General features: G+C 35.1%; 7 protein-coding genes, 3 long non-coding RNA genes, 1 other non-coding gene and 5 pseudogenes across 11 annotated transcripts; 8 read left to right on the top strand and 8 right to left on the bottom strand.

The window, feature by feature from the left end:
- Positions 1 to 809: 809 nt before the first annotated feature.
- On the top strand, positions 810 to 4,527 carry LOC142629621 (uncharacterized). Its single transcript, XM_075803635.1, has 2 exons — positions 810 to 3,554; positions 3,844 to 4,527. Exons 1-2 carry the CDS (start codon positions 878 to 880, stop codon positions 4,266 to 4,268), a joined length of 3,102 nt encoding a protein of 1,033 aa, XP_075659750.1. The 5' UTR covers positions 810 to 877; the 3' UTR covers positions 4,269 to 4,527.
- Positions 4,528 to 24,773: 20,246 nt separating this feature from the next.
- Positions 24,774 to 28,263, bottom strand: LOC142629769 (uncharacterized). The gene is made up of 5 exons (XR_012843113.1): positions 27,972 to 28,263; positions 27,558 to 27,709; positions 26,403 to 26,500; positions 26,057 to 26,179; positions 24,774 to 25,716 (listed from the first exon to the last, which is right to left on the bottom strand). It is a non-coding gene; the product is annotated as an uncharacterized LOC142629769 (long non-coding RNA).
- Positions 28,264 to 30,817: 2,554 nt separating this feature from the next.
- LOC142630142 (small nucleolar RNA Z161/Z228) lies at positions 30,818 to 30,918 on the top strand. The gene has a single exon (XR_012843253.1). It is a non-coding gene; the product is annotated as a small nucleolar RNA Z161/Z228 (small nucleolar RNA).
- A 2,333-nt stretch (positions 30,919 to 33,251) lies between these two features.
- On the top strand, positions 33,252 to 36,713 carry LOC142628546 (uncharacterized; annotated as a pseudogene).
- Positions 36,714 to 38,781: 2,068 nt separating this feature from the next.
- Positions 38,782 to 40,930, top strand: LOC142628547 (receptor kinase-like protein Xa21; annotated as a pseudogene).
- Positions 40,931 to 40,956: 26 nt separating this feature from the next.
- LOC142628548 (uncharacterized) lies at positions 40,957 to 41,556 on the bottom strand. The gene has a single exon (XM_075802623.1). It carries the CDS (start codon positions 41,554 to 41,556, stop codon positions 40,957 to 40,959), a length of 600 nt encoding a protein of 199 aa, XP_075658738.1.
- Positions 41,557 to 44,512: 2,956 nt separating this feature from the next.
- On the bottom strand, positions 44,513 to 45,329 carry LOC142628549 (uncharacterized). The gene is made up of 2 exons (XM_075802624.1): positions 44,927 to 45,329; positions 44,513 to 44,799 (listed from the first exon to the last, which is right to left on the bottom strand). Exons 1-2 carry the CDS (start codon positions 45,327 to 45,329, stop codon positions 44,513 to 44,515), a joined length of 690 nt encoding a protein of 229 aa, XP_075658739.1.
- Positions 45,330 to 47,443: 2,114 nt separating this feature from the next.
- On the top strand, positions 47,444 to 50,128 carry LOC142628550 (putative inorganic phosphate transporter 1-8; annotated as a pseudogene).
- Positions 50,129 to 50,641: 513 nt separating this feature from the next.
- LOC142629822 (uncharacterized) lies at positions 50,642 to 55,260 on the bottom strand. The gene is made up of 2 exons (XR_012843131.1): positions 55,040 to 55,260; positions 50,642 to 51,000 (listed from the first exon to the last, which is right to left on the bottom strand). It is a non-coding gene; the product is annotated as an uncharacterized LOC142629822 (long non-coding RNA).
- Positions 55,261 to 56,689: 1,429 nt separating this feature from the next.
- LOC142629923 (uncharacterized) lies at positions 56,690 to 57,608 on the bottom strand. Its single transcript, XR_012843156.1, has 2 exons — positions 57,422 to 57,608; positions 56,690 to 57,125 (listed from the first exon to the last, which is right to left on the bottom strand). It is a non-coding gene; the product is annotated as an uncharacterized LOC142629923 (long non-coding RNA).
- Positions 57,609 to 70,947: 13,339 nt separating this feature from the next.
- Positions 70,948 to 74,502, top strand: LOC142627706 (uncharacterized). Its single transcript, XM_075801569.1, has 2 exons — positions 70,948 to 73,678; positions 73,968 to 74,502. Exons 1-2 carry the CDS (start codon positions 71,002 to 71,004, stop codon positions 74,384 to 74,386), a joined length of 3,096 nt encoding a protein of 1,031 aa, XP_075657684.1. The 5' UTR covers positions 70,948 to 71,001; the 3' UTR covers positions 74,387 to 74,502.
- A 10,044-nt stretch (positions 74,503 to 84,546) lies between these two features.
- Positions 84,547 to 85,503, bottom strand: LOC142628551 (uncharacterized). Its single transcript, XM_075802625.1, has one exon. The coding sequence runs from the start codon at positions 85,501 to 85,503 to the stop codon at positions 84,547 to 84,549; it is 957 nt and encodes a 318-aa protein (XP_075658740.1).
- A 19,826-nt stretch (positions 85,504 to 105,329) lies between these two features.
- On the top strand, positions 105,330 to 109,005 carry LOC142629997 (uncharacterized; annotated as a pseudogene).
- Positions 109,006 to 110,789: 1,784 nt separating this feature from the next.
- On the bottom strand, positions 110,790 to 113,226 carry LOC142628552 (uncharacterized). The gene is made up of 4 exons (XM_075802626.1): positions 112,774 to 113,226; positions 112,510 to 112,680; positions 112,183 to 112,418; positions 110,790 to 111,495 (listed from the first exon to the last, which is right to left on the bottom strand). The coding sequence occupies exons 1-4, from the start codon at positions 113,224 to 113,226 to the stop codon at positions 110,790 to 110,792; spliced, it is 1,566 nt and encodes a 521-aa protein (XP_075658741.1).
- A 12,470-nt stretch (positions 113,227 to 125,696) lies between these two features.
- LOC142628553 (TMV resistance protein N-like) lies at positions 125,697 to 129,380 on the bottom strand. Its single transcript, XM_075802627.1, has 5 exons — positions 128,789 to 129,380; positions 126,697 to 127,813; positions 126,234 to 126,494; positions 125,803 to 126,160; positions 125,697 to 125,719 (listed from the first exon to the last, which is right to left on the bottom strand). Exons 1-5 carry the CDS (start codon positions 129,280 to 129,282, stop codon positions 125,697 to 125,699), a joined length of 2,253 nt encoding a protein of 750 aa, XP_075658742.1. The 5' UTR covers positions 129,283 to 129,380.
- A 12,632-nt stretch (positions 129,381 to 142,012) lies between these two features.
- LOC142626659 (uncharacterized) overlaps positions 142,013 to 144,179 on the top strand; it is a 3,277-nt pseudogene continuing 1,110 nt past the window's right edge.

Here is a 144,179-nt window from a genome sequence, read left to right on the forward strand (position 1 = left end):
GTCCTATAACCTTATTAGTGAAAAGTAAGCTGATGTCAAAATTTCCCTTCAAACATGTCAAAAATTCAGAAGTCCAAATGCTAATGCGGTATGCCTAATTCTAATTTATGACCTCTTTCCTACTAAATGGTATTCATCTAAAAATCATGATAAGCTATTAAACTATTACTCCTAAAAGTTAGAATCTTAAGAGCTTTTCATTTTGTGTTAGATGATTCTGCCAATCACAGTACTAATGCATCTCATTTAATGTGTTTGACCACTAAACTCTCACATCGATTTTATTTTTATCGGTGTTAAAAACCGAGATAAACCGTTAAGATATTAAACTCCTAACAAGATATTAAACTCCTAATGACTACATTGGAAGTTCAAAGTACAATCACATGCTAATTATTTTTTTCTTTTTGTGAGAATGGACTCCATTGGATGAGGCTTATACGCGTTACTTTCAAGCTCGCTTGAAAAAGAATATTCTGACGGTAACTTCCACAGTTGCATAGACTCCGACACTAATAAACACCGACCTTGACTCAAATGCAATGTTTATTGTTTACCGTTTACTTATGTGTAACAAATGATATCCATCTAAAATATCATGACTCGTGAATTATGACTAGTCCTAATAACTCTTTCCAAAATCCAAAGTCAAATGCGAGCTGAAGTTTGAAAATTCAATTTTTGTTAGGGAGAAAAATATCAATAATCATAACTAAGTTGTCTACTTGCTTCTGCTTTTTACGAGAAATAAATAAATGGACTGCGCTTATCAATGGTTGAACAGACATTGCCTACCATTTGTTCACAAATATTATTTTCTACATCTCTAGTCCCTATGTTCTGAGAGGGAACACATTGTTCTTTCATACATTAAAATATGAAGCATTTCCGTTTCTTATTGCTTCTTCTCTCCCTCTTTCAAATCATTGCAAGTTACAGCATGAAAATGGTGGGAGGCATTGACTCCAGCACTGACAGAGAAGCCCTTCTAGCTTTCAAATCCTCAGTTTCTGATCCTCAGAATGCACTCTCTGGATGGAACATAAGTTCATCTCATTGTACTTGGTTTGGTGTGAACTGCACCAGCAATGGAACACGAGTCCAATCACTAAGCCTTACCAGTCTTGGGCTCTTTGGCAATATTCCTCCTCAGCTCTCCAACGTCACTTCCCTTAAAACTCTAAACCTCTACAACAACTCTTTTTTTGGTCAAATTCCTTCTGAGTTTGCCCGTCTTACTAGCCTTCAGCGTATAATTCTCGCCACAAACAACATCAGTGGCACCATTCCTATTAGTCTATCTGATTGTCTTATGCTTGAACAGATGAGTTTTGAGAACAACAAACTTACCGGTCTCCTTCCTCGTGAACTAGGCCAACTTCCTAGACTGAAAATCCTTGATGTGTCCATGAACAATCTTACCGGCGCAATCCCCTCTACTTTTGGCAATCTCTCCACTATCACCAATCTCAGCATAGCAAGAACCAACATATCTGGCAAAATTCCAAATGAGTTGGGTCGTCTCCAAAATCTTGTCATGCTTCAACTCTCGGAGAATCAATTAAGTGGTGAGATACCCTTTTCAATTTTCAACATATCCTCCTTGGAGTACTTGTCTCTCACACAAAACAGGCTTGTTGGAAAGCTACCATCCAATATAGGTCTTACCCTTCCCAACATAAGGGAACTCCACCTGGGGCGCAATAGTTTGGAAGGGCCAATACCAAGTTCTTTATCCAATGCTTCACATATTGAATTCCTTGATCTCCCTTCAAACAATTTCACTGGGCCTATTCCTTTACTTGGTAACTTGAAAAATCTTGCCAAATTAATTCTTGGCGCAAACAAATTATCTTCTACAACAGAGCAGAATTTTCAAGTATTTGATTCCCTTACAAAATGTACCAAGTTAGAGTACATCTATCTCAATTCCAACCAATTAGCTGGTGAGCTTCCCAGTTCGGTTGCAAATCTCTCAATCAATCTCCAACAATTTTGTATTGATGATAATTTGTTGACCGGTAGCTTCCCTCAAGGATTTGAGAGGTACCAAAACCTTACCGCCTTATCAATTCAACAAAATTCTTTCGGAGGCCAAATACCAAAGTCCATTGGAAAGCTTCAGAAACTACAAATACTTCAGGTACATGAAAACCTCTTCTCCGGAGAAATTCCGGACATCTTTAGCAATCTCACACAACTGTATAAGCTATATATGGGAAATAACCAGTTGTCTGGTAGAATTCCCATGAGTATAGCTACATGCCAGCTGTTAGAGACACTTTTTCTAGCTGGGACAGCGGTCAATGGAAGCATTCCAAAGCAAAATTTTGAGCTTCCCCAGCTAAAATTTTTGATATTGGCGGATAACACTTTAAGCGGTTCTCTGCCCGACGAATTTGGCCGTTTGAGACAGCGTGAAATCATGGACATTTCTGGAAACCAGCTATCCGGATATATTCCTGCAATAACTGAGAGATACTCGAGTTTGCGCACGCTCAACATTGCAAGAAATAAGATAACCGGCTCATTACCGAAGTCGCTGGAATATCTAGCGGCACTGGAGAGCTTGGATCTTTCTTCCAACAATCTCTCAGGCCTAATCCCCAAAGAGTTGCAGAACCTTCATGTTTTGGAGACGTTAAATTTGTCTTTCAACAGCTTTGAAGGAGATGTACCGAAAAATGGTGTCTTTGCAAAAATCAGATGGGATTCTCTCCAGGGAAACTCCAGGCTCTGTGCATTTGACCATGATGCTGCCGAAAAGCTAAGAGTCAATACTTGTGTCACAAAAAAGAAGTCAAATTCTTATTTAGTACTCAAAGTCACTATTCCAATTTCTGCTATCATTGTGCTTGTCTGTGCATTATGTTTAGTGTGGGCACTAATCACCAAAAAGAAGAGCAAGATAAGAATCAATGGAACTTCTTCATCTGTAGTCAAGGGTTTACCCCCAAGGCTATCTTACTCAGAAATCCAGCTTGGTACAAATGGTTTTGCCACAGAAAATTTGTTAGGGAAGGGAGCGTTTGGGTCTGTTTATAGAGCTGTTTTCAGTACTGGTGAGAATGGAACCCAGACCACAGTTGCAGTGAAGGTTCTAGACTTGACACAAAGTAAAGCTTCCAAGAGTTTTGATGCAGAATGTGAAGCTCTAAGAAACATCCGCCATCGGAACCTTGTTAAGGTGTTCACTTCTTGCTCTAGCATTGATCACACAGGAGCTGCATTCAAGGCTTTGGCTATGGAATTCATGTCTAATGGTAACTTGGATAAGTGGTTGTATCCAGAGGATGTTGAATGTGGATCAACTCTGACATTAACCCAGAGACTGAATATTTCCATTGATGTAGCTACTGCCTTAGATTACCTACATCATGACTGTGATCCACAAGTAGTCCATTGTGATTTGAAACCCGGAAATGTGCTTTTGGACGAAGATATGACTGCTCATGTTGGAGATTTTGGGTTAGCAAGGTTTCTCTCCCATAATTCATCACAGAATGAAAGCAGCACAATCGGTCTAAAAGGCTCAATTGGTTACATTGCTCCAGGTATGTAAATCTTATAGTATGAAACTTGAATGGAACTTATGACTAAATTCACCATTTCCTAATGGATTAAGCTTTTAGGACAAATGCTAATTTGTCATAGTACCAGCCCAACTAATTTCAAGTTCCAAACATGTTTCCACTCTACTTCTCTCGCTACATTTAACCCAAAGAACATATTTGAATGGAAGAAATAGGAATATCTAACACTATGTTTCCTGCATAGTTCTTTAAGCTTTTAATAATTTCTGGTTGGGAATTCTTGATCCTAATATCCTGAATTCGTTTGTAGAGTATGGCTTGGGCGGAAAGGCTTCAACCAGTGGGGATGTCTATAGCTTTGGAATACTGCTGCTTGAGATGATCATTGCCAAGAAGCCCACAGATAGGATGTTCCAGGAAGGTTTAAGCCTAAACAAGTTCATCTCTGAAGTGCACGAGAGTAAAATCTTGGATATTGCTGATCCAAGGCTTTTCAAGGATTATGAATCTGTAACACAAAGCAGCAGTACTAGTTGTTCTATTGGTGGAGATAGCAGCAGCAGCAGCAGCAGCAACAACAACAACAACAACATTACTTTAAGAAGTGAGGAGTGTGTGGCTGCAATGGTGGGAGTTGGATTATCTTGTGCTGCTCATTCATCAAAAGAACGTTTTACTATGAGAGAAGCCTTATCCAAGTTGCAAGAGATTAAAAGGAGTTTTATTGGATCTTGAAGCATTGCCTTAACACTTTTGTGCGGAGTTTAAGTTTATTGCTCAAGCTATTTAAGTTTGATGGCCAATTAATGGGATCATATGTCAAATTGCATTTTCTTTATCAAACCCCAAATTGAGGCAGTTCAGAAATTTTCTTATGTTAACATGTGCTAAAATAAGATAAAACCTTAGACTACACCTTTAATGAATGCAACATCCCCTTGGTTCATATTGAACTATCTCTTATTCATTTGCCTTTTATCATTGCCCCTTCACATGCTCTAGAAAAAAAATTTCAGTGGTTTTTGTTAAGAAATCAATCAATATCTTCACTATTCCTTATTCAATCTGATTGAATTTATCCCATATTGTGGCAACACACTAGCACAACCCAAAGTGTTACATTTTATGCCATAGAAGGTTGTGTATCTAGTGTTCTTTGTTTATAAACCCAGTCTACTACTACAAGAGTTAGGCCATTTTGTAATGGTACTCTAGTTATGTAATGTCTTATAAATCGGTTTAAAACACTAGTTTATATACTTTCGTGTGTGTTTGATGTAGGACACGATTTCTCTAATTTTTGTAAATGTTTAATTTTAGTATTTTTATGTAATTTTTGTTATTTTAGGTTTAGGTTATTTATTTCCTTTTTTTAGGTGATTTTAATGTTATTTAGTCAAATTAGGGTTTTATATACCTTCGTAGCCGCCTTAGGGTTTCTAGTTGCCCTAAGTTTTATTTTTACTATTTAAACGCATTGTAACTTTCAAAGACAATTTAGTTTTCAGACTATTATCAATAAACACGGACTTTTGTCAAATTATTTATCTGGTGAATTCCAGTTTTCTTTTCCTTGTGGATTTAGGGAAACCTCTCGTGGATTCGAGTTTTACTACCAAGAATTAACAGTTTAGTTTTAGTTCCATCAAGAGTGTTAGGACATATGTGATTTGATGTTAGGAACATATGTCAACATTTTATGTAATTGGCTAATCCTTTGACAAAACGCACTTTACTTGTATTTGGGTAAATCTAGGATGTGTTTAATACTTCAAGGAACATTGTTTCAAGTCCAAGTATTGAAGTCATGCAAGTCTGTCTAAGATTCAAGTGTGAAGAGTGTTGTTCATTAAAGCACGACAGCTAGCTCGATAGCTAGCATCTATCGAGACTTGAAGATTTGTTCTAGCCTGTGGCTCGATAGTAGCTCGACAGATAGGGTATCTGTCGAGATTTATGAAACTTAGATTTTCGAGTCTATTTTTCATCCAATCCGTGATTGTATGTTTGAGATTTCTTTTCTCACAACCCTAAACATATATAAGGATTATTTTAAAGGCCGTATTAGGACACACTGCTAAGAGCACAATTGCACAAGAGCAAATTGTAACCGGGGACCTAGTTTGCCCTAATTCATATTTCTTGTGAAGAAGTTGTTGTGTTTGTACACCGTAGGGTTTTGTGACCAAGTATCTTCTTGATTTTCATTGTGTGATGAACTGAAAAACTTTGCAGCCAACAATCCTTCTCAAGTTGGTGAGTGAGTCACGTACTGGGATTCGTGCAAAGAAGTTAGTCACGTACTGGGATTCGTGCATCAAAGGGTGACGTTCATATATTGAAGAGTTCAGAAGTTTTGAAACAGTAGAAGGTTTCTACTGTAAATTCATCTACATGGATTGTAGAGTTTAGGGACAAAGGTTTTGTACTAGATCTGAAACTTCTCTTTACTATAGTGGCTTACTTTTTGGGAAGGTTTCCCCCCAGGTTTTTTACTGTGAAACTAGTTTGTTTCATTAGTTTTCCTAGGTCATCATATCTTGTCTTATTTTCTTTTCTGTTGTGCATAATATTGACATGATATTGATGTTTGTTTTTTTTAACAAGTTTTATTCATAATAAATCTAATTAACAACTTGGGTTTAAAACTTGTTAATTCTATCAACCGGGGTCTAAATTTCCCAACACGCAATATTCTTTGCTACTTTTGATACATGTGTAGGTACAATGTGATTTGGCCATCGCAGGGTTTATATGTGTTAATGTATGTTCACTAAATTGTTTTGACTTGTTTTTGAAATATAAAATTGGTTAGACTTGTTTAGTGTGTGTGTGTGTGTGTGTGTGTGTGTGTGTTTTGGGATCTATGTGCTTACATTTTTCTTATTGAGAGATGTTTTTGAGAGGTTAAAATTTTGTTTGAATATTTGGTTGAGTTGCATGTTTGATTGCATTCATATCTGTGTTTTTCTCTTCTTGAAAATCTTTTTTTTAAGCAATCTCGACAGCTCCTCGACACCTCTCGACACCTCTCGACAGCTAGGCTATCTATTGAGCTCTTCAGCTTTTTCTTATCGCAATCTTGATAGCTTCTCGATCCATCGAGAAAGTTTCTGTCTGCTCGATATATCCTTAACACCTTCTCGTGAGGTTGGCTCGATAGCTGCTCAACACCTCTAGATCGATCGAGATTCTCTTGCATGCATTGTTTTTCACATGTTTTTCATATTTCTTTGATCTTGTCATCCATAACATATTGTTTCATTACATTCATGCATTTTTATGAATTCTTTGTGCCCCCTTGATCATACTTGATCATCTTTATGTTTCTCGAGTGAAGCTTTCTAGCTTCTTATACCCTTTGTCAATCATGACAAAAAGATGGAGAAATTGTGGAGAAATTGTGATTTCTTCTTAAGATTCTACAAGTTAGGGGGAGAAATACATGCCCTTGTAAGGGGGAGTTGTGTTTCATCTTGTTAGGGGGTGTGTTTACTTCCTTGTTGTTGTAGGAGCTTCTTTTAGCTTCTTCTTCTTGTACACCGTTCTTGTGACCATGTTTACATACATTGTGCTTATCTTTGATATATATATATATATATATATATATATATATATATATATATATATATATATATATATATATATAATGATGTATGTCTTCTTCACCTACCTCAACATGTGTTGTTTCTTTTCTATCTTTATACACATGTTTCTTATTATTGTATGCAATCTTTTATTTTTTGTTTCACACAAAGATGCCTTAATGAGTTTTGTTTAAGTGTTTCAGAAATACAGGTTGTCAAAGTCTACTTGTCATGAACTCTCTTTTTGCTAAGTTTTTCAAGAGTTTGTGTTGAGATAGATTTTACTGTACTTAACAAGTGAGTATGAGTTGAGTGATTTATGACTCCTCTCATATATTCATTTGTTTGTTGTGGTTTTTTCACGGATTGCCAAAGGGGGAGATTTTTAGGACATATGTAATTTGATGTTAAGAACATATGTCAACATTTTATGTAATTGGCTAATCCTTTGACAAAACACACTTTACTTGTATTTGGGTAGATTTAGGATGTGTTTAATACTTTAAGGAACCCTGTTTCAAGTCCAAGTATTGAAGTCATGCAAGTTTGTCCAAGATTCAAGTGTGAAGAGTGTTGTTCATTAAAGCTTGATAGCTAGCATCTATCGAAACTTGAAGAGCTGTTCTAACCCGTGACTTGACAGCAGCTCGACAGATAGGGTATCTGTTGAGATTTAAGAAACTCAAATTTTCAAGTATGTTTTTCATCCAATCCGTGATTGTATGTTTGGGATTTCTTTTCTCGATACCCTAAACATATATAAGGAATATTTTAAGGGCCGTATTAGGACACACTGCCAAGAGCACAATTGTACAAGAGCAAATTGTAACCGGAGACCTAGTTTGCCCTAATTCATATTTCTTGTGAAGAAGCTGCTGTGTTTGTACATCGTAGGGTTTTGTGACCAAGCAACTTCTTGATCTTCATCGTGTGATGAACTGAAGAACTTTGCAGCCAAAAATCCTTCTCAAGTTGGTGAGTAAGTCACGTACTGGGATTCGTGCAAAAGAGTTAGTCACGAACTGGGATCCGTACATCAAAGGGTGACGTTCATATATTGAAGAGTTCAGAGGTTTTGAAGCGGCAAAAAGTTTCTACTGTAAGTTCATCTACGAGGATTGTAGAGTCTAGGGACAAAGGTTTTGTACTAGATCTGAAACTTCTCTTTACTATAGTGGATTGCTTTTTGGGAAGGTTTCCCCCCAGGTTTTTTACTGTGAAACTAGTTTGTTTCATTGGTTTTCCTGGGTCATTATATCTTGTCTTATTTACTTTTCCGTTGTGCATAATATTGACATGATATTGATGTTTGTTTGTTTTAACAAGTTTTATTCATAATAAATCTAATTAACAACTTGAGTTTAAAACTTGTTAATTCTATCAATCGGGGTCTAAATTTCCCAACAAAGAAAGCATCGTGTGTGCTTTCTTTAGGCTTCCATGGTATCAGAGCCTTGACTTACCCTGGTCTGATGGCTATCCAGCGAGACAGTGACCACCACAACAACGATGGCGGGAACGACGTTGACAGCACAATCGTCACTAGGGCTAAGTTCCTTAATTTTCATGATGAAAATCACCAATTTTGTGAAAAGAGTTAGAAAATTATAGGTGAAATCAAGCAAAAGATTGCTACTCTTCTTGCTAGGAAATCATCTCACAAAAAAAATGACCAATATATTCATAGATGCACTCCTAACTACAAGAAAATTCCATTCTTTGATGAAGATATGTGTAAGATGGATTTTATCCACTGGCTTCTTGATTTGGAAGAGTATTTTAATTTTTGGAAGATTTGTGATGAAAAAAAAGTATGGCTTGCATCTAATAAATTGGACGATGAAGTAGAGGAATGGTGGGAAGAGATTCAAATCAATAGAAAGTGGCAAGGCAAGCATCCAATCTGCTCTTGGCAAAGAATGAAAAAAGTAGTAGTTGATTTATGGTTTCCTAATGACTATTATGATATACTAGATTATACAAGCATTGATTATAAATATGTATATTCATATAAAAAGCAATATGTTCAAAACAAGAAAGGTTAAAACCAAAATTATCACAGCCAAGTCCATATGTCAAATAAAGGAAAGGGTTTGAGGGTTGAGAAGAAGTAGCCTATTACTAAAGAAAAATTTGAAGTGGTTAAAAAAGATCAAGACTTGCAACAAGTAATTGAATTGAAGATTAAAAATACCATTTGTCAAAAATTTGATGAAGAGGTCAAAGAAACAAAGGTTAAGTTGATTGTGGACAATGACAAGAATGAAGAGATGGTAATTATTGAGAAAATTGTAGAAGATTCAATTAAGGTCAAATATGAGGATGAGTCCACAACTCACAATCCTCAGGTCTCAGTTGATTTGTTGAAGATGACTATACAATAGGTTAATTTTCTTGGAGTAGAAAATTTTAATTTTATTATCAACCATTTGTTGATTGATGTTGTAAATAAATTTAAGGTAGATAAGAAGAAATTTTATGCTATACTTTATGAAGGATTCAAGTTTTAAAACTGGATCAAGGTATTAAAGCATTTGAAGTATTTGTTTATTTGGAGTGGAAGATTTCAAATTTCAAAGATGAACTTGAGGATGAGTTTGTTTCAAGTAGAGGGGTCTGATGTAGGACACGATTTCTTTAATTTTTGTAAATATTTAATTTTAGAATTTTTATGTATTTTTTGTTATTTTACGTTTAGGTTATTTATTTCCTTCTTTTTAGGTGTTTTTAATGTTGTTTAGTCAAATTAGAGTTTTATATGCTTTCGTAGCCGCCTTAGGGTTTCTAGTTGCCTAGGTTTTGTTTTTACTATTTAATTGCATTGTAGCTTCCAAAGGCAATTCAGTTTTCAGACTATTATCAATAAACACAAACTTTTGTCAAATTATTTCTCTGGTAGATTCTAGTTTTCTTCTCCTTGTGGATTCAGGGAAACCCCTCGTGGATTCGAGGTTTACTACCAGGAACAAACAATTTAGTTTATGTTCCATCAAGAGAGTATCGTGTATGTTTTCTATAGGCTTTCATGACATCAGTGTTCTAATAAGTATTATTGTTTCTCAACAAAAAAAAAAAAAAATAGGGATGTTTATCTCATATTTGTTATGTGTGTCTAGTGTTCTTTGTTTATAGACCTAGTCTACTACTATAAAAGTTAGGCCCTTTTATAGTGGTATTTTGGTTATGTAATGTCTTATAAACCAGTTTAAAACACTAGTATATATACTTTCGTGTGTGTTCTAATAAGTATTATTGTTTCTCGAGGAAAAAAAAAAAAAGGTTCTAGGTAATTTCAGATGGAACTGTGAATATTTTTACTGCTCAAGAACATACTATTGTATTACATACATGCCTAAAGATTTCAAGGTATAGTCAAATCCCCAAGGCAGTCCTACAGTTTCATAAATGGGTTTTGCAAGTATTTTCAAATGTCTCACGATGTGAATTTTTTTTTCCTAGTAAAATGTTCATATGAGAATCTTTAAACTAGGGAGGAAAATCATGGAATGGAGAAAAATAGAGAAAATAGAGAAAGCTACTATGACCCAAAACAGGTGTTAAATAGTGACCCATTCTCAAACCTCAAAAATAGAGAAAATAATAGCTTTTTTTAAATAACTGTATTAATTACAATAAATCCTATTAATATTTTAAAAATAGAGCAGACTCGTCAACAAATTTCAAGCATAGTACGTCGATTGCCTCAGCCTTATTCCATGTTTTTCAGTAGATGTATGTTAACAATAGAAAAAAGGTTACCACCTAAACTATAAATCAAAATTCCTTTAGTTCCAAGTCTTCTATTTATCAAAAGTAGTATGCATGATTCCATCATTGTTTTAAATAAATCAACAACAGTTTTATTCCAGAAAAAGTTGGCAATCTAGAAAATTCCTAAACTATCAAATCATGATATGACATGTTCTAGAATATAAACTAAATATTAGTTGATCAAGTAATATATATATATACACACACACACATATGTGACTAAATGCTACATAATATTCTGGTCTACATTTTTTTTTTTTTGAGAATAATATTCTGATCACTTGAATAGTCAAATTGGTATGATCTGTTCACGTACCATGCAGACATGCGTTAAAATCTCGGCTGTCTCTCAAAACTCTATGAATTAACCAAGATTCTAGGAAAAAAATCAAAGATAAAAAATAATGAGTTAACCAAGACCAATAAGTACATGTAACTTTCATAAATAAATAAATAAGTACATGTAACATGCATACATTCTTACCACCTTATGTATTATAGAAACACCATTGGCAGATATTTTGGGTCGCGTACAAGATCCCTTTACCTTTTGATTTACTCTTTGACTTTATCCCACAAAATTTAGGACTTACGCAATGGCTTAGGAACCGTAGAAGTGATATGGCGTATGTGCCTCTGCCTGCTGCCCTGTTCTGGTGTGAACCGAGAGGGAAAAACGAGCTAAACGACCTTAAAATTTCAAATGGCACATGGATACTATTAAAAGGGCTTGAGGGAAGAGAATGGGCTTACATTTTGTTTGGGAGTTCAGAAAGGAATGAAATAGAATAAAATAATACATATAAAAGCTTTATAGAGAGTCTCTGGGTTCTAGGTCGACAAAGATTTTAGGGTTAATAAACGTGTTGGCAAACTTTAGTTCCAAAACATATCAACTTTGATTTAGAAGTTGCAAAGACGATGGGTTGATGATTTTTGTAATTTTGTTCATATCTTTTGCTTTACAATAAATTTTTTATTGAAACTTGTTTAATTGTGTTAACATGTATAGTATTGTGGGCTTTAGGCCAAGGAAGTCAATACCGTATCGGAGACTGTACCGGTTTGGTCAGCGGTACGATATATTTCGGGTACCGGTCAATACCGGTGTATTGTTTTGGGTTTACCGCTATTTTATATAATTAATATATTTTTTTTGACACACACACACATATATATATATACACACACACACATATAAACACACACACAACCTTGAAAATGCTCCTCATTTAAATTTATATTATATTTTAAATTGTCTCACTTTTTTAAATTGTGCCCCATTTTGTATCTTCCTTTCTCCATTTTAAATTGTGCCTCATTTAAATGTAAGCTAATTGCATCCGGGTGTATTATGACCTGCCTTTGCAAGATCTTCTTTCTGTATTACTGTTTGGTTTTAATGCCAATATATTCCCATTTCAAAAAAAAAAAAAAAAAATTCATATCACCTTGGATACCATCCCACTTTTTCAGTTTTGTCTCAATCCCACCCATCTACTCAGCTGCAGACCTGCCTCCTCTTCTTTAATTGAAATGATAGAATGCAGCTAGCATAAGTTATTATCAAATATACATTCCGGATCTAGCCTTTTTTGCAATTCATTCTCATGCCTTCTTCTTCTTCTTCTTCATTGTGTCTCTCTGAACTTCTTGCTCCATCTGTTTTTTTATTTCAAAAAATCCTTACTCATTCTACATCAAACGGTCTTAACTCATCAAGAAAACCATTCTCTTTCTTACTCGGAATGAAGAAGATGATGGGTAAGTTCACAAATCTTTGGATTTTTTAGTTCCAGTGTTCTTTTGGATGTTAGCTTTGTTTTGGAAACCAATCCCCTTGTGATTGTGAACCCAAAAAATGACAGAATCATGTTTCAGCCCGGTATCCATTTATTGGCTGAAACAGCCGGATTTCGCCGGTATGGCCGGCAAGCGATCGGTACGGCCGGCAAGCGACCGGTACGGCCGGCAAGCGACCGGTATGACCGGTATTTTTTCCGGTACGAAACAGGGGTGTACCTGTACCGATGCACTCGCCGGTATGGTATACTGGCCGTACCGGCCGGTACGGTACGAGATCACCCACATTGCTTTAGGCCCAACTAGATTACTTGTATAGCATACATTCTTGTACTACACTCTTACTTGTACTGCATTCATATTTACTTATACTGCACTCATATGCCTCCTATATAAAGGCACTCATGTATATTGTTTCAATGGGAAATATAATATAATCATTCAGTATTTCTAACATGGTATCAGAGCCACTGCTTTGACCTTTTTCTTAGCAGTTTTGTCTTTATTGGTGTAACTTCATCTTCAATATCGCTTCTGCCGTCATAGCTACTGCCACAGCCTTTTGCCGTTGAACCTCCGACATCTTCCAGACATCGTCCTTGGGTTTCGGACCTGTAGCAGCCGTCGTTCAAGAGTTCCACACTGCAAAGACCACTGCATCCTTCTGTACAGCCACCAGTCTTGCTCCGATCAACTTCCTGCAGGTACCACTGAGATCATCTTCCACCGATCTACACGCTTGTGGAAACCTCGAAGCCATTAGAGACCGCATGTGCTGCCACGCGCCGCTCAAAGAATCTGTGTTGCAATCCACGTGCTGTCATCACGTCTAGGCTAACGTCATCTTGCTGACGTCATCAATATACATCAGCCCTAGCTTACGTCAGCATCCTAGTCACCTGCTGACGTCAGCGCCACGTCATCTTGCTGACGTCACCACCGTTGACCGATTGTTGATCGTTGACTGTTGACCATTGACCGACCGTTGACCATGCGTTGACTTTGACCATTGACTTTTTGCAGTCCAGGTTCTCCTTACTCAGTTTTTCGCTTAGATTTCATTTTGCAGTCTATTTTTGCATATTGTATCTCTAAATGGATAAAAATGATGTTTTTCTTCCTCTCCCCATCAATATTGTATTGGAGGGGAATAAGAATTACTTATCTTGGTCTCAAGCTATGCGCAGTTTTCTTGAGGGTCGCATGCTCTGGCATTATTATATTAGTGCAATCACTATTCCGGTGAAGGGGGCAAGTGAAGAAGATACTACCTTCCTTAGTCACATGATTGAATGGGATAGTCACAATCACATGATTGAATGGATTCGAAACACTTCCATTCCCTCTATCTCCAATCTGTTGGGCAGCTTTGATGATGCAAAATCAGCATGGGATATGTTGGCCAAAAGATACTACACTACTCACGGATCCATGAAATATCAGTTAGTGGTTGAATTGCATCAACTCAAGCAAGAACCAGGGCAATCCATCAATGACTACTATGATCAGCTTCGCTTCATTTGGGACCAAATTGACATTTCTGATCCAACCTGGGCATGCTCAAAAGATGCTCAACAATATGCTGCCGTTAGAGATGAATTTCGTCTCTATGAGTTCCTGATGTCACTTCATAAGGACTATGAGCCCATTCGAGGTCAGCTTCTTAATCGCAGTCCTCCTCCTTCTCTTGATACTGCTGTGAGCGAGTTAGTAAGAGAAGAAGCTCGCCTTGCAACTCTTCAAGCCTAGAATAAGTTTAATGTTCTAGCTCTTACTCCTTCTAATCCACCCATATAGCAACCTCAGCGATCAGGTGATCCTTCTAGCTCTAGCCATCATCGCAAGCAGAACAACAAAAAAATCTGCAACTATTGCAAGCGTCCTGGCCACACTATTGAGACTTGTTACCGTTGCAACAAATCTACTGCTGCAGTTGCTAATATTGAGTCTACTCCGCCAATGCCTCCCATTTCAGCTGAGTCCTAGACTTCTGGATCCACTATCAACCTCTCACCCACTTAACTACAGGAGATCATAGCTCAGACTGTTCGTATGGCTGGTAATGCATCTCTTTCCTCTGCTCTCTCAGTTTTACCCGGTAAGTCTCAAACTTGGTTTTTTGATTCTGCTTGTTGCAATCGCATGACACCTCACTCGTCCTTATTCTCCAAACTTGACCCTGCACCACATCCTCTAAATATTCATATAGCTGATGGTTCCACTATGCATGGGAATAGTCTAGGTTTTGTTTCGACCTCCAACATCTCTATTCCTGGGGTCTTCCATGTACCTGACCTATCCTATAATTTGTGTTCTGTGGGACAATTAGCTGAACTAGGATATCGCATTATTTTTTACTATTCTGGGTGCATTGTACAGGATCCGACAATGGGACAAGAGCTTAGGACCGGTCCAAGAGTTGGGCGTATGTTTCCTGCGGACAATCTTCATCTTCCACCTGTTGCTCTAGTGTCTGTTGCTGCTGCTACTGCTGCGGTTTCTTCCTTACCTTCTCTCGCACTTTGACATTCTTGTCTTGGTCATGCACCTTTTTCTCGGGTACAACAGTTAGCTTCTAAGGGTCTGTTAGGTTCTGTGTCCAAAGACAACTTTGATTGTACTTCATGTCAATTAGGAAAACAACCAGCTTTACCTTTTAATAATAGTGATTCTATTTCTAATAGCATTTTTGAGTTAATTCATTATGATGTTTGGGGACCTTCTCCTGTTGCTAGTATTGGTGGATCTCGATATTTTGTTATTTTTATTGATGATTATTCTCGTTATAGTTGGATCTTTCCTATGAAATCTCATTCTGAAATTTTGCCAATATACAGTAACTTCGCAAAAATGGTTGAAACACAATTCTCCAAATGTATCAAAATTTTTCGATCTAATAATGCTCTTGAATATACTCAATATGCGGGTTTTTTGTCTTCGTTTTTTCCCCTGAATGTTTCAGGGTTTTTACTTACTTGTATACGTTGGTTTTGGTTTTATTCAATACAATCTCTATCTTTTATCTCAAAAAATGGATGTGTTCTAAGACATATTTTTCAATTGGTATCAGATCATTGAAATCATATAGGCTGGGGTCACAATAGTTTTGTATTTTAGTGAGATGAATTGGGTATTAGGCTGGGATTGTAGGCTAGGCCTAATTGGCTACCCTAGGCTATTTTAATGGGCCTTCCATGGGCAAAAACCATTTTATCTTTATCATGTCTCAAGTTAGACCCCTCCCAAATTAATTTTGTTATAAATTCCAGGCTGTGGAGATTTGGGTTTACAATGGAGTTGCGGCAATGGTATTCAGTATTGATGTGGAGGCCATCAATGTCAATCCATTTCTTTTTTAATAAGTAAATTTTTGCTTGCTTACCTGTTTGATTTTTTTTTTTTTTTTGGTTTCTTTGTTTCAATTTTGTATTTTTAATTCTCTGTTCTTTTAATTTCCATTTGATTTTGTTATCTAGGTTGTGTTTTTCTTTTGTTTTGCTTTTTTTTTTTTTAACGCCACCTGGCAATCCATTTGGCATCTAAGTGGCATATATATATATATATTTTTTTTTTGTGATCGATAGATACATCAGTATTTTTCAATTTCATTCGGAACTTATACCAATTACCAATTACTACTGTGAAACAATACCAAAAAGTTAGGAACTAAACTGATGCATTTGAAACATTATGGACCAAATTGACACATAGTGTACATGTTAAGTTCAAAATAGTAATTTACCGTTAATATTTATATTTAGAGATGTACACAAACATAAATAAGGTTTCAAGCTCAAAAAAATAAGGCTAAAGTACAAGCTACACCCTCAAAATTTGGGAGTTTTTGCTTCTTTGGATTTTATACCCTAAAATTTTAGAATTTAGATTTTACTTCCTAAAGTTATATTTTGCGTGCATCAACAACCCCTTTGTCCATATATTCTGTTAAGTGTTATATAAACTTGTCACACATGTTTAGTTTGTTATATTCAATAAAATGATTTTTCAGATTTTTTTTTTCTGAGTTTATTGTTACTTTTTTTTTAGAAAATTTTTTTAGGGTACAAAAATGACGTAACATCATTTTATTAGACAAACTAAACAAGTGTAACAAGCTTATGTAGTACTTAATGGAAAGTATGAACAGAGGGGTTACTGATACAAATAAAATATAACTTCTAGCAATAAAATCAAAATTTTGAAACTTCATGATGCAAAATTCAGAAATATTCTCCAAACTTTAGGGGTATAATTTGCTTCTTTAGTGTTACTGCTTACAGGTATAAGAAAATCAATACATAGGAGAAAATTGAAGTTCTTTGGAAGACATTTACCCTTCATTTATTCCAATAGTGAATCTTATTTGCTCACTTGATTATACTCAACTCAAGTGATTACAATGCAAACACTAAACATAGTATTGCATCTAATATCTTTCTAATATTTTATTTAAGCATACTACATGTAGTATAAGACCAGAATAACTGAACCTTAAACATATCTTATTTAGGCACCAAACATGGCACAACATGCATGCATAAAAGAAACGTTAAAAACATGTGTTCAAATAGTAGATATTAATGATCTGGCAGTAGCATATGGCATCTTCAGACTCCATGTTCCTCTCCAGATCTGCTTTGCATCCTCCTTGGCAATTATGGTGAGGGAGTGTAGTAGCCTCCACTTCTCGGAATTCCGGACGGGACTACGTTGACACCCCAATATGGTACTCCATCAAGAGCCTTTGGCCCCGCAACATTGAAACCACACATCAAACTTAACCATTTTTTAAATATATATTTTTAATTTGTAATATAGGTATTCAGAGCTTTTCGAGCATTTAGTCTCTCATTTCACACACAAACAATTATTACAGATGAAAATCCCTTGCGTTGACCCAAAGATGCTGAGTTTCGATTCCTGGACCTCATAAATCTTACGAGTCATTAGCACTCATTAGATCAACCCCTTAGATTTAGATTTGGAAGAAGAATTATGGATGCTAGTTAGGAGTTTTGAATCCGGGACCTCAAAGATCTTATGGGTCCTTAGAAATCACTAGACCAACCCGGGGTGTGAGGGAGGGGGTGGGAGGGTGTGGTTGAAGATTTACTAGCTAGAGAGAGGAAAAAGGAATCAAAAAGAACAATCTTAGATGCTAGAAGAAGAAAAATTTTAACAAAACAGAGATTAAAACAATCAAAGTAGTCTTTCTACAACCCGAGTTTGAAATTTGGTGTTGCTTCAACTATCTCAGAGGACATGAGCAACATGACTGCTAAAACAAGAGCCATGGCCAGCAATTTGAACGAACTAGAGAAGGCCATTTTTTTTCCTTTTTGGTTGTGAAATTGTGATATTAGAAGGTGAAGGAAAGAACAAGGTCAAGAATATTTTGGAAGTAGAATGGAGCGGTTTGTAGATGAAGAAAATTATTTTGGTGATAGGTGATAGGACTCAAGTTCCACGTATGATTTTTTACGCATAAGGTTTTGCTACCTCCTAGAACTTGAGTCTTAGAGACTCGAAATGATACTTAACCAATTAGTTTGCAAACTTGTCACATAATAAATTTGTTTGGAAAAGCAGCCGAAATAGCAAAAAAATCCAAAGTTTTAATACCAATTTCATTGAAAATATAAAAAAAATTCTAAAAAAAATCGCTTAATTTTTTCTTTTCCTATAAAAAATTTCTAAAAATAAATTTCAAACAAATACCCATCAATTAACTTTTATAATAAAAGAATTATAACAACATATAACCACAATAAAGGAAGCTTATTTAATTAATTCACCATCACCACGCGGCAGCATATGACCACCATGGCGCCATCTATACTTTTTTACTCACCACTAGTGTTGGCTGCACGTGCAAGGCATGTGCTGCCCCAATAGTGAGAAAATTAATATAGATTTTGTGTATGAAACTGTGAATTTTGGCTTACCCAATTTGACTATATTAAAAAAGAAGTCTAAAAATAAAACAAAATATTACAATATTTTCACAATATCTTCATTTTTTAGGATCTGAATAGATTTTATTTTATTTTATTTGAGAGAAATGCTTCATTCATAACATTTTTAGAACAAATTCTAAATGACAAGTTATTATTGGTTTTAAACTGATAACATTGTTATTGTTATTCTCAAAACATTTATTTTCAATTGTTGTTGGTCACAAACTCATATTTATTATTTTATTTCAACATATAAGAAATTGATACTTTAATATTTGTAAAAATATTGTGAGATTTGTTGTGTCGATATAACAATATATATGCCAGCTTACATAAATATTTAAGAAAAAAAAAACACAAACCGATTACTGGGAAAAAAAAAACTTTAGGCACAGTAGAAATTAATGTTAAAATGTTGTGGACTTAGCATTTTTTTATTTGATCTATAAGAAACTGAGATCTCAATAATTTGAAAATATTGTGATAACAATAAGTGTTGTAACATTTTCTCAAAACATTTATTTTCAATTGTGGTTGTCACAGTCTCATATTTAATCTATTGCGTGCCCCCAAAACATGCTTTGGACTTGGTACCTTTACTTGAACTTCCAGGAGTGAGTCAAGTTGCAGAGAATATGGTTGATCGTATTCAGGCCATGCAAGAGAAGGTGAAGCTACAAATGCCAAGTATAAGGAAGTTTTTGATAAGTAGAGACATGAGAAGATCTTCAGTGTTGGAAATTTAGTGTTGGTCTACCTTAGAAAGGAGAGGTTTCCTGTTGGTACCTACAACAAGTTGAAGGATAAGAAATACGGGTCATTCCAAATTACAAAGAAGATCAACAATTCTTATGTGATTACTTTTCCAATAGACATGAAGATTTCTTCCACCTTCAATGTTGCTGACTTGTATGACTACCATCCTCCTGATGCGCTAGATAGTGGGAACTCGAGGTTGAGTTCTTTTCAAGTTAGGGAGACAGATCTAGAACAGATTGCCATGACCTTTCTAGACTCTCTTATGTGACTTAAATCATTGTGCAAGGCAAAAAGACATTAGTAGAAATCATGAAACTTGAAGTTGAAATCACAGGAAATTTGGTAGGTTGAAGTGAAATGGCCTTTTGAGAAATAGTCGTCGCTTTGTCACGAGGTACCCCTTGAAATTGGTGAATTTCTCCGTTTAGGCCCTTGAAAACTATAATTTTGCTGTTTATAGTAATTTTTGTTTCTTTGATAACTTTTTACTCAAAAGTCAGAATAAGGCCCCGCTTATTTTGGGTAATTTTTATTTCCTTTATAACTTTTTACTCAAAAGTCAAAATAAGGTCTCGCTTGTTCTGAGACGACCTTTACGGTCAATAGTTTATGATTTTGCATTTAACTCAATTTTTTCATTTTTAGTAAATTTCGATATTTTGTCACCTAATAGCGTAATTAGTGAGAATTAGGGCTTCAGACATTTTCCTAATGATCCTAGGGCTTTACTTTCTCAGTATTTATATGTTTTGTAACTGTCAAAGGCAAGGGTGATTATTAATAAAATATAGACTTTGTCTAATTATTTTTTTAGTGGATTCCAGTTTATCACCTTATAAATTCAAGGAACCCCTCATGGATTCGAGGTTTAGTACCTAGAAACTAACAGTTTAATTTCTATCCATCAAAGAGAGCATCATATGTGCTTTCTTCAGGCTTCATCGACATCATGATGTGAGGTAGCCATTTTGTTAGTTCTTGTGCAAGAATTCTATACTAACTTCATATGTAATATAGAAGAAAAGCACATATTTCTCTCAGCTTCTATTTCTATGGATTCAGATATGGATGACACTCAATATTAGAAGTGGACAAACCCTGCTTTTAATAACACTCTCACTAAGCTCAATGGCGAGCATTGTGAATGGTCCTTTTTTTCTCATATCATCAAGCTTTTGCTCTTTTAGCATGTCTCCTTTACCAACTGAATTGTTTATTTTAAACTCCATGCTGCCATTGATGCTAGCTCGCACCTATAACTTGAGTTCTGGTCACTAGCACCAAGCTTTCGTTCCATTCCCCATTTACTGTAAAGGATGACTTGGATCGATAGATCAATGATGTAGCTGCTATAGTGGTTGCTGAGGATGCTCTAGCATAAGGTGCTCAAGCTGATGTTTTTCTACTTCCCTATCAAATTTTACAGTGTGTTGATCATATTAAGCAACGGCAAGAGAGGAATACACCCTCATCTCACATAAATGTGTGTGATATGTGACCTAATGAGGGATCTACTTTAAATCTTTCAAATGGGTTGGGTAGGGTAAAAAATAGGTTGTCCTTAATGGGTTGGGAGCATGTCAGGTCAATAGGGTCACAAGTCGGGTTGATTGAGTTACGGGTCGATCCGTATTTTTTCACATGGAAAATAATAATGATAATAATATCGGTAAACATGATTATATTTTATTTCTAGAAAATAAAGTTAAAGGTAAAAAAGAAAGATACAAATAGGATAATGTGAAGAGAGATGAAATTCTTAGAAAAAAAATTCACAAATGGAGGAAGGGATTTTGGGATTAAATATTGCCCACACTATATAAGACTTGGTAGAATTCATGAGGGGACAAAATTATTTTATGCTATATTTTAAGAGAGGGAAGATGATAACTTTCTGTTACAGGAACCCACTGAACCTCTAATTTTGACCCCAAAAAAAATCAACTACAGGCTTGAATTAACTATAATATACTTATATAAACTAGAGATTAGATTGTGAAAGTATGTAATCAGTTTCATATAATATCAGATTATCATTTGTAGTTTATTAATGATATAAACAAATTGTTTGTTGTAAGAATTCAATTTTTTGTAAATGTGTAAAATATTTTGGTTGCCGTTTTATTATAACGGGAAAAGAATAAATTAATTAAGTAACTCATAAACAAACTAGAGCTTATTTAGCAAGAAAGTGAATTAAGCTAGAACATGTAGTCTTGTTTGGTGATAAACTTAAGTTAGGCTCATGTTCCAAATAAAATTATATAAATAAACTTGAATTTTAATACTTGGCTCAGTTTGAATCATTAACGGCCCTACTTCTCACATCATAATGAGATGATAAATTATTAATTTTTACATGTCTACACAGCTACACTAGTAACATTACTTTATTTTCTATGAATATATATTTGTCACTTCAACATTTGTGAAATATGTGTCTAGAGTCTAGACTTAGTGATCTTATTTCCCATGAGTAATTGCCGAGCATAGGGACCTTGGCTTTCGGTTTGGCCCCACGTGGATCTACAACACTCACGATTTAGGTCATGTGTAATTCCTGCAATGATTGTGTTACCTATTTAGTAAAACTAGTGTTTAACCCACGCAATGCGCGGAGTTATTTTATGATTTAGGGTCAACTTTACAACACTCACCATAAAAATCCTTTGATAGGTTTGATTTTTGTCTTTCATATAAAACATGGAATATAATACTTTATATTTATGTTGTTGTCATTAAAAATCTTGACTTCGCGTGTCATCAATATGTGTTGCAATATAAAAGAAATTTTTTAAAGAAACGTAAAGGTTATTATAAATTTTTTAAGTTGTATAAGTACAATTGATACCTTTGTCTCTAAGTTCTATTCCAAGTCTTCTATTTCAGTGAAATGTTACCTTTATAAATTTTCACAATAGCTCAAGTGACTATTACAATGAATGACCCTTTATATGTTTGTAGAAATCATAATCTGTCTTATCTGCCTTTATGCTTTTACAAAAACATGTGGAAAGAAAAAGGTATTTAGAATGGATGAGGCTATAGAAACTGAATTTCATTTATTGTATGTATACCAGCTTAACATTTATAATTATGCAAAATCCAAAAAAGCTTTTTGTGTTTAAACAAATGAACCGTAAAAATACTCTTGAACTTTGTTTAACACCAAACACAATTTTAAATATTTAATTTGATATTCCCATTAATATTAGAGTGGAATAATGAAGTGACAAAATAGAGTATATATGCTTGGACAATGAAAATAAAACTGAACATTATCTTGATGAAGGAATTAAAGAGAAAAACACAACCATAAAATGCCATGTCCAATCATTTTGACAGGAAGCCAACTTATTGAGAACTACCACCTAAAAATTAAAGAATTAAGAGACCTACTTTGGCATTATAGGATATCTTAAGAATTTCAATATCGTTAAGTCTTAAATTTGCTCACAATTGTAAAATGATGTAAAAAATATTTTACATGGTACTGACATGCGTTCTGGAGGGACGAAACCTATCGTAAACAAAGATGACCCACAATTGAAACATGTGTGATCATAGCTAGAAAAAATAAGCACCAAAATAGTTCTCATCATAGTCAAACTTTCTTTAAAATGTTGATTTTCAATTGGAAACCTTATAAATTATATGTTAGCAATACTATTAATCACTCTTCAATTGACATATCTGATCCACATATAAGGAAAAATGTACCATAGTGAAAACATTGAAATTAGAGACTGTATTAAATTGGACAAACAATAGTTAATATTGCCATAACAATTCAGTAAGGTTCAGTCTCTGCTTCATTTAAACATCTACAATAATAATAATCTCTAAGAAAATGCATCAATTAACCTTTTTTTAACCACAGTAAAACAAATATGTACAATCTGCAAATCTCAACAATAATAGAGGATTTAAAAGTTCTCTTTGACAAAATAGAATAACATCCCAAAACAATAACTAAATATATCCTTCTACGTCACTCTTGTAGACGACATCCATCCCATATAGCATCTTCCTAAACGGCTCTCTTATAGGAGTCTATTTTCTCTAATTTGACTTAGCTTGACTTACTTGATTCAGCAGTTCGCTTTCATACAGCAAGAGTCATTGGTTCAAATCCAATAATATGTAAAATCGGGTGAAACCCCTGTTTTTGCTAGCATGACAACAAGTACAGATTGGCAGCAAGGAGGCAACTAAATGACCAAAGCATTGGTAAGTCCTTTGTTGTACTACAGATCCCTAAGCAAAGAATACCCACTGCACCACAACCATACACACCCTATAAAATTTAGTTCAGAATTCAGAAAGTTACATGTCAGAGATTATAGTATAGTTTTGAAAAGCGATAAAAACAGAGTCCTCCGTTATCTCAGAATAGCATTTTTTGGCTTCTGAACTTTATTTATATTTACATATATTAATTTATATGTTTTATCCATGTATTAGTGGGGCCTCAGTTTCTGAACTGAATCCAGATCAGAAACTACACTACAAATCATATCAAAAACAAAATAAAAACTCTCCCCTTTTACGATCAAACATCCCTTTTCACCCATGTATCAATAGAGCAAGGAAATCTCAATCCTGGCATAGAGGCATCAATGTACTTATTCTACTGATAAAATAAATTTATGTACGCAAAATTCCAAAAGCTTACAGACACAATAAAATCAGAATGGCCTATTCACTATTAGATGAATGGTAAGTGAGAGTTAAGAACTCTTGCACTTATATACACACTATTCTGTAAATAACTTCTTTAAAATACTAATGGATGAAATCATGAAACTCCATTAACTCATTTTATAACCCACTTGTAGATACTTTTTAAGTAGAAAATCAATCAGACATATAGATCATGATAGCATATTTCAATATCATAATTACAAAATCAAACGGTACCAAAATATTTTGACCAAAGAATCCAAAGAAATAAAAAAAGAAATACAAATTCTGTTAGGTTCAAACAGTAATATAATAATTGGTAAGAAGTAAATCACAACCACAACAGCTAAGCCAAACACTTCATCATTTTTCTCTTTTATGCTAAGATTTTCTCAAAATTAGTACTCTTCTTCTTACTATTGAATCTGAGATCTCTTACTAATTTTGAGATCTTTTATATAATCCATCCAAGCATTGTATTACTTCTATGCTCATCTGGTCCTTTAAAACTGGATGAAATGTAAAGTATGTAAGGATTTTCATAAATAAAAAAATAAAATAAAAACAGAAAAAAGGAGCCTTACATAACCGGTCTCGCATTCTTGTAGCAAATTTTAAACATTCTTATAGTATCATGTATTTTTAGATGATACTGTATAGCCACGCATTCTTTCTTTTCCTTTTTTTATTCTCTCTCTTACTCAATCTCTCATCTCAAACACACATAAACCTTTTTTATTCCTTTTCTGTCACTTAAACACGCATGACCTGTGTTAGGTGTAAAAACAATATATTATTTTAATATGGTGTATTGTAAAGTAAAGAATGTGATGTAAGGACTCTTGTAAGAGTAGTAATGTAAAATAAATCAAATGGCCTTTTGGTGAGACAATGCATTTTTTTTTTCAATAAGCAGTTGTATATGCTCTTAACGGAGTATGGACTAAGAATATCACTATCATTAAGACTTGACATGTGCACTGAATTGTAAAAGGTAAAAAAGAAGCGGACAAAGCACCTTGTATATGATAATTTCTATCACATATTTGAAATATTTGTACCAGATTTAAACTAATAAAATATTGGTTTTGCATAAATCCCAAAAGCAACAAAACTGCTGCAAACCAACTAAGCCAAGAAATCGATTACAACGAAAAACCTTACACACAAAAATTCAACGCCTGTGATCAATAGGATTTTGTGAATCCAACAAAAGGCAAACATATTAAAGCATTAAGATTTTTTTTTTCATAAATTCTAAAGCATTAAGAAATTGAATTAGGTAAATTACCTCTTCATATAGACAATAAATTCAAGTGCATGATCACGTTTCTAAAAGTACGCCTCATGCCTCAAAACATTAAAAATGAAAACTTATGTTAGATTCCATCTAGCAGTCCCCATTGAAGTCCAAAAATATTAAAGCTCAAAGTTAGCAGCAAAATTTCTTACATACCTGCTATGGAAATCCACAATGGGATGTAGATGCCTAAGTTTGATGTAATTATCTTGAATAGATAAAAATTGCATAAAATAAGTTAACAATTGCAATTATTTAGATTGTAATTTGACTGTAATTGAATAGTAGAGAGTGAAACCATCACTTTAGAACCAAACACAGTCCTGAAAAATAAAAAATAAATAAATATATGAGATGAATATTATCTGAAAATAAAACTGAGTTAAAACACAGTAAAATCAAATTGTTCAAACTCAAAACTAATGATGATAACTTTACAATGCAAAATAGAAGTAGCTATATGGCACTTACAAATGTCATATTTTCACAAATGATATGCTACGGTCTCACACAGCATTAATCTGTGCCTTCTAATATTCCTAATTCTTATGAGTAGTTTGTCTCCATTGGATATTATTTTATTCCTTAATGCTGTAATTTTCTTCCACTGATAGTTCTCACTATTTTAAATATTGTAAATTATTCCATGTTTTTAGATTATACCTGTTATATTAGCCACTCCATGAGTCCATGATCCACAAATTGGCTTTGCAAGTTGCAATGCCTCAACTCTTACTACGTCACTTTGCCTTGCTCTCCCTTATTCATTGTCAAACATTTTTTCCCCTATATCAATATTCATAAACCAAAAAAAAAAAAAAAAAATCAGTTTGAAGTTTATTTGACATCTCAAAGCATTAATAGTTAACACATGAAACAAATCAAACAAAACACACCAAAAAATTTATTTGAAATTTCTCAAAAACGACCCTCGAAACCCAATCTTTACTGCCAATCTCTTCAATAAAAAATAATCCCCACAATCACAATTCAGATAAGAAATACATACCCACTTAGACAGCCATTGGTTTCTACTTAGAGAATTTTGTAGGGGGATTTTTGGAACTATGAGAAATCAATCAGAGGGGCAAAAACTCAGTACTGATCCTGAAATCAATGGCAAAAAAAAAAAATCAATGAAAAAGGAAAGACAAAAAGAAGACTGCTTAACATGTTTTCTGAATCGCAAGGTAACAGGGTGGTGAGACCATTCTCTCATCTTCTTCTTCTACTCCTCTAGAGGATGATTGATACAATTTTAAACTAATAAAAGCAACTATAACAATCAAATCATGTTCTTGTGTTTTTATTTCAGAACGTATGAGGTGGTCTATTTCATCAGCAAATTAAAGCATAGTGTCCTTAACTTTAGTTTCCAATAGGAAATGCAAATAATACGTAATATTGTTCAAAGAGCTAAGTTGAAATAATGCCTTTGAGTGGAATCTTGTAAAATGTGTGGATTCCTCAAAGAATCTCATCGAGCCCATGCTACTTAAGACAACAGAAACTAAATTAATGAAATTAAAGATTAATTTTCCTCAAGTCTAAAGAGTAATTATAGTCTATTAACATAAGAGGGCACGAACTTCTAGGAAAGTTGACACTCCTAAAATTTAATTTATATGAGCTGATCATTTTTTAAATTCATACCAAAACTTGTAGTTGGCCAAACCTAAGCCTAAATCAAAATCAAGAGCATATCTGAAACCTTAAACATGATTTATTTTAAAGAATTTCACATTCAAAAAATTACATACCCAAACCTAAGCCTAAATCAAAATCAATTCAATCAAAATCCCCAAGCCTAAATCATATTTAAACGATAAAATTTTAAAACAAATCAAAAAACCTTACCGGTAAAGGTTTTAACGTGGTGATAGAATGGTAGGGACAATAGTGAACCGGTTTGCTTAATCAGTCAAATGATAAAGCCGCATTATTTCTTTTGCTTGTTTGTGTTGAAAAAATGGGTTTAAGGTTTGGATGAGGGGAAAAACCTTTATTGAAACCATAAATAACCAAAATGCCTAAATCAAAACAAAGCAAATTCCAAAACTGCCAAAAATAAATCATTTTTATCACAAGATTTTAGTTTTTTCTTTTAAAAATTTATTTAAAAAAAAAATCAAAAAAACAAATAAAGCAAAAAAAGAAAACTCACCCTGTAACAGTGTACCGCCGATTGAGGGATGCAAACTTTTTGGTGGTTAGAGTCCGACAGTGGTGCTGGCCTGAGATGTCTCTCCATCTCCCCTACGCCTACGATTTTTAGTAGTCCACGCCAAATTGTAGAAAAAACTTTGACAGAACCGACTGTTTTGTTTTTGTAAGAACCAGAGATGATAACTTGAAAGAGAATAAAGCCGTCTATTTTTCAAAAGGGGTCAAAGAAGAATCCTAGACTTCTCAACGGTGAGAAGTTTTAGAAAACAAAAAACAGTAGAGAGTTTTTGCATGTTTATAAATTTGACCAAATCTGACCCAAAATACCAATCTAAATCATAATTACCATCCAATTGATTCTCCAAATAAAAACCCAAAACCCTAAATTTATAAATTTAAAATAGAACTTTACCAGTAGTGATTCTGATAGCCGGGTAGTGAGCGGAGGCTTACGGTGACGGCAGAAGATCTGGGTGGCACCATTCTCTCTATCTCGATCTCTCTTTCTCCTTTGTCCGTGTAGCAATCTTCTTTTTTTTTTTTTTTATAAATTTTTTTACGAACTCTCTCATTCTCTCTTTGGGTGGTGCCCTTATGGTGATGGCAGACGATTTTGGTGGCGCCCTTCTCTCTGTCTCTGTCCCTCTATTTCTCTGTCTCTTTTCTCCTTTCTCCGTGTAGCAGTCTTTCTTTTCTTTCTTTTTTTTCTCTATTTAAGCGGTTAGTTTCCTTTCCTTTTATACCTAGGGCTCCCAAACAGTATCTTGATGTAGTGAAACATTATTATTTATCGTTTTTATACGGTGTTGTAACGTTACCAAACAATATAATGTATTGCTTTTTAAAGTGAAATATGTCTAAATTTTAGATAGGCAGTTATCCTATTTGTCAACACCTGCTTAAATGTAGAAACCAACTTTCTCTCAGCTTCTGCTATTATATAGAATATAGATATAGATGTAGATATAGATTATTAAAATTATGTAGTGGTATATTACCCTATCCGTTCACATAAATTTATAGATTTTAAATTTGGCTCTTGTGCATGGGATCCATATATTTTTTATTATTATATATAGGACACACATTTATGTAAAAGAAATCTGTAATACACTGAGTGCATTGAATAACTTATTTTAGAGTAGCTATAAAGGACATATTAACATATTATCAAAAGAACCACGTACATTATTTACCAAAAAAACAAAAAGAAAAAAAGTGTTACAGAGGGTTGCTAGCTGTTACCCCAGACGAAACTGAATTCGGATCAAGGGTACGATTATCTCCTTGAAATTTTATATTAAAGGAATTCATATCTTGTTATATTAACAGTGAGCATGCTCCCCTTCCATGAAGGTATATAACAACTTAATTGGTGAGGAATTGTGTCCCTTGTAATAGTTTTAAAGTTTGACAAAATTTGTAACCCTTCACCAATGACGGTGACAATGAATTTGTTGTTGCTTAGACTTATTAGTTCCAACTTTTTATTAAGGTGACATTGAATTTGTTGTAGCTAAAAATATTGATTTGTCTATTAGGACTTTGGAAAATTGTTTGAGATTGAAAGGGCGGTCGTTGGAGACAGGAGCAACGTCGATGATGAGATTGCCAGTGTAGCCCAAGAGCGCAAGTAAGAGGTCATGGAGCATTGTTGGCTTTACTTTTTGGTTGATGATTTGGAATTAGCATCATGATTTGTGTTTGATTTTTCTCGGTTCATCTTTTTCATGTTCAAGATTTATGTACCTAGATTTGAATTAATTTTTTTTTCCAAATTAATATTTTTGATGTCAATATTTATTCTTATTTAGTAGCCATGTTAGCTTATTGTGTGCTAATTAATAGTGCACACCATTTGCCAAGTAAAAAAAAAGCTTCATCGCACATGTAAAGTACGTGTGATTAAGTTAGTATATAATATACGTGTTAGAAAAAAAAAGGGACTTCACTCACCAATAATTCATAAAAAAATTGTCTATTATTCTAAAGTTCTACTAAATAAAATTATGTGCAAATTGTACTTTTCACCCTAAAAAAAAAGGACCAGTATAAAGTTTTATTTTTTAGTTTACAATGAAGCAGTTTCTTCGCTTAACTTTTAATATTGAGCACTTTACCTCTGGGAAATTATTTTGTACTTTCGGAGTACCATAAATGCGTACTCCCTCCTCTTACATGAATGGTGGGTCCCACTAATTAAATTTATAGTGAGACCCACCATTCATGTGAGAGGGGGGAGTGTTGGGTTTTGTGGAGTTTAGTTGTGTTTGATCCGGATGACGACCTGACTCGAAATAATGTTGCGTGGGTTTTTAATGGGAGATTTTCTGAGACTTAGTCCATGGGGAAAAATTTTTTGTCTGTTTTGTAGCCCATTGTGAATCCTGTGCGCAGAAAGTAGAAACCGTTGTTTTGGTGATTAGAGTTTTTAGTTGTAGTTTTTTGAGAGATAGAAAAATTGTATTGCCGCACTTTTGTATTTTTCTCTGATAATAATGAAATCATTCCAACTCCGTGGATGTAGAAAAATTGCCGAACTATGTAAATACTGTCTTGTGCGTGTGATTATATTTTCTTTGGCGTGTGTTTTTTTTTTTTTTTTTTTTTTGTTTCTCACAGGTTTGGAAATTTCGTACTAATTCCTTATAGAGAATACACATTTATGGTACTATGAGAGTACCTAATAATTTTCCTTTACCTCCTCCATTAGTTTAACAAACAATGAAAGTGTCCAAATTCACATTAAATTGACCTTACCCTCATCACTTTGTAATAGTTAGGGGATATCACAATCGTTGAAAATGGTGCCATTTTTCATTTTAAAAAATTCCGTTACAATACTCTTTTTTTTTTTTTTTTCTTTAATCCGTTACAATAAATCTTTTGTTGCTTTATTGATATATTTTTAATTTTCTTCCCACCCTTACCATTGCCACTAAACAATCACGACATATTACAAACCACCATCTTTAGTTTTTAACATGAAATAGAAATGAAAATAAGCTGCCAATATTATGCCCCCCCCCCCCCCCCCCCCCCAAAAAAAAAAAAAAAAGCAAGTTAATACGAAATATAATTTGTTAGAGTTTAGTGGCCTTCACAGTTACAATGCATGAGTTTGGTCTCCTGTCAATCCAAATTTTTCCTAGGCTGGTATTAAGCCTATCTATTATCCATACGCATTTAAGTAGTATGAATATAAATGACGGGCCATTCTAACAAGTGCTCTTAAGGAATTGGTTAACAATCCATTTTAAGAAAGTGATGAATTTGGATTTAAAATTCTCACGACGGTCGTCTGAGACACTTTTTTAAAGTGTCGGAGTTGATGCAATAATCTAATACTTCTGATGGTTTCTTCTTTGCGTTTTCTTTCCTAGTTTTTAATTTAAGTCCCCTGTTAACCAAAAAAAAAAAAAAAAGCCTATCTAATATTCATACGCATTTAAGTAGTATGAATATAACGTTCTGTTTGTTTCACTGGAAAACCTTCTGTAAAGATAGTTTTTCACATTTTCTAGTGTTTGGTAGCACAAAAAAAAAAAAAAAAAAAAACTGGTCAACGGAAAACTATTTTTAGTCAATGGAAAATCCTAATAAAAATAAGGCTTGTTTTCTATAGGTTGTTTTCCAAAAAAAATTTTTGGAAAACAATCTCTCTCACGATACACCCTCTTACTCTTTTCTTTTTCTTTCCTCACACTTTCATTGTCACTATCTTTGGTCTCCCCTCTTCTATAGATATCTCTCTCTCTCTCTCTCTCTCCATGTTTCTCTTCCCCTTTATAACCCAATTCTCTAATTAGATTTTTTCCTCTCATTGCTTAATAATTATTTCATTCATTTCTACCAACTTGCAAAGGAGAACATATTTGCAGCGGTAATTATTTAATTCCTCTCTTCCAAAATCCCAATTCTTTACTTTGAATTTCAAACTTGATTTTATTTTTTTTCTTTAAAAAATTTTTGGTTTGATGGATTCCAGGTAGTTCTTTTTTGCACATAAAAGTGCTAAAAAAATATTAAAAAAATAAAAAAAGAAGAAGAAAGAATGAATGAAGTAAAAGACGAAAATTTTAAACATAGTGTCGGCTCTAAATTGCTTTTACATAGGATAATCTTTATGGTAAATTAATAATATTGTTATATAATGAATGATAATTGTTTAGGGGAAATGTATTTGTTGGTAGATACATTATACAGATACTATGCAATAATAATATACTATGTAGATACATTATATAAATACATAATTTCGAGTAATATTAAAGACTTGTGGTTGACCATAGTAGACAATTAGTGTACCAGCAAAAAGAATAGACAATTAAAAGTTATTGTTATTTGTACTAATTAAAGATGTATTCTCATGTCAATTTTATGTATATAGACAAATGGTTGATACATATGTATGTATGTATGTATGTATGTATGTATGTATAGACATTACTGTCCATATATATGAGCAAGATGAGTGGTAGAGATCATGAAAATTTGACAACTAATTTTGATATATTGTATCTATTGTCAAAATTTTAGTATGAAAACCAAATTCATTCTTGGTTTTTATTTTATTTTATTTATATTGATTACATTAGTTGGTTTACATAATACACATGTTTTAAATTACACAAAAAATATAAAAAATAAAAATAAAAATTTGCATATCAAACTCCAGAAAACATTCTCAAGCTTATTTTCAAAGTCATTACCAAACACTGGAAAATGATACAATTTTCTAGAAAATGCTCTTTGGAAAATGAACCATTTTCCAAAAAACGTTTATGCTAAAACAAACAAAGTATAAATGATGGGTTATGCTAACAAGTGCCCTTAGAGAATTGGTTAACAATCCATTTTAGGAAAGTTTTGACACTACTTTTATAGAAAATGAAAAAAGCTGTTAAAATATTAATTTTTTTTTACCCATAAAAACTTTATTTAAATGGATTATTAACCAATGCCCTAGGAGTATTCGTTAGCATTTTCTATAAATGATTTGTCTCACCTTTTAGATTCCACTTTAAATTTTACCAATCATAACTTGTCATATATATAATATTTGAGTCTTCACTCACTAATCAATCTAAAAGCATGGTTGACTAGTAAATGTTTGACGTGGAGATTGATAATTAATGCTTATAACTCCTTGAGGTGCAGTTCGAATTAATGCTAATAGCTACATCTCATTCTTCAATTATTTAGGCTCGTGAAATTAACCACATCCAAATTGAGAAAGAGGCTGATCTTTTGAGAAATTCCGTTCAAATAGGAGAAGTCCTAAGCCCAATTCTGTCTACATGGGTGAATGGTATCATCAGGAATTATGATTAGTCCTAATAAACAACTACAGTGTCTATTAATGCCTAACAAATGATATTTATCAAATAAATTATGAGTTATGATGAGTTCTAACAACTACAGTGTCTTCCAAAGTCAAAAGTATGCCCAAGTTTGAAAATTCAATATCTGTTAGGGAAAACAAAATAAAAAATCCAGAACTAAATTAGATCCATAAAAAAAAAAGGGTTTAGGTCTACATGATCTGCTTATAAGAGAAATAAAAGGACTACGCTTACCAATCGTCGAATGCACATTTGTGCACAAAGGTTATTTTGTACAGTTTTAGTCCCTATGTTCTGAGAGAGGACATTGCTCATCTGCACCCTACAATTCATTCATACATTAAAATATGAAGCAATTCCGTTTCTTATTGCTTCTTCTCACCCTCTTTCAATTCATTGCAAGTTACAGCATGAAAATGGTGGGAGGTATTGACTCCAGCTCAGACAGAGAAGCCCTTCTAGCCTTCAAATCCTTAGTTTCTGTTCCTCAGAATGCTCTCTCTGGATGGAACATAAGCTCATTACTTGGTTTGGTGTGAACTGCACCAGCAATGGAACACATGTCCGATCACTAAGCCTTACCAGTCTTGGGCTCTTTGGAAATATTCCTCCTCAGCTCTCCAACCTCACTTCCCTCAAAACTCTAGACCTTTACAACAACTCTTTTTTTGGTCAAATTCCTTCTGAATTTGCCTGTCTTACTTGCCTTCAGCGCATAATTCTCGCATCAAACAGCATCAGTGGCACAATTCCTGTCAGTCTATCTTACTGTCTTATGCTTGAACAGATTAGTTTTGAGACCAACAAACTTACTGGTCTCCTTCCTAGTGAACTAGGCCACCTTCCTAGACTGGAAATTCTTGACGTGTCCATTAACAACCTTATTGGTGCAATTCCCTCTACTTTTGGCAATCTCTCCACTCTTACAATTCTCATTATAGCAAGAAACCAGATATTTGGCGAGATTCCAAATGAGTTGGGTCGTCTGCATAATCTTGTCATGCTTCAACTCTCAGATAATCAATTAAGTGGCGAGATACCCTTTTCGATTTTCAACATATCCTCCTTGGAGTTCTCATCTCTCACACAAAACAGGCTTGTTGGAAAGCTGCCCTCCAATATAGGCTTTACCCTTCCCAACATAAGGGAGCTCCACCTGGGACGCAATAGTTTCGAAGGACCAATACCAAGTTCTTTATCCAATGCTTCACATATTGAATATCTTGATCTCCCCTCAAATAATTTCACAGGGCCTATTCCTTTACTTGGTAAATTGAAAAATCTAGTCAAATTAGTTCTTGGCTCAAATAAATTATCTTCTACAACAGAGCTGAATTTTCAAGTATTTGATTCCCTCACTAACTGTACCCAGTTAGAGGATATCTATCTGAATTCCAACCAATTATCTGGCGAACTTCCCAGTTCTGTTGCAAATCTCTCAGTCAAACTCCAAGAATTTTGTATGGATGATAATCTGTTGATCGGTAGTTTCCCTCAAGGATTTGAGAGGTACCAAAACCTTGTAGCCTTATCAATTCAACAAAACTCTTTCAAGGGCCAAATACCAAGGTCCATCGGAAAGCTTCAGAAACTACAAAGACTTATGGTACATGAAAACCTCTTCTCCGGAGAAATTCCCGATATCTTTAGCAATATTACTTAACTATATCTGCTCAATATGGGAAACAACTAGTTATCTGGAAGAATTCCTATGAGTTTAGCAACAAGCCAGAAATTAAAGATACTTTATCTAGCACAGAATGGGCTCAATGGGAGTATTCCAAAGCAAATTTTTGAGCTTCCCAATTTGTACGCTTTGGCAATTGGCAAATAACTCTTTGATTGGTTCCCTACCTGAAAATTTTGGCAATTTGAGACAGCTTGAATTCATGGATGTTTATCGTAACCAGTTGTCCGGAAATATTCCAACAATATCCCAGACATACTCAAGTTTTCGCATTCTCAGCATGGCTAGAAACAAGATAACAGGCCCAATACCGAAGTCACTGGAAAATCTAGCAGCACTGGAGAGCTTGGATCTTTCTTTCAACAATCTTTCAGGTGTAATCCCCAAAGAGTTGCAGAACCTTCAAGTTTTGCAGATGCTAAATTTGTCTTTCAACAGCTTGGAAGGAGAAGTACCGACAAATGGTGTATTTGCAAACATCATCTGGGATTCTCTCCAGGGAAACTCCGGGCTCTGTGCACTTGACCATGATGCTGCAGAAAAGCTAAGAGTCACTACTTCTGTGACAAAAACGAAAGTCAAATTCTCATTTAGTACTCAAAGTCACTATTCCAATTTCTGCTATCATTGTGCTTGTCTGTGCATTGTGTTTAGTGTGGGCACTAGTCACCAAAAACTAGAGGAAGATAAGAAACAATGGAACTCCTTCATCGGTAGTCAAGGGTTTACCCCCAAGGCTATCTTACTCAGAAATCCAGCATGGTACAAATGGGTTTGCCCCAGAAAATTTGTTAGGGAAGGGAGCGTTTGGGTCTGTTTACAAAGCTGTTTTCAGTACAGGGGAGAATAGCACCCTGACCACAGTTACAGTGAAGGTTCTAGACTTGACACAATGTAAAGCTTCCAAGAGTTTTGATGCAGAATGTGAAGCTCTAAGAAACATCTGGCATCGGAGCCTTGTTAAGGTGTTCACTTCTTGCTCTAGCATTGATCATACAGGAGCTGCAATCAAGGCTTTGGCTATGGAATTCATGTCTAACGGTAACTTGGATAAGTGGTTCTATCCAGAGGAAGTTGAATGTGGATCAACTCTGACACTAATCCAGAGACTGAATATTGCCATTGATGTAGCTACTGCCTTAGATTACCTACATCATGACTGTGATCCACCAGTAGTCCATTGTGATTTGAAACCCGGAAATGTGCTTTTGGACGAAGATATGACTGCTCATGTTGGAGATTTTGGGTTAGCAAGATTTCTCTCCCATGATACATCACAGAATGAAAGCAGCACAATTGGACTAAAAGGCTCAATTGGTTACATTGCTCTAGGTATGAAAATCTTAATTGTATGAAACATGAGAGGAACTGATGGTTAAATTCACTATTTCCTAATAGATTAAGCTTTTAGGACAAATGGTAATTTATCACAGTACCAGGCCAACTAGTTTCAAGTTCCGACCATGTTTCCACTCTTACTCTCTTGCTACATTTGACACAAAGTACATATTAGAAAGAAAGAAATAGGAGTATTTAACAGTATGTTTCCTGCATTGTGAAGCTTTTATAATTTCTGGTTGGGAATTCTTGATCCTAATATCCTGAATTTTTTTGTAGAGTATGGCTTGGGTGGAAAGGCTTCAACCAGTGGGGATGTCTATAGCTTTGGAATACTTCTGCTTGAGATGATAATTGCCAAGAAGCCCACAGATAGCATGTTCCAGGAAGGTTTAGGCCTAAACAAGTCATCTCTGAAGTGCACAAGAGTAAAATCTTGGATATTGCTGATCCAAGGCTTTTCAAAGATTATGAATCTGTAACACCAAGCAGAAGTAGTACTAGTTCTATTGGTGGAGAGAGCAGCAGCAGCAGCAGCAACAACAACATTGCTTTAAGAAGTGAGGAGTGTGTGGCTGCAATGGTGGGAGTAGGATTATCTTGTGCTGCTCATTCATCAAAAGAACGTTTTACTATGAGAGAAGCCTTATCCAAGTTGCAAGAGATTAAAAAGGAGATTTATTGGATTTTGAAGCATTGCCTTAACACTTTTGTGCAGAGTTTAAGTTTATTGCTCAAGCTATTTAAGCTTATATATTTCTTTATGACTAGGGCTGCCAATTGATGCGAGTCTCTTTGATGGCCAGTTAATGTGATCATATGTCAAATTGTATTGCATTTTCTTTATCGAACCCCAAATTGAGGCAGTTCAGAAATTTTCATATTTTAATATGTAATAAAATAAGATAAAAGCTTAGACCACACCTTTAATGAATGCAAAATCCCTTGGTTCATATTGAGCCATCTCGTATTCATTTTCCTTTAACCCTACTGCTTCACATGCTCTAGCAATAATTTTAGTGGTTTTTGTAAGTAATTAATCGATGTCTTTCCTATTCTCTATTCAATCTGGTTGAACTTATCATCTGTTGTGTCAACAATAGCATAAACCAAAGCGTAAAGTTTTATGCCATTGAAGGTTCCTATTTGAATCAATCAAGAACATACTCTCGTATACATACATGCCTAGGATCCCCAGGACATATTGACCCATTCACATTTCTCATACCTCAAAAATAAAGAAAATAATATCTTTTTATTTATTTAAAATAACTGTATTAATTACAAGAAATCCTATTAATATTTTCAAAATAGAGCAGACACTTCAACAAAATTTTAACCATAGTCCATTGGCATACTATATGGTAATTTTTTTTAAAGAAAAAAAAAAAGGTAATTTCCTAACTATAACTATTGAAATATCAAAATCAAAATCAAAATATTTAGTTCCAAATATTCTTCTATTTATGCATGATTCCATCATTTCTTTTAAATAAACCAAAAAATCGTGCTTGATTCCGTCATTCTTTTAAATAAATAAAAAACAATATTATTCTGGAAAATTTTGGCATTCTATAAAATTCCTGAACTTTCAAATTTTGATATGACTTGTTATGAAAACATTTCAAGTCATTTAGCATGAGGATAGGTTTTCCATAGAGCATGTGGAATACGCATTTATACAAGAGTTCAGTAAGCCCAATTCTCTTAGAGGGCATTCTTTGGACTTAGAGAGCCTTAGTCATACTAGAATTTCCAGGATTTCCTGTGATTTGGGGTTGGTTGAGCCTTGTTCAGGATCTTGAGCCATCTTGTTCACTACTTGTGCAAGAATTCTATGCTAACTTCATATGTAATACGGAAGGAAAGCACATATATCTCTCAGCTTCTAGTCATTTCTATGGCTTCGGATATGGATGACACTCCATATTAGAAGTGGACAAACCCTACTCTTAATAATGCTCTCACTAAGCTCAATGGCTAGCGTTGTGAATGGTCCTTTTCTTTCTCTTATCATCATGCTTTTGCCTATTAATTTCAGCATGTCTCCTTTTCCCAACCGAGTTGTTTATTTTAAACTCCATGCCACCATTGATGCTAGCTCGTGCACACCTATAACTTGAGTTCTGGTAACTAGCACAAAGCTTTCGTTCTATTTAGTTGCGGCTTCAGAAAATTTTTTGAGGGTGGTTATTAAGAAACTTAGAGCCCGTTTGGTAATATTGTTCTAATAACATTGTTTGTATTTTTTTAGTAATACATGTGGGTAAAAAAATGTGTAAAAATACGTGTAATATTGTTTAAACATTGAAAATTGTTATTCAAAATACACTACCAAATAGCCTCTTAGTGTGCATTTGACATGGCTTAAAAAACCAGTTTTTTTTTACTATTCAGCTTATTTTTGCTATTATTCATGGGTCACACTGTACTATTTCAACTACCTTTTAACTTTATCTAGAGTATTTTTAATAAAAAGTTTTCAGTTTCAGCTAAATAAGCTGTTTTTAAACGGATCCTTAAATCATACAAAATCTAATAAAAAGAAAATTTCATACATTGACCAAAAAAAAAAAAAAACACACGCAAATGCATAAAATCTTACGATTTCCTTCTCCAAATTATTTTATTTTGAAATCGTTATATGATAGTCTCATTATCAATGTTGCAAGCTACATCTCTTCAAAAGTTTAGTTAAATAAAATTTTTCTTGGACTTTTTCTTTTTATTTGTAAGGACCTAATATATTGTTAAGGGAACCAAAGTTTAAGAACAAGATTTTGCTACAAACTTTGTTGTAGTCACTCTTACTAAATGAATTAACATTGTTACATATTTTGAAAATCTAATCGATGAATTGCAGGTTCTTTGTATTCTTTAAACACGTTAAAATTTTATGTCAATTGGATGTTATTTGCTATTTAATCTATAAAATTATTTTTTATATATAATATTAGACTACAAAAACTCAAAATGTAAATATTTGAGAGGTACCAAAACCTTGTAGCCTTATCAATTCAACAAAATTCTTTTGAAGGCCAAATACTAAACTCCCTTGGAAAGCTTTAGAAACTACAAATACTTCAGGTACATGAAAACCTCTTCTCCGGAGAAATTCCGGATATCTTTAGAAATCTCAAACAATTATATCTGCTCAATATGGGAAACAACCAGTTGTCTGGTAGAATTCCTATGAGTTTAGCAACATGCCAGAAATTGAAGAAACTTTATCTAGCAAAGTCTGGGCTCAATGGGAGTATTACAAAGCAAAATTTTGAGCTCCCGATTTGTACTTTTTGCAATTGGCAAATAACTCTTTGATTGGTTCTCTACCTGAAAATTTTTTGCAATTTAAGACAGCTTGAATTCATGGATGTTTATGGTAACCAGTTGTCCGGAAATATGCCAACAATAACCCAGACATACTTAAGTTTTCGCATTCTTAACATTGCTAGAAACAAGATAACTGGCTCAATACCAAAGTCACTGGAGAGCTTGGATCTTTCTTTTAACAATCTTTCAGGTGTTATCCCCAATGAGTTATAGAGCCTTCAAGTTTTGCAGATGTTAAATTTTTCTTTCAACAGCTTGGAAGGAGAAGTACCGAAAAATGGTGTCTTTGCAAACATCAGTTGGGATTCTCTCCAGGGAAACTCCGGGTTCTGTGCATTTGACCATGATGCTGCAGAAGAGCTAAGAGTCACTACTTGTGTCACAAAAAAGAAGTCAAATTCTCATTTAGTACTCAAAGTCACTATTCTAATTTCTGCTATCATTGTGCTTGTCTGTGCATTGTGTTTAGTGTGGGCACTAGTCACCAAAAAGAAGAGCAAGATAAGAAACAATGGAACTTCATTTGTAGTCAAGGGTTTACCCCCAAGGCTATCTTACTCAGAAATCCAGCTTGGTACAAATGGGTTTGCCACAGAAAATTTGTTAGGGAAGGGAGCGTTTAGGTCTGTTTATAGAGCTGTTTTAAGTACTGGTGAGAATGGAAACCAGACCACAGTTGCAGTGAAAGTTCTAGACTTGGCACAAAGTAAAGCTTCCAAGAGTTTTGATGCAGAATGTGAAGCTTTAAGAAACATCTGGCATCGGAACTTTGTTAATGTGTTCACTTCTTGCTCTAGCATTGATCATACATGAGCTGTATTCAAGGGTTTGGTTATGGAATTCATGTATAATGGTAACTTAGATAAGTGGTTGTATCTAGAGGATGTTAAGTGTGGTTTAACTCTGACTTTAACCCAGAGATTGAATATTGCAATTGATGTAGCTACTGCCTTAGATTACCTACATTATGACTGTGATCCACCAGTAGTACATTGTGATTTGAAACTCGAAAATGTGCTTTTGGACGAAGATATGACTGCTCATGTTGGAGATTTTGGGTTAGCAAGGTTTTTTTTTTCTCATGATTCAGTGCAGAATGAGAGTAGCACAATTGGACTAAAAGGCTCAATTGGTTACATTGCTCTAGGTATGTTGATCTTATTGTATGAAACTTGAAAGGAATTGATGATTAAATTCACAATTTCTTAATAGATTAAGCCTATAGGACAAATTATAATTTATCATAGTATCATCCCAACTGGTTTCAAGTTCCGACCATGTTCCCACTCTACCTCTCTTGTTACATATATTTGACCCCAAAGAACGTATTAGAAAGGAAGACAATGGAAAATTTAACATTGTTTCCTACATTGTTTCTTTAGGCTTTCATAATTTCTTGATCCTAATATCCTGAATTCTTTTGTAGAGTATGGCTTGGGTGGAAAGGCTTCAACTAGTGGGGATGTCTATAGTTTTGGAATACTGCTGCTTGAGATGATGATTGCGAAGAAGCCCATAGATAGGATGTTCCAGGAAGGTTTAAGCCTAAACAAGTTCGTATCTAAAATGCACGAGTGTAAAATCTTGGATATTACTGATCCAAGGCTTTTCTAGGATATTGAATCTTTAACACAAAGCAGTAGTACTTTTTTTTTTTTTTTTTTTTAAAAATTTTTGCATTCAACAAAATGAGCCTAAAGGGTCTGGTTTACATTTGAAGAAATCTCATAGCTTATAATGGGTGAAGTTTCCTCCATCCATGTTACAAAATCATCAACAAATTGAGCATGCTTGGCTAACCCATGTGCTGCCTTGTTTCCTTCCCTTCGTGTGTGGCAAGTTTCAAACTGGTGCAGCATCTGCATGTGGTGTATAGTTCCAGCAATAATATTGGCTATAGCTGGGGAGGGGTCTGATTTCCCCTGTATAGCTGAGCATACCAGCTGGCTGTCACTCTCAAAAATTACTTTCTGGAGACTAATATCTGTAGCAAAAATTGCAATTGCCTCCATTGCTTTCGCTTCAATTTCCAAAGGTCTCAATGGGATCTCTAACTTCTTACTCATGGCAGCAACCACATGGCCTTGGTCATCTCTTGCTATCACACCAATTCCACTCCATTTGTGTTTTGAAAAAACAGCCCCATCCACATTCACCTTATACCATCCATTTGGGGGAGGGACCCACCGGTTTTGAGCTGGTTGTGAATTCTGCAGCTGGTGTGGCACCTCCTGGGCAAGTGTATACTCATGTAGAAGTCTGGTTGCTGCCCCATAGATCTCCACAGCTGACATATTCCTTCCTCCCTATCTCACATCATTTCTGTTGCGCTATATACTCCAAGCAATCATCAGTATCACATCCAACAAGCTTGAGTTAGTACCTTGGTTCATCATACACTGCCACAAGATGTCCAGAAAATCCCCTTGACCTTCAACCACATTACTTAGATTGCAATGGGACCAGACTGCCTTTGCCTTTGTGCAGTGACATAGGACATGAATTATAGTTTCTGGACTCAGACCACATTCTTCACAGGTCGAGTTGTCAATGACCTTTCTATGGAAGAGGTTCATTCTTGTTGGCAAGATGTTTTGACATGCTCTGTAGCCAAAGTTTCTCACCTTACTTGGAGTTTTTGCTTTCCACAGTCTTTGCTAGAACCAGTGCTTGCCTGAAGGGTCCGAGCTTTCTCCACCATTTCTGTCTCTATTTCTCGCTAAGTGGTAGGCACTCTTTACACTGAATTTCCCATTAGCAGCTGCTGTCCATACCAGCCTATCAGCTGGTAGTGTTGTGCTTAAGGGGATGCTTAATATGGAGTCTGCATCATGTTCAAGGAAGACATCCCGAACCATGTTGGTTTTCCAGGCTCCACATTCAACATCAATGAGTGCACTAACCATTGTCTCCACGGGTAGGATTCTTGGCAAGGAAGTCAATACCGTATCGGAGGCTATACCGGTTTGGCCACCGGTACGATATATTTCGGATACCGGTTAATACCAGTTTACCGTTTCGGGTTTACCGCTATTATATATATATATATATATATATATATATATATATATATATATATATATATACACACACACACCAAAATCTCTAAAACCATGTTTATAAGCATATAATATTTCACTTATATTATAGTAAATATAAAAGTGTATCATAAAACATTATCTCAATTTAGAACAAATTATTCATAATTTTAGACTTTAGTATCAATTAAAAGAAGAAAAAAAAAACACAATATAAAAAATAGAAAACTTAGTTGTTCATTGCATACTAAGAAAACAAATAATACTAATAAATTAATGTAAATAAGTTACCATTATACCCTTATGAAAATTCAAAAATTACAAAACTAAAAAAAAAAAAAAAGCTTTTTTTTGTACCGGCTGGTACTGCCCGAAATTGACCGGTACGACCGGTATTTTTTCCGGTACAAAATAGAAGTGTACCGATACCGGTGCACTGGCCGGTACGGTATGTACCGGCCGGTACCAGTACGGTATCGACCACCCTGATTCTTGGTGGTGAGGATATACAAAATGTGGTTGGGTTGTTTGTTCATTTGCCCTTCCAAATGTTGATTTCTCTTCCATTGCCTACCTGCCATTTAACCCCATCTTTGATTAGAGATTGGGTTATCCAAATACTCCTACAAACAAAGGATGGGTGGTGGCCTTTCCTAGCTTGTATAAAATCTTCATCAGGGAAGTATTTGCTTTTAAAAACTCTATAGAAAAGTGAGTTACCACCTTGCTGCAGCCGCTAGCCTTGTTTAGCCAAGAGAGCAATATTAAAGGCCCTTAAGTCTCTAAAGCCCATGCCACCTTCAATCTTCGGTTCACATAGTTTGTCCTAATTCATCCATGCCATTTTTCGTTCATTTCCCTTCTGTCCCCACCAAACATTCTAGACCAAACTTATCATGTCATCACATAGGTTCTTTGGCAGCAGAAAACAGCTCATGGTGTGTGCTAGAACAGCCTGTGCTACTGCTTTTATAAGTATTTCCTTGCCTGCACTAGATAAGAGCTTCTCTTTCCAACCCGATAATTTGTTAGCCAATCTTTCTTTCAATTGCTGGAATGTGTTCCGCTTCGATCGCCCTACCAATGACGGCAACCCAAGATATTTCTCATGTTGCTTAATAATTTCTGCTCCAAACACTTGTTTAATGCTCCGAATAGAATAGGTTACAGAAGTGAGGCAATGCATGACAGTGTTAACCCACTTAGAATGAAACCCTATTCTTAACATAATTTGCTCTAAACCTCCCCATTCCACCTGGTTGTATGCTTTGCTCATATCCAATTTCAATGCCATCTCGCCCACCTTACCACCCCGTTTCTGGCTAATGTGGTTCATAACCTCAAAAGCCACAAGAATATTATCTGTGATGAGTCTATTGGCCATAAACGCACTCTGATTCTCCCTTATGATGGATGGTAACAGTACTTTGAGTCTGTTGGCTATGACTTTAGTTGCAATTCTTGAGACAACATTACTTAGACTAATGGGGCAGTATTCAGAAATTTTCTTGGGGCTTTTTACTTTGGGAATGAGTATGATATGAGTTTCATTAAATTTTTCTGGTGTGACCCCCAAATTCAAAAAATCCAACACAAATTTCGTTACACAATCTCCTACGATTGGCCAAAAATGCTGATAAAAGAGGGGATTCATACCGTTCGATCCTAGGGCTTTCAGTGGATGCATTTGTTTAAGAGCTTTCTTCACCTCTGCAGCTTCGAAATCTTTGGTAAGCAACACATTCATGGGTTCAGAAACTCTGGCATCAATGGCATCAAGGAGTTCATCCTGAACAGATGTATGGGAGGTGCTGAACAAGTTCTGGTAATAATTGATGGCGATATTCGTCACTATTGTCGGATCTTCTTGCCATTGATTGGCTTCATCCTTTAGCCCAAAGACTGTATTTTTCTGCTTCCTACTCGATGCCTTTTCATGGAAGTACCGAGTATTTTTATCTCCAGATTTTGCCCAGGAACTTCTTGATCTTTGATGCCACATGTCTTCCTCCATGGCATATAATTTGTTCAACTTTTGTCTTGTTTCGCATATCTGTGTTTGGTTCAAGAGCCCAACTGCGTGAGTCTCTAGCACTTGCAATTTTCTTTGCATCTGCTCTATGTTCCATCCCACATGTCCGAAAACTCGTGAGTTCCACCCCGTTAAGGCTCTTCTACAACTTTCTAAGCAGCCTTCAATTGGGTTTGTCCCCTACATCAGCAACCCAGATTCCCATGCTTCCTTGACAACCTCTTTGCACTGATCGTGTTTAAGCCACATAGACTCAAAACGAAAGAGTTTGGCTCTCCTCTTTGTTTGTTGTGGTGCTTGGTCTAATCTCAGCACTAGGACACAGTGGTTTGAGGCTGAATTTGCTACATGATATAGTTTTGCTCTTGGGAATTTTCTTCGCCACTCCATTGTCCCTAGGGCTCTATCAATTCCTTCTTTAATGCATCCAAAATCCCTTCTATCTACTGCCCATGTGAACCAAGAACCTGTAAAACCCAAGTCTATCAAACCAGTGTAATTCAAGCACTCTCTGAAATTCGCAATGTCTGCTGGATCTGCTCACTCCCCCCTCCTTTTCATTAACACTAAGAATTTCATTAAAATCTCCTATACATGCCCATGGTTTATTAATCTGTTGCCCAAGACATTTTAGTGTCTCCCATGACTCTGTTCTCTTGTGTGTGATAGGATTGCCATAGAACCAGGTTAATCTCCATTCTCCAATGTCACCACCAGAATCAATCACAACATCAATATACCAACGATTAATAAATCTTACTGTAACCTTTATCTCAGGCTTCCATAGTAATGCCAAACCCCCACTTCTACCCTTACTTGCCACCACAATTCCTTGTACCCACCCAATTTCTCTTTGAACCCTCTTCATTTCTTCCACTATTAGCTTGGTTTCCATGAGAAAAACCAAACTGAAATCTTCTTTTCTAATCACCTTTTTTAGGGCTTGAACTGCCCAAGGGGTCCCAAGCCCTAGGCAGTTCCAACTCAGAATACTCATTGGTCCTGGCGAGGTTGCTGTGCAACCTCCGCCAATCTCAAGTGTTGTTTAAGAATTTCTGCCAAACATACCTCATCTGTCTCATACTTCAACCTTTTCCTCTAGGGAATGTTCCGTTCTAGCTCTCCCAAGGTTTTTCTCTTTGGCCCTTCCTCCTTTGAGGGCTCCTCCACTCCCATGGTGTTGCTTTGATCACGCTGGAATCTCTTCCATCTTCCAATCTCCACGGCACGGTGAGGCGCTCCATCCTCCTTTCCACCCACTAGTCCCTCCTCTGCTATACCCCTTTGCTCGCTCTGATACGCACTTTGTTTTGGGGCTAGAGTTATATTTTCTTTGCTGTTTGCCTTGGGTTTTTTAGTGGGAGTTAGCGTGTGTTTGGATTGGGAGGCTGCGTCCAGCGTCCAGCCTTCAGTTTTTTTTTTCCCCTTCCCAGCCGCAGTTGTTGACCAAGTCTTCCGTGAACAGTGCATTCGTGCACTGTTCACGGACCCACAAATTTTACTTTTCAGCCACTTTTTCATTAAAAATGGGTCCCGCGGTACTATTCACACATTTTAAAATTATTTTGCTACAGTGTTTTCAGTTTTCAGCAATAAGTTCTATCCAAACGGACCCCTAAACTCTTTTTTTGCTGACCGGTACTGGGGCCTGACTTAGAAATATCCCTCTTTCCCCCGGGTTGATTTGCAGTTGGGTTATGTCCCTCTACACGGTCCATTTTTTTTGCTAACATCCACTTTGGAGTCCATTAGCCCATTGTCTTTATTACTGGGCCCAACAACTATTCTATCTTTCCCTCCTATATTTTGAAATTTGGATTCCTTTTCATCCTTCTAGGATTTCGTGCTCACCGTATCCCGAAAGTCAGCTTCCAAGATTACATCCTTTCCTGTCACATCATCGGTTTTTAGTACTTTCACCCCATCACACGTTTCCTTGACTATCCCTGTTGATTTCTCCGGATTTTCTGTTGCCATCTCAGCTGCGTCTTGGCTATGGACACTGGTCGCTTCTACCAGTGTGGGGACCACTTCCATCGTGTCCGTCGCAATGCTCACCGCAGGTTCCCCATCTCCTCTATCCCCTGCGCTGTTCCAATGGGTACACCACTGGTTTCATCAGCCTTACTGTTTCGCTTTGTGTTTACCTGTACCCTTTGGGGTTGTTGCAGCCTATCATAGTTTGCTCTTAACCAAGCGCCATACTACTGATCTTTTTGTTGAAGCGAAACCTTACTGCGTATCCATACTCCACAATCCCTTTCGTCATGGTTTAGTTTACCGCACCAATAACAAAATATTGGCAGTCGTTCATATCGAAAAGAGACCCATGTCGAGGACGGGCCTCCAAACTTCACCATCCTCCTACGACACAATGGTTGTGTGATATCAATTTTTACGCGGACTCGAATACATTTGCCCAGCAGATTACCTCTTGCTGGGATGTCCACCTCTTCCACTTCTCCCAGTGTATTTCCAACCCGGACCCCAATTTCCTTAGTCATTCTTCTTGCTGGGAGATCATGTATCTGTATCCAAAAGCTAGCTGAGTCAAAGCTAATGTTTTCTATCTGCTCCTCATCACCCAGTTTGTGCAGCACTATAAGATATTTGTCAAATGACCACGGTCCCATGCTCAGCACACCTCGTCTTCAAATAAAATGATGGCTTTATTCTCCCCCAGGTCATGAAGCTCAAAGCTCTGTTCTGTTTTCCATGCCCCCTTCATCGTCCTTGCCACTGCTTCAAGGTTGACCCTCCTTTTTGTAAAGAACTTTGCCACCAAGGCTGCCCCCTCGACCACTGTTGTATTAGCAAAATCATGTTCTATCCCCTCCCTCTCTATGAGAGAGAGTTTCTTCCATCTTGAGCACACATTGTCCATACTACACCCTCGCTATCACTGAAATTTTTCACACTCCGAGGAGGAAAAGAGCTGCTAGCACCATGGCAAGCAAAAGTTTTCACCTCTAAGGTTCAGAGAGAACCCAGAGAGAAAAAGACTACCACTTGGTTCTTTTTCACCTCTAAGCAGCAGTACTAGTCATTCTATTGATAGAGAGCAGCAGCAGCAACAACAATGCTTTCAAAGGTGAGGAGTGTGTGGCTGCAATGGTGAGAGTTGGATTGTCTTGTGTTGCTCATTCATCAAAAGAACGTTTTAGTATGAGAGAGTCCTTATCCAAGTTGCAAGAAATTAAAAGGAGTTTTATAGGATTTTGAAGCATTGCGTTAACACTTCTGTACAGAGTTTATGTTTATTGCTCAAGCTATTTAAGCTTATATTTTTTTTTTATGACTAGAGCTGAAAATTGATGTTAGTCTCTTTAACGGCCAATTAATGTGATCATATGTCAAACCATATTGCATTTTCTTTGTCAAACCCCAAATTGAGGCAGTTCAGAAATTTCTTATGTGTATACTTGCTAAAATAAGATAAGATAAAAGCTTAGACAACCATTAATGAATGCAAATTGAGCTATCCTGTTTTCATTTTCCTTTAACCTTACTGCTTCACATGCTCTAGGAAACATGTTCTGTGGTTTTTGTAAGAAATCAATCGATGTCTTTTATATTCCCTGCTCAATCTAATTCAACTTATCGCCTGTTTTGTCAACATTAGCATAACCCAAAGTGTAGCATTTTATGCCATAGAAGTTCCCTGTTTCCCTTACTGCTCTATTTTCATCCATCAAGAACGTACTCTCGTATACATGGCCTAAGATCCTATGGTAGAGTCAAATCCCCAAGGCAAGCCTAAATATTCATAAATGGGTTTGCAAGTATTTTCAGATGATGAATTCCACTATGTTTATATATATTCCCAGTTAAAATATTCATATGAGAATCTTTAAACTAGGAAGGAAAACCAAAAGGATATGGATACAGACAAGGGCTGCCTAGATCCAAAATAGGCTTTAAATATTGACCCATTCTCATACCTCAAAAATAAAGAAAATAATATATTTCTTTTTATTTAAAAATTACTGTTTTTTTTTTTTAGAATCAGTACCGTGCATTTTATTAATCAAGGCTTTGTAAGTCAGCCTGAAGTACATCTGCAAGTTCTAGTGGTACATCTTCCATCTAGACTTGTCAAAAAAGGGAAAGGATTGCTCGTCTCGCAAGTGAGTGAGCTACAGTATTGCATTGCCTACGTATATGCGTATAACTTACATCTGAAAGCTACAGTATTGCATTGCCTACATACATGCATATAACTTACATCTGAAAAACTAGAGGCCAAATACCGTATATCTTGAACAAGGTGTCCGAAGTGAGCTAGAGTGTGTGAACCAGTTTTGAGAGCAATGATGAGGGTCTGAGAGTCTCCTTCCAACACTACTTGGGTGAAACCAGTTTCCTATGCTAGGACTAATGCTCTTCTCGCTACCAATGCTTCAACTTCAATAACCGTTAAGGGAAGGGGAATTTGTTGAGAAAGGGACGTTATGACCTGCCCATTTCCATTCTGAATTACAACTCGTATTCTCGCACAGTTGTCTTCTTGAAATAGAGCACCATCAAAGTTTATTTTGTAATGCTCATTACCTAGTGGTATCCATCGTGCTGGGGTTTTTTGCATACCAGAGGTCGTGGTGGTGTTGTGTAGAGAAAATTCCTCCAGTCTGACTTTGGCCTGTGAGAACAGTTGACCAAGTGTACTACTAGCTTTCCCAAACCTAAGGCTATTCCTCCTATTCCGCAATGCCCATACTACCATAGAAAATAATGTCGGATCTCTATTGTCTGCGAAAATACTGCTGATAAGATCGAGAAAGGAAGTTTTTTGCTTTAAGCTACTATGGTTCCATGACGGATTTAGGGACCATAGTTCTTCAAGCTTTGGGCAGCAATAAAGAGCATGGAGCACATCTTCAATAATTTTTCTCCTCACCAAGTTCATCTTTGTAGGTAGTGAATTTTTAGATGCTTTCCATACCAGTTGCTTGACCCTACTCGGAATTGGCAGACTCCAAATTGATTGCCAAAGCGGTTTCAAATTCTCATAGTCCGATTGCCTAGGTCTGCTATATGCCTCCTCAAGTTGCAAAAATTTGTAACTCGATTTAACTGAATACTCTCCATTCAGGTTGTGTGGCCAAATTAATTCATTTGGTTGGTCTGTGTGGCAGAGGGGTATCGTGCTCACCAAAGCTGCTTCAATTTGGGCACCGCGATTGCTCTGTTGGGCACTGCAATTAGTCAACTGGTGTTCGGTAGACTTGGGGACCGAATAGGAAGGCGGCGCGTGTACGGCATAGCATTGATGATAATGGTGGTGAGCTCGCTGGGCTGTGGCTTTTCGATTTGCAAATCAAGAGAGTGCGTTCTGGTGAGCCTCTCGTTTTTCAGGTTCGTTTTGGGGTTGGAATTGGTGGGGACTACCCTCTATCGGCAACGATTATGTCTGAGTTCGCTAACAAGAGGACACGTGGTGCCTTCATAGCCGCTGTGTTTTCGATGCAAGGGTTTGGAATCTTGGCATCATCGACGGTCATGATGGTCGTGTGTGCCATATTCGACCATGTGTTGAAGTCAAATGATGGTACAGTTTCGGTTGATCACACGCCCAAAGGAGTTGATATTGCATGGAGATTGATACTGATGCTAGGTGCTGTACTAGCTGCATTGACATATTATTGGAGGATGATGATGCCTGAGACTGCCAGGTAACCACTAACCACACACATTTTTCCTTAATTATCTTCTTATTTTATTTTTTTATTTATATTTTTATATATGTTTTGGTTGACAATTCAATTCATCTACATTTGTCCTCACACTGTACCTTTCAGGGTTTAAGTATTTGGTTTTAGAGTAATTAATACTAATATTCCTCTAAAAACAAACAATGTAGTATATATCCCATAAAAAATAAAAACATCAGCAACTATATATGTTAAGTTATTTTTTTAAATAAATATATACAGTATTTTTAATTTTCGATTATAATTATCAGGAGCGGATGCCATCGGTTGAAACTTTATAAAAAAAAAACACATAAGAGGCCAAAATGTGGGACAAATTTGAGAATTGAAAATAGTATAAGGTGCTGGGTCAATGTGTCAACAAGCCCATTAGGCAGAAGTTGGTGAGTGGCCCTGTGATGGCTTTTGATAAAAATTACTGTATTAATTACAATAAATCCTTTTAATACTTTCAATTATATAGAACTAGTCGCTAACCCGTGCATTGCACGAAATTGTTTTAGATCAAATGTTAACATGTTCAGGTTTAAACATCTCTCTAATTTCAACTATTGAATGCTATCATTTCCAATATAAGATGAAAAATGTAGTTTGAACATTTCTTGTGATGAAACAGTCAAAATTTTACACACAATATCATTAAAAATGAGATACATACAAATATTATGAAGTAATATATTATAATAATCATGATGCGCTCTTACGTTTGATTTAATAATTTTTTTTTTTTTTTTTTGAGAGTCAATTTGGTTTAATAAGTATTACAAAAGAATCAATAAATCAAATAAATATACAACTGCGCTTACATCTTAATATCGATAAATTTACAATTAAAGATATTAAGATCAAGTCAAACTCAGATTGGCAAAATCCGCCATGAACTTTGTAATTCAACTAATTGGCACCTCTTGGTGTTTCCAATGGAGACATTCAAGATTCAAATCCAATAATCTCCAACTATCAAACAAATTGAAGTTGCATTAAAAAATAAACATAAAAAATCTATTCCCATAAAAATATTATATTAATATAAATCCTATGATATATTTGGCTATGTAAACAAATAGAAAAGACGGAAAAAGAAAATAATTAGAGAAAATGAATGTCACAAATTGAGAGCTAAGGGGAGAGAGAGTGTGACAAGCCTATTAATGTGATATCTTGACAAAGGGAAGAATCCAGATCTCCTTTAAAATTAATAAAATCAAACAATTGTTATTATACTAAAAAAACCAAGTATTTCACAAATTAACCAAACCAAAAAATTAAAAATAAGGATGGGAGATTAATCCAGAACTTTTTACTATTCTTTAGTGGAAAATCAAATTAGCAATGCATCAAAACCCAATCATCACAAAGATAATAGAACTTTTAGACCATACAATCATCACTGCAAATTACCTATCTAGATAATTTGGACTTCTCACAACAATTGCACCAATAACAAATAGGATTTTGTCATATTTTCCTATTCAAATCACAGTTTCACACATGATTTATAAGGACGGGCCAGTCAAACAACACTTCACCTCATGAATGTGAAACACAAAATTTATATATATATATATTATAAGTTGGAAACTAAATGAAACTCACAATCACTTTACTCTTTGTACTTAAAAAACCCATATGCATCAACCAGTGCAATTGGCTTTGATGCTTCAACAACCATGATAGCCCTTGGACATCATTCCAAATTTAGATGTTACAGCAAATGGCTAACTACTTGAATGAGGACAATCTCATCAATACACAACAGTACATTTAAAAAAAAAAAAAAAAAAAAAAGCACCTAACCGATATTATTGATCACAAATCTAGCCTAGAAGGAGAATAGCACCAAATATGTCCACCCCAAACATGCCCAAAATTAGCCTAGACGGAGAATAGCATCAAATATGTCCACCCCAAACATCCCCAAAATTGTGGAAGTCCTTGCAAATAATTTGAGCCTAACTTATTTAAGCATAACCCAACTTCAAATTCTAATGGATGTGGCTACGACTTATGACCCACAACCTCTAATTCTCCCTTTCTCATTTTATTTTTTATTTTTTGTAATACTACTCTATGAAGAAGTCAACAATGAGTAAAATTAGACAAAGCAAGGAAAACATATTTAAACCGTTAAATGGTAGGAAGTACAAAGCAGCCAAGAAAGAAAATTAAACGGAGACATGTATGGTTCAAATAACTTGACCCCAACTATTGATTTATTTTTAAAAATCCAATATATTAAAAATCTTCATGAAAAATAAGTATTCTATTAGTCTTCATCATGAAATTCATAAATAAATAACAAAAGGGAGTATACACACAAAAAAAAAAAATTTCAATCTATCCAAGTTATATATAAAACACCAGTACTAATTGAACTAAGGTGGAAAATGGTACTATCTTTTGTCATATTTAAATACAACATGACCTGAGACCTCAAAAGCTCATATGAAACATGTTTAAATAGTACCATATAGTTTTATTCAAACATTAAGAATACAAAAGTCACAAATCCAGATATTTGTGGCATTTGTTTCAAGTTTATGCCAAACCAAAACTAAAGCCAGGCCCTAAAAAAACACACAAAAATATACATTTAAATGCAAATTTGTTAAAAAATATATGGTAAAACTGCTTGGAGTCATTTAAGTACATACTATTAATGAAGCATACAAATAATTACCAGCATAGACAATTCAAAGAAAGCTTTTAAGAACCTAAGACCAAGAACTTAATCTAAATAGAATAACATAGATTTCACCTAATATGATAGGTAACATAGTTGGGTTCATAGATTGTAAAGGGATTTTACATATTGATTGTTTAAAAGACATGGAGCATGTACTGTCATGTCATGTGTACTTGTTAGACATTGAGCATGCTTTGTCATGTATTCTATAATTGATTAGTAATGTGAGTCAAGCTTGAATTCAAGCCAATGAGTATCTATATACGAAACAAAAGGGAGAAAAGAAAATTCTTACGAAGACAAAATGATAGAAAATTAAGTGAATCTTAGCTTTTCTCGTCTATGTTCCTACTTTCAAATAAGGATTTAAACCAAGAAACCAATTCTACAAAAAGAAGTACATCACACATTAAAAAAGAAATATAAAATAAACCATGTGCTAAATGGACATTATATACTGCCAAGACCATGTATATACTGTGTAAGAAGAAGATCTCCATTTACAATTTTTGGACTTAATTCTAGGGAAGGAACAAAACAATCAGGTATTTTATCAAACAATTTTTGTGCATGTAACAGAGAATCTAGTTAATTATGTCTTCAACTCCACGCCAAAATAATAAGGCAATATTTTTTAGAGGGGTGATTGGCAAAGAGAGAAACAAATCAAAGCTTCAAAGAAACAAAATAGTCAAACACTGAATTAGAAGGTCAAATTAAGGTGACCTAATTCTGGTTGCTAAACAAAAGATTTGATTGCTTCTATTAAATCAGACTATTAAACATTTGACCACAAATCTATGAAAACTATTAGTGGTGAGCAAAGGCATATAGTTGATTTCGTAGTCCCATACACTAACCAAAAGGAAATTCACAGGTTTTTGGACCCAAAAGTACCACCACCTACCCCATTGGAAATGGAGGCACTGGCATTTGTTGCGTCCCTGGCATTGGATTGTGTAAGTGAAAGTGTACTTTGTCCCTCAATGACTAAGGTTTCAAACAGCCTCCAAAGTGCCTTGGAAGGGATTTTGGAAGGGCAAGGTGATTGCTGGGGGCAAAAGGATGGTATGTAACACTACAGTGTGTGCAGCTGAGGTAAAAGGAATTAGATGGGGCAGTTTTATTGAGTCAAGAACTAAATTTGAGGAAAGTAGTAACTGAAGGAGACTCGAAAGATTTGTATCAATGCTATTAACAAAACTTTGAAGGGGAAAGGCCTATCTCTGTTCCTTGGCAAGCTATATGTATTGTAGAAGACACTTGTGATGTGACTAAAAAATTGAATCCAATGGCATTCTCTTGGATAAATCGTGAAGCTAATCTAGCAGCTCATTACTTAGCCACTCAATAATAGGTGGCAGGGGTTTGTTAATGAATAGTCCTTACCCTGATTAGTTTGTGAATGTGATCAAGAAGGATACTTTGAATGAATAGTCTTTACCCTGATCAGTTTGTATATATCTATTGAAGCTTGCCTGGCATTTCAAAAAAAAGAAAAAAAGAAAAAAGCCTTGGATTCGTGTGTGGATCTGGATCATAAAGAGAGTTCATTTAAAGATTAATTAGGTTAATAGTGGTTAAACCAACTGAACCTTAATGTGTCTGTGGCATTTCTAACGGCAAGAATAATAGCTTGATGTTAATAGTTTTCATCTGTCTTTGATAATCTTAATGCAGTCTTCAGGTTGTTCCTTTGAAGCATTTGACCACAAATCTACAATAAAACTTGGAGGATGCTTAATGTCAACACTATCTTTATAAGCCATGCCTCGAAGCCCAAGCCCCCTTTTTTTCAGTTTGGCTCAGGCATTTTGTCGAACATTTTGAGGGTGAAGGGTTGGCCTCTTTTCTCTTGTCATGCATAAAGAACTATCATAGCCTACTGGTTTCCATTATTTATTTCAAGCATTCCACCATAAAATTAAAAAAAAAAAAAAAAAAAAAAAATACATATCTAGTAAAGGGGAAAAATTACAGAACAAAAAGTCTTCGTTTGTAGACTTCTCAACCTAGTCTAAAACAAAGACATCAAAAACTGATATGATATAACACACAGGTGTTGCAACCAAATAGACAGCCAAACTAAATCTCTGCGTGCATAATGAACATACCCAAAAGAAGCAGTGCTCCAATTAAATAACCCAGCAGTAACAAATTCAACACCCAACAAAAATGATTTAGAAAGTAAATGTAACGTAACAACCATCCACACCATAGCATGAAAAAGGCAAAAACAAACGTAGAAAGAAAAAAAAAAACCATCAAACAAAAGAATAGAGCACAAAAGAAATTGGGATGTACGGATACCTCAACTGAATCTCCCGGCTTATGTCAGTATTTATATGGATGTGAGGAGAGGAAGGAAGACAGAGAGGCTGCCGTTAGAAGCTGAAATCGTAGAACAGGAAGATGAAACCATGAGTGAAACAGTAGAACAGAAGCTGAAACCGTGATATGATGTGGATGAAACAAAACGTGAAACGATAGAACAGAAGCTGAAATAGGTGGGGAAGGGATAGGAACTAAACCTGAAAAGGAAAGGCATAAATTGTAAACGTGAAAAGCATTTAGGTTTGACAAAAGGAGTTAGCTGAAAAGGCTTTGGGTGTTGGCTGGAATTTAAAGTAGAGATGGGGCTCCATGTAATAAAAGGAAAGGGAATAGTACAAGTGGTAACTGTGAAAAGCAATCAGGTTTGACAAAGTGAGTTAGCTGAAAAGGCTTTGGGTGTGGGCTTGGGCTTTATATAGGATTTAAATGTATAAGTAGTGGACTTTAAAGTAGAGATAGAGCTGAAAATTGAATTAAAAATTGGCAAAAACTATTTTCAAATTGAATTAAAAATTTAGAAAAGAGAATGAAAATGACATGGTTGTTGACGTGGCTCAATGTGAACATAGCAATATTATATACTACGCTTTAGCTTTTAGTAATAATATAGATATAGATATAGATAAAGCCTTCCCTCCACGGTCCACGCTATTTTCATTGTAGTAACTGATATGGCAGAAATACAAACATAGAGTAATAAACTTTCCTTATTATTGTTTCTCAAAAAAAAAAAAAAATTCCTTATTATTATTACTATATAAAAAAATAAAACTAAAAGAAAACAGAACTTTCCTATGATTCTTCTACAATGGTGCTTTCAAGCCTCCGGTGGCAGTTGGGTCAAATGAATGGAATCATGGATGGCCTACCTCTCTCTCTCTCTCTCTCTCTCAAAATTATTTTATGCATAATAGATTTATTTTTTTTCATCTCTAGAACTGATCGTTTCTTTTTCTTTTTTAAACCGGAACTCAATTCTATTAACTTGGTACTCTGGTTTTGATTTGTTTAACTTATTATGTTGTGTATATAGTAAGGTTTTTTTTTTTTTTTTTTTTTTTTTTTTTTTTTTTTTTTTTTTTTTTTTTTTTTTTTTTTTGCGGCGCTGACAATACTTCAAATAATTCAGACCACATATTGGACATAAGCAATTCCTGTATATAGGAAGTCCGCAATGGAAAACACAAGGAATACCATGAATTTTAAGAAACCTGTTTCTAAAGAGGACGAGATGTAACAAAACTTCTAAACCGCTTCCCATATTTTGGACGAGTCAACATACAATGATACAAAACTACTCCGTACAATTCATTTTTAAGTATATATTAGCATACTAAATTGCAATTTACACACTAATATACAATATAATGTATACGTGTGTGTGTATATATGTAAGCGCTTCAGGAGTAGGGCACCAGTGATTCTCGCTAATCTCGACTAGTTACTATCATTACTTTGTCTTTCATAATCAATCTATTTCATTAAACTCTCGACATTTATGTGTAGGATGCACAACCACAAGCACGTAAAGAAAATTTCACGCTCATTGACCAGCATCTTCTGTATTGAATCAAGATGAATCCAAAAAACAAAATGTAGAGGGAATATTTCCTTTGAATAACCTCATTTATTCCAATAGTTAATCGTAAAATTTCACATTTTATTTAACTTTTTATTGATTCACTTTAATATTCAAGTAAAAACAGTGCCACAGTCCTCACGTATGAGTACATCTTATTCAAACATATTTTTTGCATACTATGATCAGAGACCCTAATGATATCTTATTTAATTTAGGCATCAAACATAGCATAGCATTAGCACGCATATACAATATCTGATGACTTGTCTTCAAATAGTAGATAACATAGAATTATCAATTATTAAAAAAATAGAAACTAATAGTAGGTAACATAGATCTTTTGCCTCCAATTTGTTTAGGAATCAGCTGATGATACTCTTCTATCCTCTCTCAGCAATTATGGGTGCGTTGGTGCCTGGTAGCCTCCGCCTCCATATTCTTTATATTTTGGCGGATGAATTTCAGCAAGAAGTCTTCGTCCTGCAACATGGAAACATGCATCTATGATTTGCTCGAAGATAATTACAACGCTTTTGATCAAGCTTAATTCCTACTAAACATATATCATATATGTATATATGGCAAAGTTCATGACTTAAATCATACACTCTTATTATGAGAAGAGTAAAAGAGTTTGGGAAAGTAAGATTTCATATAAGCTTCAATGAAAGAAAAGAACGAACATTCAAAGTGATAATAGTCTTATATAGCAAAAGATGTACAGTTTGGCGAAACATAAAATTAATTAAAACAATACAAGTAGGGTTTCTACAAACCGAGTTTGAAAGCTGGTGTTGCATCATAAGTTATTGCACCAGTGGACACGAGCAACACCAATGCTAAAATAATAGTCATTGCCAACACTTTGAAGGCGGTGGAGGACATGTTTTCTATACTGATATTATAAGATGAAGGGAACAGAAGCTCAAGGTTAATAGAGGTATAGTGAGGATGAGAATGGATAGTTTTAGAAGAATAGCTAGGTACTTAAATAGAGTGATGGTTTTGGAACTTTAATTTTTTTTCTTTCTTTTTTTCCCCTATATAAATTTTGGACTTGTCAAACATAACAAGTAACATTAGAAAAGAAAAAGAAAATACCTAACGTATGAACTTTCTTAGTTTTGAATTTCCTTTTAACTAATTAAACTGTTTGACGGAGTCAATAGGCTCGCCTCCCCCTTGATCAAAGTATGATTGGAAATTGGAATATGTCAAACATGCATATATATTCGTGTACTCCATTTCTCTTTGTGCATATTACAAAAGAAAAAAAAAATGTAGAAATCATTGTGTGGTCATATAAATACTAGTGAACAAAACAAGTTTTCGTTAAATGAACAAAAAAAGCTAATGCGCTTTACCCAGATGTTAAAATTCTTCTTTATATCGCTGAAAAAAAAAATTTATTTAATGATTGAATTTAGATACTTATGTGAGAAATTATTTAATAAGTTGGAAGTAATATTTTCTCATCTCACATAAATGATGGGCCTTATAATAAATTAAAAAATGTGACCCACTATCATATAAGAAGAATGATGATTACTCTCAGAGTATTGATTTTTTTTTTTAGAATATTAAGTATTTTTAACACACACGTGAGGAGAGGGAAGAAAGTTTTAAATAAATTGACAGTGGTGTATATCCAAAAGGACCTCTCTTAGAGTATTGATTAACTACTCATTAGTTCTAAATATTTAGTTAGTCCAAAAAAAACTCATCATTTTAGGTGTACCAAGTGAAAAATTTGACAAGACGATAGGATAATTAAATTTCCCATATTGAAAAGTAAGACAACAAACTCATTTTAGGTGTACAAGTGAAAAATTTGACAAGACGATAGGATAATTAAATTGCCCATATTGAAAAGTAAGACAACAAATTTGACTTTAATTATGATTTAGAACCCAAATTACAATTATGACTAATTTCAATTTTAGGCTAATCTATCAATTAATGGTCCAATTGTGTACATGATTAAACAAATAACATAAAAATCAACACAAACACAGAAAAGTAAACACTCATAACACATTGAAGTGTTTGTGAAGAGGAAATCTAAGTAACAAGTGTAAGAACCTCTTCACAGCCTCACTGCCGAAAACGATCCTCTAGAATAGATAGTTGCAGTACAATTTACTTACAAAACCCTTCATGTATTGTAGTAAAGATGTACTAAAGACATTCAAGTTCTTACTCGCAACTGAATCCGCAAGTCCTTTCTCTACTCTAGAATCTGAATCAGCAATTGAGCTCCAATTGTAACTTCAAGTCACCATGGCTGATTATGTGGTGCTCCAATGCTTCCCAAGACTCCACCAATACTCACAACTAAGAGGTAGTGATGGGTACTATTTCCTCTCAAAGATTTGACAATGGTAAGTAAGAGGGAGAAGGTGGAGAGAATTGATACCGTTTCTTTCAATATTCGTGGGGTTTCTCTCAGCCTTTAGAAGGGAATTAGGGTTTGATTTCTTCGAAAATGAGGTACGCACAGGCTAGGAAAAAGCTGAAATAGTAGAAGAGTTTGTAACAAAATTCTCTCATGTTTTGACCATTTTGGTCGATCAAGTGTCTCATAAGATCATGGCCTCAAATGCTTTTCAAAATGTTGTCATGTGCCATTTTGCCAGATAGGTTCTCCATTTTTCTTGATCGAGACTCCATCTTGTACAACTTCAATTTAGATGCATTAACCCTCAACCCAATTACTTACACATATATTCACAAAACACAAAATACAAGGTATTTGCATGATCGATTACTTGAACACCTTGGCATGCAATATGCCAATACACTAGGATTCTAACAAGAAGTTAACCATTTTTTAAAGTATACTAGCGTTTACCCTAAAAGGTTAGGGAGTAAAAGGATACATGAAACATTAGAAACTAAATTGACACATAGCCTAAACTTTGGGGACCAAAAACATAATTGACCTAAATATAATTGAATGAAAAGGAAAACAAAATGTCGAGACTTGTTTGTTTCATCTTCTTGAATGAATATTGTAATTTAAAATTTTAAAGGCAAATTATACTAACTTTATTTGACATTTTGAAAATGATTAGAAACCTCCTCTAGTAATAAAATGACACTTAGACTCTGAGTTTATTACTTTTTTTTTCCAATTTTTCATGATTTTTCTTATCATATAACCTAATAAAAAAATCTGCATAATAAACACTATTTTGATGTTATTTTATAAATGAGATTTTAATTTGAAAATTCTGTATCTTGACTAATTAATAATGGCAAGTAAATGGTTATTGAACATTTACTTAAATGATGAAATGTTGTTTACAAAAATGGAATGAGGTTTCTGACATCTCCCAAACCTTGAGGGGGTTTAGTATAATTTATCCAAATTCTAATCATGACATCTCGAAATCTTTTAGGATTGAATTAATCCATTTGTTGTGATTTTTATTTTTGTTTATTTTCCATTCTTTTTCTGTTTGCTTTTTTTTTTTTTTGTCCCCCCTAATGTAAGATTTTTTTTTTTTTTTGGTACAAGAAAGAATTCTACTCTAGCCTAATCTAAGTGTATATGTGTGTGAAGCTCCTTACTAAAGACTTGAACCCCAACCCTTGCTCCCCATACCCTACAAGCACTTATACTTGTGAAGTGACTATTGCACCAAGGGTGTGCGGTGGTAATGTAAGTGTTGTTATTCTTAGATTCTTTCAAAAATCTACAAGGGATTTACCTAAGTAAGACATATAGGGATTTAGTCTAAAAGGCAAAATTAGAAGGCAAGATTGAAAGAAAAATTAAATTATAAAATGTTAATCGATATAAATAAAAAATTGAGTAGAAAATTAAATAAAAAATATGCTAGGATCATATTTTTAGGTATTGGATAATCTGATTCAAAATACACTTTATGATGTATTTTGAGTTTTAGTTTTAGTGTCTAAAAGTGTTTTGAAGATTATGATTAAAGACACAAGACACAAGACACTACTCAAGAATTTACTTAAGACCTGCCAAATTTGCTTCCTTGATAGAAAATTTAACTATAGGTTGATTGATCGAACTTTATTAAATTTTGATACCAAATTGATATCACTTGTCTGATCTAGATTTGTAGATTCTAAATTTGGTTGAAGATGTTGTTGGTTTTTTTTTTTTTTTTTTTTTTTTTTGCACAACCACATGTTGTCCACTAGAATGGTGACCTTACTAGACTTGAATTTGTTTGGGGAGTCAAGTTCGGACCTCGACATTGGGCTGCATAGTCCAAGGGCTTCCGTTGCATTTTTAGGCCTACAAAATGAGTAAACCCCAAAGTCTAAGAATTATGACAATGGTTGAAATAAATAAATAATATAATAGCTTTGATTAATGGTAGCAATAACTGCTGAAATAAAGTAATATGTATTTAGTGATATGCTTTGATTGAATGATGAGCTAAAGATCATAATGATGTATATCTAGTAGTGGGATGGGTCCAAAATAATGTATTTCAAATAGTTTATGTTCAACTATGGTCTATGTTCAAATAATGTATGTTCAGCAGTGACAGATCAATTTATTAGTATATGTGTTTATTAGTGAAGTAATCATGTTTGTATTTAAATGTGAAGTAATCATGTTTGTATTTAAAATCATGTTTATTAAATAGTTATGTAATATTAAAATAATTTGTATTTAAAGGTGAATTAATCATGTACTCAATAATGTAAATTTAGAGATATGAAAACATAGTCACTTATCTTTGTATGGTTTGTAGCTCTAGCTATATAGTATTAGTGAGCTGATATTATTCCAATAGCTTGACACTAGCAATGAAGAGGTAGTATGCCATGATAACTTAAAGATTGAAGGGGAAAAATAGGTACAATTGGAGGGGACAGAGAGTATGTCTAGCTATGTGCAGAGGCTAGTTAAGTTTGTCTTATTTATCATGCACTTAAAATAATTTTTCCTTGATAATGCTCTTTTAATTATTTTTGAAGTTATGAATAGTATTGTTAGGACATATGAGGTTCATGTTAGGAACATATGTCAACATTTTATGTAATTGGCTAATCCTTTGACAAAACACACTTTACTTGTAATTGGGTAGATCTAGGATGTGTTTAATGCTTCAAGAAACAAAGTTTCAAGTTCAAGTGTTAAAGCCATGCAAGTCTGTCCAAGAATCAAGTGAAAAAGTGATGTTCATTAAAACTCAACAGCTGGCTCGATAGAGAATATCTATTAAGACTTAAAGAACTATTTCAGCTCGAGGCTCGACAGTTGCTTGATAGATAGGGTATCTGTCGAGGTTTATGAAAATCAGTTTTTCAGATCTGATTTCACTCCAATCCGTGAATAGATGTTTAGGCTTTTTTTTCCTCACAACCCTAGACATATATAAAGATTGTTTTAAGGGCCGTTGCAGGAGATGAAACAGAATGCAAAAGTTTTTCACAAGCATATTGTGAACCAGAGACATATGCTCTAGTTTATCTTGAAGAAGCTGTTATGTTTTTATACCGTAGGGTTTTGTGACCAAGCAACTTCGTGATCTTCATCGTGTGATGAACTGAAGAACTTTACAACTAATATCTTTCTCAACTTGGTCATCAAGTCACGTACTGGGATTTGCACATCTATTGGTTAGTCATGTATTGAGAGTCATGCATCAAAAGGAGAGATTGTCACTACAGAACAAGTTCAATTAGGTATTGGGGTAAGGGTTCAACTGTAGGTTGGTATAAGGTATTAGGATTCCTTTACTTGTGACCACTTGTTTTGATAGTAGTGGATTCTCGGGAGTGGTGACCTTAAAATCACCTGGTGGAGTTTTTGCCTTGGAGGTTTTCCCCATTCGAAAACAAATCACCTTGTCAACTTTATTTTCCGCTGCATTTTACTTTAGTTAGTGATTTGTTTATGTTGCCACATACATTGCATGTTAATTTGATTAATTAATAAATTTGACTAATTAATCAATTAATTTGTTACAACGGGTCAATACATTTTTGGCCTATCAAGTGGTATCAGAATAGACACACTCTGATTAGGTTTTAATCTTTGCTGTGTGATCCATTAACCCCTATTTGTCATGGATAGAGGATAGTCACTCATTGTACCCCCTTTATTTGATGGTACTAACTATGCATACTGGAAAGTATGCATGAGAGCTTTCTTGCAGTCATTAGATGAGAAAGTGTGGCAAGTTGTGGAGATAGGCTGGACCAAGCTGAAGGAAGTGCTAGTCGATTGGGATGATGCAAAGATCAAGGCGGCAAACTTCAACAACAGGGTATTGAATGCTTTATTTAGTGCGGTCACAAATAAGGAGTTCAAGAAGATATTCTCCACTGAAACTGCAAAGGAAGCATGGACCATTCTCCAGACAACCTATGAAGGAGCCAAGGCTACAAGGATTCGAAGCTTCAAAGGTTCACTACTAGCTTCGAAGAAATTAAGATGGAGGAGGATGAGTCATTTGATGAGTTCTATACCAAGCTTAAGGACATAGTAAACTCAGCCTTTAACCTTGAGGAAACCATTCCCGAACCCATAATTGTGAGAAAGGTGCTCAGATCTCTGCCCGAGAGATTTCATGCCAAGATCACCGCTATAGAGGAATCAAAGGATATTGACAAGATTCCTTTGACAGAGCTGGTTGGTAATCTGCAGACCTATGAGTTAGATTTGATAAGGATTGGTAAGTTGGGTAGGGGTAAGAGCATGGCATCAAAGGCCAAGAGTAGTGACACGGATGAGCCTTCAAACGATAAAGATTTTAAAATAAAGTCCTACATCACCAGGAAATTTAAGAAGTTCATGAAGAATGCCAATGCAAAAGGCTTCGACAAAGACCGTAGGCAATCAAGTTCTTCTTAGTTTAAGAGCCAAGACAAAGGGAAGAAGGATGTTAGGGATGGCGGTCGATACACTATTCCCTCAAGACCCAAGTGTTTCGGGTGTCAAGGCTTCAATCACATGGAACAAGAGTGCCCTACTTATCTCAAGTCCATTGGGAAAAGCAAGGTACTTGCTGCAATTTTGAGCGACACCGAACCTAAGGATGATTCCAAAAATGAAGTTGACGAAATCTCAAATGCCTTCACCGCCACTGTCAATCCTACTGAAGGAATTGTAGAAGACGTGGATGAAGAAGAAAACTTGATGGAATCAAAGTTTGAGAAGATAGATGAGCAAGATGACATCCACACGGCCTATGCAAAGTTATACAAGGTCTCGGAAAAGCATGAGAAGCTGTATAGGTTGGCCACCAAGAAGCTCAGTGATGTGAAGCTTGAACGAGAGCAACTCTCCATAAAGTTTGATGAAGCCAATCAGACTATTGGAGCACTGAGATTTGAAACAATTTCTTAACTGAGAATACTAAGAAGCTTGAGGTAGAATTGTTCCAAGTTAGAGCTCAGTTGGAGAGGACTTCAAGTGTAAAGCTTGATGAGATGCTCAATATTTAGAAATTTGCTTCCGACCGAACCAATTTAGGGTATGATTTCTCTTCTCCTAATATTGCTTCTTCTAGTACTACTGTTTTTGTTTCTCCTGCTAATAATATTGAATCTGAGAATAATGATGCTAGAAATGTGATAGCTAGTGAGAATATAGACAATGGTAAATTTATCTTAGGAGCACCCTCTAAGCTTGTTAAGAAAGAAACCAAAAACCCTAGGACTAAGAAGAGCAACGCTCAAAAGTCCAAAGAGAAGAAGCAGCATCTCTGTCATCACTGTGGAGCCGCTGGACACACTCGACCTAATTTCTATAAGTGGCAAGCCACTCAATAGAGCAACAACATGGTCTTATATGGAAACCTGAGTAAGTTTCCATCCTCTCTTGCTCCTCTAGGAGATCTCCTCAAAACCCTCATATTCCTTTTGAACTTGAATGGTTGCAATTCTTCCCCCTTACTGTCGATTTAAGGATTCGTTAAAAGGAAAGGCTCTTCTAGGATGTGGAAGGAAAAAGGCTCCAAGTGCTTCAGTCACTTTTCCCAGTCTCCCTCTTTTTGCTGTGTTTGCATTACTTGTGTGTTTTGCTTTCTTATTTTGAGTCAGTCTAGTTTTTATGCATTACTTTGTTTAACATGAGTTTGTTTGTGTGTTTTCAATTTTGCTTTATTTTGTTTTTCAATAAAAAATAATTGAAAAATCAGAAAAATACAAAACCAGTGTGTGTTTGTGTACATTGGTACTTGTTTATCTTGAATGGCCAATGAAATAAAGTTTTCTAAATTTTGTATCACTTGTAACTTAGATGAGCATCTCCATGCACAACTAAGCAAGTGAGCTTTGTGGCTCTTGTTTGTGATAAGTAAGATTAAGTTGTCTCTTATACTTAACACTTGTATTACTCTTTTTGACGGAAAGAACTAGAAAATCCTAAGAGAAAGGCATAAATAACTATCTCACCACTATTGCCCGTCAATCATGAAATGACATCTGTATACTTTGGCATAGCAAAAGTGCAATGTCAAAAAACTTAACATCATTGAGTATGTCTTTTCTCTCTCTCTCTCTCTCTCTCTCTCTTATATGCTCATGTATGATATGCTTAATAAAAGAAGAATATGCAAAGAAAAATTAAAGCAAAAGAAATAAAAATGCTTTGTATATGATTGCAATCGTGTATTCTAGGAGATGTGAGAGTTATAAGATGTACCTCGAATGTAATAGTCTCCATCAAGCAGTTATGATTGTGTGTGAGTTAAATTAAATTACTCATATCTTAAATCATCATAACATGTAGAAACTTATGCAATCTTGCGATGTTTTCCACATTCAACACGTAATATTCTTTGCTAGTTTTGATACATGTGCAAGTACAATGTGATTTGGCCATCACAAGGTTAACATGTGTTAATGTATGCTCATTAAATTATCTTAACTTGTTTTTGAAATATAAAATCGGTTAGACTTGTTGTGTGTGTGTGTGTGTGTGTGTGTTTTTGGATCTATGTGCTTAACATTTTTCTTGATTGAGAGATGTTTTGAGAGATTAAAATGTTGTTTGGATCTTTGGTTGAGTAGCATGTTTGATTGCATTCATGTTTGTGTTTTTCTTTTTTTTGAAAAATTATTTTTAAGCAATCTTGACAGCTCCTTGACACCTCTTGACAGCTAGGCTATCTATCGAGCTCTTTAGCTTCTTTTTATCGCAATCTCGATAGCTTCTCAATAGCTCCTCTATCCATCGAGAAAGTTTTTATCTCGATAGATTCTCGGTAGCTCCTCGATCCATCAAGCCTTTTTTGCTATGAACACCTCTGGATAGCTGCTTGATAGCTGCATCTGCCTAAGTTTAAACCTCGACACCTCTCGATCTGTCGAGAATTTAGAGGTTCTATATATTGGATCCTCGCGATACCAGGTTCACTTCTCTCGATCTCTCTTGACTCTCGTTGACTTTTCACATCCCAAAACCTCTCTGTCTCACTCCAAACTTCATCTTCAAAGGTTTTTCGGCCCAGATCATGTATTTCTTCATTGGTAAGGGTCCTAAATCCTTCATTCTTCATGCATTTCAAGCATTTGACCTAACTTTTTGAGATTTTTAAAAATTTTTGGGGTTTTTCAAAATTGATGAAGTTTTTGTGAAATTTTTGGGATAGGTCTTGTTTAAATGGCTTTAAATCATCATGCATTGCATCACATTTGCATTATAACAAAGTTTCATGCATTTTAGATGTGCGTTTACTTTGTTGCAATGTTGTGTGTTGGTAGGTTTGGATTGGGCTAAGCCTATGATGTTTTTAATTTTGCATGTCACATGTTCATGTATTTCGATGCATACATACCTTCATTTTTGTATATTCTTATATATTGACTGTGTTGGTGCTTTTCTGCGTGTCTCTTTCTCTATCTCTCCTTCTTTCGATTAGTTACTCTATGACACATAAACGAAAATCCACTCCGTCTCGAAACCTTCTTCATTCCGGGGTTTCTTCTTCTGATCCTACCCCTTCCCACATTCAGTTCCGTGATGATAAAGCTCGATAGGACTTTTCAGAGAACTTTTCTAGATGAGGCATTCATTCAGAACGCCAAGTCATTTTATCGGACTTCTCCGATATTGACCTACCCATTGTCATTCACGGTAGGGGTTATGAGTTACTGTATGGTGTCTCGATCACTTGTCCATTCATGATCATTCATGAGTTTTACTCCAACATGCACGGATTCGATTATTCAATACCTCTTTTTGTTACTCGCGTTCGAGGTATGTGCATTGTGGTCACATCAGATATTGTATCCGAGGTGCTCCACGTCCCAAGGGTAGCGCATCCTGACTACCCGGTTATGATCATCTTAAGATTGTGCCTAAACTGGAGATTAATCTTTAATTTTTCTGTGTGGAGTATGTGGAAGAGTAGAAATTTATGTCTTCAACAAGAAAAATCCAAATCCAAATTTGGTTGTGGAAATTTATAATCAAACGTTGGAGTTTATGTTTTATGTGAGCTCGCCAAGGAATATAGTTCGCAGAATTAATAAAAGAGTCAGATGGGAGAAACCTTAAGTAGGATGGAGGAAGTTAAACACTGATGGATCATCTTTGGGCTGCTTGGAATGAGCTGGCTGTGGGGGTGTGGTTAGGGATGAACATGGTCATTGGGTTGTAGGTTTTACAAGGCATGTTGGATCAACAAATAGTCTTGCTGCTAAACTTTGGGGACTTAGAGATGGGCTTTTGCTTTGCTGTAATTTGAATATCTTGTCTTATTGTTGAACTAGATGCAAAGGTGGTTGTGGATGCTCTTAAAAATTCTGACTATGTAAATCATATAATATCTCTCTTACTGGATGACTGCAGGAAATTAGTGACTAGATTCCAGCAAATTCAGATCACCCAGTGCTACCGGCAGGCCAATCGATGTGCTGATATACTAGCCAGAATAGGTGCTGATCTAGATTCTGATTTCATTTTGTTTTCCAGTCCGCCTGTGGACTTAGTTAAGGCGTTGGAGGATGACTGTAATGGAACTTATTTTAACAGACCTTGTACTGAGTCTCTTGTAATTGTTTAGTTAATGTTTCGTTTATTTTACCCAAAAAAAGAGAAAAAAGAGAGAGAGAGATATTAACGGTTGCCAATGGAATTAATTGGAGCATGAGCAAGAGCTTGGAGCCGAGGAAACGACATTTGTGGATGCACATAAAATAACTGTATGATACAGACTAGTTTTGTTTTTGTTTTTTGTTTTCGGATTTGGAATATGTTAAAAGGAGATTTGAGGCTTTGCTAATATTTGGAGAGCTATGGGCTCAGGAACGGGCCAATGGATTTTTTTTTTTTTTTGTTAGGCTTTTTGTACTAGATTTTTTTTTTCTTTGGTTTTTTGTTTACCAATATAATTTGAAAAGTGTTATATCCACAATACTTTCACAATATTTTACATATATTGAACTAGTTCAAAAATTTTAGATGATAATTTTAAATTTTGAGAGAGTCAATTCTAAAATTTGGGAGGGCCAATGAATAAATTTACATGTAATCTTAGTAATTTATAATTTTTTTTTACTAGCTCTAATGGAGAATTCAAAAGGCTGGGGGGGTCGGGGGGGGGGGGGGGTGCCCCCCTTGCCCGCCTTTGGAGACTGAGACAGGGGCTTCACCAACAAATGATGTTCATTGAAACATGGCTGCCTAGAAAAGTTTGATGAAGTATAGCAATTCAATTTTCGGAAACAGTAGATTTCATGCATTGTTTACAAAAACTGCGTGTACTTTTTCCAGCAATTTTTTTTTTTTTAAATTAGGTCTCACGGCACTATTCACACATTTAAAAATTATTTTGTTACTGTATTTTCAATTTTCAACAGTAAACAGTATCCAAACAGACCCAAGTGAACAAGGATTCGATTGGAAGAGGCTTATGTGTTACTTTCAAGCCCACCTAAAAAATAATATTCTAAGTTCTAACAGAAACTTTCGCAAACAATATTCGAACACCCATCTTGATTCAAACGAAATGTTTACTTTTTAGTCTACTTTTGAAGTGAAATGCATGATAACGTCTGACTCTTCAATTTTTGGAAAAATTAAGTATTTCTTTTTCTTTTCTTTTCTTTTCTCTAAATAAGTGAACATCGATTCGATTGGAAGAGGCTAATATGGGTCACCTCAAGTCCACCTGAAAAAGAAAAATCCAACAGTAACTTGGAAGTTGCAAAGACACCCATCTTGACTTAAATGCAATGCTAACTTTTTAGTCTAATATATTATTACTAGTCTTAACAATCCATTTCCAGAGTAAAAATTGTGCTGGAGTTTGAAAATTCAATTTTTGTGTGGGAGAAAAATATAAACAATTCAAAACTAAGTTATGTCTACATGCATCTGCTTGATACAGAAATAAAGGGACTGCGCTTAGCAACGGTTGAACAGACTTCTTGACTCAAATGCAATGCTAACTTTTTTGCCTAATGTATTATGACTAGTCCTAACAATCCCTTTCCAGAGTAAATATCTTGCTGAAGTTTGAAAATTCAATTTTTGTGTGGGAGAAAAATATAAACAATCCAAAACTAAGTTATGTCAAAATGCATCTGCTTGATAGAGAAATAAAGGGACTGCGCTTAGCAACGGTTGAACAGACATCTTGACTCAAATGCAATGCTAACTTTTTTGTCTAATGTATTATGACTAGTCCTAACAATCCCTTTACAGAGTAAATATTTTGCTGAAGTTTGAAAATTCAATTTTTGTGTGGGAGAAAAATATAAACAATCCAAAACTAAGTTATGTCTGCATGCATCTGCTTGATACAGAAATAAAGGGACTGCGCTTAGCAACGGTTGAACAGACATCTTGACTCAAATGCAATGCTAACTTTTTTGTCTAATGTATTATGACTAGTCCTAACAATCCCTTTACAGAGTAAATATTTTGCTGAAGTTTGAAAATTCAATTTTTGTGTGGGAGAAAAATATAAACAATCCAAAACTAAGTTATGTCAAAATGCATCTGCTTGATAGAGAAATAAAGGGACTGCGCTTAGCAACGGTTGAACAGACATCTTGACTCAAATGCAATGCTAACTTTTTTGTCTAATGTATTATGACTAGTCCTAACAATCCCTTTACAGAGTAAATATTTTGTTGAAGTTTGAAAATTCAATTTTTGTGTGGGAGAAAAATATAAACAATCCAAAACTAAGTTATGTCTACATGCATCTGCTTGATAGAGAAATAAAGGGACTGCGCTTAGCAACGGTTGAACAGACATCTTGACTCAAATGCAATGCTAACTTTTTTGTCTAATGTATTATGACTAGTCCTAACAATCCCTTTACAGAGTAAATATTTTGCTGAAGTTTGAAAATTCAATTTTTGTGTGGGAGAAAAATATAAACAATCCAAAACTAAGTTATGTCTACATGCATCTGCTTGATAGAGAAATAAAGGGACTGCGCTTAGCAACGGTTAAACAGACATCTTGACTCAAATGCAATGCTAACTTTTTTGTCTAATGTATTATGACTAGTCCTAACAATCCCTTTACAGAGTAAATATTTTGCTGAAGTTTGAAAATTCAATTTTTGTGTGGGAGAAAAATATAAACAATCCAAAACTAAGTTATGTCTACATGCATCTGCTTGATAGAGAAATAAAGGGACTGCGCTTAGCAACGGTTGAACAGACATCTTGACTCAAATGCAATGCTAACTTTTTTGTCTAATGTATTATGACTAGTCCTAACAATCCCTTTACAGAGTAAATATTTTGCTGAAGTTTGAAAATTCAATTTTTGTGTGGGAGAAAAATATAAACAATCCAAAACTAAGTTATGTCTACATGCATCTGCTTGATAGAGAAATAAAGGGACTGCGCTTAGCAACGGTTAAACAGACATCTTGACTCAAATGCAATGCTAACTTTTTTGTCTAATGTATTATGACTAGTCCTAACAATCCCTTTACAGAGTAAATATTTTGCTGAAGTTTGAAAATTCAATTTTTGTGTGGGAGAAAAATATAAACAATCCAAAACTAAGTTATGTCTACATGCATCTGCTTGATAGAGAAATAAAGGGACTGCGCTTAGCAACGGTTGAACAGACATCTTGACTCAAATGCAATGCTAACTTTTTTGTCTAATGTATTATGACTAGTCCTAACAATCCCTTTACAGAGTAAATATTTTGCTGAAGTTTGAAAATTCAATTTTTGTGTGGGAGAAAAATATAAACAATCCAAAACTAAGTTATGTCTACATGCATCTGCTTGATAGAGAAATAAAGGGACAGCGCTTAGCAATGGTTGAACAGACATTGCCTACCATTTTTGCACAAAGATTAATTATTACAATCTGTGCCAATAAATAGAAGCGAACACATTGCTCATATGCACCCTCCTATTCTCTCTTACACTAAATTATGAAGCATTTCCGTTTCTTAATTCTTCTTCTTTCCCTCTTTCAAATCATTTCAAGTTATGGCATGAAAATGGTGGGAGGCATTGACTCCAGCACTGACAGAGAAGCCCTTCTAGCTTTCAAATCCTTAGTTATTGATCCTCAGAATGCTCTCTCTGGATGGAACATAAATTCATCTCATTGTACTTGGTTTGGTGTGAACTGCACCAGCAATGGAACACTAGTCCAATCACTAAGCCTTGCAAATCTTGGGCTCTTTGGCAATATTCCTCCTCGGCTCTCCAATCTCACTTGCCTTAAGACTCTAAACCTTTACAACAACTCTTTTTTTGGCCAAATTCCTTCTGAGCTAGGCCGTCTTACTAGCCTTCAGAGTATAATTCTCGCGACAAACAACATCAGTGGTACCATTCCTATTAGTCTATCTGATTGTCTTATGCTTGAACAAATGAGTTTTGAGAACAACAAAATTACTGGTCCTCTTCCTACTGAACTAGGCCATCTTCCTAGATTGAAAATTCTTGATGTATCCATGAACAATCTTACTGGTGCAATTCCCTCTACTTTTGGCAATCTCTCCACTATGACCAGTCTCAGCATAGCAAGAACCAACATATCTGGCAAAATTCCAAATGAGTTGGGTCGTCTCCATAATCTTGTCATGCTACAACTCTCGGAGAATCAATTAAGTGGTGAGATACCCTTTTCTATTTTCAACATATCCTCCTTGGAGTTCTTATCTCTCACAGAAAACAGGCTTGTTGGAAAGCTGCCATCCAATATAGGCCTTACCCTTCCCAACATAAGGGAACTCCACCTGGGGCGCAATAGTTTGGAAGGGCCAATACCAAGTTCTTTATCCAATGCTTCACATATTGAATTCCTTGATCTCCCTTCAAACAATTTCACTGGGCCTATTCCTTTACTTGGTAACTTGAAAAATCTTGCCAAATTAATTCTTGGCTCAAACAAATTATCTTCTACAACAGAGCAGAATTTTCAAGTATTTGATTCCCTTACAAAATGTACCAAGTTAGAGTACATCTTTCTCAATTCCAACCAATTAGCTGGTGAGCTTCCCAGTTCGGTTGCAAATCTCTCATTCAATCTCCAACAATTTTGTATTGATGATAATTTGTTGAACGGTAGCTTCCCTCAAGGACTTGAGAGGTACCAAAACCTTGTAGCCTTATCGATTCAACAAAATTCTTTCAGAGGCCAAATACCAAAGTCCATTGGAAAGCTTCAGAAACTACAAATACTTCAGGTACATGAAAACCTCTTCTCCGGAGAAATTCCTGACATCTTTAGCAATCTCACACAACTATATGAGCTCTATATGGGAAATAACCAGTTATCTGGTATAATTCCCATGAGTATAGCTACATGCCAGCTGTTAGAGACACTTTTTCTAGCTGGGACAGCGGTCAATGGAAGCATTCCAAAGCAAATTTTTGAGCTTCCCCAGCTAAAATTTTTGATATTGGCGAATAACACTTTAAGCAGTTCTCTGCCCGACGAATTTGGCCATTTGAGACAGCTTGAAATCATGGACATTTCTGGAAACCAGCTATCCGGATATATTCCTGCAATAACTGAGAGATACTCAAGTTTGAGCAGGCTCAACATTGCAAGAAATAAGATAACTGGCTCATTACCGAAGTCGTTGGAATATCTAGCGGCACTGGAGAGCTTGGATCTTTCTTCCAACAATCTCTCAGGCCTAATCCCCAAAGAGTTGCAGAACCTTCATGTTTTGGAAACGTTAAATTTGTCTTTCAACAGCTTTGAAGGAGAAGTACCGAAAAATGGTGTCTTTGCAAAAATCAGATGGGATTCTCTCCAGGGAAACTCCAGGCTCTGTGCAATTGACCATGATGCTGCCGAAAAGCTAAGAGTCAATCCTTGTGTCACAAAAAAGAAGTCAAATTCTCATTTAGTACTCAAAGTCACTATTCCAATTTCTGCTATCATTGTGCTTGTCTGTGCATTGTGTTTAGTGTGGGCACTAATCACCAAAAAGAAGAGCAAGATAAGAAACAATGGAACTTCTTCATCTGTAGTCAAGGGTTTACCCCCAAGGCTATCTTACTCAGAAATCCAGCTTGGTACAAATGGTTTTGCCACAGAAAATTTGTTAGGGAAGGGAGCGTTTGGGTCTGTTTATAGAGCTGTTTTCAGTACTGGTGAGAATGGAACCCAGACCACAGTTGCAGTGAAGGTTCTAGACTTGACACAAAGTAAAGCTTCCAAGAGTTTTGATGCAGAATGTGAAGCTCTAAGAAACATCCGCCATCGGAACCTTGTTAAGGTGTTCACTTCTTGCTCTAGCATTGATCACACAGGAGCTGCATTCAAGGCTTTGGCTATGGAATTCATGTCTAACGGTAACTTGGATAAGTGGTTGTATCCAGAGGATGTTGAATGTGGATCAACTCTGACATTAACCCAGAGACTGAATATTTCAATTGATGTAGCTACTGCCTTAGATTACCTACATCATGACTGTGATCCACCAGTAGTCCATTGTGATTTGAAACCTGGAAATGTGCTTTTGGACGAAGATATGACTGCTCATGTTGGAGATTTTGGGTTAGCAAGGTTTCTCTCCCATAATTCATCACAGAATGAAAGCAGCACAATTGGTCTAAAAGGCTCAATTGGTTACATTGCTCCAGGTATGTAAATCTTATCGTATGAAACTTGAATGGAACTTATGATTAAATTCACCATTTCCTAATGGATTAAGCTTTTAGGACAAATGGTAATTTGTCATAGTACCAGCCCAACTAATTTCAAGTTCCAAACATGTTTCCACTCTACTTCTCTTGCTACATTTAACCCAAAGAACATATTTGAATGGAAGAAATAGGAATATCTAACACTATGTTTCCTGCATAGTTCTTTAAGCTTTTAATAATTTCTGGTTACGAATTCTTGATCCTAATATCCTGAATTCATTTGTAGAGTATGGCTTGGGCGGAAAGGCTTCAACCAGTGGGGATGTCTATAGCTTTGGAATACTGCTGCTTGAGATGATCATTGCCAAGAAGCCCACAGATAGGATGTTCCAGGAAGGTTTAAGCCTAAACAAGTTCATCTCTGAAGTGCACGAGAGTAAAATCTTGGATATTGCTGATCCAAGGCTTTTCAAGGATTATGAATCTGTAACACGAAGCAGCAGTACTAGTTGTTCTATTGGTGGAGATAGCAGCAGCAGCAGCAGCAGCAACAACAACAACATTACTTTAAGAAGTGAGGAGTGTGTGGCTGCAATGGTGGGAGTTGGATTATCTTGTGCTGCTCATTCATCAAAAGAACGTTTTACTATGAGAGAAGCCTTATCCAAGTTGCAAGAGATTAAAAGGAGTTTTATTGGATCTTGAAGCATTGCCTTAACACTTTTGTGCGGAGTTTAAGTTTATTGCTCAAGCTATTTAAGTTTGATGGCCAATTAATGGGATCATATGCCAAATTGCATTTTCTTTATCAAACCCCAAATTGAGGCAGTTCAGAAATTTTCTTATGTTAACATGTGCTAAAATAAGATAAAACCTTAGACTACACCTTTAATGAATGCAACATCCCCCTTGGTTCATATTGAACTATCTCTTATTCATTTGCCTTTTATCATTGCCCCTTCACATGCTCTAGAAAAAAAATTTCAGTGGTTTTTGTTAAGAAATCAATCAATATCTTCACTATTCCTTATTCAATCTGATTGAATTTATCCCATATTGTGGCTACACATTAGCACAACCCAAAGTGTTACATTTTATGCCATAGAAGGTTGTGTATCTAGTGTTCTTTGTTTATAAACCCAGTCTACTACTACAAGAGTTAGGCCATTTTGTAATGGTACTCTGGTTATGTAATGTCTTATAAATTGGTTTAAAACACTAGTTTATATACTTTCGTGTGTGTTTGATGTAGGACACGATTTCTCTAATTTTTGTAAATATTTAATTTTAGTATTTTTTATGTAATTTTTGTTATTTTATGTTTAGGTTATTTATTTCCTTTTTTTTAGGTGATTTAAATGTTATTTAGTCAAATTAGGGTTTTATATGCCTTCGTAGCCGTCTTAGGGTTTCTAATTGCCCTAGGTTTTATTTTTACTATTTAAACGCATTGTAACTTTCAAAGACAATTCAGTTTTCAGACTATTATCAATAAACACGGACTTTTGCCAAATTATTTATCTGGTGGATTCCAGTTTTCTTCTCCTTGTGGATTTAGGGAAACCTCTCGTGGATTCGAGGTTTACTACCAAGAATTAACAGTTTAGTTTTAGTTCCATCAAGAGTGTTAGGACATATGTGATTTGATGTTAGGAACATATGTCAACATTTTATGTAATTGGCTAATCCTTTGACAAAACACACTTTACTTGTATTTGGGTAAATCTAGGACGTTTTTAATACTTTAAGGAACATTGTTTCAAGTCCAAGTATTGAAGCCATGCAAGTCTGTCTAAGATTCAAGTGTGAAGAGTGTTGTTCATTAAAGCTCAATATCTAGCTCAACAGCTAGCATCTATCGAGACTTGAAGAGTTGTTTTAGCCCGTGGCTCGATAGCAGCTTGACAGATAGTGTATTTGTCGAGATTTATGAAACTCAGATTTTCTCACAACCCTAAACATATATAAGGATTATTTTAAGGGCTGTATTAGGACACATTGCTAAGAGCACAATTGCATAAAAGCAAATTGTAACCGGAGACCTAGTTTGCCCTAATTCATTTTTCTTGTGAAGAAGCTGTTGTGTTTGTACACCGTAGGGTTTTGTGACCAAGTATCTTCTTGATTTTCATCGTGTGATGAACTGAAAAACTTTGCAACTAATAATCCTTCTCAAGTTGGTAAGTGAGTCACGTACTAGGATTCGTGCAAAGAAGTTAGTCACGTACTGGGATCCGTGCATCAAAGGGTGGCGTTAATATATTGAAGAGTTCAAAGGTTTTGAAACAGTAGAAGGTTTCTACTGTAAATTCATCTACATGGATTGTAGAGTTTAAGGACAAAGGTTTTGTACTAGATCTGAAACTTCTCTTTACTATAGTGGATTGCTTTTTGGGAAGGTTTCCCCCCAGGTTTTTTACTGTGAAACTAGTTTGTTTCATTGGTTTTCCTAGGTCATCATATCTTGTCTTATTTACTTTTTTGTTGTGCATAATATTGACATGATATTGATGTTTGTTTGTTTTAACAAGTTTTATTCATAATAAATCTAATTAACAACTTGAGTTTAAAACTTGTTAATTCTATCAACCAGGGTCTAAATTTCCCAACACACAATATTCTTTGCTACTTTTGATACATGTGTAGGTACAATGTGATTTGGCCATCGCAAGGTTTACATGTGTTAATGTATGTTCACTAAATTGTTTTGACTTGTTTTTGAAATATAAAATTGGTTAGACTTGTTTAGTGTGTGTGTGTGTGTGTTTTGGGATCTATGTGCTTACATTTTTCTTATTGAGAGATGTTTTTGAGAGGTTAAAATGTTGTTTGGATATTTGGTTGAGTTGCATGTTTGATTGCATTCATATCTGTGTTTTTCTCTTCTTGAAACTCTGTTTTTTAAGCAATCTCGACAGCTCCTTGACACCACTCGACAGCTAGGCTATCTATTGAGCTCTTCAGCTTTTTCTTATCGCAATCTTGATAGCTTCTCGATAGCTTCTTGATCCATCAAGAAAGTTTCTATCTGCTCGATATATCCTTGACACCTTCTCGATCTATTGAGGTTGGCTCGATAGCTGCTCGACACCTCTCGATCGATCGAGATTCTCTTGCATGTATTATTTTTCACATGTTTTTTATATTTCTTTGATCTTGTCATCCATAGCATATTGTTTCATTACATTCATGCATTTTTATGAATTCTTTGTGCCCCCTTGATCATACTTGATCATCTTTATGTTTCTCGGGTGAAGCTTTCTAGCTTCTTATACCCTTTGTCAATCATGATAAAAAGATTGAGAAATTGTGGAGAATTTGTGATTTCTTCTTAAGATTCTACAAGTTAGGGGGAGAAATACATGCCCTTGTAAGGGGGAGTTGTGTTTCATCTTGTTAAGGGGGTGTTTACTTCCTTGTTGTTGTAGGAGCTTCTTTTAGCTTCTTCTTCTTGTACACCGGTCTTGTGACCATGTTTACATACATTGTGCTTATCTTTGATATATATATGATGATGTATATCTTCTTTACCTACCTCAACATGTGTTGTTTCTTTTCTATCTTTATACCCATGTTTCTTATTATTGTATGCAATCTTTTATTTCTATTTCACACAAAGATGCCTTAATGAGTTTTGTTTAAATGTTTCAGAAATACAGGTTGTCAAAGTCTATTTGTCATGAACTCTCTTTTTGCTAAGTTTTTCAAGAGTTTGTGTTGGGATATATTTTACTGTACTTAACAAGTAAGTATGAGTTGAGTGATTTATGACTCCTCTCATATATTCATTTGTTTGTTGTGGTTTTTTCACGAATTACCAAATGGGGAGATTGTTAGGACATTTGTGATTTGATGTTAATAACATATTTCAACATTTTATATAATTGGCTAATTCTTTGACAAAACGTACTTTAGTTGTATTTGGATAGATCTAGGATGTGTTTAATACTTCAAGGAACCCTGTTTCAAGTTCAAGTATTGAAGTGATGCAAATCTGTCCAAGATTCAAGTGTGAAGAGTGTTGTTCATTAAAGCTTGATAGCTAACTCGATAGCTAGCATCTATCGAGACTTGAAGAGCTGTTCTAACTCGTGACTTGACAACAGCTCGACAGATAGGGTATTTGTCGAGATTTAAGAAACTTAGATTTTCGAGTCTATTTTTCATCCAATCCGTGATTGTATGTTTGGGATTTCTTTTCTCGATACCCTAAACATATATAAGGATTATTTTAAGGGCCGCATTAGGACACATTGCCAAGAGCACAATTGTACAAGAGCAAATTGTAACCGGAGACCTAGTTTGCCCTAATTCATATTTCTTGTGAAGAAGCTACTGTGTTTGTACATCGTAGGGTTTTGTAACCAAGCAACTTCTTAATCTTCATCGTGTGATGAACTGAAGAACTTTGCAACCAACAATCCTTCTCAAGTTGGTGAGTGAGTCACGTACTGGGATTCGTACAAAGGAGTTAGTCACGAATTGTGATCCGTGCATCAAAGGGTGGCGTTTATATATTGAAGAGTTCAGAGGTTCTGAAGCGGTAAAAGGTTTCTACTGTAAGTTCATCTACGAGGATTGTAGAGTCTAGGGATAAAGGTTTTGTACTAGATTTGAAACTTCTCTTTACTATAGTGGATTGCTTTTTGGGAAGGTTTCCCCCCAGGTTTTTTACTGTGAAACTAGTTTGTTTCATTGGTTTTCTTGGGTCATTATATCTTGTCTTATTTACTTTTCCGCTGTGCATAATATTGACATGATATTGATATTTGTTTGTTTTAACAAGTTTTATTCATAATAAATCTAATTAACAACTTGAGTTTAAAACTTGTTAATTCTATCAACCGAGGTCTAAATTTCCCAACAAAGATAGCATTGTGTGTGCTTTCTCTAGGCTTCCATGATATCGGAGCCTTGACTTACCCTGGTTTGATGGCTATTCAGCGAGACAGTGACCACCACAACAACGACGGCGGGAACGACGTTGACAGCACAGTCGTCACTAGGGCTAAGTTCCTTAATTTTCATGACGAGAATCACCAATTTTGTGAAAAGAGTTAGCAAATTATAGGTGAAATCAAGCAAAAGATTGCTACTCTTCTTGCTAGGAAATTATCTCACAAAAAAAATGACCAATATATTCAAAGATGCATTCCTAACTACAAGAAAATTCCATTCTTTGATGAAGATATATGTAAGATGGATTTTATCCACTGGCTTCTTGATTTGGAAGAGTATTTTAATTTTTGGAAGATTTGTGATTAAAAAAAAGTATGGCTTGCATCTAATAAATTGGACGATGAAGTAAAGGAATGGTGGGAAGAGATTCAAATCAATAGAAAGCGGCAAGGTAAGCATCCAATCTGCTCTTGGCAAAGAATGAAAAAAGTATTAGTTGATTTATGGTTTCCTAATGACTATTATGATATACTAGATTATACAAGCGTTTATTATAAATATGTATATTCATATAAAAAGGAATATGTTCAAAACAAGAAAGGTTAAAACCAAAATTATCACAACCAAGTCCATATGTCAAATAAAGGAAAGGGTTTGAGGGTTGAGAAGAAGTAGCCTATTACTAAAGAAAAATTTGAAGTTGTTAAAAAAGATCAAGACTTGCAACAAGTAATTGAATTGAAGATTGAAAATACCACTTGTCAAAAATTTGATGAAGAGGTCAAAGAAACAAAGGTTGAGTTGATTGTGGACAATGACAAGAATGAAGAGATGGTAATTATTGAGAAAATTGTAGAAGATTCAATTGAGGTCAAATATGAGGATGAATCCACAACTCACAATCCTCAGGTCTCAGTTGATTTCTTGAAGATGACTATACAATAGGTTAATTTTCTTGGAGTAGAAAATTTTAATTTTATTATCAACCCTTTGTTGATTGATGTTGTAAATAAATTTAAGGTAGATAAGAAGAAATTTTATGCTATACTTTATAAAGGATTCAAGTTTTAAAACTGGATCAAGTTATTAAAGCATTTGAAGTATTTATTTATTTGAAGTGGAAGATTTCAAATTTCAAAGATGAACTTGAGGATGAGTTTGTTTCAAGTAGAGGGGTCTGATGTAGGACACGATTTCTCTAATTTTTGTAAATATTTAATTTTAGTATTTTTATGTATTTTTTGTTATTTTAGGTTTGGGTTATTTATTTCCTTCTTTTTAGGTGTTTTTAATGTTGTTTAGTTTCGTAGCCGCCTAAGGGTTTCTAGTTGCCTAGGTTTTGTTTTTACTATTTAATTGCATTGTAGCTTCCAAAGGCAATTCAGTTTTTAGACTATTATCAATAAACACAGACTTTTGTCAAATTATTTCTCTGGTAGATTCCAGTTTTCTTCTCCTTGTGGATTCAGGGAAACCTCTCGTGGATTCGAGGTTTACTACCAAGAACAAACAATTTAGTTTATGTTCCATCAAGAGAGTATCATGTATGTTTTCTTTAGGCTTCTGCGACATCAGTGTTCTAATAAGTATTATTGTTTCTCAAAAAAAAAAAAATAGCACGAAGGGTCAACCCCTTGGATTTTATAGTTCTTGGCCTCTATTTACACTTACACATCATATGCTTGTGTGGATAGCTGCTGAGAGGGTGTATGGCACGACGAAGCCAACGCATTTTATGCCCTGCTTGATGTGAGCCACAGCCTACTTCTATCCATCATGGACTTGAAACATAATTTTTTCGGCTTCTTGCTCACTATATGGGATGTCTAGTGTTCTTTGTTTATAAACCTAGTCTACTACTATAAGAGTTAGGCCCTTTTATAGTGGTATTTTGGTTATGTAATGTCTTAAAAACCAGTTTAAAACACTAGTATATATACTTTCGTGTGTGTTCTAATAAGTATTATTGTTTCTTGAGAAAAAAAAAGTTCTAGGTAATTTCACATGGAATTGTGAATATTTTTACTGCTCAAGAACATACTATTGTATTACATACATGCCTAAAGATTTCAAGGTATAGTCAAATCCCCAAGGCAGTCCTACAGTTTCATAAATGGGTTTTGCAAGTATTTTCAAATGTCTCACGATGGGAATTTTTTTTTTCCTAGTAAAATGTTCATATGAGAATCTTTAAACTAGGGAGGAAAACCATGGAATAGAGAAAAATAGAGATAATAGAGAAAGCTACTATGACCCAAAACAGGTGTTAAATAGTGACCCATTCTCAAACCTCAAAAATAGAGGAAATAATAGCTTTTTTGAAATAACTGTATTAATTACAATAAATCCTATTAGTATTTTAAAAATAGAGCAGACTCGTCAACAAATTTCAAGCATAGTATGTCGATTGCCTCAGCCTTATTCCATGTTTTTCAGTAGATGTATGTTAACAATAGAAAAAAGGTTATCACGTAAACTATAAATCAAAATTCCTTTAGTTCCAAATCTTCTATTTATCAAAAGTAGTATGCATGGTTCCATCATTCTTTTAAATAAATCAAAAACAGTTTTATTCCAGAAAAAGTTGGCAATCTAGAAAATTCCTAAACTATCAAATCGTGATATGACATGTTCTAGAATATAAACTAAATATATTTATTTATTTTTTGGTAAACAGAGGAGTATATTAAAAGAACTAAACAGCCAGAATAGGCTCAATACAAGATCTATTTAAGTACAAGCCATCAGAATCAGCTTTCAGCAGCTCTCTAATGTCCACAGGCGGACTACTAAAAATAGAAAAATCCTCTAATTGATTGGAGCCCAATCTTGCTAAGACATCAGCACATCGATTCGCTTCACGGAAGCAATGTTTAATTCAAGTCTGAGGGAGTTGAGTGAGAAGGTACCTGCAATCATCCACCAATGTCGAAATAACATTATTAGCATTCTTGGAGTTATTCAGCAGATCAACTATAGCTTTGGCGTCAATCTCAATCTCAACAGCAGGTAGATGAAGACTAACACACTGCATTAAGCCATCTCTGAGACCCCATAGTTCTGCTGCAAAGCTCGTTGTGACTCCAATCTTCCTAGCATACCCACAGACCCAATCTCCATCTTCATTTCTGATGAGGCCGCCACTACCAGCTGGGCCTGGATTGCCCGTTGAGGACCCATCTGAATTGAGTTTGAACCACCCCGCCTCAGGTTTCTCCCACCTGATTCTCTTCACCACTTGCCTAGTAGTTGCTCTAGGAGTCCTTGCACAGTGCTTATACATTATGGCTTCCCTAAATATTTCATGACCCAAGTGTTGTTGTATGGGCTTGTTGTGAAAAACAACTTGGTTCCTATGCTTCCATATGCGCCATAATGCAAGAAGGAAAGACGTTCTCCATGGAGGGTGGTCTTTATGTTTCTTCCAATCAGCCATTCCATTAGTAGTGACCCATTGTTGCAGATTCCCACTAAAAAAGGAGGTGTTGACAGCCTCTGCTTCCAGCTGAGCCCAGAACTTTTTAACTATTCTACACTCCCTTAGTGCATGGATTATGGACTCAGATTAGGAGAGGCATAGAGGGCAAGTTGACTCCACCTGGACCCCCCTCCTTATGAGGCACTCTTTTACACCAATACTATTGTGCAAACACATCCACACAAAGGTTTGAATACGGGGGAGGATATTGGTTTTCCAAACCCATTGGCCAGTAAAGGAAGACTCCCCTTCCCCACCTCCAATGGCAAGCTTGTAGGCACTTTTAAGCTCAAAACCTCCATGCATGGACATACCCCATGTTAATCTGTCCTGACCCGGGCTGCAAGGGAAATTGGGGTAGCTTTTAGCTTAGTGCTGATATTATCTGGTATAGGAAAGGAAACTTTAGACCAATCCCATCCATTTATTGTGACCACCTCCTTAACTTTAAGCTTCTCCTCTTCTAGAGACAAAGGTCCTTGTACCAAACTTCTAAGAGGCCCATCACTACACCAATTGTCAAACCAAAAGCTCAACTCACTATTCCTGCCCACAACCCATCTTGTCCCTTTCCGAAAGATATCCTCACCTTTGTTCATTGCTGACCATATTCTGGAGCAAGGCAGCCTCGCAGGATTCTTGGCATTCAGTCTTTGCCTATTACAATATTTGCTTCTTAAGACCTTACTCCATAACGAATCCTTCTCAACATGAAAACGCCAATTGAGCTTAGCAAGAAGAGAAAGGTTTCTGCCCTTTGCAGTGTGAAGACCGAGCCCACCTTCACTCTTCGGCCGTGTGACCTTTTGCCAACCCACCCAATGCATCTTTTTCACCGACTCAGAAGAGCCCCACAAAAAGTTCATATTTACTCTATCAATGTTATCAAGAAGATTACTCGGGAGAGCATTGCATTGCATAATATATGCTAGAATGGTCGAAGAAGATGCCTCGACAAGGACTGTTCTGCCAGCAAGTGATAGAAGATTGGCCTTCCAACTTGCTAGCTTTTGCTTGACTCTTTCAAGAACAAAATTGAAGTCTTGGCTGTTGGATCCTTGATGCCTAATAGGAAACCCTAGATATTTCCCCAGGTTAGGAGTTGAAGAAAACCCCAATATGTCAGAAAGGGCTTCTCGAGTGTCTCTGTCCACATTAGGAGAGAAAAAAACTCTAGATTTGGCTTCGCTAATTGATTGGTCCGACCTAATACAGAACTCATCCAAAGCCTCCCTAACAGCTAAACAGTTGCTGCCATCTGCCCTTGCGAATAATACCAGGTCATCCGCAAAAAATAAGTGTGAAAAAGCTATTCCGCTTCTAGAGGCTTTAACAGCATTCCATTTCTTATCTCTACACTTCTCCACTATTAAATTGCCCAAGACTTCCATACACATAATAAAGAGGTAGGGAGACAATGGGTCCCCTTGCCGAATACCTCGAGATAGCCAGAATGGGTCAAGGTTACCCCCATTAAATAACACAGAAGTAGCGGTGGAAGACACACAGTTCATAATGAGGTCAATCATATCTTTATGGAGGTTTGCTTTCAATAGGGCTTCTCGGATAAAGCTCCATTCAAGTTTATCATAGGCTTTTTTGAGATCAACTTTAATTGCCATGTAGCCCACTCTTCTTTTCTTTTTGCTGATAGTATGGATGATCTCTTGCACTATGTTTGCATTGTCGATCCCTTTTCTTCCAGGCATAAAAGCTGACTGAATAGGAGAAACGAGCTTGTCTAACATAGGTCTAAGTCTGGCCACTATAATCTTTGTGATCATTTTATACACTGTATTACAGAGATTGATAGGGCGATAATTTCCAATGGTTTCAGGGCTATGAATTTTTGGGATAAGAGCCACATTAGTTTTATTAAGGAACTCAGGATTTTTTTTGTCTCAAAACATTTCTTTATCTCTTCCACAACAGAGCCTCCAACTATCATCCAAAAGCGCTGAAAAAATCCAGCATGGAGACCATCCGGTCCCGGGGCCTTAAAAGCCTTAATAGACCAGAGAGCTGATTTGATTTCTTCCACAGTTACCGGCTCATACAAACTGTCTCTCTCCATATCAGAAAGGGTCGCTTGCCAAGGAGAAATGGGACCCAGTTGAAGTTTTGCTTCAAGGTGGCTAGTGGTGTACAACTTGGCGAACCCCTCTCGAATGAAACTCATTATCTGAGCCTCCTCATGAATCCATTCCCCAATACTGTTCTTTAAACAAGAGATCCGATTCCTCCTTCTTCTCACAATGGTAGACACATGAAAGAACGACGTGTTTCTATCACCAAGAATCATCCAATTCACTCTAGATTTCAGGGCCCATAATTCCTACTCTTGATTCAGAACCTCATCTAACTCTCTCTAGAGGGCTTTTTCTAATTCCACCAGTGAGTCTGAAGGCCTTTCACCTAAAGCTTTCTGAACACAGTCTAATCTGGCCATGACACGTCTCTTCTTCGCAAATATATTGCCAAAGTGATCTCAGTTCCAAGCAGTAGCATCTTTGGTAAATTTTTCCACTACTGTATTAAGTCGGTTTGACTGACCCCAAGCATCCCTTACTATATTAGGAAAGGACAGGTCATTGAGCCAGAAGCTTTGAAATTTAAAGGGCCTGTTCAGCCTGATGCTAGCCCCCGGCTCGAACTCTAGCAAAATTGGGCAGTGATCCGAATGAACGCGAGTTAGATGAGACACCCTTGTATTAGGGTATAGGGTGCACCACTTAGGGTTCCCAAAAAATCTGTCCAGCCTTTCTTGGATGAGGTTCCGAAATCCCCGACGATTAGACCAGGTGAATCTTGGTCCTGAGAAACCTAAGTCCACCATATTACGAGCATCCAAGCAATCCTTAAAAAGAAGGGCCCGATTAGCATTCACTACCCTACCCCCATATTTCTCATCATCTGCCAAAACTTCATTAAAATCCCCTGCAATAATCCATGGACTACTATGCAAACTAGCCACATTAACAAGATTATTCCACAACACACAACGTTCATTAAATCTAGGACTAGCATAGACAGCAGAGAAAATGCATTCAGAGTCAGAAGGTCTCACCTTGACAGAGACATGAATTTCTTGCTCGGTGGTGGCAAGTGGTTTTACTATGACCCTATCAGACTTCCACAGCAGCCACAGCCCGCCTGCGTACCCTATAGTTTCCGTATGGATGGCCTCGTCAAAAGGAAGCCTATCCGTGATCTCTTTAGCTCTGTCCGCGCCAACACGAGTTTCCATTACAATAAGCATGGCTGGATTATGGTGTTGAACCAACTCCCTTACATGGTTCTGAAATTCGGGATTCAGAGCACCCCTACAGTTCCACGCAATGATATTCATGACTGACCAATGACTGAGAGAGCGGCGATCATCAAAGGGAGGCAGAAGCCTCGCCTCCGCCATCAAAATCCATCCCATTTTCCTCACAAGATTCATTGTGTTGCCCAATAACCTGGTTGCAAATAGCTATTTGACCAACCTTCTCCTTGCCAAGAGAGTCATCTCCGGATCGATTACATCAACATCGCGATTTGATGAGCGATCTCCCCAATTAGCTTCCATTCCTCCTCTGTCTTTGGTTCTTCAAACAAGTAAGACCACCATGGTTTCATCATTGCTCCCCACGCTGGGTCTGAGAGTGGAAGGCTAACCAATCTTTCACTCCAACGAACTTACGTTAGCGGTGAACTCCATTGCCATGCTTCCTTTAGCTTGTGCTTAATCACCACCGTTTGGATTTCCACAACCTTTTCCTTCAAGCATATTACCCATTAGTTGATCAAGTAATACATATATATATATATATATATATATATATATATATATATATATATATATATATACACATATATATATACACACACACACACACACATATGTGACTAAATGCTACATAATATTCTGGTCTACATTTTTTTTTTTTTTTGAGAATAATATTCTGATCACTTGAATAGTCAAATTGGTATGATCTGTTCATGTACCATGTAGACATGCGTTAAAATCTCGGCGGTCTCTCAAAACTCTATGAATTAACCAAGATTCTAGGAAAAAAATCAAAGATAAAAAATTATGAGTTAACCAAGAACAATAAGTACATGTAACTTTCATAAATAAATAAATAAATAAGTACATGTAACATGCATACATTCTTACCACCTTATGTATTATCGAAACACCATTGGCAGATATTTTGGGTCGCATACAAGATCCCTTTACCTTTTGATTTACTCTTTGACTTTATCCCACAAAATTTAGGACTTACGCAATGGCTTAGGAACCGTAGAAGTGATATGGCGTATGTGCCTCTGCCTGCTGCCCTGTTCTGGTGTGAACCGAGAGGGAAAAACGAGCAAAACGACCTTAAAATTTCAAATGGCACATGGATGCCATTAAAAGGGCCGGAGGGAAGAGAATGGGCTTACATTTTGTTTGGGAGTTTAGAAAGGAATGAAATAGAATAAAATAATACATATAAAAGCTTTACAGAGAGTCTCCGAGTTCGAGGTCGACAAAGATTTTAGGGTTAATAAACGTGTTGGCAAACTTTAGTTCCAAAACATATCAAGTTTGATTTAGAAGCTGCAAAGACGATGGGTTGATGATCTTTTGTAATTTTGTTCATATCTTGCATTACAATAAATTTTTTATTGAAACTTGTTTAATTGTGTTAACATGTATAGTATTGTGGGTTTTAGGCCCAACTAGATTACTTGTATAGCATACATTCTTGTACTACACTCTTACTTGTACTGCATTTATATTTACTTGTACTGCACTCATATGCCTCCTATATAAAGGCACTCATGTATATTGTTTCAATAAGAAATATAATACAATCATTCAGTATTTCTAACATGGTATCAGAGCCACTGCTCTAACCTTTTTCTTAGCAATTTTGTCTTTATTGGTGTAACTTCATCCTCAATATCGCTTCCGCCGTCACAGCAACTGCCACAGCCTTTTGCTGTTGAACCTCCGACGTCTTCCAGACATCGTCCTTGGGTTCCAGACTTGTAGCAACCGCCATTGAGGAGTTCCACACTGCAAAGACCATTGCATCCTTCCATACTGCCGCCAGTCTTGCTCCGATCAACTTCCTGCAGGTACCACTGAGATCATCTTCCACCGATCTACACACTCGTGGAAACCTCGAAGCCATTGGAGACTGCATGCGCTGCCACGCCCCGCTCAAAGAATCTGTGTTGTAGTCCACGCGCCCCACGCGCCGTCATCACATCTAGGCTGACGTCATCTTGCTAACGTCATCAATATACATTAGCCCTAGCTTAGGTCAGCATCCTAGTCACCTGCTGATGTCAGCACCATGTCATCTTGCTGATGTCACCACCGTTGACCGACCGTTGATCATTGACCGTTGACAGACCGTTGACCGTTGACCGTTGACCGACCGTTGACTTTGACCATTGACTTTTTGCAGTCCAGGTTCTCCTTACTTAGTTTTTCGCGTAGATTTCATTTTACAGTCTGTTTTTGCATATTGTGTCTCTAAATGGATAAAAATGATGTTTTTCTTCCTCGACCCATCAATATTGTATTGGAGGGGAATAAGAATTACTTATCTTGGTCTCAAGCTATGCGTAGTTTTCTTAAGGGTCGCATGCTCTGGCATTATTATACTAGTGCAATCACTATTCCTATGAAGGAGGCAAGTGAAGAAGATACTGTCTTCCTCAGTCGCATGATTGAATGGGATAGTCGCAATCACATGGTCCTCATATGGATTCGAAACACTTCCATTCCTTCCATCTCCAATCTGTTGGGCAGTTTTGATGATGCAAAATCAGCATGGGATATGTTGGTGAAAAGATACTCCACTACTCATGGATTCATGAAATATCAGTTAGTGGTTGAATTGCATCAACTTAGGCAAGAACCAGGGCAATCCATCAATGACTACTATGATCAGCTTCACTTCATTTAGGACCAAATTGACCTTTCTGATCCAACCTGGGCATGCTCAAAAGATGCTCAACAATATGCTGCTGTTAGAGATGAATTTCGTCTCTATGAGTTCCTGATGTCACTTCACAAGGACTATGAGCCCATTCAAGGTCAGCTTCTTAATCGCAGTCCTCCTCATTCTCTTGATACTGTTGTGAACGAGTTAGTAAGAGAAGAAGCTCGCCTTGCAACTCTTCAAGCCTAGAATAAGTTTAATGGTCTAGCTCTTACTCCTTCTAATCCACCCATAGAGCACCTCAGCGATCAGGTGATCCCTTTGGCTCTAGCCATCGTCGCAAGCAGAACAACAAAAAGATCTGCAACTATTGCAAGCGTCTTGGCCACACTATTGAGACTTGTTACTATTGCAACAAATCTACTGCTGTAGTTGCTAATACTGAGTCTACTCCGCCAATGCCTCCCATTTCAGCTGAGTCCCAGTCTTCTGGATCCACTATCAACCTCTCACCCACTTAACTACAGGAGATCATAGCTCAAGCTATTCGTATGGCTGGTAATGCATCTCTTTCCTCTGCTCTCTCAGTTTTACCTGGTAAGTCTCAAACTTGGTTTTTTGATTCTGCCTGTTGCAATCACATGACACCTCACTCGTCCTTATTCTCCAAACTTGACCCTGCACCACATCCTCTAAATATTCATATAGCTGCTGGTTCCACTATGCATGGGAATAGTCTAGGTTTTGTTTCGACCTCCAACATCTCTATTCTTGGGGTCTTCCATGTACTTGACCTGTCCTATAATTTGTGTTTGTGGGACAATTAGTTGAACTAGGATATTGCATTATTTTTTACTATTCTGGGTGCATTGTACAGGATCTGAGGACAGGACAAGAGCTTAGGACCGGTTTTAGAGTTGGGCGTATGTTTCCTGCGGACAATCTTCATCTTCCACTTGTTGCTCTAGTGTCTATTGCTGCTGCTACTGTTGCGGTTTCTTCCTTACCTTCTCTCGCACTTTGGCATTCTCTTCTTGGTCATGCACCCTCTTCTCAGGTACAACAGTTAGCTTCTAAGGGTCTGTTAGGTTCTGTGTCCAAAGACAACTTTGATTGTACTTCATGCCAGTTAAGAAAACAGCCAGCTTTACCTTTTAATAATAGTGATTCGATTTCTAATAGCATTTTTGAGTTAATTCATTATGATGTTTGGGGACCTTCTCCTGTTGCTAGTATTGGTGGATCTCGATATTTTGTTATTTTTATTGATAATTATTCTCGTTATAGTTGGATCTTTCCTATGAAATCTCGTTCTGAAATTTTGCCAATATACAAGTAACTTTGCAAAAATGGTTGAAACACAATTCTCCAAATGAATCAAAATTTTTCGATCTGATAATGCTCTTGAATATACTCAATATGCGGGTTTTTTGTCTTTGTTTTTTCCCCTGAATGTTTTAGGGTTTTTACTTACTTGTATACGTTGGTTTTGGTTTCATTCAATACAATCTCTATCTTTTATCTCAAAAAATGGATGTGTTCTAAGACATATTTTTCAATTGGTATCAGATCATTGAAATCATATAGGCCGAGGTCACAATAGTTTTGTATTTTAGTGAGATGAACTGGGTATTAGGCTGGGATTATAGGCTAGGCCTAATTGGCTACCCTAGGCTATTTTAATGGGCCTTCCATGGGCAAAAACCATTTTATCTTTATCATGTCTCAAGTTAGACCCCTCCCAAATTAATTTTGTTATAAATTCCAGGCTGTGGAGATTTGGGTTTACAATGGAGTTGCGGCAGTGGTATTCAGTATTGATGTGGAGGCCATCAATGTCAATCCATTTCTTTTTTAATAAGTAAATTTTTGCTTGCTTACCTGTTTCATTTTTTTTTTTTTTTTTGGTTTCTTTGTTTCAATTTTGTATTTTTAATTCTCTGTTCTTTTAATTTTCATTTGATTTTTTTATCTAGGTTGTGTTTTTCTTTTTCTTTTTTGTATTTTTTTTAACACCACCTGGCAATCCATTTGGCATCTAAGTGGCATAAAAATAATTTTTTTTTTTTTTTTTTGGTTATTGATAGATACATCAGTATTTTTCAATTTCATTCAGCACTTATACCAATTACCAATTACCAATTACTACTGTGAAATAATACCAAAAAGTTAGGAACTAAATTGATGCATTTGAAACATTATGGACCAAATTGACACATAGTGTACATGTTAAGTTCAAAATAGTAATTTACCCTTAATATTTATATTTAGAGATGTACACAAACATAAATTAGGTTTCAAGCTCAAAGAAATAAGGCTAAAGTACAAGCTACATCCTTAAAATTTGGGAGTTTTTGCTTCTTTGGATTTTATACCCTAAAATTTTAGAATTTAGATTTTACCTCCTAAAGTTATATTTTGCGTGCATCAACAGCCCCTTTGTCCATATATTCTGTTAAGTGCTATATAAACTTGTCACACACGTTTAGTTTGTTATATTTTTAATAAAATGATTTTTCAGATTTTTTTTTCCTGAGTTTATTGTTACTATTTTTTTAGAAAATTTTTTTAGGGTACAAAAATGACGTAACATCATTTTATTAGACAAACTAAACAAGTGTAACAAGCTTATGTTGTACTTAATGGAAAGTATGAACAGAGGGGTTACTGATACAAATAAAATATAACTTCCAGCAATAAAATCAAAATTTTGAAACTTCATGATGCAAAATTCAGACATATTCTCTAAACTTTAGGGGTATAATTTGCTTCTTTAGTGTTACTGCTTACGGGTATAAGAAAATCAATACATAGGAGAAAATTGAAAGTTCTTTGGAAGACATTTACCCTTCATTTATTCCAATATTGAATCTTATTTGTTCACTTGATTATACTCAACTCAAGTTATTACAATGCCAAACACTAAACATAGTATTGCATCTAATATCTTTCTAATATTTTATTTGAGCACACTACATGTAGTATAAGACCAGAATAATTGAACCTTAAACATATCTTATTTGGGCACCAAACATGGCACAACATGCATGCATAAAAGAAACGTTAAAAACATGTGTTCAAATAGTAGATATTAATGATCTGGCAGTAGCATATGGCATCTTCAGACTCCATGTTCCTCTCCAGATCTGCTTTGCATCCTCCTTGGCAATTATGGTGAGGGAGTGTAGTAGCCTCCACTTCTCGGAATTCCGGACGGGACTACGTTGACACCCCAATATGGTACTCCATCAAGAGCCTTTCGCCCTGCAACATTGAAACCACACATCAAACTTAACAATTTTTTAAATATATATTTTTAATTTCTAATATAGGTATTCAGAGCTTTTGGAGCATTTAGCCTCTCATTTCACACACAAACAATTATTACAGATGAAAATCCCTTGCGTTGACCCAAAGATGCTGAGTTTCGATTCCTGGACCTCATAAATCTTACGGGTCATTAGCACTCATTAGATCAACCCCTTAGATTTAGATTTGGAAGAAGAATTATGGATGCTAGTTAGGAGTTTTGAATCCGGGACCTCAAAGATCTTATGGGTCCTTAGAAATCACTAGACCAACCCGGGGTGTGAGGGAGGGGGTGGGAGGGTGTGGTTGAAGATTCACTAGCTAGAGAGAAGAAAAAGGAATCAAAAAGAACAATCTTAGATGCTAGAAGAAGAAAAATTTTAACAAAACAGAGATTAAAACAATCAAAGTAGTCTTTCTACAACCCGAGTTTGAAATTTGGTGTTGCTTCAACTATCTCAGAGGACATGAGCAACATGACTGCTAAAACAAGAGCCATGGCCAGCAATTTGAACGAACTAGAGAAGGCCATTTTTTTTCCTTTTTGGTTGTGAAATTGTGATATTAGAAGGTGAAGGAAAGAACAAGGTCAAGAATATTTTGGAAGTAGAATGGAGCGGTTTGTAGATGAAAAAAATTATTTTGCTGAAACTGAAATTTTTTTTGCTGAAAGTACTATAGATAGAGGTAAATTAATGCTAGTTAAAATAGTATAGTGAGACCCATAAATAGTATCAAAAAGTACAATAAGACCCATAAGTAGTAATAAAAATAAATTAAATAGTAGAATAAATTGACAAAAATTAAGCTAGCCAAACGAACACAACTTATGAACTTTCCTAGTCCACAAGTGGAATACATCCAAAATTGCCACATATATTACATCCAATCTGGACACACGTACGACTCCTTCAATATATTTGTTAGTATGTTAGGAAGAAAAAAACAGAAACCAAGCACCGAGGTGGGTCATATACTCATATGCTAGAGAACATGTCAATCCAGAAATATTCATTAGATTTGGTGTCTATTTGGATAGCTTATTTTTTGCCAGCTTATTTTACTATTCAATTTATTTTTGCTACTATTCATGGTCTCTACTACATTTTTTGGTACTATTCATAGGTCTCACTGTACTATTTCAGCTAACTTTTACCTTTATCTATAGTACTTTCAGTTTTAGCAAAAAAATTTTAATTTCAGCAAAATAAGTGGATTTCAAACAGACCCTTATTAAGTGAGATGCAAATTTGACAAGATGGTTAACTTAATAGAATTGCTAATAATGATTTAAAAAAAAAAAATTTGTAACACGATATTGGAATGTTGCACATTTTAAAAACATCACCCCCACTAGTCAAAAACACGAAAAGAATAGAAAAATGGAAAATAAATAAATAAATAAAAGGAAAATGTGGGGGCTGCGTAGTTTTATTTGCTTGAACATAGTAAAATTCCTTGTAATTAACTCAATGCTATTAACCGGCCGCCCTCTATGTATTAGAGATCTAAAGTTCAAATTAATATCTTCTGATTTGTACTGTATAATCTACTATAATGTACATTAAAATCTAAGATCTTAAGGAAACATGCCATTTTAAAATCTTATTGCAGTATGAATCAATAAATTTGTTGAGATTTCATCTTTTTTATTGTTAAAGATATCAAGGCTTATGCTGAAAGTAATGAAATCCTAATTTTACTTTTATTGCAAATATTGTAACCTTTGTTAGTCTATGAGTGTATTAATTAAAAATACTATTCAATGGGTTCCTTGTAAAATACATGCACCTTAATGCTAAAGGCGTAGTCATGAATCGTATTCATCTGTGTACGTAAGTTGTCAAACCAAACTACTTTAATTGCTTACATTCTCGCTCTTTCTTTTATTTCCTCTTAATTTATCTCTCTATAGTATTTTCTACTTTTACTTGGTACTAGCTGCAAACCTGCGCATTGTGTATGATAATTATTTTTATCGTTGTTTTATTAAATTTTATTTATACAATTTAAACTAATTTAATAAAGAGTAATGTATTTTGTAATTATTTTTTTATTTATTATAAGAATAATCATAAATGTAATATATGAACAATCATAAATCATAAATTTAATAATTTTTGTCGTACTAAAATGAAAAAAATACAATTTTTCTCAGAAATTCAAAAGGCAAGGTAATGAAAATATTTATTTTTTAATAAAAGTTATTTATAACATTTTGTGAATCATTAAAAAGAATATAAAATTTGAAAATTATTCTTTTAGTTTTAAACAAACTTTTTCAAACTTATTTTTTCTGTCTACAATCGAAAACATTGAAAAAAAGTAACTAAAAAAATTAATATAACTTAACTTTGACTAATTGGACCAATTAGGAAAACAATTTTTTGTTTATAATTTACTAAGGTTATTTTCTTTGCAGAAAATGTAATTTCGTCCACCCAAAACATATTATCAAATAAACGATTATTAGTAAAATCTAAGAATTAAATTTCTATATATGCATTGTTATAAAATAATAATAATTATAATAATTAAAGTAAAATTGCGAAAGATAAAATTTGTTTCTCATCCAATAATTTTTGTTTAGCCAACCTTTGCTTTTCTCTAAATAAATGGCATTATAGAGTACTTCTAACACAATTATTTTAAAGTAATTTGTCCACCACAAATGATTAAAAAATAAACAAAAATTATTAAAGTCTCATAGTTTAACATCTAAATTAAGCACTATAAAAATCATGCTATCAAATTACAATAATTACCAAATTAAATTATCCAAATCATGATATGTAGTAGAATAATATTATATTTTTATATGCTATATTTAATCCTTTATAATGCAATAGGATAGCATTTAACAATAAAAGAGAAAAAAAAAACAACAATTAAAAAAAAAAAACTGAATCGCATTAACCTAAAGTAGATTAAAGAATATAAAAAATTATCAATCTAAAGCGAAGATGTAAGAAAACTAAAAAATAAAAATCCACCCAAAAATTGTGTGTGTGTGTGTGAGAGAGAGAGTGAGAGAGAGAGAGAGAGAGCCTTTTTTTTGTAAGGGAAAACTATGCATAGAATGAAAGAGATAATGACAAATTTATAGTAAGAGGATGTGAATAAGAAGAAACAAAAATAGAGGAAGATGAAGGGAATGATGAAGAATGATATTAATGTAGAGGGTAGTGGAGAGATGAGAAGGTGAGGGAAGGAGAAAGGTTGGAGAAATAGTGAGGAGAAGAAAAGGTAAGGAAGAGATAGAAAGGTTGGAGAAGTGTAAATTTGAAATTTAAAAAAATTATAAGAAAATGGAAATAAAAAAGATAATGATGTGGACGCTGACGTGGCTCAACGTGAGCGCAACAGTATTAAATGCTATGCTTTAGCTTTTAGTAATATATAGATATAGATTAGAGCTATTTTTTTTTCTTTTTACTACTTATTGCAATCTTGAAAATTTTCTTTGATCAATTAAGATTTTTCTAATTAAATCTTAATCTCATACAATATTAACGTTAGTATATTGATTTATTTATTTATTTATTTATAATTCTATACTTATAACAAGAGGTTGAGATTTGAATCCTAAATATATTTGAGTGAGAGAAATATCATAAGGTATTAACCACATCAATTTTAAATAAATAAAAATAAAATCATTTTAATTATTTAAATTATATTAGACAATAAATGATTTTGTTTGTTGTTTTGCTCTTTTTTAGCTAAGTATATGAATACAGTAGTAATTATTAGGTACTCTCGAAGCACGGAGAATGATGCTCCTCATCTCACATTTATGGTGGGTCCACTTTGGTACAGAGTCATTGTTGGATTGCACCCCCCCCTAATTTTTTTATTTAAAAAAATATGATTATATGTGTATTAAACGATATTTATAATTACATTTTGCTCCCTGCAGTCACCACCTAGATTAGGTCTAAAAACCATAAATATAATGTCCTTGTGGAAGGACTGTTTTTTACTAAAGCATGTCTCCAGAGTTTAGATATGGGGATGGGAATGTGTTAGGCACCCAACCCCACCCGACCCGTAGGTCAGCCTCCACTCATAGTGTTTCAAATCTTAATCCCATCAAAGGGTCCTTTAACATGTTATTCTAAACTCATTCACACTAACATGCAAAACATGGCAAATGTCTCAGACTCATCCATAGCATAAAAATCTTAACATTCATCTAGCAAAATATATCCAAGGGTAGTAAGCATGTCACAATACAGTAGCATCAACAAGGCATCAACATCAAATACATTCATCATGTTCATCAATCAAGAAAGTTCATAATGTTCATCAACCAAATCAAATACATGTTCATGTAATTATGCATGACTTACCTCACTTACATCATAGCATCATGTAATTATGCATGACTTACCTCACTTACCTCAATGCATGTTCATGTGATTCAACCAAGATGTAAACCCTAATCATCAATCTATCAATCCAAGCATGTGAAACATGTTATTCTACTAACCTTAATGCCAAACATGTGAAAACTAGACTCAACAAGACCTAAACATGTAATCAAAACTAAATAAAACAAACAATAATCAAGAACCCTAAATCTGAGTTTCTAAGCATGAGTATGCATATGCATACATAGGGTATACGTGCGCATCTCAACTGTGTGTGTACGCAAGCATGCGCATGCATACACGCCCAGAAACACAGTTTCAAAGCAAGCAACAAAATAGCAATTTAACTAAACTTAGCATACTTCTAATACAAAACTAAATAACCTAAACTAACAACAAAGATATCAAAAATAAACAAAACAGAATCTATTCCTAAACATGCATTAGATCTAGCAACAAAAAAGAGCAACACTTAGCACATCAAAACATGTTCATCAATATATCCAATCATTCACTCTCCAATCAAAATACGGTGAGACACAACAAAACAAAATCAAACAAATCAAATCCTATTTCTAAGCATGTATAACAAATAAATCAAGTTAAGAACAAAAAGAACATAAGCTATAAAACTCTAAATTAAGGAAGAGTCATGGGGAGAGACTTACCTTGCTTATGAATCACAGCTTGGTAGAGATTTAACCGGTCCCTTAGTGCTTACACAAAAAGATTCAATGAGATTCAAAGGTAAATAGAAGATTTCAATAGTTCCTAGTTATCACAACTCAAAATAAAAATGATTCTTGAAAAGGTTTTGATTCAATGATTTGAAAAACTTAGTTTCTACTTGAATGAACACTAGAGAGAGGTTTTAAAAATGTGTTCATGGCTGTGTGTGCAGAAAGTTTAGAGGGGAAAAAAATTTAGAAGAGTTTAGGTAAAAAATCCACTCTCTCTAGCTAGGGTTTCAATTTGAAGGCATAAGGTTGTATTTATATGTTTAAACTAGTGTTTTTAAATTGATTTAAAGGGTTTTGAGTGTTCCAAAGGGTCAAGGAGCTGAGGCCTATTAAAGAGAGAGGCTTTGAGCCCTAAAAACTGATTTTCTAAAGTTTTGAAATGTAGTGTGCGTACGCATGTACATGCATGCGCACGCATGCATGCTTCATGCGTACACATGCGTCCCCAAAAACCCTAATTTTGACAGTCAGGTTGGCCTAATATCAAACGGTCATAACTCACTCAATATAAGTCCAAATTAGGCAAAATGTGTACTCAAATTGAAGCCCAAGATGTCTACTTTCCAATGAAATAAACCTTACTCAAAAATTCTTTGTGAATTAAAAGTTATGGTCAAAACAGTGAACAAATGTCATTTTTCAATATCATTTTCATAGGGATTTGAGCACTTTTGAGTTATGATTACTTTCAAACTATTAAAATAACTTCAATTACCTTTTGTAGACATGTTAAGCTCATCACTAGGACTAAAGACTAAAATTTATTAACTAGGTGCAAAATGAGGTGTCTACACTCCCCTTAAACAATATCATTGATTTTTTTATGCTATAGTCACAAACTTTTTTGCAACATTTTTGCAAATTGTTTTGGTGGAAAATTCTTATTGGTTCACATATGAGCTTACCACTTACATCATTTTTTTACTTACCAATAACCACTTATTACATCAGCAATTTATAAAAAAGTTTGTAATTCTAGCATTTTTCTCATTTTAGTGACCATAAAAAAAATTTATAAATCTAAAATCTAAAACAAAATATACAAGCCCAAAAAAAATAGCTCAACAACAAAAATTACCAATAGTAAAACTAAAAAAATAATAAAAATTAAGCTCAATCAACCAATTTTATCCAAAATAAACAACCTCGCCCTTTAAAAAGGAATTTTTTTTTAAATAACTATAAAATCAAAACTATATCATTAGTAAACGAAGGTTTGAAACAAATTTGGTTTCTAACAAATCGAGTCCAGAGAACTCGATTTTGGGCAAAGAAATCGAGTTCAATGGACTCGATTTGTTCATCTGGCAGCAGCTGACGTGGACAGGGAGTCCACGTCGACCTAAAAATCGAGTCCATTGGACTTGAATTAGGACAATAGTAAATCGAGTCCATTGAACTCGATTTCTTTGAAGCTCAATTTTAATTAATCCCTCAATTCACCTCGATGTGTACAAAATTGATCTTCATATCTATTGCCAGGTTCGCTCTCAACTGTTCTTGGTGTCTCTTGAAAAGGGGGTGTATAGCCTCCCAACGTGGTGCATTGATCATCTAGGACTGCAAACTGTAGAGATGTAGTTGTTTGTACAATATCCTCTATGCCGACTTCTGCACGCGGCTCCAAAGTGACGTACAACTCAAAATTTGCTACTTGTTCCCATTGACGCATCTTGTGAAACATGAACTTCACATGTTTGTCTTCTGTTATCGCCATATATCTGTAATTAATGCATTGATTGAGGACTTCATGTGGAGAACGGAAAGTAATATGTATGTCATGCAAAGCAGGGTTCAGTTGCAGCTCTTCCATAATTTTTATCTTCAAATCACTTAAGGTCTTTAACTTATGGCGTATCATCATATAACAAAGACTGCGGGATACCCGGACCTTGAAATGGAAATCCGTCATAAGGGTTGGCATTGCTAAGGGATCCACCGTAGTATATATTTATATAGATCATTATCAACCTATAGATCATCAAGTGCAATTGTGTTAGTGACAAATTTATAACTCTCAATCAACATCAATCACAAAACTTTGGGTATGACATGGCAACAATACTAACCTCAACCAAATTTGCATATACTCACATCCAAATCATTCTAGAGGCATGACTTTCAAAACCCATTCAAATAAGATATGATGAACAAAAATATTATAGCAACTAGTTACCCATTGAAATCTTTGTTACAAATCTGAAATAACTATATCTTGAAATAATTTATACTAAAAAGACTGTAATGGGTGTCTTAGGTATCAAACTCATAATCCATTTCATACCAATGACAAAAACCTAAAAGTACTAAATATTCCTAACAATTGATCACAATATCTAGTACTAAATATTCCCAATATTAATTTTGAATAAAAACCTAGCATAATCACAATATTTGGTACTAAATATTTCCCCAATACTAAATATTCCCAATAATTAATCACAATATTAATTTTTTTTTAAAACCTACAAAATAATTTAATCACAATATTTACACTAACAAAAAATAAGCAAATATTCCCAATATGTTGTAATAACATAATTAATCACAATATTTGGTACTAAAAATTCCCAATTTACAATCACAATATTAATTTCCTAAAAAAAACTTAGCAAATAATTTAATCACAATATTTACACTAACCAAAAAAAAATTCCAAATATGTTGTAATAACATTAATCACAATATTTAGTACTAAGTATTTCCAATAATTAATCATAATAATAATTAAAAAAAACTAACAAATAATCACAATATACTAACAAACTACCCACAAACAAACAAACTAATCACAATATTTACACTAACAAACAAAAAAACAAAAATTTTCCTAATATGTTCTAATTGTTTCTTAAAAAAAAAAACCTAGCAAATAACCACTATATTTAACTAACAAAAAATATTATCAATATTGTAAAAAACATTACCTGAGAGTTGATGAAAGTTGATGAAAGTTGAGTGTGATTGTTGTGTGAGTGATGAAGTAAGTTGTGTGAGTGATGAGGGTTGTGTGAGTGGTGCTGCTGTGAGAGCAGAAGAGAAATGAGAGCATAAGTGAGCCGGGTAAGGGGGAAAAATGTCCCAGTTGAGACCCACATGACACGTGGATGGGTTGGGGACTATTCACAGAAATCAAGTTCAGGAGACTCGATTTTTAGAAGCAAATAAATCGAGCCTCCTTGACTCGAGTTACATCCACGTGCCCAAAAACCATAGTGCCCAAAAATCGAGTCCAGTAGACTTGATTTACCTTAAGTGATCACGTGACCAAAAACCGTGTCCACTGGACTCGATTTACTAAAGTGATCACGTGCGCCCCCGTGAGTGTGAAACATGGAAATCGAGTTCATTGAACTCGATTTTCTTGACCAAAAATCGAATTCTTTGAACTCGATTTTTGTGCTTACGTGGCCTCCCTGTCCAAATTTCTCAAAGGCCGCGATGGAGAAATATGAACCGAAAATCGAGTCCAATAGACTCGAATTGTTAGAAACCAAATATGTTTCAAACCTTTGCTTACTAATGATATAGTTTGAGTTTTGTAGTTAGTTCTGTAAAAACGCCTTTAAAAAGTTCTAAACAAAAATAATTTTATTCTTACCCACAAAAAAAAAAAAAAATCAACAGCTAAGTAGTAGCAGAATCAGAAGTTGAAACCATCGCACATAAACAACAATAAAGCCGCCCCCCTAACTCAAAGTTCTGACTCCATCTCTCGGTCTACTCATTTAAATCATAGAGAGGTCTACCATGAATGTGAGAGGAGGAGCACCATATCTCCGTACTCTGAAAGTACCTAAGAATTTTCTATGAATACAGATAAATATTAAACGTGATCTCCTTCGTTTACTTGTTACTTTGAGTGAAATTATAACCAAAAGGAAAATATTCTAAATATAATTAATAAAATGTTGGTTCTTACTTCTTACTATAATTAGTAATGTATAGAACGATGTAAAGAAGCTACAACACTGTATTCATTTATCGAGCATATAGTAAAGCTGATGCCACAGAAAATGGCACCACTTGTTGGTGCAAACACAATAATAATGGAAACAACACAAAGAGAAATTAAATAATACACTGAATATTATTGAATTGAAGAGATGAACACAATGCTATTTGGACTGAGGCGCGGCACTCGCTCTATTTAAGGAGATTCAAGCCCTTAGTTGGCTAATCTTTGTAACTGGTGCAGACCTTCTTTGACTTATCTCCCCCTGAATACAACAGCCCAACAAATGTTGTATGGCTAAAACAGATTCTGCACAAAGTGTTTAAGCCCAAAACTCCACCAGAAGAACACATTTCTTTGACCCGAAATCTCTCAAGTATTAAGGAATATTATTGAATTCACTCTCTCACACAATACTTTTTGCTTTTAACTATTTTTCTTTATTCACTCTTGATATGAAATTAGTCCATAGCAAAGCCATATATATAGTCTTTCAATCCTTCACATAACCTACATGTTATTTATTAATTTAGAAAACTTCTTTTAATTTATTTAATCTAACTTACATACAAGTAACTCTTTCTTTAACAAATTTTATTATAACTCATCTCTATATTCATCTTCAGTTATTTTGAGTTTCAACATATTTAATTTAAAATGTACTAACACAACTTATGCCACAGCTCACCACATGTTATTTATTAATTTAGAAAACTTCTTTTAATTTATTTAATCTAACTTACATACAAGTAACTCTTTCTTTAACAAATTTTATTATAACTCATCTCTTTATTCATCTTTAGTTATTTTAAGTTTCAACATATTTAATTTAAAATGTACTAACACAACTTATGCCACAACTCACCTACGTGGTGAACTGTGACATAAATTGTGTAATTTTATGTGGTACCAACATTACTCTCTAGCATAATCTTGCAGCTTGTTGGAAAGTTACAAGAGTTACGATGACTTGGTTGTTTCTCTGAAATCAAATGATTTTAATCAAACCTTGATGGGGCATTTTTGGCTACGTGCATGTGAGATATGGCTCTGGTAAGAATTTTGATCACCTTGCTACACCTTTTTTCGTGCACTTGGTCCAATGTAGTAAATCATACGGGATGAGATCTGGCAAATTGCTCCTATAGAAGAAAACCAACATTGAATTAATATTATTTTATAATTATTATCCATAATTAATAGCTTATTATCTCACATCTCGGGGAAGAAATTGTTAAATTAAGTGGTCAAATAGTTCTCAGTACTGTACAATTATTGAAAAAATAATTTCATAAATACCTTCATAATATTTGCAATTTTCACTATTTTATTTATTTATTATGTTATGATATTGTTCCATCAGTTCTTTTTACGTTATAAGGCGTGCTTTTAGTGTCAATATAATTTTGGTCATTGGTCCCTTCAAATATACATATTTGGTCATTGACCTGATCACCAACCCTCGCTCACTTGAAAGGCTCGTCATACCAGCTCCAACCCTTCACTCACTTGAAAGACTTTTCTGTGGTTAATTATTAGCTCCAACACTAAATTCCACATACTCCAAAGCTTTTAGCTTTGTCACTGCACCTCCCAATTTATCCCAAAGGAAACGTTTAGGGTTAGATCTTTGTAACGCAGCAACAAAAAGTAAAAGAAAAACAAAGGCCAAATATATTACTTTCGTTGCATGCATGTACAGCCCAGAATGGTTCAAAGTTGTGTCAAAAACATGGTTGATACGGTACTAGTACCGGCCATATCGGCTGATATGTACCTTACCAGTACGTATATTGGTATTAAAACACCATCGTTTTGAACCTTTTTTAATTATTCATGGTAACTTATTTGCATTAACTTATTAGTATTTGTTTTCTTAGTATGCAATGAACGATTAAGGTTTTTATTTTTTATATTGATTATTTTTTCTTTTAATTGATGCTAAAGTCTAAAACCATGAATAATTTGTTCTGAATTGAGGTAATGTTTTGTGGTAAACCCAAAAACGGTACATCGGTATTGACCGGTACTGAATATCGTTCCACTAGTTAATCCGGTACAGCCTTTGGTATGAGATTCACTCTCTTAGTCAAAAAGCAATTAAAGACAAATTATTTACTTTCTTTGAAGCAACTTTGTTGATCGTGACTCAATTCTATTGTCTTAGGGCGTGCGGCCAACGACATTGGCAGGCATCAAAAAGCTTGTTACAAAAAGTCTTAGCAACATGGTTGGAAGGGTAGTAGACCAAATTGATTAGCCGGAGAAAACCAATCATTAAAAGTGGAAAACAAATCATCTGTACTAATTTTTGTGTTCTACTTTGTAAGTTTTACATATGCACACACATGATACATAGCATATACAGTAAATTATATTTCACTGTTACACACAATTCTAAACATAATGGTTTCAACTTTTTATGGTATTCGTCATAGCTAATACAAGTCAATGATTAAGTAAATTTTTATAATTAAATGCAGCTGATTTTTTCTTTGGGAATGTTATATCTATGACAGACTGTTCAAACTTCAAAGATCAGATTGAGTATTTTAGTGATCGATTATTGCCACATAAGAAATGTATGAAAAATATTAGGTGGGTGATACCAGAGATAGTTATTGTACTTACATCCCTGAAACCCAACATTAAAATTATAGTTGAATTTACATGTACTAAGACAATGTTTGTCCACACACACACACACACACACACACACACACACACACACACAAAAAAAACAAAAACAAAAACAACAACAACAACAATGTTTGATGCTATAAGTTACAAATGGATTGCATTCGAAAATTTAAATATATGTGCCAGTGCATATTCTAAAGAGAGCGATGAACTGGCGTTATTACAAATCATCTAAAACATACATTCAACCTCTTTTTTTTTTTTTTAATAAATAATAAAACATACAATCAACGAAAAAATGTAAGTGTAGTCATTGAACATATTAGAGATATATTAGCCCAATAATTTTGGCTTAAGTTTAACCATGCTTGGTGTACAAGTTAAAAATACTACTTGTACTACAATTAAGCCAATTAATTAATTGTGGTTAGTCTAGGGTTCATTGTAAAATAGAAATTGTACTTCACTCATATAGTAAAAACGTAGTCCTTAAGAGTTTCTTACATGGACGTAGGCTATCAAACTGAACCACATAATTCGTGTGTTCTTTTATTACTTATTTTCATACTTCTGCTTTCGCATCTATCTTAGCATCTTTAACAGAACATGTCAACTAATAATTTGTTATTGCAAAATAATTAATCAGTATAGAAAATTTAATTCTTGATACTATGCAAGTGTTCATAAGATTAATAACCAATAAACTTTTTTATAAAGTGGTTGTACTTGTGCTTACTATTTGTGTTTATATTGTGATTACAAGACAAGCATTTTTAGTCATAAAAATTAGATTTTGGAACAAAAAGGAAGATAATCATATGAATAATATAAAGAACAGTCTAGCATAGTCTCAGGGCCAGTCCAAGGCCTAAGCCTAAGGCCTCACAACAACAACAAAAATTCTCTAATAAAAAAAGGCCCCATCACCGTCGTAAAAGACCCAAAAATTTTAAAAATATAAAATTTTTAAATGATTGAACACTTTAAAAAAAAAAAAAATGATTGATGTTAAAGATACCACAAATTTTACTATAAGCTTACAAACTGGCATGTTACCAATTAGTTAAAGAAGAAATTCAAACACTCATTAATTAGGTTGTTGAAGTTCATCAATCACAGTCATTATCATATTATATTGTGAACATTTTGTAGTATCTTCAGTATTTCTCTTTTTCTTATCTAACAAGGCTTCCAAAATAAGAGACTAATAGAAATTTAACCCAATTGAAATCCTAAAATGTTTCAAAAAAAATGTTGCAAATATGTTAGATCATCGATGATAACTAATCTCTCATAATAGTTTGAGAATTTAATTTTTGTAAACTAATCACCTATAAAGTCACACGATAGATAATATCTATTTATCTCTTCCACTTAAAAAGAAGATATAAAATTAAAATTTAGATTACAGCTTTAATTAACTATGCAAAGTCATGTATCTAAGTTAAAAGTAAGCTTCTTTTAAAAAAAAAAATTATTTTTAGTTCTTTTTATTCAAATTTATGCTTCAACTATAATATTTAATCATCTATATGAAATACCCCACATAAATTTTTCACTTTAGGCCTACTCAAATTATGTTAAGCCCATCAGGCATAGTCTAGCAGCGTGTTGAAAACTAATGATGACTTGGTTGTTTCTGCTAAATCAAATGATTTTTACCGAACCTCGTGGGCAGTTTTGAGCCATTCGGCTACATGTGCTATATGGCTTTGGTAAGAATTCTGTTCAACTTGTTACCGTTTTTTAGTGGACTTGATCATACGTAGTAATCAAGGCTGAAGCTGGATGTGAGTGAAGGCAATATCTAAACCTTAAGTGAATCTAAAAATTTGTTGCACCTGTAGAAGAAAACCAGTATTGAAATCATATTATTTTGTAAACTTTATCAACATAGCAAGTCTGTTTTAGTCTCGGAAATTGAGTGGGAGATAATTTTTAGAAATGGAAAAATTACCAAAAGCTATTTTTAGCATCAAGAGTACTAATCACTGACCTCATTGTAGTAGCAATCTTTTAAACCGCATTTTCAGGCAATGGCATGACGGTCTTATATATGATAATATAATTTGTACACACTATATGGGTCCAATACTCCAAGTAGCTCAACTCGTACAATTTTTTTTTTCTTTTATCTTAAATAAAATATTTTACATTCAAAATTCTCATACATGAAAAACTAATTTGTCTTTAGCTTGATAACAAAGAATAATTATCATATATGGACCTGTTGTCGTAGGATCACATGTTCCTTCATGTTGAATTTTCTACAAACGTTTATAGAGAATGGTCTTCCTGGTGCCATACTAAAGAAGCTATATCTGTCTATATCTTCAATCTTCATTGATATGCAGCGTCTAGGAAACTTATGATGACTTGGTCATTTTTATCAAAATTTGTTTTTTATCAATCCTCCGTCAAGGATTGTCTCATCAACTTTTTGCAGTGAAATGCACGCAGGCTGATATTTTCAAATTCAAGTTCTGTACAATTAGGCGGAAAAAGCCATAGTCCAATTACCAATGATGATTTCTGTCTGCATAATGGTAGAGAAAGAAAGTGACTTCTCTCACCAGACCAATGTTCCAGCAAACATTATAAGAACACAATCCAGGTGGGCTCAAAACATCAAACCATTAAAACTGGTGGTTGCTGCATACTTCATTTGCTGCATTCTACAATTAATACATACATTGAAAAACAATGAGGCATTTTCATTTCTCCTTAATGCTTCTCATCCTCTTTTTTCAAATTTTCACTTGCTATAGTGCGAGAAAGGTAGGGGGTATTGACTCTGGCACTGAAACAGAAGTACTCCTATCTTTCAAATCCTTGGTGTCTGATCCCCAAAATGCTCTGTCCGGGTGGAATATAAGTTATTCTCACTGTACTTCGTTTGGGGTCAACTGCACCAGCAGTACAACAAAAGTCCAATCACTGCACCTTAGCAGTCTGGGACTCTTTGGTAATATTCCCCCTCAGCTCTCCAACCTTACTTCCCTCAAAACTCTAGACCTTTCAAACAACTCCTTGTTTGGTCAAATTCCTTCTGAGCTTGGCCATCTTACTAGCCTTCAGCATATAATTCTCATGGGGAACATAATTAATGGCACGATTCCTATCAGTCTATATCATTGTCGTAGGCTTGAAAGTATAATGTTTCAGAACAACAAACTTACTGGTCATCTTCCTCGTGAACTAGGCTGACTTCATAGACTGAAATTTCCTGACGTGTCCATGAACAATCTTACTGGTGTAATTCCCTCTACTTTTGGCAATCTCTCCACTCTCACCATTCTCAACAAAGCAAGAATTCAGATATCTGGTAAAATTCCAATTGAGTTGGGCTGTCTCATTAATCTGGTCACTCTTCAACTCTCGGAGAATCAATTAAGTGGTGAGATTCCCTTTTCAATTTTCAACATTTCCTCCCTGAAGTTCATATCTCTCACACTAAACAGGCAAGTTGGAAAGCTTCCCTCCAATATAGGCCTTACCCTTCCCAAAAATAAGGGAACTCTGCTTGGCAAGCAATCATCTGGAAGGACCAATACCAAGTTCTTTATCCAATGCTTCATATATTGAACACCTTGATCTTTCTTCATATAATTTCACTGGGCATATTCCTTTACTTGGTAACTTGAAACATCTTGTCCAGTTACTCCTTGGTGCAAACCGTTTATCTTCTACAACAAAACTGAATTTCCAAATATTTGATTCCCTTACAAACAGTACCCTGCTAAGGAAAATCCTTCTGAATTCTAACCAATTAGCTGGCGAACTTCCCGCTTCTGTCACAAATCTCTGGGTCAATCTCCAACATTTTTGTGTTCATGATAATTTCTTGACTGGTAGCTTCCCTCAAAGATTGGAAATGTACAAAAACCTTGTGTCCTTATCAATTGAGAAAACTTTTTTTCAAAGGCAAAATTCCAAACTCCATTGGAAAATTTCAGAAACTAGAAAGACTTATGGTTATTGACAACTTGTTCTCTGGAGAAATTCCGGATATCTTTAGCAATCTTACGTGGCTATATGAGCTAGACATGGCAAACAACCGGTTATCTGGTAGAATTCCCATGAATGAAGCAACATGCCAGCGATTAGAGATGCTTGTTCTAGCATGGACAGCCCTCAATGGCAGCATTCCAAAACAAATATTTGAGCTTCCCCAGCTAAAATTGTTGCTGTTGGCAAATAACAGTTTAAGTGGTTTTCTGCCCAATGAATTTGGCCATTTGAGACAGCTTGAAATCATGAAATTTCTGGAAACCAGATATCTGGAAATATTCCTGCAATAACCAAGAGATACTCAATTTTGCAACGTCTTAACATTGCAAGAAACAGGATAACTGGCTCAATACCAAAGTCACTGGAAAATCTAGCAGCACTGGAGAGCTTGGATCTTTCTTCCAACAATCTCTCTGGCCTAATCCCAACAGAATTGGAGAACCTTAATGCTTTGCAGATGTTAAATTTGTCTTTCAATAGCTTGGAAGGAGAAGTACTGAAAAATGGTGTCATTGCCAACATCAGCTGGGATTCTCTCCAGGGAAACAATCAGCTCTGCGTATTTGACCATGAGACTGCAGAAGAGCTTAGAGTCACTACTTGTGTGACAAAAACAAAATCGAATTCAGATTTAGTGCTCAAAGTCATTATTCAAACCTCTTCTTTCATTGTGCTTGTGTGTGCATTGTGTTTAGTATGTGCATTGATCACCAAACAGAAGAGAAAGACAATAAACAATGAAAGTTCATCATCTGAACTGAAGGGTTTACCGCCAAGGCTATCTTACTCTGAAATCCAGCTTGCAACAAACGGGTTTGTCACAACAAATTTGATAAGGAGGGGAGCTTTTGGGTCTGTTTATAGAGCTATTTTCAGTACTGGTGAAAGTGGAATCCACACCACAGTTGCAGTGAAGGTTCTTGACTTGACACAAAGCAAAGCTTCCAAGAGTTTTGATGCAGAATGTGAAGCTCTCAGAAACATCCAGCATCAGAACCTTGTTAAGGTCTTCACTTCTTGCTCCAGCATTGATCACACAGGAGCTGAATTCAAGGCTTTAGCTATGGAATTCATGTCTATTGGTAACCTGGATAAGTGATTGTACCCAGAGGACGTTGAGTGTGGATCAACTCTGACCTTGACCCAGAGACTAAATATTGCCATTGATGTAGCTTCTGCATTAGATCACCTACATCATGATTTTGACCCACCTGTAGTCCATTGCGACTTGAAACCTGGAAATGTGCTTTTAGATGAAGACATGACTGCTCATGTAGGAGATTTTGGGTTAGCAAGGTTTCTCTCCCATGATTCATCACAGAATGGGAGTAGCACAATTGGACTAAAAGGCTCAATTGGTTATATTGCTCCAGATATGTTGTGGATCTTACTTTATGAAACTTAAAAAGATTTAGTGATGACATTCACAGTTCAAATTCTACTCTACCTCACTTGCTACATTCGACCCCAAAGAACATATTAGTTTAAAAAATTTAAAAATTAACACCCTATGTTTCTACATTTTTTCCTCAAGCTTTTATCATATCTGGTTGGAAATACTTGATCCTAATATCCTGAAATACTGTTATCGAGTATGGCTTGGGTGGAAAGGCTTCAACCAGTCGGGATGTCTATAGTTTTGGGATACTGCTGCTTGAGATAATCATTGCCAAGAAGCCCACAGATGGGATTTTCCAGGAAGTTTTAAGCATAAACAAGTTCATCACCGAAGTGCATGAGAGTAAAATCTTGGATATTGCTGATCCAAGGCTTTTCAAGGATAATGAATCTTTTTCGCATTGCAGCAGTACTAATTATTCTTCTGGTGAAAATAGCAGCAGCAAGAACAAAAACAACATTGCTTTCAGAGGTGAAGAGCGTGTGGCTTCTATGGTGATAGTTGGACTGTGCTGCTGATTCATCGAAAGAACGTTTTACTATGGAGAAGCCTTACCGAAGTTGCAAGAGATTAAAAGATGTTCTAGAGGATGAAGCATTGAACTATCTATTTTGTGTATTTACATTTGTTTCCCAAGCTGTTTGAAGCTATAAGTTCTTATGATTAGAACTGCAAATTGATATGAGGATCTCTTTAAATGCCAGTTAATTTGATCATATGTCAAATTTTATCAATTCTATTTTCTTTATCAAACCCCCATATTAAGAAAATTTGAAAAAACTTTATGCGAATATATGCTAAAACGCGTGAATGCAAGAAGATAATTGCTTAGGCCATGTCATAAGAGCATCATATTCTTCATTCATAGGTGCAAAACAGTGTGGGAATTGGGCTGCAATTTTATATGAGGGAGGTTATGTGGTATAGTAATCAAGTTACCGTAGGATGTTTGTTTGTGCCAGATAAGGATGTAGTATGAGAAGGTTCTGGTTGGGAAATATCTGGTGTAGAAGTGGCTGGTGGAGAAGGATAGGCATGCCGGGAACTAGTTTCTGCAGAAACTAGTGGAACTGAAGGTAAAGGTGAAGGTTTCAGTACAGGTAGAGTAGAAGAGGATTGTGCAGTGGAATTAGATTTGAGTAAAGGGGTGAAGAATTGATTGAGAACAAGAGTGCAATAAAAAGGAAAGCCAAAGAGTAGGTGAGGGAGAATTTGAGTGAGGAGCACTAGATTGTGAGGATGAAACTTGTGTTAATGCAGAAAAAACATGTTGATTAAACAAAACATGCCTGGTAACATAAATTCTGTGAGAGTGAGGTTCAAGAAATCTGTAACCTTTTGAGTAGGGAGGGTAACCTAAAAATACACAAGGAGAAGTGTGAGGTTGAAATTTGTGGGTATTACAAGGCTTAAGAAGAGGAAAACTTTCAAGTGTAATAAATCTGGTTTGGCCTTAACGAGGAGCTCCCAAGGTGAAAGATTATGGAGTAAAGGAGTGGGTAGTCTGTTTATGAGATGCTTAACAGTAGAAATAGCATATGACCAATAAGTGGTAGGTAATTTTGAGTGAGAAAGCATGGTCAAAGCACACACAACAAGATGCCTATGTTTCCTTTCAGCCACTCCATTTTGTTGGGGTGTGTGAGGGCAAGATAATTGGTAAGTAATACAATGATTAGAGAAAAAATCATTAAAGGCTTTAGAAGTGAATTCACCCCCAGAATTCAGATCTAAGAATTTTGATTATGTGATCAAGAAGATTTTCAATGGTGCCTGTAATTTTTTTTTTTGATAAGTAAGAATGTTATATATACGAAAGGCTACTCTATGCATGAAAAACATAGAGCAAACCCAGAAAATACAAGAAGAAAAAGACTGAAAAAACAAAAAAGAAAACCAAATAACAGAATAATTACAAGAGAGAAAGAGAGCTAAGAAAAGAGGGGTGAGAATCACTAGTCGTGAGTCCCTAAGCCCGAGACCAATCAAAAAGACTCCCACTAAAAGAGGCAATCATTTGAACACCGGAACTATCCAAATCCTCAAAAGTCCTCCGATTCCATTCCTTCCAAATACACCATAGGATGCATAATGGAACTAAGTTCCAAATTTGAGACGAATACTTCCCCAACCAATTCCACCAGCCAAAAAGAAAAACTAGGATCGATCTAGGCATAACCCAAGACAAACCAAAAGTTTTTAAGACAAAACTCCACAACTGATAAGTCATCTCACAATGAAGAAGTAAGTGATCTACCGTCTCTCCACAATGCCGGCACATAATGCACCAGTCTACAAAATTCAATCCCCTTAATCTCCTCAAGTTATCACCTGTAAGAATCTTATTCCAAGCCACACACCAAACAAAAAAAGAGACTCACCTAGGGCCCTTAACTTTCCATATTTCTTTCCAAGGAAAGACAATTGAGGAAGAATCCCGCAATTTGTTATAATACGACTGGATGTCAAACTCCCCATTAGGCTTCAACTTCCATCTCATCCGGTCTCTAACATCCATTGGAGGAGTATTAGCTCCCAAAATACGAAGAAAATGCAGCCCTTCATCCATCTCCCAATCATTAAATTCTCGAATAAAACGAACATCCAAAATTCTTCTATCATCCATTCCCTGCCTTGACAAAGAAGCTTCTACAAATGCCTCCTTATCAATGGCAATACCATACAACCTTGGGAAAGCCACTTGAAGAGAATGATCCCCATACCACCCATCCTGCCAAAATCTCACTCTATTCCCCAACCCTACGACAAACTGACAATTCTTGCTAAAAACCTCCCATCCCATGCGAATACCTCTCCACAAACCACACCCATGAACTCCCTTACCTAGCTTTGAGGTCCATCCCCCCCATTCTTCCCCATATTTTGACACTACCACCCTCCTCCATAACCGACCCTCTTCCTTCCCAAACCGCCACAGCCATTTCCCCAATAAGGCCTTATTGAAAGTAGTAATTTTCCTTATCTTCAAACCACCGTTAGCTATAGGGGCACAAACTTTATCCCATCCTACTAGATGAATCTTGCTATCACCCCATAGAAAGTTTCTTTGCAACTTTTCAATCCTACTAGCCACATAAGTAGGAATGGTGAAAAGAGATAGAAAATAGGTAGGAAGACTAGATAACGTACTCTTGAGTAACATCAATCGACCCCCTTAGACAAATACAACCTCTTCCACCCAGCTAATTTCCGCTCAATTTTTTCCAAAATAGGATTCCAAATTGAAGAGAGATTATACGAAGCCCCCAACGGCATGCCAAGATAAAGACATAGGCAAAGTTCCAACTCTACAATCCAAAATTTCCGCCAGGGCATGCACATCATCAACCTCCCCTATAGGAACCATTTCACTCTTATGCACATTGACCTTCAAACCTGTTACCGCCTGAAAACTAAGTAACAACAACCGAATATGAAGAATTTGCTCCACCTCTGCATCACAAAAAAGGATAGTATCGTCTGCAAACAATAGATGTGAAACACATTATCCACCGCCTCTCCTCCTACCCTCAACCTTAAAATCGCGAGTCAAGCCAGCTCCCTCCACTCTTCTCAACATCCTACTAAATACCTCCATTAATATCAGAAACAACATAGGAGAAAGCGGATCCCCTTGTCTTAAACCCCTAGAACTACCAAAAAAATCAGCTGGAGACCCGTTAATCAAAATAGAGAACTGAACTGTGGAAATACAAGTACGGATCTACTTACACCACCTCACACCAAAGCCCATTCTATTCAACAAATACAGCAAAGCCTCCCAATTCACATGATCGTAAGCTTTCTCAATGTCAAATTTACAAATAACTCCAGGAACCCTACTCTTCCCTCTGCCATTCACGCACTCATTCGCAATAAGAACCGAGTCAAGGATTTGTCTCCCACCCACAAAGCTATTCTGAGTCTCAGAGATCAACTGATCTAAAACCACTCTCAAACGATTTGCCAAAATCTTAGCCAAGATCTTATCATACTTCCCACCAAACTAATAGGTCGAAAATCTCTAATATTAGAGGCATCATTCTTTTTAGGAATCAAGACAATGAAGGTAGCATTGAGAGATTTTTCAAACTTACAATGTTGAAAAACTCTTCAAAAACCGCTAACACGTCTTTCTCCACCACTCTCCAACAATGATGATAGAACGCCATAGTAAACCCATCCGGACCTGGAGCTTTGCCCCCCTCCAAATCACGAACGACTTGAAGTATCTCCTCTCTCTCAAACTTCCTTTCAAGCCAAACCCTCTACATATCCCTAATATAGTCAAACATCAAACCCTCCACAAAAGGCCTCCACCCCTCAGGCTCCTTGTACAATTTTTTATAAAACTGGATTACCTGATTAGTTACCTCAGATTCCTCCTCAAAAACCACCCCATCCACCTCCAAGGTCCTCAGATGATTATACCGTGTATGAGAGTTAGCCATTCTATGAAAGAACTTGGTGTTATTATCTCCTTCCTTGATGTATAACATCCTAGATTTTTGTCTCCAGAAAATTTCCTCCAAGGAAAGAAGATGCTCCACCTGAGACCTCAAAACTGCCCTATGACTTATCTCCCCATCAGTTAGACCAACATCCCTTTCCTTAGCGTCTAACATTTTCAACTCCTCCAGTAATTGTTTCTTTTGACGCTCTATATTACCAAACTCTCGACGATTCCATTGTACAATGTCCTCTTTCAGAGCCTTTAATTTTTTTGCAAACATGAAACTAGGTGTACCTACAAAGGAATGCCTATTCCACCAAGATTGAACCCTATCCACAAACCCCTCCGTCTTCAACCACATATTTTCAAATCTGAACGGACTTTTTCCCCTTGTCATTCCCCCTGCCTCTAAGAGAATAGGACTGTGATTTGAAATAGGACGGGTAGAATCCTTTGAATAACATCTGGGAAATGATCCTCCTAGTCTGGGGTGACCAAAGCTCTATCAATCCTAGACATCGGTGGTTGATCAGTACCACTTGACCATGTATACCTACCTCCTTCCAAAGGCAAATCAATCAAGTTAAGATCCTCAATAAATTTAGAGAATTTTTCCATAGCCAAGGTCAAACTTGTCGCACCCCTACGCTCACTAGGAAAGCGAACAATATTAAAATCCCCCAAGCAGCACCATGGTACCCTCCAATATTGTTGAATACCCACCAACTCATCCCACATGTAACGCTCTTGTTATTCTTATTTGGGCCATAAACCCCTGAACATGCCCATATAAAACTGTCCCCCACCCCTTGCCACTTTATTGAAACTGAGAATGTACCAACCATAACTTCCATCTTATCCAAGACCCTTTTATCCCACATAATCAAAATACCACCAGCATTCCGGTCAGCCTCCAAAACAGCCCAATCCACGTAAGGACAGCCCCACAAACTACAAACCAGCTGTCTATTCATGCTAGCAATTTTTGTCTCTTGCAAGCAAACAACATCACACTTCCATTTCTGCAATAAATTCTTCACCACAAGACGTTTCCAAGGATCATTTACACCTCTAACGTTCCACAAAATCATTTTTATCTTCATTACCACAAAAAAAAAAAGAAAAAAAAAGAAAACCCCACCTACTGACACCAGCACAAAACCAAACCTCTATCTCCTATCATAATTTACCGTAGAGATCAAGTTTTGCAGCTCTCTACATCCCTTGTGTTTGGACTTAGCCACTTTTTGGCTGCCTGTTACTTTCCGGTGTATCACATTGGCTGCCTCCATCTCAATTTCAAGCCTTTGTAAGAGAGCAATGCACAGCTTCTCATGTCGGATAGTTGATAACCCAACCAATTTACTGAAACCAGGAATTCTTCGTTTCACCCACCTAGAGACATCAAATTTAGCCTCAATACTCAATACCTGAGTGACCTCCTCCAACTCCGCCAAAGTTGTCAACGCACTCAGAGCAATAATCTGTAAAGGTAAACAATCCGACAATTCTGCTTCACCAGAGCCCACAGAATTTACACAAAGTCTGTGATGGCATGGCATCGAGAGTCACCAACCTCAAATCTTCAGAAATCAGCCTACCCGACAACCTATTTGAGCCCAAAATACTATTCTGGTCAGAGCTATACCAGAAAACCGTATGCTTTAATGCCCTATCACCCTCTAAATCTGCCTTACCCATTGTGATTAGAAGCTCGTCGGCACGAGTCCCCATAGAAAAAGGCATTCCGCCTCTGCCGAGGTCTCCGCAAGACAACCCACCTTCTCCAGTAACGCCAGTGAGTCACCGGTGCAAAACCCAGCGGGAGGAGGACACTAACTTGCCACTGGCAGCTTCGCAGGGTGACACACCGTCACGATTTGACCAGCTGAGCACATCGCCGCCGTCGAGACATGTTTTTGCACTGTGCCAGCCTCCTCCAGCAGCGCCGGTGACTCCTCGGCGAGAGCTCCACCAGCATATGTGTGATCCGACGTCGTAGCCTTAGGGTCCATTTGGATAGAACTTATTGCTGAAAACTGAAAATACTGTAGCAAAATAATTTTTAAATGTGTGAATAGTGCTGCGGGACCCATTTTTAATAAAAAAAATTGCTAAAAAAGTACGTAAACAGTGCGCGCACAATACGCGCACTGCGCGCTTGTCCCCCCTAGCAGAAAAAAAAAAAAAAAAAAAAAAAAAAAAAAAAAAACGTGGACGCAGCAAATATAAGCTGGATCCAAACCCTCTCTTAGTATCTAGAGCTTCGTGAGGCTCGCTGGTCCTCTCTGAAGCTTGGGCATCGTGGTATAAAAGTCTCTGGTCACCCAAGGCTGGGCTCGCCCACTACCATCCTAGATGGGCCAGTGGCCTCTGGAAAGCCCAATTGAGAGATAAACTCCTGGTCTGAACCCAACACAGAGCGACCTTGATGTTGAGCCCGTGAGAGCTCCCTCTGACTCCTAGGAACACATTTGGAGCTCATTAAACCCCCTTTAATCACCCCAGTATTTTGATAGGCCCGTGACCCACTAGAAGGACCCACCACGTGCTCCCTCTGATTTCTATTTACCCACATAGAATTCTTCAGACCTCCTTTATTAGATTTCCATCCAACACGCCTTATTCCTTCCCCATTCACCTCTACTATCAAGCCTCCTCCTGTCCAGTCAGCTTTCATCGATTCACGCTCTTTTCCATAAGCATGTTTATTCCGATTTGAGTTGAAATTCAACAGAGATCTCTTATAATTTCCTACTGTATTTGTCTCTCCAAATTCAAATTCCTCATTAATGCTCCGGGAACCCACATCGCCTCCTCCAAGGTTCGTCTGACCAGAGAAGTTCACCGGCATTTCTCACAACATCCTCCGCTCAATAACTAGGTTCTGCTTCTTCCCCTTGTTATTCTCTAAAAGCAAATTCTTTTATCAAGGGTGCTGAGCAGGTTTGGCTGCTGATGCCCACGCACCGTATCGACAAAGGCTTTGAAAGGTAGAACCCCTGAGTTAACCTTATGATGTTGAGCTACAAATTTCCCATACCCACCATTCACATAGTTTTCAGGTTCCAACATCTTCCTTAATTCTAACCCAAAAACCCTCCATCCATTCTTTGCTCTGCCTTCTGGAATAATAATGGACCTCCTAGACCCGCCAACTTTAAACTCAGTCAGTAGTAGGAACAAGCCAAAAGAGTTGGAACTCCGTTGGAGGGTGTAAGCTAAATCACCTTCCCTAAACGTATAAAAAAAACTTCGGACTGATCCTAACAACAATCTGTTCTATACTCCTCATCAGCCATTGTGCCACAATCTTCCCCATGAAGACCGACTTCATGAAGTACCTTCTCCGCTCAAAAATCCTTAAAGAAAAATACCGTCCCCCTTCCACTACCTCCAGTTGAAAAAATTTAGACTCAATAAAAAAATTGCGTACACCACCCATAATGGGGAAGAGATTCCGATAATATAGAAAAGAAATAGTATTGAGAGAGATCAGAGAGTAAAAACCACAAATTTGTGACTAATCCGAGGTAGCCAGGCCTCTTCTTCTATGTAAGTTATCTAATGTGTCTACCTTGTATCTTATCATACAACATGGTGCCTGTAATATGTTTGAAAGTAAATAGGAAATCAGATTTCAATTTCAACAAAAAATCCAAGTAAACTTGGTGAAATCATCAACAAGTACAAGATAGTATTTAAAACTATTGATGATTGTATTGGAGCTGGACCACATACATTAGTGTGGATTAATTCTAAAGGTTTAGAAGACTGAAAAATCAGATTTAGCAAAGGTAGTGCCTACAATGCACATCAGAGTTATTTGCAGTACATGATTTTGAAAGAAAGGGAACTGCTCGAGCAAGAACTTTATGACTAGGGTGTTTTAGTCTGTGATGGCATGGCATCCACTTTTTGGAAAGAAACCTATTTACAGGATTTACACAAAGTCTAGATGAACCAGGACATGTATTGAGATGTGAAGGTGATGAAGATGCAGTTGATGCTTAGGGTTTTGAGTAGATTGGATAGACTCCATTTTCACTCAAATTCTGGTAGAATATTTTCCCATCTGAATATCTTGACACTGGAAATTATAGCATCAAAATGACAATTGTTACACAAGCATAATTGTGAACTGAGAGTAGATTAGAAGCAATACGAGTCACATGTAACACATTTCTAAGTTGAAAATTATGGTATTTAGTGCTAAGAGAGGCATTACCTATATGAACCTTCCTCCTCTACCACGGTTATGTGAATTTCTTGCTCGACCTTGATTTCCTCCCGAATTCAGACACATCTGCGCCTGTGAATGACTCACATTCTACTTCTGGTTTGATGAGGCATACATTGCCATAGAATGCAAATTTCTTTCGGCATTTTCAATCAGAGTTTTTTCATATGAATTATTAACTTCGAGTCTTGATTGCAGAAAAAAAGTGAGCATACTCCTTAGGCAAGCCTCGAGGACTATGCGGATTAACTCTTCGTTATCCACCGTAACACCAACTGCTAGTAATCAATCTCTAGCAGCTTTAATTCTCTGTAAGAATCCATTGATAGTGTCAGTGCCTTTTTCTATATTTTGTAGTCCAATCTTCATATTCAAGATATTAGCCCTCCAAGTTGAAGCAAATCGTTGCTCCAAAGTATTCCAAACTTCTCTAGCATTGTTGATTCCAACCACCAAAGAGAATTCTGAAGGCTCTGCTACCATGTGAGATTCAACGAAGGAATAGAGAAATTTAAAAGAAAATATCTAAATGACCGTATTAGCTCAGAAACTGTGTTAGATTCATTTTTATATAGTCATTTGCACGATTAGAGTCAGTTATAGATCTAACAAACTATTAGAGACTGAAACAGTAATCTTAGAGTTTGTTAGTACAGGTGGATCTCACGTGTTGTAAGTTAATTAATATCCAAGATTGAAATGGCATTGTTCTCTTAAGTCATTCCTTCATTAAATGAAAACGTGTCGCGTGGCTCTCAGCTTTAGTAGGAATGGAGTGCTGTTTAGGTTGACTGTCGTTTATCTCTATCTCTATCACAAGATTCATGCTTCCCTAAATGCTAATTTGGTTCTTACTGCTAAACAGCCTTGAAACTCAAAGCATAAAGCATACATCCAAGTAAACCACATGGAACTGTGAATATCTTACTGCTACATTTCCATGAATCAAAGACTCCAAGGTAGTGTCAACTCCCTAAGGCAGTCATAAAATTTCGTAAATCGGTGTACAAGTATTTTCAGATGTTGAATTTCACTATAGTAATTTTTTTCCAATGAAAATATAAGTATCTCAAAACTAGGAAGGTAAACCAAAAAACTATCTGGACACAGGCAAAGGCTTCCTACATGAGAACTTTTTGGATCAACTCAATTCAGTAATGTAGAAAAAGGAAGAAGTTAAAAGAGGAAAAGAGGAAAAGAGATGAGGAAATTGGAATAATGTTCATTATTTGAATGAATGAAGTACATATGGATATTTTTACATCTATGCCAATTCAATTATGCACAAGAAGAGGCAGGATTGCAACTGCACAACTATCTTCAACTTTAACAACATATAACTCTTTCAACTGTAAACTTCATTAACAGAAACATAACGCTTCTATTGGTGAGCTTAGGTTGGTTTGCTGAGCAAGTGGAAGGATTGCAAACACTGCCTCCAAAACATGTTAAATATTGACCCATTCTCACACCTCACAAATAAAGGAAGTAGTAGATATTTTGAAAATAGGGCAAACACTTCGGCAAAATTTCAACCATAATCTATTGCCATAATATTATGTCGGTACCAATAAGTACCAAAAGGTACCTGCAAAAGGCTTTTACAGTTATGTCTTTGAAGCAGATTAGGACACCCTTGTTATTGTATTTTTGGCTTGTGCTATACTCTCTTGGCCTTTGGAATCGAACAGCATGGCTGGAAAGATGGGTAGTATCATGGTGGGAGTATTATAGTTGCTGACATTCTGGTTGTTGCTGTTTTTTCTTTCCATAACTTCAAGCAATCCATAAAATTTGAAAAGTAGAGACATCATGGTGGACATAATTAGGGATTTTCAGCACCAACATATTTCAATGCACCTGTTGATATTGTCTCTCCCTTAGTCACAATTGTGGTGGTGTCAATTTTGGGTATGCCTCTGGCTATTTCTCTGCTTTGACTTATTCTCTGAAATGCATGATGGATGATCATGTGTTGCCTCAGGACCTCCTTGCTTGTGAGACACTGGGTCAGACACAACAATCTGCACTAACAAAACAGGCACCCTCACATTAAACAAGATTAAGGTAACATAATTTTTCCTTAAAGAAGCAATGAGTGAAGATAATTCTACATAATAGTATCAAATGTTCTTGATATAATGCAAGAAGCAGTTGAGTTAAACACAACCAGTACTATTTACAACATTGATTTTGAATTGCCTGTGAAGATTTCTGGTAGCCCTGCCAACAAAGCTATACTTTCTTGGGATGTCTTTAATTTGAATATGAATGAAATCTATAATCCATGATGAAGCCTTTAATGCAGAGAAAAATAGAAGAAGAGTCTTGGCAAAGAGGAAGAGTAAGAAGGCTGTTCACACCCAAAAGAAGGATTGTCAGACTAAGGGATACAAATTCAGAGGACTGCTTCTAGCTAGCCTTTAACATGACATGAGGGTAAAAAGAAGAGCGCCCCCCCGCCCCCCCCCCCCCTCCCTCACCCACCTTTGGCCCCGGGGTGCACTATGCATAAAATAATTCTAAACCAACTAAAAGTTAAGAAGCTACTTCAAAGTAATTATTAGTTTTACTAAGTATCAAAAACTCCTATGGAATTTCAAAGGAAATGTCATTCTTCATTGAATTTTATTAGGAATACAGTTGGGGTAGTAAAAGACATACAAGATTGAGTGTGAAATTCATTCATTCAAGTGGATAAGAAGTTATAAAATCATTAGTTTGAGAAGCACAGTAAAGAAATCATACTTTAGTGGATCAAACAACTTGGTCCAACTTGACTAACCATAATATCAGTCCATGATTGATCTTATTTATGTGTTCTCATGTCTGACAAATTACTAATGTAGAAGGCCTAAAATCACACTTACTAAAATTACAATGAAGCATAAGCAAACCAAACTCGAAGCAAAGTGACCTCGTGATTACTCCCATATTAAAAGCAAATTATAAGGCCAACAATTACCAAAAGCTAGAAAAAGGAACACACGCGCACATTTACTAATGCACAATTTACAAGAATGATGATGATAGATATAGGAATCAGTTTCATCTTTTCATCAGTTGGATAATAGATATTGAATGATGATTAATTGTCAACAAAATTGATTGTAAATTTAAGTTGCTTCAATAAGAAGAAATTTTCAGAATGCTCAGCTCTCAAGGTATTGCAACAATTTTAAGGTTATATTATATCTTAGGTATAATAGCAACTCTAGCAAGAGAACAACAATACCACAAAAGGAAGATGAACACATCAACTCATGTCAAAGTAAACAGACCATGATGTAAGGCAAAGCAAAGGGAGGCCAGGGTAGTTGTTGCCTCCCATGGGATTGAAATTTCTTATATGAAGTAATCCTTTGTATCATACGCCCCAATTCTTCTAATATATAATACACTGGTTCCCTTGAGTTTTTGCAGATGTCACAACCACTTAATCCCATTCAAAAGCCAGAGGTTTTGATAGGGTTAAGGTAACATCAATGGTATACCAGAAAAATTATTGATCTTTATCATGAAATTTTTGCTTGCCCTATAATTTTATTTCTAGACATACTTTATCCTAAATACACATTTTCCTTCAAAGAAGTTATTGTCCCCCTAACAAAAGACCCTAGGTTATATTATTGAAAAAAAAAAATGTGTTCACTATAGAGAGGAGTTATACATAAAATTGGCCTAGATAGGACGGCTAAGCAAGAAGAGAGTAATTTATATGTATCATCAATTTTTTTTTAAAGATATTCCAATGTTGAGATAATGAAGTTAATTAATTTCGTGAAAAGGTGATTATGATAAGCTGCAAACCAAGAGTAGTAATTTATATGTTATTGCTTCTAATTTTGGGTGCCCTTATATGCCCTGGCCAGGAAGTAAGAATCGTGTGACCGGGCCACTTACAAGCACACTTGTGGACAATCACTTTTGACAGGGATTGTTTTAGGTGACGGTTTTATCAATCTATAGCTCAAAGTAGGTTTTAGTTTGATTTGCAAGAAGGTTAGTCATACTTTGATAGAGTTTACTTTTTTAATTCAAGAATATCCCAAGCAGAGTAACATACGAAGTAATACTTACGAACATACCTCAATGGCCTATGCCAATTCTGTGAGGGCAATCAGGTACTTGTTTTGAAATTGAAGCTTGTCTTTGCCTTTTCACTCACTTGCTAAGAGCATTCATCTTTTCTGCAAACAAGTTTGCATGTTTTCAAAGCATAAAGCTCCTTCATACAGATAAAAACATCTGGATCTAATGTTAACAGTTTAACTTATCAGCCATTGTCCTCATTAATATTTTTCTTTTATGCTCTCTAATTTTGGGTTATTCAAAGCAGATAATCAAATTAATAAATTATCGAAACCCACATCTAAGCTTCTCGAAATATAGTTTTTCTGTTTGGCCATTTAATGCATTTCAAATTACATAAGCATTTTCTATGTGACCGTGTTTATTAGATAATGTGGTTAAGAGAGTACCACCATAGTTATTCTTCCAAAATGCACAAGCACCCACAAACAGCCTTCTGGCACACGTAGAAAGGGTCCATTTCTACGATTGCAATATAATAATGTCCTAAATTTTTTTTATAAAAATATATATTCTGCATTGATGAATTTTATTACAAGAAAATCAAAGCATTTAAAATTATGTGTATTTTCATTGTAACTCATAAACATGATAATATAGTCGCCATATAGGGAAAGAACATTGTAAATAACAAACACAGCTGAATAGAAAGTATATGACAAAAGATTGACTCACAACTACATTTCCAAAACATTGTCATCCTGGATAGTAAATTCATTTCTGTGCTGATGGTTCTAGGGTGGAGAAGGTCTGTATATAACAACATTAAAAAGTTCATTCAGTTTCAGCTAACTATATATGAATGTTGCTGTCCTTGCATCAACTTTCTCATAAGGTCCCACTAACTGCAGTCCAGCCATTATGTGTGAACCTAATAATGGATACAATGAGAGCTAGAGCCTTGGCCACTGAGCTACCCAATAATGACAGCATGGTAAAGCCATCTGTGGGTCAATCAAAGCCATTTGTAACCAGGGTAATAGCAGTCTAACTTATTTTTGGTGCGGATGAGAAAGTGAAGAAAACACTCATTTTTAAAACTTTTCATTTGTCAAGTCTTCAATGAATTTAATGCCTAGGCAACTAGAGAAGAGGGTTTATCAAAACAACAGGCTGTTTTTAATAATTCTAAGGTTTACCATAGTCCGTCAACTGGTGATGGTGGAGTTTCTGCAGCAGTTTGCCAGTGTTGAGAGGCTAAATTGGGGGCAATGGAATGCTTGCTTTGGTCTTGCATCTTTCTGTTGACCAATTGTAGGCTCTTCAAGTGTATTCCAGTTTCTGGAGAGCAGCTGGTGAAGCAAAGGTTCTCAGCTTCTTGGAAGACTAACCAATAAGTCCAATCATTTGTAATGTGTGACTTTCTGCATTAGGTGAAGTGAAGGTAAAACATAGTGCTAAGGGATATCAATTCGAGAGAAAGCTTCCAGTTAGTCTCGAACGTAGGATATGTTCAAGTACACAAGGAGTAATAACTGTTATTTGTTTGACAAGAATAATATAAAACTTTAACAAAACAGCAATACAAAAGGCCTTAAATCATGTCAGCTAAAATTACAATGACACCAAATTATATTTCCAATTACAGAGTACTAGTATGCTATCATGTGAACTTCGGGGCAACAAACTGTATTTGTACATGAGTTCCTTCAAAAGGAGCAAACACCAAGAGAGGCTGGACACATGATACCATATTCTGGACCTTAGCATGTAATGAATTTTCAGAACTGGTCTTAACAGTAATAAATTGATAGACCAAAGTCCAAATAGACATATTTTGCCAAAAGTAAATCACACCTCAGACAATATGGGGTAATGGGCAAGAAACATACTCATGTCCCCCATGATGTGTCAGTAACTTAAGAGAGAAAGAGAGAGAGATCATGAAAATCATGATACAATGAACTTCTATCAGCTTGTTTTCATAACTTTTGTTCTAAAAAATTGATTTTTTTTTATAGTATTTTAAAATTCTTAACTTTCTTTTTGAAAAAAATATTTTTTGCAGAAATAAAACCTCCCTATTCGCATAAAATTAAAACCAAGACCTCAATTCCACCACGTAATGATTTGTACAGCACATTCACCTTATAACTTAACATTTTTTTGTTTTTTTCTAAAACAACTTAAAAGTGTTTATCAAATGACTATTTCTTTCATTAATTCTGGTTTTTCTTTTAAATAATGTCCTTTCAAATTGGATCGATACCCATGATGTGAATGAGCCAGTTAATTTGAGAGAGAGAAGTGATAAAAGAACTAACAGATGCAAATGAAACAACAAAACTAAGGGAGGAGACATACCTGACATTTAAAAACATAATAGAGAATGGTTCAATGTACCTTGGCATATTCTTAGAAGTTCAATCAAGAGGTTCTCATTTCTTTGAAAGTAGATATGGATAGAAGTCAGCATCCTACATGCATCATCGGAGGGCAAGGCCATCATTGCAGTTGTCGGAAAGTTTACAGGCAAAAGAAGACAAGTGATTTGACCCCGGCGCCCATCATATGAGGCTGTGGGCTACGTTTTTATCAAACCCCATCCATAAATGAGGAAGAAGCCAAAGCCGAAATATCCTTCATTGTGCTCTTCCATTCCCAGCCGGGCTTGCAAGCTGGATTTACAATGAAGTTGATGATATTTTCTGCAATCCATAAGATAAATCCTCAACAACCAGCTAACAAGATCAATATTATCTCTACAACAGATTCATCCGACTGCAAAAAAAGGAAGAGAAATAGCAATCCAATTGTGTAATCTTTATTGTTTTACTGAACCTCTTCTTCTGAAATGTAAGAGAGTTCATTCATTAATTCAGCCCATAGTAACATTTTATCAAATACTTGGAGTGTTCATACTTGGGATTATAAACATTAAAAAAAAAAAAAAAACAAACAAACAAACAGTTTCAATGTTATTATAGTACCTTAGCATATATCTTTGAAGTTCAATCAAGAAGTTCTCATTTTCTTCAATGGTGGACTTGGGTTGAAGTCAGCGTCCTCATTTAGAAAGGGCTGGGCCATTGAAGATATCGGTGTTGGGATGGTGTTGGTCGGGTGACATTGGTGTTGTATTTCCGGTACACCAATAGGCATATCTGTCCAAACACTCTCATTATTTTGGTCTTCAGTTCCCTGTGTAATCTCAAGTGATCTCACGTATGAGTCATACTGTTTGTCAAGACGATGGGCTAGGTGGTCTATGCTGGCTTTAGTGTTTGAAAACAGAGCATCCTCCCTTGCATCCCAAAGGATTTTCATTGCCACTGCTGCATACAGTGTGAATTCATCTTTGTTCACTCTTTCTGCCAGTAATTCCATTGGGGGATCAATTATATGTTCAACGAATTCCATTATAGATTGAGCTTGGATCATTTCGACTCGAAAACCCCATGTACCACCATACCACAATCCTTTGGCGAAGGGACAACATTGAAATAGATGTAAAACTGAATCTTCTGCTATTTCACAAAGAGGGCAATAATAGCCATCTTGAGCATTGGACAATCGGTCCAGCTTTTGCTTAAAGGGGAGGACATCTGCAGCAACTCTCGATAAAAACATCTTTAATCTTTCATCAAAACTCACTTTTAATCTTTCCTGAATTCTTATGCAGGCCACCTTATCTGCAGCGGAGTTCTGAGGAGAACATGTGCATGCTACATGGACCCCACACTTTTCTACAGTAATTTCGGATATTTCTGGATTATTATTTGAAAATTCAAATTGAAGCTTAACTTCAGTCCCTTCATTTAGAATTATGCCTTCCAATGAACTATCCCGTATATAGAATACCCATAGATAAGAATAAGATGATGATGGTGGTGGAGTTCGAAAATATGCAGTAGTATCTGAGTACAATCCTTTATAACCATCAACGAAAATGTTGATAGCATAGTAACCTGATATAGAATAGCGATACCTCTCCTTCGATTGCACTTGAATAACAACACAGAAAGCAAATGATGGAAGAAGTTTCCGACTGACCGAGAATGATATGGAACTTCCACCAATTTGATGATTGAACCATTTTGGAATCTTACTTCCTTGAATTAACACTTCTCCATCAATTTTAAATGAAAACCCCTTTTTATGAGGAAAGTCAGTTTCAGATGCATAGTCCCGGTGCGATGATCCCCTTGGACATACAATATTCCGTGGAAGCCCTACCTTTTCTGCGAACTGCATGCATTTAGCAAATTAAAGAAACCACAGTTTAGCAAATCTAGTAATATATTTGGGAAAGTTAACCAAAATTGAATCTTTGAGAGAGATGAACCTGTCTCAATAATCTTCTGCTTGATTGTGAATCCAAAGATTTGCATCCTGTTACTTTTACTGCATGCATACATGATGGAAGTCTTGGAATTTTCTGAAGATTACAGCAGTTGCTAATATGAAGAAGCTTTACTTGAGGAAATCTGCTAGAGATGTCGGGGAGGGTAGTAATGTTGCTGTCCCAAACCATTAACACTCCCAATTTGGGGAAGCAATCAGAAGCCAGGTTCTTTGGAAACTTTTCCAAATCATAAATAGAGAGGGAATTAAGATTTGGTAATGTAGAGAAGCAGCTTGGAAGATCATTAAGATAGTTAGTACTGATGGCTAAAACTCGAAGGCTAGTGAGATTTCCAATAGACGAAGGCAGAGCTAATCTTTCCGTACTTTGCCCAATATTGGGAAACTTCCAAAGACTTTTACAGCCTAGGAGATTAAAGCGTTGAAGAGATTTCAACTTGAGATTCCTCGGAATCATTTTAAGATTTTTACATCCGGAGAGATTCCAATATTCAAGCGCTTCAAGAAGTCCAACAGACTGATGAATCTCAACTAAATTTCCACAATTTCTAAGTTCTAGCCGCTTTATGTTTGGGGCAATCACCGATAAGTCAGGTAATTTGGTAATGTTTTTACAGTTACTGAAATCCATATATTTCAAAGCTGTGAGCCGGCACCTCTGTAGAGGATGGAAAAAAAATCAATAAATATAGCATAAAAATATAATAATTTATAAATAGTAATGGTCATACCTCAAAATGCTCATCCAATTTAATGTGGCTTCCTGGCACTCTAAGTGCAACAAGTTTTTGAAGATTAACGGTGGCTGGCAAGGAAGGCAAAGGAAACTCATTCCAATCAATTAACCTTAACTCATTTGGAAGATATTTAACATCTTCACAAATTAAATTACGAACAGTCAAGTATTTGAGTTTTTTCATCCTTCCAAAATCTATTTGCATGTTTCTTGGTTGTGGGAAGCACAATGTTATGCCTTCAACTTCTTCTAATCCCTAAATGGACAAAGAATTACAATAATTACATTATACAACAAAATTTACAATTATTAAGTTGTAAACAAAATAAATGTGGATAAAGTTATATTTTCTTCAGCATTAAATGGAAAAAAAAAACAAAGAAATGAGAAAAATATTCACTACAAAAATACATATGCTTGGTGAGAAAAAAGAAAAGATAAATCAAAATAATTTATACCTTATCTGGTAGTTCGGAAGCATCATCATAACACAATAACCTTTTATATTTCTTTGATACTTTTGATTCTTGTTTGATAATTTCCAAACCCATTTGTTGTATCAAGTCATGCATCGATAATTTGCCGTCTTCATCAACAAATATGAGAGACTTATCTTTAAGTATTTCAATATCATAATATGGGTCATAAGAATTGCAACTTTCTAGTATATTCTCAACAAGATCTTTGCCTAATCCCTTGAGAAAACATGCAATATCAAGGAAAATATGCCGTTGAGTTTGGTCCAATCCATCGTAACTTATTTTGAGTGCTTCTAGAATATTTGGATTAAGAATTCTTTTGTACTTATCTAATGCACTTTTCCAATAACGTATATCATCTCTTGGATACAAATCAGAGCCTATTATTTTCAAAGCTAATGGAAGACCTTTGGCGTAGCTTATAAATAGGTCTACGAGTTCTGAATAACCTTTCTTAGGCTTGTTTTCTTTGAATGCATGTTGACAAAAGAGCTCACGAGATTCATGTTTATCTAATTCCATGAGCCTGTAGTTATAGCAGGTTAAATGATAATCTTCTTGAAGAGTAGATAGTAATTTTTCATCTCTTGTTGTGATAATAATTCTACTTCCAAAAGCAAAACGACTGCATTCACCAAGCAAATCTGTTACTTGAATTAATTTGTCCACATCATCAAGAATTATAAGAATTCTTTTGTGCTGAGGCATTTCCATTCTCATATTGATTCTTTTAATTGCACCAAGCTCCTTCAAAGTTCCACCTCCTAAGATCTCAAAATAAAGTGCCTCTCTTAATTGGCGTTTTCCATCATTTGTTCTTGAGTTTTCTTTAACATTCTCTAGAAAGATGCTTCCTTCAAAACGATATGCAATTAAGTCATATATAGATTTTGCAATTGTTGTCTTACCAATTCCAGGAAGGCCATGGATCACTAGCATACGCACATCATTTGAATCAATATCTAAACGCAAATTTATATCCTCCACACGAGAATCTATTCCAACGGGGTATTTAACATCAAATATTTTCGTATAATTTAATTTAACTCTTGAGATCACTTCAAAAACTTCTTTGATAAGAGTAAATTGAGGGTGGCTGCCAGTTGCAAAGCATTAAAAACTTGTTAGAAAATAGAATATAAAGATGAACTAAAATTCAAAATGTTTAGCATGTGTACTATGACTGAAATATTGTTAATATAAGTTAATGGCAAGTAACTCATGGATCTAAGAACTATTAGTATGAGCCATTTTTTCCTCAGCTAGAAAATCAAATTTTGGCTTTTAGCATGAAGACTCGTGAAAAACTGGTTTAGGTAAGGAAAAAAGCTTCTTGAATATCCACTTCTAATTGACAGACACTAGCTTGAATGCATTCATTAAGATATTTTAGGGATCGAAGTTTGGTAAACATTACATGGGTGTGCAATGAATTTATAATGGGTCCCAAGACTCTCCATTACATCAAAGTAAAAAAAAAAAAAACCAAAAATTGTAGAATTACAATTGATTTTCTTTTTAAAAGGGAAAAAAATAGTTTTGCATTCTTTCACCAATTCCAAGAAGGCCACAAAATATTAAACCATAGAAATCCAACTCAATTGAAACCGTAAATTGTTTGACAAAAAAAAAATGTTATGAGTGTGCTGAATAATTATTGATAAGTTAAGAAAACCTAATTACAAAAACTTAATAAGCAATTTTGCATCTTATAAAAACAATTTTAAACAATATATATATATATATATATATATATATATATATATAGAAAGATGAATAAATAATATTTAATTAATATTGAAATATTAAAAAAACCCTAAAAACCTCAAAATATATAGAGCTACCTAAAGCGGGAAAATCTTATAATTAATTGATAAGATAATCAGTTATTTGTGCTTACCTTTCTATCTAGCCTAACTAGCACACCTTTCTACCTAGCCTAACTAGCACATTATTAAAAAATATGAACTTTCAAATTTTCAAAAAATAAGGCAAAAAATAAGACTTCACTTGAGAGTTGTTTAATGTTAAAATTTTTTGGTGATAACATAAATAGTGATAGAATGCATACTCTTTTTTGCAATGCCATCCACCTATATTACCGGCTTCATGCAGCGCTATCCTCCATTTTTGCACTTCCATCTTATCCTTGAACTTTGTTTCATGTTTTGTCAAAGCTTCTCCAAACTTTTCCTTTTGGTTACGTACTTCTGATGGATCCACCTTGTAAAAAATTGGTAGCACAATTTGTTGGTCTTTCGTTTTACACTCAAGAATTTTGACAAGTTCTTTCAAACACCAAGTGGAAAATGCATAGTTTTTAGAGAATACAATGATTGAAATTCTTGAACTTTCAATGGCTTCGAAAGGTTTGTCTGAAATTTCTTCGCCCCTTAAGTGCTCATTATCGAGGAAGATGTTAATACCATGATGAGACAAAATGCCGATCAAAATACTCGTAAAATTATTGCGGGTATCGTCACCTCTAAAACTCACGAACACATCATATCTGCATTGGTGGGTGATAGAGGAAGAAGGGTCTCCTTTGTTGATTGGAAAAGCCATGGTGATTTGGATAGACAGTAGAACAGATTTAAAAGGAAGAGAAGAGTTTAAGTGATGAAATTGGAATTGTAAGAGTTTAAGTGAGAATTTTCTGAATGGGTTTTTGAGAGAGAGAGAGAATGGGAATGGTAGAGTAGAGGAATTGAATGTTAGTTCCTGTGACTGTGAGGCCATAGGCCCATAAGTGATAAGACTTATGTTAGTTTATTGTGAAAATAGTATATTATTAGTGAGTAGGTGGCCCAAACGCGGAGAAGACTTGTTTAATGCTAATTGGAAAATCGCGCTGGAACCCAGTAGGAAAGTGGGGAGAAATTTCTTGGGTACGTCTTATTTTTGGAGTGTAGTCACTGTAGTGTAGTTTATGCATTCTAAATACGATTATCAAAGAACCCAGTAGGAAAGTGGGGAGAAATTTCTTGGGTACGTCTTATTTTTGGAGTGTAGTCACTGTAGTGTAGTTTATGCATTCTAAATACGATTATCAAAAATGCATTCTAAATAAAAAATAAAAAATTCATATTCAAACTTCAAACTTCTTCTCAAAAATAAAATATAAAATAAAAAATTCATATTCAAACTTCAAACTTCAAACTTCAAACTTCAAACTTCAAACTTTCTGTGTCTCTTCTAGATTTTCGCTCGTTCTCACGGGTTGTCATACTGTGAAACGTGCTGTATCACTGGGACCCACCTCGGGTGCTATTTGTGTTTGGAATTTGTATCAGAGGTCATGAGAAACGCCACAAACACATGATGCTGCCGGCCAAAATGGCCAATGCCACTATTTTAATAGTTATCTCTACTATATTAAATGCGAGAAGTAGACAAAAAAAGAATAAAGAAGCATTAAATTTGTGAAATTAAATATTAATTAATATAACTATATTGAATTTAATCGGAAAAATGTTAAGATTTACTAATTTTATTGCGGTTGCGTTTAAAAACTTGAATTTGAATTTGGATTTAAATTTAAAATTAATTGATTTAAAATTTATTAATTTTAGGAGTTATTTCAAATCTAATCATTTAAAAAAATTAAAATCTTTGTAGATTTGTCAAATCCAAATCCTTAACATTTTTTTAAACTTCCCAAACAAGTTATTTGGATTTTAATCACCCAAATTCAAATCTAAATGCCAAAATCATATCATCCAAACACATCATATGTAACTTTCATCAATTAAATTGATGTTGTAATGAGTGTGATTGATGATAAATTTTGAAAACATAATGAACAAATATACAAATATATGCATTTTTTTTGTAGAAATACTATGACTACAATATTTTCATAATACTTTCACAACAAATTCTAAGTGACAGGTTGTTATTAGTAGGACAAAAAAGTAATTTCATTGGTAAGTTCAAATTTGAACCAATGACAACTAATTAAGAACGACCTATGATTTGTTGTAAAAATATTGTAAAAATGTGAAACATAACAATTTTTTATTTTTTATTAATGACATATCAAATTCTAAAAATTATGCAATAAATTTTGTAATATCCATAACATCACTCGTTAAATTCTACTTTGAAAATAACATGAGGACATTAAAGCTTATCCGCTTTGGGAGCCGGTCCCTCACGGTTTAATCTCAAGCGGCGTGGAGAACGATACCGATACCTGGAGCAAGGGCGGACCTTGGAACTCGAACGAGCGAGCGGGCGTCCCACATCGACAAGAGATCCCTCCCACATGTGGTTTATAAGCGTCGGCGCGACCACATGTGTACCACTACTACACATGTGGGAGGGATCTCTTGTCGATGTGGGAGGGATCTCTTGTCGATGTGGGACGCCGCTCTGCTGTTCGAGTTCCAAGGTCCGCCCTTGCTCCGGGTATCGGTATCCAGGAGTATCGGTATCGTTCTCCACGCCGCTTGAAATTAAACCGTGAGGGCCCAGCTCCCAAAGCGGATAAAGGCCGATTTAATGTCCTCACAAACACTATCAGTACTTTATCATATACTTGAATATAATTAAAAAAATTCATAGGTTTTACCAATTATTTATTATTGAGATTTCAATATACTAAAAAATAATCAACACACTACTCACTACCTGCCATACATTATCTCATTCTCATTTATTTACTCTTTTTTTCCAAATTGTTATTGTTACTCCCTTTACTTGCATTATAAATTGGTAGCAGTCTTGATAGTAAATTGATTGGTGCTTTGATTTGATGATAGTAAACTGGTAAAGTTTCGGATAGTTGAATATGAGATGGGGTTCAATCTCTGCCTATACAAAAAATTGATTGGTGCTTTGATTTGATGATAAAGAATTATCATCAAGAACAGATACCATAGGCTAAAACTCTCCAAATAAATAAATAAATTAAAAAAAAAGAAAAAAAAAAGAAAGAAGAAGAGAGGTTAGCAATAGCACAAGTCACAACAACACAAGCGTTTTTTACTCTTGACTATATCATTGGTTGTGCTTTTTCTTTATTAAATTTCTTCTTCTTTTTTTTCAAAATCATAAGCTATCTAGCTGTCCCCCTCAAACATAGTTAGAATAGCTCTCCAGTGAAGATAAATATTAAACAGAGTTAGAGAAAGAAAACTGCGTGAACATTGACTCGTCACCTCCGTGAAGTGGGCTAGGCGATGCAATGCAGCAGCGGTACCTTCGTGGAAGAATGTTTTTGAAGCGGTGGTACCAGAGTTCAGTTATTTATTTATTTGTTTCCCCTTGAAATCAAGACATCTGTAATCTGGTTTGATAAAATGGTTTTTTTTTTTCTTGTAAATTTTTGAAAGGCCTAAGGATGAGCATGGTGGTTAATTTTGTTGGAGTATTTGGGTTAAATTTTAAAATGTTGTTGTGTTGTTTGGGCTAAATTTTATTTCATTACAAGGCCAAGAATTGTATTGAGGGCAAGAAAAAAAAAATTTGGTCAAGGGAGGCTAGGAAAAATTTTGCGTGCCAAACCCCAGAATTTTATACATTTTTCAAAATGTTTAGTTGGGGGGGGGGGGTGTATAATAGCTCCGTTCCTTTTTTATGGACAGTAATAATTTCATAATTTGCTAATTTGTGTAATTTTAGTTGTATTAGTTTGTTAATGAGTCATATGACTTCTTTAAATAATATATATAAATAATTTTTTAAATTAATATATAATGGTTTGGGAAAGATAGCTCAATGAACAAAACTTTCTTCTGGTTAATTAGTATCCTAGTCTTGCTTATAGACATAAAAATGATCAAGGTATACACACTATTGTTAATATCCTAGTCTTGCTTATAGACATAAAAAGGTTCAAGGTATAAACACTTCTGAGGGGGATTTTTTTTGAAAATAACTATAAAAACCAAACAATTTTGTTAGTTAGCATAGTTTTGAAACTATTTGGGTATCTAACAACGCAAAACCAAAAAACTCGATTTTGGAATACTAAATCGACTACACTGAACTCGATTTCAACATTGTCTGCAGCTGATATGGATACTTGGTCCACGTAGGCATCAAACTTGAGTCAAATGGACTCGAGCTTTGTCAAATAGAAATCGAGTATGTTGGACTGGATTAAATTGTTTGTCTCCTTCAACAACTACAGACAAGCTTCCTTGTTCTTCCAAGCCCCAAAAACCCATGAACAAGACCAAATACAAAACCCAAAACAAATACCTGATCGGATAGGATTTCCCTCGCCTGAAGTTTTCGCCGCCTGGGTTTAGTCAGAATCGTCGCCTGGGTTGCTTCTCCTCGACGAACCTACCGGGTGATGCTTGCTTGGTTCTCACTTCAAATCCAAAGCCCCGACTGCGTTGGACTACCAAGCTCCATGAGAGGTTGGTCGACGTTGTGACCCAGCTCCGACGTGTTCAGCCTTCGCCACCATCGCCTGAAGCATTTGCCGCCTAGGTTGCTTCGTTCTTTGGTGCTTCGTTCGTCGTTATTGCTGGGTAACGAAATCGAGCGTTACAGACTTGATTTTCTGGGTTCCGAAATCGAGCATTACAGACACGATTTTCATGCCTACGTGAATAGATTTCCACATCAGCTGCAGCAAGATGTTGAAATCGAGTTCAATGTACTCGATTTGCATTCCGAAATCGAGTTCAGTGTACTTGATTTTCATTCCAAAATCGAGCGCTTTGGTCTCGAGTTGTTAGATTCCCAAATAGTTTCAAAAGTGGGTTAACTAACAAGATTGTTTGGCTTTTATAGTTATTTAAAATATAAAAAAAAAAATCCTTCTGAGGGATAAACTAAACATGAGTCATCAAAATCATCAGATAATATGATGATGCTTGTTGTTTTAATAAAATTGATGGAAATGCCTACTAGTTTCATAAAAATATATATCTACTAGCCTCATCACACGTGAGGAGTGATGAGGCTTTTTTTTTTTTTTGAGTTTAATATAATTTTTCAATTTCAATTTATCTATTGTTAGTGAGGTTACATAGGAACTTTTTTTATAAAATTAAAATTTATAATTTGATTGAAAGTGTGCTAATTTTTAGGAAAAAAGTTTTTCTGGTAGTTTTTTTTTTAATTTTGTTGAATTACATTTTTAACCCTATTTTTATTTTTATTTTTTAAGAATAAGAATTATCTAACTAGAATAGGGGTATTTTTGACATTTTCTTGAAGCCATAACTAGCTTTTTGAATCCTCTTAACATATAGATATTATGAGCTATTTTGCATTCATCTTATTTATACTACTATTTAAGGGGCTTCTCCCATTTGGAAAGGACTTTTGATAGTTCAAAAATACCCCTACACTCCTAGGTTTAAGTAAAAACAAACTAAAGGATAACCTGGTAAAAATACATTTCTAACTCCTTACAACATTACCTACAAAATATGATCACTTTTTTGTTGTTTTTAAATTCAATCTAAATTTCAAATTAATTCAGTCAACAATTTAAATTTTTTTTTAACAATTTGTTTAGTAGAGGATTCTAATAGCGGCCCACTAACCAAACCCTCTCCTAAACTCTAATTACGGTTTTTCTTTTTTCTTTTTCTTTTTTTTTTTTTATAAAAAAAACCACGTTTTTTTTTATACAATTTGTTTAGAATAGTATTCTAATAGCACACTAACCACAACTTCTCCTAAACTCACTATCTCTAATTTATATCTCACACAATTTCTAAAAGAAATATATATCTCATACACGTTTGACACATCTTTTCCTAAAAATTAGCATACATTATTTCTATTTAAAAATATCTCACATTTCAGTTTTTCTGCACAGTTTTTTATATTGTCTCTCCATTTGTTCCCACCCTCATTTCTCTCTGTTGCTAAAACAGTGTTCTACAAATGGAATTAAATTATGTCTTTGTTTTTTTTTTTTTTTTAAATTTATAATAGTGGTTGTAGTATTTAATTATGGGTTTTTTTTTCCTACATTTTTTTAAAATTTAATTTTTATGAATAGGTTGTGAGTGGGTTTGCGTTAACATTGGAGTCTAATACAATACACCATCATCAAAATCCAAGAAGAAGAAACTCTATTTACAAAAGTAAAAGACTTCTTTATCATAGCTACCGAGAGTCTGTCTTTTAATGAGGATTTGGTACATTACTTTTACAAAAGCATTCACATCATGTTATAAAATTTTGATATTTATTCTTTGTTAGGACTGTGTTATTTTGAACATTATCAAGTTTTTGATATTTATTCTCTGTAGGACTGTGTTTTGTTTTTTGGGACTACTGTAGGACTGCAATAATTAATGAGATTGAATATCTTACTTAATTACGAAGTAATAACGGTGCAATACCAATGTTGCCTCTATTTAATGTTTACTATTTTTCTTATTTTTAATTCTCAATTTTTTTTAATAATAATTTTGGTCTCTTTTTCGGATCACATATCAATAATTTTGTTGGATTACATACTGAGCATATTAGATGGGTTCAAGTGAGAGACTTTACAAAAATATTGTATGATTCAAGGTTCATATAAAGTGGTAGTTGGTTGTTTAAGACTTTTTTTGTAAAAAAAAAAGAAAAGAAAAGAAAATTATCCTACCTATGTCTATATTTATCAATTTGTGTAATTCTATTTCTAGGTTGGATTCTATTTATTGTTTTTTGGAATGGTAATGTACATATCATTATTAATTAAAACTCCTATACTTTAACTTTATTTTTCTTAATCACATCTCTTCCATATGAAATTAATTATCCCTAACAATTGATGTGCCTTTCACTAAAACTTCTTTTCATTTTTTACAAGAAAATATATTTTTAAAACTAAAAGATAATATTGCGCATGTGCTAGCCTTTCCCATAAAATAAATTTAAAACTATTTATTTATTTTATTATTATTTTTAGGCATTTGAAACTTTGTTATGGATGTATACTTAATGGCTACATTTTAAAACTAAGTGGCTACCTTTTAGGATTAAAAAAAACTTAGTGAGAGCCGTTCTCATTAAAAAAATACTATTTAATTTTTTTTAATTTTTTTAGGCATTTCAAATTTTGTTATAGATGTGTACTAAGTGGCTATATTTTAGGACTAAGTGGCTACCTTTTAGGATTTAAAAAAACCTTTATGACTCTCATTATAAAAATTAAAATAAAAAATCTTCACAATCATGAGCCTTTCCCATATATATAAAAAAAATTAATACTTTTTTTTTTCTTTTTAGGCATTTGAAGCTTTTGTACTAGAATTGTGCCAGTTAAAAAAAAAAAAAACTTTTGGGCTTGGGTTCAAAAAAATAATAGATGCACAAAAATAAATTATGTGGCTTGATATTAAACTTTGAGAATATGGGGCATTCTCAAACGGTATTGTTGGTGTTTTAAAAAATTAATACTTTTAACTTTTTTGTTTTTTTAGGTAATTGAAACTTTTGCTTTTGCAATTGTGCCAGTTTATAAATAAATAAACTTCCAGGCCTAGGATCAAAAAAATAATTGATGCACCCAAATATAAAAAATAAAAAATTATGTAACCTTGATTTTAACTTTGAGAATATGTGAACTTTTCAAACGGTATTTGTGGTGTTTAAAAAATTTTAATAAAAATTTAAAGATAACTTCACAACTTCCATTACACAAAAAAAAAAAAAAACCTTCATAACATGAGAGCCTTTCCTATTAACAAAATTAATACTATTTAATATTTGGGGTAGGGAAATTTTAACTAATTGAGCTATAAGTAAAATACTAACCTTTGAGTGCGTGCTAAGTGTGTGCTCAGAGGCTCTTATATTTTTTATTTATATATAAAAGTTAATAATTTGTATCTACTATAATTTAGGATTATTATATTTTTCAATCACGAAAAAAAAAAAACTAGGAGTGTGATGAACAAATTATTTCACCTACAAACGCATAATACTCTCATCAAATTTTTAGATTTTTTTGTGATTAAAAAATACAATAATTTCAAATTATAATTAATATAAATTAATGAAATTATTAACTGCTACCAAAAAAAATAAAAGGCCTAGCATGCACGTAGAATTATTCTTTAGCGATTTTATTTAAGAAATCAATGAAAAAGCGATGGCTTTCCTATTATACTGCCTTGAAACTTGAACTATATGCATCGGTCTAGGTACAAGCACATGGATTGTGAATATGTCAGGAAGAGTCCAATCCTGAACAGGTGTCAAATTATTGCTACATGTTTCTAAATGAGTCCAATGCACAAATATATTAGGATTTTGTTAATATGTGCCCTTAAGGTACACAATAATAAATCACTTTTGAAAATATTTCTCAAAAATTGAAAAAGTATTGATACACATTAAATGTATGCACTTAGGGCATACATTAACCTAACTCTTGTCACGTGTCAAATTATTGGAAGGCCACCTACCATTAAAATTCATTTTCAAACTTTAAAGAAAGGGAGACACAATTTCTTTTTTTCTCTCCCTACATCATCTTTTGTCCATTTTTCTTTAGATAAAAATTATTATACACACTCTGTTACACACTTTTTTTTTTTAACTGAAACACGTTTCAGTTCAAAAAAATATGTAACAAATTGAAATCGTGTCTTCAACTCACGATTTCAATTTCAAAAAAGTGTGTGATAAATGCTACCCTTCCTTTTCTAATCTCTATTCTATTTGCATGTCTTTGAACATTATGGTACTGTTAATATGCTGAGGTGGCAATGGTCATACCTTGATAGGATAGGTGAAGTTATTAGGGTGAATAACAACTTTTTTGTGTCACAAACTCACAATTTTTGTCACAATTTTAACATTGTCAATTGTGAATTACTATTTATCACTTTCACATTGACTTACCAATTTTTTCTCTACTCACAGGCAACTACATTAAAATTGTAGCAAAAGTTGTACCTATGACTTTCTTAGATAGGTGAGATAAGTAATGACCCACTTGAAAGTACTAAAATCCAATCATGAGCTCACATAAGAAGAGTGTGAATTTAGATATGGAAAGGAGAGTGTCCTAGCATTACTCATCCAAATTACATGAATCTGCATTGAGAGCATCTGTAAATTATTTTGGAGTGAAACTATAGCATAGTTGTGCATTTCATGGGCCATCGCCTGGTATAATGTAATTTTATGGGCCTTTCTAGTCAATTTGGGCTTAAAATAAGCTTCTAAGACACTATCTTCTATAAGTTTCTTCATTCTTTAGACAACCTCATCCTACAGAGCCTGCACCCATAATTAATTGAATCCTAAGCCTTAATTTTTGAATGAAAAAAAAATCTACCCATCAATTACTCATCTTCAATTTGCAGATGATCTCTTTATTTTTGCTAAAGCAAATGAAGAATTCTTAGGGAAAATTAAAGCTTGCTTGGATATTTTCTCAAACTGGTCTGGGCAGAAGATAAATTACTTCAAGTCAGTCATTATATTCAGCAATAACACTCCTTGTACCCAGAAATCTCGGCTAGCAAACTTCATTGGTATAAATGCCTCAAACAAGAAGGAGAAGTACCTGGGCATTCCAATAGCATCTGGTAGGGATAAAAAAGCAGCAGCTGAGAAAATAATTGAGAGAGTTAAACAGCGTCTGCAAGGCTGTAAAATGAAATCTCTGTCACAAGCTGGTAGAGTCACCCTTATTACATCAGTGGCTTCTTCCATCCCATTATATCAAGCTTCGTCTCTCATTCTCCCCCCTCAAATTTGTTCCAAGGTTGATTCTCTAAACCGAAAATTTTGGTGGGGATCAAAAGAGGAAAACAAGCATGGATGTTGTCTCAAAAGCTGGAACTCAATTTGCACCCATAAAGATGTTGGGGGACTTGGCATCAAAAAAATGGCAAACATGAATAAAGCTTTAGTGGCAAAAATGACATGGGAAGTTGCAAAGGGAGTGAATAAAATGTGGGTTAATATTTTCAGGAAAAAATATGTTTGGAATAGAAAATTTATGAAAATGCCCACTCCTATAGGTGCTTCATGGGCATCTCAAAGTATCTTCCAGTGCAGGGAGGTTATCAAAAAAGGGATGTGTTACCGGATCAGCAATGGTCTTAACACTTGGATATTGGAAGACCTGTGGGTACCTAATGAACCTGATTTTATTCCAAAAGTTAGAAGTGGAATCTCAATGGATGTCCATCTGGTTGCTGACTTAATTGACAGAGACACTAGACAATGGGACAAAGGTAAGTTGTCAAACTTATTTGAACCCTCATCAGTGACAAATATTCTAAACATTCATCTCCCTATCCATATCCAACAAGATCAAATTTATTGGTGCCTTTCTCATTCAGCAGAATTCTCTGTGAAGTCAGCCTACAATGCCATTAGATGCTCTAGTTATTCAAGGCATCCCCATATGTCTAACAAAGATTGGAAAGTGTTGTGGAAACTCAAAGTTAACGCTAGACTCAAGAATCTTTTGTGGAAAATGTGCTGGAATATCCTCCCTACTTGCTCTGTCCTTAATAACCGTTTTCCCTTCCTTCTTTTGATTGCCCTTTATGTAATAATGACACTGAAACATTAGAGCATCTTTTTCTGCATTGTGAGTGGGCTGCCCAGATTTGGCTTATGGCTCCTTGGCCTCTAGTTAGTTAGAGGTTTATAGTTTTCAATATTTTGCTTATATTGATAAATAAACTTGAAAATAAAAATATATTTGAAGACATGTTAAAACACTGTTTGATACGATAATGGTTAACTTAAACATATCAGCAAGATCATCTAAAACATACAATCAACTTTTGATTGAGAAGTTTAGTGGTACCACAATGAAAAAAGTGACAATGTCAATGTAGATGTCAACAAATGATTTGTTATTGCAAAAGATTCAATTGGTCTGTTCCAGACCTCTAAGTTTAAATAGTGAAGAGTGAAGATATTGTTCAGAGAGAGAGATCCTCCTGCCAATTTGACCACCAACACTGAGAGGGTGCGCACACTTCCTTTTTTTTTTAATCAATATATTTCGTTTTAGTTTTTTTTTTTCCACTTCAAAATTTGATGTGAAGGTATTATATATGAAGCAAGGTATTATTTTTTTAAATTATTTATCATTATTTCTTTCCAAATTGTAAAATAGTTTTCGATCCATTGACAATAGGGAATATTTAAACCTTGATTGTGAGTGTATTTTGTTTGTGTGAGACTATATATATATATATATATATATATAGAATCATACATCAACCCAGTATGAATTAATCTGCTTGGATATGTATCTTGTGATTTAAAATCTTAAGGTATCATGTCATTTCAAAATTTTATTGCCATATGAATTAATCCATTTGTAGAGTTTCATTCTGTTTCCAACCAACTTTAATCTACTCATTTCCATTGTCCTTCCCTCCCTCCTCAATCCAAACGGGCCGGGCCTATAGTACAGAGAAGTCTTCATGCAATAATGCATATATAATATAAAGAATGGTCTTCCAAGCTAAATCAGAAAGACGCTACAGCTAGCTGTTTGTCTTCATTGATCAAGCTGCATAATCTAGCAGCGTGTTGAAAACTTATGATGACTTGGCTGTATCTTCTAAAATTTATCAAACATCGTGGGCATTTTTGGCTACATGGCTTTGATAAGAATTCTGTTCACTATGCTACCGTTTCTTGTGGACTTGGTCATAATGTAATCAAGCCCCAGTGACGGAGCCAATAATTTTATCTAAGGGGCCAAGCTAAATAGTAAAATTTCAAGATCTCATTCTAAGAAAACGATGTATTTTTACTTAGGTTCACATCTTTAAAGAGATCAAATTGAACTTGGATAGGATTATTCTGTATTGAAAATTTTGTCAAAATTTTAGGAGGGGTGAACAAATAATTTCAAAGACTAATTAGGATTTTTGTTACCACTATTAATGAAAATTTTGAAAAGCTAGGGGGCCATGGCCCCCTTGGCCCTAATGTGACTCCGCCATTGACCCAAAGCTAGATGTGAGTAGAGGCAATATCTAAATCTTACGTGAGATTTAACAAATTATGTACTCATAGAACTAAACCAACATTGAAATAATAAGTCTGTTTTAGTCTCTGAAATTGAGTACGTGGGAGATAAGTTTTAGATATGGAAAAAATTAAAAGCTATTTTTTTGCATAAAGAGTACTAATCACTTATCTCACATTCCACGTGAGAAATTGTTAAATTGCATGGTTAAGTATCTTTGAATATTCAGTGAATAATTTTTTTTTTTATAAATACCTTTAATGTTAATATATTTTCAGTTTTAGCCGTTGTTTTTATTTTGATATTATATAACTGGTTTAGAGCTTTACTAAATTCCTCTTACTTTAAGCCGTGCTTTCTGGTGTCAATTTTTTGTCATGACCTCATCAAACCTTTCACTCATCACAATCCCCACTCCACACGCTCCAAAGCTTTTAGGCTTCACGTTAAAGTCGTACTTTATTCTTCGACAAAAAAGAAAGGGCAGCGTTTATTACTTTGCACTGCTCTATTACAGTCAACATGCACACAGATTTTTTTTTTCCCCCAACTGAAATTGTGACTTGTTGGAGTGAAATAGTGACTTAAAAGTAAAGTGTCACCATTTCAATTAAAAGAAAAATGACTAAAATGTAAAATTGACACTTTAAGTTTCTTTAGATTTTATTTCCTTTATTTAGTTTTGTTTTTGTTCATTTCAGTTTAAGTTTGATCCATTCAATTATATCATTTACGTCAACTTTTGTTAAAACTTAAAAAAAAATAGAAAATATTTTTCAATCATTAATTAAATTTTTTTAATTAAAAAATTTGAAAAAAATTAACCACCGCATATAACAAATTTCTTCCTATTTATGAATATATAATTCCTACACACAATATGGATCCAATCAACTCAACTGGTAAAAAATTTGCTCCCAAATATAGTATGGCCAAAAAAAAAAAAAAAAAGAATCAAAATTTTATTAAACAAAAAATAATTATCATGGTGCTGTGATAGATTCATATCTATCGCATCCATATTCGAATTTTTTATGCACGTTAATAAAGAATGGTCTTCCTGGTGCCATTCTAAAGAAGCTATATCTGTCTATATCTTCATTGATAATATCAATTTGATATGCAGCGTCAAGGAAACTTATGAAGACTTGGTTATTTCTATAAAACCACTGTCAAGAATTGTCCCATAAACTTTCTGCAGTGAAATGCACGTAGGTTGATCTTTTCAAATTCAAGTTCAGTACAATTAGGAGGAAAAAGCCATAGTCCAATCACCAATGATAATCTCTCAAACCATTAGAACTGGGGGTTGCAGCATACTTCATTTGCTGCATTCTACAATTAACACATACATTGAAAAAAAAAATGAGGCATTTTCATTTCTCCTTAATGCTTCTCATCCTCTTTTTTCAAATTTTCGCTTGCTATAGAGCGAGAAAGGTAGGGGGTACTGACTCTGGCACTGAAACAGAAGTACTCTTATCTTTCAAATCCTTTGTATCTGATCCCCAAAATGCTCTGTCTGGGTGGAATATAAGTTATTCTCATTGTACTTGGTTTGGGGTCAACTGCACCAGCAATACAACAAAAGTTCAATCACTACACCTTAGCAGTCTGGGACTCTTTGGTATTATTCCTCCTCAGCTCTCCAACCTCACTGCCCTCATAGCCCTAGACCTTTCAAACAACTCCTTTTTTGGTCAAATTCCTTCTGAGCTTGGCCATCTTACTAGCCTTCAACATATAATTCTCATGGGGAACATAATTAATGGCACAATTCCTAACAGTCTATCTCATTGTCGTAGGCTTGAAAATATAATGTTTCAGAACAACAAACTTAACTGGTCATCTTCCTTGTGAACTAGGCCAATTTCATGGACTGAAATTTCTTGACGTGTCCATGAACAATCTTACTGGTGTAATTCCCTCTACTTTTGGCAATCTCTCCACTCTTACCATTCTCAACATAGCAAGAACTCAGATATCTGGCGAAATTCCAAATGAGTTGGGTCGTCACAATAATCTTGTCACTCTTCAACTCTCGGAGAATCAATTTAGTGGTGAGATTCCCTTTTCAATTTTCAACATTTCCTCCCTGAAGTTCTTATCTCTCACACTAAACAGGCTAGTTGGAAAGCTTCCCTCCAATATAGGCCTTACCCTTCCCAAAATAAGGGAACTCTGCTTGGCAAGCAATCATCTGGAAGGACCAATACCAAGTTCTTTATCCAATGCTTCATATGTTGAACACCTTGATCTCTCTTCAAATAATTTCACTAGGCATATTCCTTTACTTGGTAACTTGAAACATCTTGTCCAGTTACTCCTTGGTGCGAACAGTTTATCTTCTAGAACAAAACTGAATTTCCAAGTATTTGATTCCCTTACAAACTGTACCCTCCTAAGGAAAATCCTTCTGAATTCTAACCAATTAGAAATCTCTCGGTCAATCTCCAACATTTTTGTGTTCATGATAATTTCTTGACCGGTAGCTTCCCTCAAAGATTGGAAATGTACCAAAACCTTATCAATTGAGAAAAAAAAATTTCAAAGGTAAAATACCAAACTCCATTGGAAAACTTCAGAAACTAGAAAGACTTATGGTTATTGACAACTTGTTCTCTGGAGAAATTCCGGATGTCTTTAGCAATCTTACGTGGCTACATGAGCTATAGACATGGCAAACAACCAGTTATCTGGTAGAATTCCCATGAGTAAAGCAACATGCTAGCAATTAGTGATGCTTGTACTAGCAAGGACAGCCCTCAATGGCAGCATTCCAAAGCAAATTTTTGAGCTTCCCCAGCTAAAATTTTTGCTGTTGGCAAATAACAGTTTAAGCGGTTCTCTGCCCAATGAATTTGGCCATTTGAGGCAGCTTGAAATCATGGACATTTCTGGAAACCAGCTATCTAGAAATATTCCTGCAATAACCAAGAGATACTCAATTTTGCAACGCCTTAACATTGCAAGAAACAGGATAACTGGCTCAATACCAAAGTCACTGGAAAATCTAGCAGCACTGGAGAGCTTGGATCTTTCTTCCAACAATCTCTCTGGCCTAATCCCAACAGAATTGGAGAACCTTAATGGCTTTGCAGATGTTAAATTTGTCTTTCAACAGCTTGGAAGGAGAAGTATAAAAAATAATGTCTTTGTCAACATCAGCTGGGATTCTCTCCAGGGAAACAATCAGCTCTGCGTATTTGACCATGAGACTGCAGAAAAGCTTAGAGTCACTACTTGTGTGACAAAAACAAAATCGAATTGAGATTTAGTGCTCAAAGTCATTATTCAAACCTCTTCTTTCATTGTGCTTGTGTGTGCATTGTGTTTAGTATGTGCAGTGATCACCAAAAAGAAGAGAAAGACAATAAACAATGAAAGTTCATCATCTGAACTGAAGGGTTTACCGTCTAGGCTATCTTACTCTGAAATCCAGCTTGCAACAAACGGGTTTGTCACAACAAATTTGATAAGTTAGGGAGCTTTTGGATCTGTTTATAGAGCTGTTTTCAGTACTGGTGAAAAT

The sequence above is a fragment of the Castanea sativa genome, chromosome 3, assembly GCF_040712315.1.
Source record: "Castanea sativa cultivar Marrone di Chiusa Pesio chromosome 3, ASM4071231v1".
Lineage (NCBI taxonomy): Eukaryota > Viridiplantae > Streptophyta > Magnoliopsida > Fagales > Fagaceae > Castanea > Castanea sativa.

Coding starts and splice junctions, on each gene's coding strand:
- LOC142629621 (XM_075803635.1), top strand. CDS start 878: ATGAAGCATTTCCGTTTCTTATTGCTTCTTCTCTCCCTCTTTCAAATC. Junction 3,555..3,843: donor AATTGGTTACATTGCTCCAG/GTATGTAAATCT, acceptor ATTCGTTTGTAG/AGTATGGCTTGGGCGGAAAG.
- LOC142628548 (XM_075802623.1), bottom strand. CDS start 41,556: ATGTCAGCTGTGGAGATCTATGGGGCAGCAACCAGACTTCTACATGAG.
- LOC142628549 (XM_075802624.1), bottom strand. CDS start 45,329: ATGAGTATTCTGAGTTGGAACTGCCTAGGGCTTGGGACCCCTTGGGCA. Junction 44,800..44,926: donor GATTAATAAACCATGGGCAT/GTATAGGAGATT, acceptor TGGGTTTTACAG/GTTCTTGGTTCACATGGGCA.
- LOC142628553 (XM_075802627.1), bottom strand. CDS start 129,282: ATGGCTTTTCCAATCAACAAAGGAGACCCTTCTTCCTCTATCACCCAC. Junction 127,814..128,788: donor GGATGGCATTGCAAAAAAGA/GTATGCATTCTA, acceptor TGCAACTGGCAG/CCACCCTCAATTTACTCTTA. Junction 126,495..126,696: donor CTTCCGAACTACCAGATAAG/GTATAAATTATT, acceptor TTGTCCATTTAG/GGATTAGAAGAAGTTGAAGG.
- LOC142627706 (XM_075801569.1), top strand. CDS start 71,002: ATGAAGCATTTCCGTTTCTTAATTCTTCTTCTTTCCCTCTTTCAAATC. Junction 73,679..73,967: donor AATTGGTTACATTGCTCCAG/GTATGTAAATCT, acceptor ATTCATTTGTAG/AGTATGGCTTGGGCGGAAAG.
- LOC142628551 (XM_075802625.1), bottom strand. CDS start 85,503: ATGAATCTTGTGAGGAAAATGGGATGGATTTTGATGGCGGAGGCGAGG.
- LOC142628552 (XM_075802626.1), bottom strand. CDS start 113,226: ATGTGGTTGAAGACGGAGGGGTTTGTGGATAGGGTTCAATCTTGGTGG. Junction 112,681..112,773: donor AATCTGAGGTAACTAATCAG/GTAATCCAGTTT, acceptor AGGGATATGTAG/AGGGTTTGGCTTGAAAGGAA. Junction 112,419..112,509: donor TTGAAGAGTTTTTCAACATT/GTAAGTTTGAAA, acceptor TCGACCTATTAG/TTTGGTGGGAAGTATGATAA.